The sequence below is a fragment of the Epinephelus fuscoguttatus genome, linkage group LG23 (assembly GCF_011397635.1).
Source record: "Epinephelus fuscoguttatus linkage group LG23, E.fuscoguttatus.final_Chr_v1".
NCBI classification, from domain to species: domain Eukaryota; kingdom Metazoa; phylum Chordata; class Actinopteri; order Perciformes; family Serranidae; genus Epinephelus; species Epinephelus fuscoguttatus.
Window position 1 is genome coordinate 10,091,232 of NC_064774.1, and position 117,197 is coordinate 10,208,428.

The 117,197-nt window shown below is 41.2% G+C and overlaps 2 protein-coding genes across 6 annotated transcripts; one reads left to right on the top strand and one right to left on the bottom strand.

Moving 5' to 3' along the window:
• Window positions 1-3,321: 3,321 nt before the first annotated feature.
• Window positions 3,322-31,067, bottom strand: per1b (period circadian clock 1b). 4 transcript variants are annotated; one of them, XM_049568441.1, is made up of 20 exons: window positions 30,911-31,067; window positions 16,617-17,516; window positions 15,196-15,449; window positions 14,938-15,059; window positions 14,625-14,826; window positions 14,328-14,522; window positions 13,930-14,008; window positions 13,425-13,531; window positions 13,158-13,311; window positions 12,770-13,046; window positions 12,549-12,657; window positions 12,133-12,292; window positions 11,929-12,038; window positions 11,470-11,616; window positions 8,092-8,475; window positions 7,157-7,932; window positions 6,409-6,595; window positions 5,822-6,035; window positions 5,530-5,680; window positions 3,322-4,799 (listed from the first exon to the last, which is right to left on the bottom strand). In XM_049568441.1, the coding sequence occupies exons 2-20, from the start codon at window positions 17,027-17,029 to the stop codon at window positions 4,518-4,520; spliced, it is 4,323 nt and encodes a 1,440-aa protein (XP_049424398.1). In that variant the 5' UTR covers window positions 17,030-17,516; window positions 30,911-31,067; the 3' UTR covers window positions 3,322-4,517. The 4 variants fall into 4 exon arrangements, with proteins under 4 accessions (XP_049424398.1, XP_049424400.1, XP_049424399.1 ...); XM_049568443.1 differs by lacking the exon at window positions 30,911-31,067 and adding an exon at window positions 23,629-23,761; XM_049568442.1 differs by lacking the exon at window positions 30,911-31,067 and adding an exon at window positions 23,423-23,619.
• A 10,491-nt stretch (window positions 31,068-41,558) lies between these two features.
• On the top strand, window positions 41,559-95,937 carry rell1 (RELT like 1). Of its 2 annotated transcripts, none has more exons than XM_049568458.1 (8): window positions 41,559-41,714; window positions 56,743-56,961; window positions 66,943-67,014; window positions 75,545-75,599; window positions 83,175-83,423; window positions 88,793-88,925; window positions 92,392-92,435; window positions 92,518-95,937. In XM_049568458.1, exons 1-7 carry the CDS (start codon window positions 41,690-41,692, stop codon window positions 92,425-92,427), a joined length of 789 nt encoding a protein of 262 aa, XP_049424415.1. In that variant the 5' UTR covers window positions 41,559-41,689; the 3' UTR covers window positions 92,428-92,435; window positions 92,518-95,937. The 2 variants fall into 2 exon arrangements, with proteins under 2 accessions (XP_049424415.1, XP_049424416.1); XM_049568459.1 differs by having other exon boundaries at window positions 41,561-41,714; window positions 56,746-56,961.
• Window positions 95,938-117,197: the final 21,260 nt, after the last annotated feature.

The following is a 117,197-nucleotide window of genomic DNA, read 5'->3' on the forward strand; positions in this document are numbered from 1 at the left end:
AGACTTCTGGTTGTGTTAGCTAGGCCTAATATAAATCCATATTGCTAATCGTTGTGTACACGCAATCCTGATCATGGGCAATATTTCATATTGGGCTAATCATTAATTATTATTATCCTTCAGCTGATGCTTACAGGAAGCAACGTAGCACGCACATGCCGACAAGGAGGTGACGTCAGGGCGCAAATCGAGTTACCACTCCCATCTCTGGTAGAATTACGGAGATTTCTCGTCCCGTGCGGTTCGGACATTTATATTGCGTGTGTTCGCTAAACCTAATCACGCGCGTTTGTTGTTGAAGGAAAAAAGTCAATTTGCAGTGTTGCACCAATGTAGTGCTTTTATTTTGAAAGTAATTTGCCCGTGAAAACAGAAGTGTATCTTGAAAGAAGACAATGCATGTAACCAGCAGAACTTACAACATTTCATCCAGACATTCATGGTCCTGACAGGATGAATCCTATTGTGTGTTCAGACAGAAGTAAGTTAATTATTTTGATATTTTGAGATAATAATGGAATCATTTATGTTGGTTCTTGAGAAAACAAAGGCCGATTTCTCAAGATTGGGATAAATCATAAGAAGAAATCAACTTGTTTTATCCATCAATCCATTTTTATCCGTTTATCCGGGGCCGGGTCGCGGGGGCAGCAGGCCAAGCAAAGCACCCCAGACGTCCCTCTCTCCAGCAACACTTTCCAGCTCCTCCTGGGGGACCCCAAGGCGTCCCTAGGCCAGATGAGATATAATCCCTCCAGCGTGTTTTGGGTCTACCCCGGGGCCTCCTACCAGTGGGACGTGCCCAGAACACCTCCAACGGGAGGCGTCCAGGAGGATCCTGATCAGATGCCCGAACCACCTCAACTGACCCCTTTCGACGCAAAGGAGCAGCGGCTCTACTCCGAACTCCCTCCGGATGACCCTATCTCTAAGGCTGAGCCCAGCCACCCCACGGAGGAAACTTATTTCAGCAGCTTGTATCTACAACCTCAATCTTTTGGGCACTACCCAGAGCTCATGACCATAGGTGAGGGTTGGGACGTATTTAGTCCCAAACCCAACACTCAATTAGCCCCACTTGTGCTTTGCGTTAAGGGCTGATTAGCTTGACATCAGCACCTTGGCATTGTCACGTTAGCATTTAGCTTAAAGCACCGCCTAAATACAGCCTCACAGAGCTGCAATCATGGCTGCAGACTTGTTTTTAAAACCTACCTGGGCACACACGCGCAATTAACTCTGCAAGTGACGGTTGTTATGTGGATTAAATTCCTTTCCACAGAATTTACGACGGTGGAAAGTAAGCAGATGGGGAGAGAGCTCAGTTAAAGGGAGGAAAGAATGAAAAATACAGTAGCTTCAACCAAAGCCGACCTCACACTGGACTTATAAAAGTAAATATGGAAGACTTGAGAGAAATATGCGGAATTATACTGCATAATGTATTTTGTTTTGGCAGGGACAGGGCTGTAATTATTGTTTCAAAAATGAGCTGGTTTAAATACTCATAACGTGACTTTATATACGCTGGTTATTATCATCAGGTCTCTCACAAAGCGACCCACGTACATAACAGACATCGTCGTCATTGTCATAATGATAAAGTGCAATGAAGTCAACGTTGTGTTTGTCTGAGTGAGGGCATGCCATTGTCTTTTTTAAGCTGCGGTGACCACTCTGGGTAGAAACCACAGCTGAATAGAAGGAGACTGTGGTTCGGTGAGGAAAGCAGCTGCCCTGATCCACTCTCTGATTCCAGTCCATTCTGGACACTTCTGCGTCTCCAGGCCAACTGCTGCAAAACACCCGCTGACAAAAATAGACTGCAGAAGTATGGGAGTCCATTTCTGTCAGTGTGATGGGGGAGAAAAGATCCTGTAAATCCAGTGGTGTAGAGCAGGATATATACACAGAGTATATGGGATATACCTACCTCCTTTTTCTGGGTGTTATCAGTGAACCCACCTATCAGCCAAAAGCCTATAGAATATATGGGAGAATAGAAGGGCATCAACCCAGCAGCAGAACCAGTATCTGCTCCTTTGTGTGAGGAGGAACAGGAGGAGCACTGCCAGAGCCCTACAAAATGACCTCCGGCAGGCTGCTGATGTGCATGTTTCTGACCACACTGTCAGAAACAGACTCCATGAGGGTGGCATGAGGGCCCCACGTCCTCTAGTGGGACCTGGGCTCACAGCCCAGCACCGTGCAGCTCGACTGGCACTCGCCAGAGAACACCAGTTCACACTGAGCAAATGTGACAGGTGTGAAAGAGTCTGGAGACGCCATGGTGAACGTTATGCTGCCTGTGACTCCTGGTGCAGCGGGCCCTGGGTTCCTCTTGGTGCAGCGGGCCCTGGGTTCCTCTTGGTGCAGAGGGCCCTGGGTTCCTCCTGGTGCAGCGGGCCCTGGGTTCCTCCTGGTGCAGAGGGCCCTGGTGTCTCAAAGTGTCTCAAAATAATGAGTTAGTATCTCAATAACGAGAAACTTTCTCAAAAGTTTGTCTCAGAATACTAAACGTTTTCAAAATATTGAAATTATGAGTTCATTTTTAATATCTCAAAATACTTCAAAAATATTGCAAGTCTAGAAATAATGAGTTGGTATCTCAGAAACAATGACTCAGTATCTTAAAATAATTAGAAACCATCTAAAACAATACTGACTTACCTCGAAATGACTTAGTACCTAAAGTATCTTAAAAAAAATAGAAACTTTCTAAAAAATGTACTTATCAAAATAATTTTCGTATTGGTAATTCAAAATGAGAAACGTTGTTAGAAAATAATTACTTTTTTCAAAATGACTTAGGATCAAACTTTCTCACAATCTTGAAATGACTTAGTGTATTGAAATACAGACTTAATATTTTAAAATATCTCGATATGACTTAGTACTATTTTGAGAAAAATAAATTTAAGTATTTTCATTCATTTTTAATTTTTTGTTAAATTCATTTATTTATATTCATTATTTTTTTATTTTATCTATTTTGTTCCAATTATTTTTTTTAGTTTATTTTATTCTTTATTTTTTGTCATTTATTTCTTAATGCCTATTCATTCTTTATTTTTCAAATTATGTTTTATTCATTTATTTCTTTTATCATTTTTTTAGTCACTTTTTTAAATTCCTATTCATTTTTATCTATCTTTTAAATTATGTTTTATTCATTTATTTTATTATTTTTTTATTATCATCACCATGACTTACAGGATTTTTTCCCCCATCATATTGGTGTAAATGTTCTTCCATAGAAAAGAGATGTAATTATAGAACTGCTGGAAAAAGAGAACAAAAGTCACACGTCACATTTTAAAGGCTTTTCAAGTTGTTTTATTGTCTTTCTTTGTACAAAGAATTTCACAAAAATATTTAGAAACTGTTGCAGACACCACTGACGCCATAAAGCATAGGATATCACATGACCAGAACAGTGCCACAGAATAGGAAGAGAGAGAGCAATAGGGACAGAGAGGAAATAAAGATAGTCAACACTCTCAGAACTCCCCTGACTTTTTAGAGAGTTACGTCCACCTCTTTCAAATCCACCTCAGAGCTTTCGCTCGGCTCCTTAAGGTGCTGGCAGTTTGGGAAATACTGTCTGTGATGTTTGTGAGACAATCATTTTACTGTGGGGACGCCACACCAATGCACAAACTAATGCCCGGCTGAGGAGGAACCTTAAAGTCCAGGTTCGTCTCCCGGTGATTGCCACGATGCCCCACCGTCACCTGTACATCCCTCATGTAAAGCAATTTTTAGTGTCGCGAGAAACTGATTGTTTTTCAGTCTCCGATTTCACATCAACATCCCATTCATCCCGCCTCTATCTGCAGTGGGGGAAAGTATAAAAATATACACACTGTTTACAAAATGTGTCTCTCGGGTCAAAGTTGCTTTCTGGGGTTGTAGAATGGGGCAATTTTTTTTTTTTTTTTTTACATAAAATAAAGTGAAGTCTTTGAGAGAAACAGGATCTAAGTGGGAGCGGGATCCCAAACCACCTGTGAAACATTCAACAAGAAGAAAAGTCACGGATAAACCCCTTCGTCTCCTCGCCAGCCCGACCCTGAACAGCAGGGAGAGCGCCGAGTGAAGCACATCCATCTTTACGTCAAGGCGCCTTATCTGTGTAACACATTCACCTTCCTCCGCTCTGATTATCTTACAACTTTTAAATAAATAGGCTGAGAACTACAAGTACGAGGAAAGAGAATTCACCCTCTACGTGTGTGCGTGTCCGGTGGTTTCCAAGGCATTTAATATGCAGGTATACGACATGCCTGGTCATCAAAGTCAGACTTCATGGACAGTGCCCGGGGCCAACTGTCCCGCCTGACCTGTCAAACACCAAATGGAAGTTGTCTTGATCAGTTTGCACCTTTTTAACGTCCCACTTCAACACCTTGTGTAAGGATGTGTCAGGCACAGGAAGTTCCTGGAAGGTGCACATCGTCTGCGTATCAGCGCAGAAACATCGTGTATCATAGTGTTCTGTCTCTTTGGCCGCCTGCTTAGTGTGTCATGACAGACTTTTCTTTAACGTCCTCTGAGGTAACGCTCGGCTCCCCCGCCGCCATGTCTTGGTTGCTGTCGTGTGTTTCGGTTTCTTTCTCCTCCACCTCCTCGTCTTCGTCCTCTGGCTGAGCTTCATCCATGGCCGTCTCGCACAGGTTGCCCTTGATGGCGCCGTCCTCCTGAGCTTTCAGCACGCTGCACAGCTCCATCTCGTGGATCTCCACGTCGAATGGAGCGGCGGTGGGCACGGAGGGGGGAGACTTACAGCCTGTACAGCCCTGAAAGACACGAGACAGAAACACATGATTTCCTTTCTTTTATATTAACAATTATAAATGAATAAAACATTATTAAAAATTAATTAAAAATAAATAAGAATGAATATGAAATTCAAATAAATGAACGAACAAAAATAAATATATAAATTAAATAAAAATAAATGATGAAAAAAAATGAAATTTTTTCAAAAATAAATGAAATAAAAAATGAATTTAACAAAAAATAATGAATATAAATAATAAAAAATAAATAAGAATAAATAAAAAAAATATTTTAACAAAAATGTATGAACCAATGAATAATTGAAACCAAAAAATGAAATAAAAATGATTTGAACAAGAAATAAAAATATTAATTAATATAAATAAAAATGAATTTTACAAAAAATTAAAAAACGAAATGAATGAGAAATAAAAATAAAAAAATAAAACTAAAGAATGAATAAAAATAAATTATAAAATTATAATAATAAAAGGAATCTTACAATTAAAAAAATGAATATACTTGAATGAATGAATAAATAAATAAATCAAAATAAATTAACAAAAAGAAGAAAGGAATTGAAGAAAAAAATTAAAATAATGCATATAAAAATATAAATCATGAATAAAAAAATGACTAAAATTGAATTTAAAAACAGTAAAAAAAAAAATAGGACTACTGAATTGAATTAACAAATTAATGAATTATAAAATACAAAACAACAAACAAAGAGAAATAATAACTTACAGAGATGTTGATGGCTCGGGGCAGGCGTCCTGTGCGGATCCAGGGGTGCACCTGGCTCAGCTCCCTCTTCTGCTCCTCGGTGAAGCGTGGCTGGTGTTTCTGCATGTTCCTCAAAGCCTCACGGTCTTCTCGCAGCACGGTCTCCATGTCTCTGTTGTACGGGCACAGGGGAGAAAAGGGGGTCACTGATGGTCCGACACTGACAGGTTCATTCACAAAGCATCAACAAAGTTTTGCTGCTAGTACAAAATAAAATAAGTGTTGTGTGGTCACATTTTGCCCAGTGTCGTACCTGACAGGCAGCTGGTAGGTCATCATGACCTTGTCGTCAGTGTTGGCCATCAGCAGCCAGATGGGATCCTGCAGGACGCACTTGATGAACTGCTCCTCACCTCCGTCTCCTCCGGTGCTGCTGCTGCCCCCTGCTGGCTGTTTGCGGGAATGATCGTTCTCTGAGGAGTCGATGCTGCCGAAGTACTTGCTGGTGTGGCTGCCCTGGCTGCTGCCTGAAGGGACACGGAGAGAAAAGATGAGAATTAAAGTGTTTTGTTACCAAAACCAGAAATGTTTTAAGGTCTCACATTTCACTAAATGTTATATAGATGCACTCCCAACAACTTTCTGCAGCCAGAATCTAACATCAAGACTCCCATCAGAGGGAAGTGACATCAGATTATGTTTCATTTTCATCAAGGATATATTTACGGACTTTGAGAAAGTATTTCAGGTAAATTGCCTCTGACATCTATCAACCTGGAGGAACTCTGTGACTCCAGTCACTCTGCCTCTTCGACAGTCAGGGCGACCCACGGCTCTTTGAGAAAAGGAAATTGGGATGCCATTTTAAAATCTCCGTGACGGTAAAATCAGACGACTCACTGGTGCCGCTGGTGCCGGAGGAGCTGCAGCCGTTGGAGCCTGAGCCTGAACCAGACGACCTGGTGCCCGAGGAGCCTGAGCCGGAGGCGGCTGAGCCGGTGCCTGAGCGGGCGTCTTCCTGCAGCAACATATCCAGCAAGTCGCTGGAGGTGGACATGGCGTCGTTGTTGGACTCATTAGCTTCACCCTGGTGAGAGAGGAAAATAGTTTTTCAAATCTTCCATGAAATAAAGACACGTTTAAAATGATGTAATGGTTTAAAATCTTAAAGGGGACCTGTTATGCTCATTTTCAGGAACAAAGATTACAAGTTTCCCAGTTGTTAGCATGTAGCTACATGTAGCAGTGTACCTTCAGCAAAGGGCATAGATTTGTTTTACCACAAGTGAAATGGGGATTTTGGTGTCCTCCTTAAGGCAATTTTGACCGTCAAACACTTCCTGCGTTCAGGTGAATTTTTATCTGACTTTAAAAATTAAAGTCAAGGACTTTCAAGGCCCAATTTCTTCAAATTCAAGGACCCGAGACGGCAGAGTTTGAGACACAAATCACGGTTATATACTGTGACAGCACTGAGAATTTCTATAATGAAAAGTAGCGTGCTTCCCAAAAGCTCAAAAACAAAAGAAGTTCTACTCTTGCCCAAAAAATAGTTCTTGCATCTTCCTTGTCCCGTGTCTATTTTCAGAAACTTGACATAGCATAATAGGTCCCCTTTCACATCCTGTCCTGACGTCAGTGTACTTACATTCTCCTTGGAGGTATCATCAGAGCTCCCCTGATTTCCTGAGCTCTGTCCCCCAGCCGCACCGCCCTGCACCGACGGCGTGGCTTGCTGTGACGCCAGGGCCGTTGCGACCTCTAACCGGTTGCTTGGTGACTCCTCCAGCTGCAGCAGGTTGAGAGGTGAGGAGCATCGGGACTGGAAGAGGGGGGACTCTGCACCCTCGCGGTCAGCGGGCGTCTGGCTGTAGGACTGCGGGGTGCTGCTACGAGACGGGGCGCACGTGGCCGCAGCGGGTACGGGGTTGGTGATGACGGTGGGAGCGGCTACTGGGGCGGCGGCAGGGTATGTGAAGTTAGGGTTGTAGAAGTGTCCGGGGGTGGGGCCTGGCTGAGAGATGGGCGCTGCCATCTGGGGGAACATGTAGTTCGGTAAAACGAGGGCCATCATGGGAGGTACCATCTGGTTAGGGGGGAAACGTAACGGATCCTGGGGGGTCAGGGGCTGCGCGAGCGCCGGGTAAACAGGGTAGATTGGAAGCATGCCAGGAGCAAAAGGGGCTGCAGGGATGCTGGCCTGGGAGCCGACAGATGGCCAGGAGGAGGAGTTTGTCGGGGGTCCGATGGGCATGTTGAGCGGCATGGGAGCAGCGCTGGTTCTGGGGTCCCGCCGGGTCCCGCTCAGGCCCAGAGAGCTGTGCTGGTCAGATGACTCCTGGTGCTTCAGTCTCTTACCGCCACGACCACGTCTGTGGCCGGTGCTGCTTCCTGCGGCGGGGTAATCCCGAGAACAGCGCACTCCTGGGGAAGAGAAGAAGACACTGAATTAAGCAAAATGTTTTTGCACTTTTTATGGCCACCGGGCAAATGGCGAGTGAGTGTTCAAATTTTACCAGCCACACTGTGTGTTGTGTTTAAATGACAGCGCGCGTGTGTGTGTGTGTGTGTGTGTGTCTCTACCTCGTGACAGAGGGTTGGCAGCCGGGGTCTGACAGCGCAGGGCCGAAGACGCTGTCTGATCGAAAACGCGCAGCTTGCTCAGGTCCTTGAAGCGGTCAAGGAACGCCTGCTCCTCCTGCTGGGTGTGGGCAGACAGCACCTCCTTTGTGAGACCCATACGGCCTCCTCCACTTCCTCCTCCTCCTGCTGCTCCACCTCCTACACTTCCACTTCTCCGACTGTCCCTCTCTGGCTGAGTGGCTTGAGGGGGAGGAGGCGGGGGAGGCAGAGGAGGAAAGGTGAGAGTTGTGTTAGCGGGATGCGTCGGGCCGCTTGTGGGAGGAGTTGGTGTCGTTGTAGGAGCGGCGAGAGTGGGAGTTGTGGGAGCCTCCTCCATGATGATGTCTGTGACAGACGAAACAGTAAAGAGGGGTGTTAAAGCAGTGAAGTGAGGCGATGTAACTTTAAAAAGAAAAGTTAAATACATAAAATACTCTGAGCTCAATACACTCATGGAATTTTTTTGCGACCAGTGGCTTATGGTGGCTAATGTTAGCAAACTTAAGACAGGTTTTTTTTATATCATCACCTTTCAAAAGACGCACAAAAACATGTTTTGGGTAAAGCAAAAAACAAAAGACAGCAGAAGACGTGACACCCACAAAACGAAGAGAACATTTCCAAGATGGACGAAGATGAGAAACAGACAGAAATCAGATTACCTCCAATCTGCAGTTTTATCATGCAGCTACATGTTTCTGCAAGATAATTCTTCCGACTTTGATAAAAACACTTTTTTGGTCAGTTTCTTTGCAAAAGAAGCCAAAACGCAAAACAAGCAAAAAACATGACAATGATCATTTTGTCCATATTGATCAGTGTTGATTTATAGTTGGACAGTGCTGCCAGTTTGAAGAGTATTTTGATGACTGAAGCCTGAAGACACAAGATCGAGCATTAGTTAAACTTCAGAATATTGTTTTTGTATTTTATGTTAATAAATAATTAAAGCTACAGTACACAGACATCAGGAAATTTGAAAATACACCCTTCCCTCTCTTTCCTGAGCCCCTCCCACACACATAGTATTTCCCATGCATTAATTTATCTAATCCTTATTTTATTGTGAAGTAGCATGTAGCTCATTAACTCGGCCCCTCGTTGCCCTCTATTTATCAGACCATTAATAGGACAAGAACTAGCTAGTTAGTTAAACCGACAGTCTCTCCACCTCGCTCCCCGCAGCTGTGGACTGCTTCCCCAGGATGTGAGTAGGTAGCAGCTCAGTGGCTGTGACGGTTTGAATTCGGCCAGTGCAAACCCCCCAGAGCCGGGTCTAATGTGCGTAATGGCAGCTGATCCAATGGGGAGTTGACACTGTCTGGCCCGGCGGAGCTGCTGCCTGCTCTCCTCCTGGCGAGGCGGTCTGTTGCGCCGGGGAGTGAGGTGGAGGACACACTCAGTACGTTTACATGGACAGTTTAATTCCACTTTCATTCAGAATGAAAGGCCATGTAAACGGTCATTCCGAATGAAAATTAAATCCGATTAAAGGGGGTGGTTTATTCCGTTTGTCATTCCGACTGAAAGAATGTTGTGTGCATGTATACACTCATTCCTAACTAAGTTCATTCCGTTCTTTCTGCGCATGCTTGTTTCCTTGCACATCTGGCGCGATGACATATATAGCGCGCATAGCAATGGGCTGAGATAGAGCAGTCGGACTTGTTGCACTAACCGGTTTCCATATGCCAAAGCACGGTCTTCTATCTCCCTTCTTCGACCTTCTACCTCCCTTCTCCTCCTCAACAGACGAAGCATTAGCAGAACAAGGTTGTTGTCGTACTGCTGCTTCAAGAATATAAGCAAAACACGCCCGAAAAAGGCACTAAGAACAGCGTCGTCAAGCAGCTTGTTATCCGGAGCGAGGACTACAGTGATTTCTTCCGGTAAACATAAACACGTAACATCCGCCCCGCCCCCTATCCAATCAGAAACCTTCCCTGCCCCAAACCTTGCGCAGACCCAAATACAGGCGATTAAACTGATCTCCTGTGTAAACCCTCATTCGGAATGAATATTTGCCATGTAAACTACCTGGAAAGGCTTTAATTCCGAATGATTTCATTCAGATTTATTTCATTCCGAATGAGAAGCCATCATGTAACCGTAGCCACTGTGATTCGAGGCTCTTGCCCTCGTTAGCCGCAGCTGTGGGCCTTTCGCTCTGATAAGAAGAGGGCTAAACTATTAGCAACATTTTATGTCTATTTCTGAGATGCTTTGCTGATACTGACACATGTTTTGTTTTGTTTTGTTTTGTTTTTTTTGTCACACTCTTTTTTTTAGACCCTTTTTGATCAGTCGCTCTTCCCGTTTTGGGTTGCTTTGCAGTGTAGGCAGTTGTTGCCAATACTGGAAAAGCAACTTTCTCTGCAGGACATGGAATCAGACTTTCACCAAATGGACGTGCACATCTGCTTTTAAAGAGCAGCCAGAAATGACCTGTGATTGGACAAAGTCTCCCACCACAAGCTAGATTTTCTAAAGCCTGAAAACAGAGCCAAGAGGAGGAACACAAGTCTAGTTCTCTCTCATCATTCTTTAATTACAACACGCTGGGAGTTTTGCCCAATAACACCAAAATAAAAGTGCTTACTCCTTAGTGTTTTTAGAATATATCTTCTTGTTCAACATTTAACAAACAAAAAAATAAAAGTTAGCTTGACAATGGTGTAGTTGCTGGGATGATACCTTGTTGTTAGGTGATGGAAAAGAGTTCTTGTGTTTCCTATCTTGGTTGGCATCAACCTACGAAATATTCTGCAGACTGTCTAAATCTGAGCTTTGCTGTCGGTGAAGATTCTCAGTCATCCAGGTCATGGTAATCAGAAGTGCTAATATCGTAGGCAACTGAACTTGCTTGCGTTTCTTGAAGACGTTTCGCCTCTCATCTTGGATGAGACAAAACGTCTTCAAGAAACGCAAGCAAGTTCAGTTGCCTACGATATTAGCACTTCTGAGCTTTGTTGCTTTTGAGAAATCCAAACCACTTCCATGTCACTGACATTTAAGGTACCTTTTCTGTTAACAGTTTCCTCAGCTTTGGAGGATAACGCAAGTTCACTTTCAGCAGAGAAGAGAAGCAGCAGTCTGATTGATTTGACATCGTTTTATCGCCCGGCCCTGAGGCAACTAAGAACTTTTATCAGAGTGTGCTACTGGTTCAGAGCTCCAAATAAAAAAAAAAAAAAGGTCTTTAAACTCAACCCTCAATTACATTAAAGGCCTTTGAATTAAATTAGACATGCAGTGACTTCATACCTTACCATGACATAGACAGAACCTGCTGAGTAACACACTGAGAGTTCAGAGAGTGTGAGTGTTGAGGATTCCCACCTGACTCAGGTGGCTTCTTGTCTCCCACATGCACGATGGTGCTGCTGAAGCTACACTGCGACGTGACTGAGGCTACACTCTCTGCCTTTGTGGCCATGGTCAGGGGAGGCAGAGGAGGTGGTTCACTTACGAGGTTAACTGAACCACCTGCAAAGGAAAACAAGTCCAACAAGTTTGCTGTAAATGACTGTTTACTGTCCAGACAAGCAGCACAAATGAGCAAAGCATGTTTATTGGTAATAGAAGAAGCTGTCATGAGACAAATCAACGATGCTGCATAAAAAAAAAAAAATCTATAGTCAAAAACATGAATCAGTATTTTGGCGGTAAATACACGCTGACCAAAATAAAGTGGAAAATAACCTTAAATAAGTGGATCAGAGATATTAGAAATGCAAACTATCTTATCGTCTACGTAACAAACCAAACCAGCTGTGGTTAAGTTATAAAAAAAAGTACCTTGGTTGTTGCTGGCCTCCTGCTGTTTGTCGTCATCAGACGTGGAGGACGCCGTGTAGGAGCCGCACTTCCTTTTAACTGTGTTGGGAATGTTACAGCTGTCCAAGTACCTGCGCACATACAGGCAGAGCGTTGTGGATGAGTGACCTTATAACCAAAGCGACACGAACAAAAGAGAGACGGGCTTTAGGGTTGCACACACACCTTATGATGCTGTCCAGACAGTTGATCTGCTGGTAGGAGTAGCCAGTGGGAGGCTCCTTGGGGACAAGCGGCGCAGGGACCAGAGCTTTGGGTGGCTTCGTCATGTCAGCTATCAAACCTCTGATTGGGTCGCTGCTGATGGCTCTGATGCCCGCTGCGCCTGGATGAAGGGAACAGAGGGACAGGAAATTAAAAATGTAGGCAGCTCCGTTCAGTTTGTTTCACGTTAAAGGAAGAGTCTATCTGCGTTTGTCAATGGGTCAGCTCCATTTAGAAGCAACAGTGAGGGTTGGGAAAACGTGGGCCTGAATGACGTTCATCAGTTCTTGGTCTGTTTTTTTAACTTGTTTGTGTTTGTATGATCGAGTAAATGCCGCTCTCAAATCTATCACTTGGATCTGTGGATCATATTTTACCTGTGCTGGTGTTTTTCCTAGGCGGTGGCCGGTTGCGGGACTCGATGAACACCTGCTGTCCGTTAGTTTTAACCATGTGGACGTCTTTGCAGATCTGCTGGAACGTCATCTGGAAAAATCACAGCAGTGTATTGTTATATGTTGAGATTCCCTGCATGAAAACACCTGTTAAAACCAAAATGTAGCTACACCTTAAACCACACGTCGCTCATAAGGCTCACCGGTTTATGTAACGCGATGGCTGCACCAGCCTCGTCCATGGCGGGCCCGTTGCTGTCACTGGACGAGGCGGCGGAGGCACTGAGGTGCTGTTGGTGTGATCGCCGGGAGCCTCGCGAGCCGCTGGACCCGAGCGAGCTGTAGCCCTGAGAGCTGCCGCTGTGCACCGGCTGCACCAGGAGCCGGTGGATCTGCTCGCTCAGCTGGACGACGTCGGGCGTGGTGGCGCGCGTCTCGCAGCCCTGCGGTGTCGTGAACACGTCTTCATTCAGAGGGCTCCTGGAGACAACGTTGGAGGAGACAGTTCATACCTCTCAGGCCTCAGAGGAGTGTAACATTTGACAACTCTCAGCATTTGTCTTTGAGTGAGCAGAAACTTAGTAATCTTACGTTCTGACTTTGTGGCGCCCGACGATGAACGCCACCTTGCGGCTCCAGGGGTTGACAAAGGAGGACCAGCTGGTGTCGATGGTGAGATATTCCCCGCTGCGGGCGCACATCCTCAGGGGTGTATAATCGAACGGCTGCCCTGCAAACTGGAAGACTGAAGAGAGACAACAGTGCACACGTGTATGAGTTCTTCTGACTTAATCGGTAAATACAAGAAGAATCAGGAAGTGAATGACTCCTGTTACAGCTCAGTCTGAATATACTCACTCTTCTCGTGTATGGCCACCATTAGGGGTCTGTCTTCAGGGTGGATGTAGAGCAGGGTGGGGGTTCCCACCAAGTCCTGAGGCAGGTAGCCCAACAGCGGCACTGCCCTGCAAACACACATGTATTCCCACATTATTTCACTTCATCGTCATCGCACTAAATCTCAGATTATTGTGCTCTAAACAACCAAAATAACGTTTTGTGCCATGATTTTGTTGTTTTCAAGCCAACGGCGATCGAATCGAGGACCTCCCAGCATGCTACCCATCTGTTAGTCTCCCACTGCTCCATCAGAGGCCACATATCAAAAGAGATTGACAGATCACACATGCTCAGAGCGGCAGGCGAGGCTCGAGTGGAGTTGTTTTCATTTTGTGTGAAAAGCACTTGGGCTTTCAAGCTTTTTCAAGAATGCAAAATGAAAACACCACAGAAGTGTTTTCAAGGATTCCCAGCACCCATACCAACCCTGACATAATGTCCATTAAGATTCAAAATGACTGACCGTTCATCGACTTCCTGGAAGAGGCAGCTGGGAGTGTGACTGGTGGTGAAGATCCTCTTGTCTGGAGGGATACGAGGGGCTGGAGGAACGACACATGAAAGCATGTTTTAAAGGCTTGTGAGTTCATACAGACGCATTTGACTAGTTCATAATCATGTGGAGAGCTGCTCTGTTGAAACTTGTGACACATTTACATTCAAGAACAATCTTGTTCTTGATAGAGATAAAACAACTCAGTGAAGCTGCCTGGGTTACTCTGACATAACGTTATCAGTGCCACACAGCCACAATAAAAACACGGCGAAGAGCTTTATATTATTAGAGCTGCTTCATTAAGTTATTTACAGTGTATGACCGACAACTTCATGAGCCTGAATACAGATGTAGCAGAAAAATACCCTCGTATCCAGAGTGGACCCTCTCTGCGATGAGCAGGCAGCAGGGCTGAGGCTCAGCATCGTCCGAGTCTCTGATGGTCAGCTGGTAGGGTGTGAGGCGAAAGGGGTAGTAGCGCATCTCACCGCCGTGCGCCCGGTCGGCACTGATCCGACAGAACATGGATTTCTCCTGGGTGCAGTCCACCGGAGGAGAAGCTGAACGGGAAGAGAGTCGGAGTCAGACATTGAGAAACTTTCCTCGTCTACCTTTTCTCTCTAACCCTCTCCCAAAGTCAACATCACTCCGCCTCTGCTCACCAGACCCGATGCAGGAGGCCCAGTTGGGCAGGCGGCAGGGCGCCGTGCTGCTGTAGAAGGTACTGACGTCCTGCGGGGCCAAGAGCTCGGAGAACATCGCCCCCTGGAGACACTCTGGCTTGCAGCGCAGCAGGGACGAGCCCTGGGGTGACACGTACACGACCTTACCCGACAAGAAGGACACGGCCATGGAGAAAGTGTCCTGAAAAAACAAATGTCAGTCACAGGAGTTCATTTTTTGTATGAAAAATTAAAACAGTTTTAAGAAAAAATATTAGGTTGAATAAAGCAGGAGTTAACTGTATAAACTCACAGTGTTTTTGAGGGTGTATTCTGAGGTGATGTTGTCAAGCTCCTCGATTGTGAAGGCAGACAAGTCCAGACTGCAGCCGTGACACTCCTCCACGCTCCACTGATGATAATACTCCTTGTTGGCTGGAAACGTTAAACATAAAACAGTCAGAGTGTGTGTGTTTACATATATATGAAGATACAATCACATACTGCAGAAAACAAGCACTAATGCCTGAAGAGTTATTCCAGAAAGATGCAAACACAGACGCCCCCTCACCTCGGACTTGTTTGACACACTGGAGAGCGTATTTGAGTGCGTTCAGAGTGCTGACGTGACCCTTGGTCTTGCGCTCGCTCGGTAGGCGGAGCTTCAGCTCCTTGATGGCCTTCATCAGGTCCTTCTGGGTCTGGACCCTCGCCGACTGGTTGCTGCTGCAGCCGGAGGTGGAGGGGGGGTCGTGCTCCGAGCTGGTGGACAGCAGGCTGTAGGCCAGCGAGCTGCTGGGAGGTGAGAGACTCTGGGAGTTGGAGCTGGGAGAGAAGGAAGAAGGAGATTATGGTGAGTGACCATTTTACACACAGATGGACAGATGTGTACAGAAGCCCTGAGAGGCAAGTGAGGACAAATAGAAATCTTGTGATCATTTTTTTTAAGTCTGATCTTAACAGTTTTCTCTTCTTTTTTATTTTCATACACTAATGAAACATATTTAAGAATATTAATTCAATTTCTGCCAACGTATCCCCGAATACTTAGAAAATGATCAAGACAAAATAAATTAATAAATAACCTGCCACACCTTTTTCCCTCCATTTTCACATATTAAAAAAAAAGAAATAACCTAGAAAATAATCCTGGAAAAACTTTTCACCTATTTTTTCCTAAATAAAAAAAATTAACTTCAAAAATTATTATTTTATATATATAATTATATATTATTATCAAAACCATTTTTCCTGTTCACACACATTGAAAAATTAACACATAAAAATAAATATTTAAATATTAAAATTAAAAATTAAACCTTTTTTCACCTATTTTTTTTTTGGATGAAAAAAATATTACCTAAAAGCTGATCCTGGCAAAATTATTTTTTTGTTTTCACATATTAAAAAATAAATAAATGAGAAATGATACTGGCAAAACTTTTCTTTACTTGTTTTCACACATAAAAAGAAAAAGAACAACTTCTAGTTTTTATTAACAACTTTTCCTGTTTTCACAGATTTAAAAAAAATAAATAAATAACTTATGAAAATGATCTTTTTTAAAATTCAAATTATTTTTTTCACCAATTTTCTTGGATGAAAAAAAAAAACAACCTAAAAACTGATCCTGGTAAAATAATTTTTCCCGTTTTTTCAGATAAATAGAAGAAAAAATATTTTAAAAAGTATACTGGCAAAACTGTTTTTTTTCTCCACGTTTTCTTAGATTAAAAAAAAGTTAATAAACTTTTAAAAATATTGTTCCCATTTCCACACATAAAAAGAAACTTTCTTTTTAGCCTGTTTTCTTGTATTAAAAATATTTAAATTAACAAATTCTCAAAATTATTAATTTAATATATCTAAAAATGATGGTGGCAAAACCGTTTTTCCTGTTTTCACAGATTTAAAAAAAATTATCCTGGCTTTTTTCACCTGTTTTCTTGGATGAAAAAATTACCACCAAAAAATGTTCCTAACGTCTCTTACCTCTTGTTGCTCTCTGTGGTTTCCAGCATCATGCCAGAGTCCTTGCCGTTTGACGAGCTGTGGGAGCTGCGTACAGACTGGCGCCCACGTGACCCGTTGTCCCTCTCCATCCCGCCTTCGCTCTCCCTCTCCCCGGAGTCGTTCCCGCTGGAGAGTCCATCCATATCATCTGAATTGGGTCCCGTCCTGTCTCGGGAACCTCCGGACCCCGACCCCACGCTGGGAGATGAGCCACCTTCATTTCCACTTCCCTGCTCCTGAGTGGCGACACTGGCGCTGGGCTGACCGCTGCTTGTCTTCAGAGAGTTTAACACCTCTGACTCTGCTTCCTGGTCATTGTCTTTCTCATCGCCCCTTGCCACTCGCCCCCGAGTGCTGCTGCTGGGCATTGATTTAGGGTTGTCATAACTCATACTAGAGTAAGAAGGGGCTGGAACAGCTTTTGTTTAGGTGTTAGCAAAGCAAAAGGGAAACAGGAATAACTTGAGTTTAAGTGGGACTACTATGTATACACGCGTGAATCATGGTTATGCAGGTAGCTGAAAGAACTAAGGAGAGAAATTCATTGCTCCTCCTGCAAAAAAGGTGAAAAACCAAAGAGTTATGGGCTGTGAGCCCTTCTTTGAGGGGTTTTAAAAAGGGCAGAGTTTCAACTGGCTGTCTGCCTATCCAAAAAGCAGACAGCAATTATCTTGAGAGAAAGTGTCACTCAAAGTAACGCAGACAAGAGATGAATTCCCGCTTATGAAACAGCCTTGGCACAAGTGCTCCAACAGATGGGACGAGAGATTGTGAGAAAAACAGCTCTTGGTGAGAGCAAGGGGAAAAAACAAACCACACTCTCTTCACTTTGTATCTGGTGTTCTTCAGAGATGTGATGCTCGAGGTGCTGACGGCCACCTGAGATGGACAGAAGAGAGAGATGGACAGAAGAGGAGAGAGATGGACAGAAGAGGAGAGATGGACAGAAGAAGAGAACGTTAGCTGCAGGATTACAAAACGCCTGTCATGGTCTTGCAAGTGTCTCCCAAGGACTTGCAGCTATGAAAGGACAAAAAAAGTTTATCAGTTTATCGTGTCGGGCCTCCAAAGAAGCTGCAAATGTGGCCATGAAATGTTGCCGCTGCCTTGTGGTGCAGACTGAGTGTCTATCAGAAGTGTGTTGTTGTGCTGTGAGTGCCCAGCTGTTCGCCTTTAACCCAGATTATCCAGAATAAACAATCACCCCGTCTTGAGCACAGAATAACAATAATCTCCTGCTCCTATTTGCATGCAGCAAGTGCGTATGCATGCATCTGAATATAGAGCAAGTGAACCAAATTACATGGGATATTTTGTCAGTCGTCATAGCTTAGTCCACTTTTACCCAGAGGACTAACAACAAAGATAACACCGGGAGGACCCAACAAAGCTCCGCATCAGAGGGTTGTGGCAAATTAAGGATCTAAGTGTATATCTGTCCACCACCTACGCAAGTGAAAGTCTATTGCTATTTATTCCTTAGGCAAGGGAGACACCCCGTAATCCTTTAAGCCCTGCAGACGCAAACAGAAGACGACGCAGGCCAGTTTTCAGTCGTCAATCCTGTCAATTTTGTACACCTTGCTGGCCCACAGCCCTCCTTACCTGCCTCCCTAAAGGGCGCAGGGATGCTTCGGTGCAGAATTTGTTCGGGACAGGTTTAATTTTGTACCTGCACTGACAGCTCAGACAAACTATAGCTTCCTCTACTGACGCACTAACCTAATATGGCTGAGTGAACATGGTCATCACCAGCTCATTACATCTGAGGAGAGGATAACACAGCCAATGATAATGTAACATTATACTGAAATAACTAAAGCAAACGCAACAGATGAGATGGCAGCGAACGACTGCAGGTAACAGGGTTCGTCAAATTCATGTGATGCTGCCTCCTCCTCGGCCCCGAGATGCTAATGAGCATTATGTTTGGTCAGATGGATGGTGCACATGACAAACAGTGTGCGCTGTGGCTGAACTGGGCGGGGGAAGGAGCAATTATGTATCTGGAGATATGCGAGCAGGGCGTGAGTGGGCGTCGAGGCAGGCTTGCATCCATGCATACTTCCACGGGTGATGGCAAAGACACACGGCGGTGGGTGGAGGTGGTGGGGAAACTGTGCTCAGGCAACGAGAATACCGTCCACACCGAACCTGGCTCTTTGTCAGCTGCGACTTGTCTACAATACTGTAAAACGGACCCTGTGTGGTTTCGTTATTTAAGGTGTGCATGAGCCTCCACGTTCCAGATATTATGACATCCACAATCTAATATATCTAGTCTGATATCATCGTATCAATATAAAGTCCAGCCCTACTTGCTAAACCAACTGTAGCAGGCCATTTGCTTCAAAAGGTGCACCCCCAAATTCAATCTCCTGTACAGCCAGTCACCGCACACACTAATGCTCAAATTCCCACCTACAGGCAATTTAGCGCTTCCAGTTCACCGAACATGCATGTCTGTGGACCGTGGGAGGACACCGGAGCACAAGGAGGGAGCCCACACAGACACGGGGTGAGCATTAAAAACGCCACGCTGCCAGGCCTGAATCAGCGAGGTCAGGTTTGAACCCACGACTCTGAGGTAACAGTGCTAGCCACCAGGGTCGGGCACTATGCCGCCCACCTGCTCCAATTACTCACAGGAAATGCACTCGGCAGGACCGTGTCTGATCATGCCAGATAGTGTCTGTCTTACACTGTTTCAAGATTGTGATCCCTCTGAACATATGTGCAGCCATGAGTTTAAGTCAGTTTAAAGTAAAGATGTCAAACATTCCCTACTTCCTGTTCCTCAGCCGTGATGATTTTCACTCAATGACAGTCTTGTTTTATGGACTGAGACATTTGAGGTGCAACCTTGGACCTGCACATGAATCTGCACATTTTACATGAAGTACTGTTTCAATCAAGTTAGATACAGTATTGTTATAATGAAGTTAAATGAAGTACTGTTACAATAAAGTTAAACAAAATACTTTTAAGATAAAATTAAACAAAGTTCTGTCATATTAACGTTAAATAAAGTACTGTTATAATAAATTAAATAAAGTATCATAAAAAAATAAAATAAGTACTGATATAATAAAGCAAAAGTACTTCTGTGATAAAGTTAAATAAAGTAGTTATAATAAAATGAAATTAAGTAGTGCTACAATAAAGTAAAAACAATTTTAATAAAGTATTGTTACAATTAACTTAAATAAAGTACTGTTACAATAAAGTTGAACAAAGTACTTTTAGAATAAAATTAAATTTTAAAGTAGTTATAATAAAAAAAAGTTAAATGCGTTACAATAAAGTTAACTGAATTACTTTTATGATTAAATTAAATATAATAATAAAGACATAATTTATCAATTATATATGTACTTATATGACAATGTAAAGGGGGGGCTGAACATGATAAGCTCTGCTTCCTTCAGCCCCTTCTCGAACTTGCACGTTATCACAGTGTGCCATTTTTTTTAATTTATCATATTTACTGCCTGTTTTTGATTAAATAAAGTACTATCATAATAAAGTTAAATTATGTACTGTCAAAATAAAGTAAAATAAAGTATTGTTGCAACAACATAAATCAATGTAGAATAGAGCGGCCAAAAGTGCTCAAAAATGACGTTCGAATATTCCCTCTAAAAATAACTCATAGGTATGAACCATTCCAATATTTTTTTTTTCCACATTATGTCCACAAGAGGGCAAACTAATACAAGGAAACATACTTGTATATGTATTAATACAAGGAAACGTAACTACTTGTAGGTATTTTTATTTCAACATAAACGTCTTTGGAAACGTTTACATACCTACACATTAAAACACATAAAACAATTATCTATAACATTACGTTATAAACGACCGCGGACCTCTTGCTCGCCCCCCCTCTCTGACCCGCGGCCACACTGCCCGCGGAAGCACTGCAAATAGCCTCGAAGCACTGGACCGTGACCGGCTCGCGCCCTGCAGCGATCATTTCGGCGTCTGGTCTATTTTCTGCGCGAGCCGCGAGCGAATGTGTCAAGCTGGGTGACGGAGACAACAGCTGGCAGCAGAACCGCTTGTCGACCAGGCTGGAGAAATGCGCGTCTGATGCCAACGCCCACTCACAAAGAGGACAGCTGCGGCGGTGTTTATTTTTCTCTCCACAATCGAATATCAATTTTCACATTCGAAGGTCCATTTTTTTTTTTTCAAATTCGAATTAAGAGTATTCGTTGACAGCCCTAATGTAGAACCACTGGTGCTTCTATTCCGAAGCACCAGTGGTTCTTCTTGAGCCCATAGTGTTAATGTTTTTGCTCTGAACTGGAAGCGTCTGGTCAACAGTTGATGTTACCCATTGGCTAAAAGTTAAACCATTATATCGACACAGTTAACCACGAGGATTTATTCACTGTGAGCAGGACACAAAGCAACAGCTCTCCAGTTCATACATAACATTCACAAGTCACACTGGTGCCCCATGGTTGCAAAATACCACTACACGGTCACAGTCTGGAGCTCTGCACATACAAAAACAAACTACTCAGCACTGTGACATCACTTCTTTTTTTAGGGCTTTGAGAGCTGTCAACACTCAATGACAACAAACAATCATCACTGTATTGGTAAACAAGAGGCAGGAGACACCACCGAATCTATCACATATCACACAGAGCATTATAACCAGTGAAACAGCACAGCTCCACCTCACTGTTGGCCGGGCTCTGCTCCAACAGCTGGTCTCAAATCTGCTCACTATGATGGTAATGAGAAACAAGAGTCCATCTGATGTAAAGACTGTATCTGTAAAGCTCCGAACAATCACACAATGTTACTGTGTTGTAAGAATAATGAGGCGTTTCTAAGGGAAACTACACACACAAGAAGAAAGTGCATGCTAATTTTAACTGTTAGTCAATCAATTAGTCTGTAAAATATTAGATATTAAGTTGTTTAAGTAAAAACTGAGTAAATAAAACACACTTTGCTGGTTGCACCTTGTTAAATTTAAGTGGCTTCTTAGTCTCAGTCGTCTATGATAGTAATTTGGGGGCCATCAAGTTCAATAAGAGGCAATAAAAAGACATCGTCTATAGTGGTTCTAGGGAAAATGACTGGCATGTTGTACTATGAACTAAACAACTGATTGAGAAAATAATCAGCAGATTCACTGACAAAACAAATATTAGCTGCAGTTAATGTTGCTGAATAGGGACGAGCATTCTAAGTAATTTCCATATTCGAGTACTCACGTTAAATTGTTATAAAGCCTCGCGAAATAAAAATCTGACAAAAGAATAAGGTCTTAAATGAACACTTGAGGGAAAACGCAGGGGTTCAGGTTAACGCTGAAATACATGGGACACAGATGCAGCGTGACATCTGACGTAGCTACCTGCAGCAAAGCGTGTCCATTATACTCAACTGAAGCTGCTACAATGACCACGCTCTTCTCTATTTTCACGCAGCTGTTCTCTACGGCTCCCCAAACGCTCAAAACTACACAAAACTGTGACAAAAATGATTAAAATAAATCCCTCATTGAAGCTGCAGAGCAACTTTGAGGATGTTTTTACATTTAGCATGAAAATAAATCAATCAAATCCATGCATCCTGTTGTTCAAACCATCTGGTTAGAGATTAGCCGTCATTATAGCAATACATATTTGAAACAGTTTCAATAATCACTTTCCGCTGTATCAATACGCCGCTACCAGCTGTACTTTCTCTTTTAGTGAATGTTCACTACAGTCATTCTGATGTTTTCTACTTCTAACCAAGGAAAGGAAAGTCATCGTTGTCATATTATGGCCTTGTAATATTTATTTTTAATAGAAATTGTAATGAGTGTGTCCTCCCTGGTATCAAAAATAGTCCTGAATATCAGAAGGTATCCTATCCCAGTTAGGAAAGTCCAGTATCGTTTCATCATTTATGAATACTTCCAAACATCACTCCTAAGGCTCGGACAAACTTTCTGCATTGAGCGTCAATGGACAAGATGCACACAGTTCTATTCATAGTACAATCGTGACGGACTGTGAGGTGAGCTAACGGTCCATTCGACTGCCGTCATTGGGTCAAAGTGAAACTAAGAAGATGCTGCTGGGTTCACTGTGAATACCTGCACTGCCTCGCCCCCTTTAGGAGACCAGCTGCAGCCCTGAGTTCATTCATTCACTGGAGTAAATACTGGACCCAGTTTCCACAAGCCCCGACCCCTCTTAGCACTCTGACACTGAAAACGTCACTGTTTTGAATCTGATCGCTCACTAGGCTTCCAAATGAGGCAGGGGGCTGCAGGAGAGACGACCACGCCCACGCAGGAAGTGTTTAACATTTCATACAACTGGCACAGCTTGTGTCTTTTGTTATAGAGCATCTTTGGTCCCACTAAGAACAAAGGTCTTCTGCGGATGTGCAGATATGCATGGACAGCAATTACATCATTGCCTCCTGTCCTGTGTGTGTATATAAATATATATATGCACACAAATGACTGAATACATGCATGCACAGAGTACTTGAGTACTCAAACTTCATACTGTACTTGCTGTAATTATGTATATACATGCTATATCTGCAGAAATGTTCCTGTCATTATTAATACACAGCCAACACCCTTACAAATATATGACCATGCTCATCTACACTGTGCATTTTCTTTTCCTTTAATGACACAACATGCACTGTGAAGCACAGTGTGTCAGCCTGGAGCAGTAACACCCACAGCATAAACACCCACTGATTCATACTACACACTATACACACACATTGTCACAGAGAGAGACACACACCTGCGATACAACTTGTCCCAGAGACACAAGTCACCTGTCCTAAACTCGTCGGTAACATGAGACACTTCCCTGCTGCAATGTACAGCGCGAGGCTGCAGGAAGGTGTGGCAGCTCCGCGCGTGAACATGTGTGCATCCACCCGTCAGCACCACGACGTGTCCATATCACTCAGTCACGGTAAGACAGCAGCAGCAGCGTTTCTTTACCTCGTCTGTATCCGCAGAATAACCGCACACAGCTCCGTGTATCTCAGTCACAGACTGTGCCCGCGCACAGCGGCTCCGTCCCGCTCTGCCTCTCTGTGTACATACGGCACGTGTCCGCGGCGGTGCTTTCCGCGAGCCCTGCCGGCCGCTGATTGGTCGGCGCGTCGGACCAATGAGAGCGCGCGTCCCGCAGAGGCCGGGCCTGCCTGCGACAGCGGTGCTGTCTGCCAAACACTGGTCTCAGCTCCGCCTCGAGCTCTGGCTCCGCACACACGCGGGGCGGTGTGCAGATGCGCGAGCTGATCCTGGACCAGTGTCTGAGGGAGGCTGCTTACTGTACATCATGTACATTTATGAGACACGCGCTCCAGCAGCTGGGAGAAGAAACCCGTATGTATGGACACATGACTTACTAAAGTAGTGACATTACTCTACACCAATATACTAAATATATAAATGCATATTTACAATCATCATCTTTGACTGGTCATTTAAATAACTTTTATTGTATATTACAGAGTTATTTAATTTTATAATCTATGGATACATTACTTTTTTTATACTGTGTTTTTTAAGGTGTCCTTGAGTGCTTATTATTACAAAAAATATATTTATATTGTATGTATAGTCGCACTTCCTCTGTTTAATGTATATGGTATGTTATCCTATGTATGGCCGTATATCTTATATTTATGTATGCTGAGGTTTTTGTCTTGTATTCTGTATTGAGATATTTTATTTTATTCTATATATTTATTTTTCCATTGATAAATTTGGTGTATATATTAAGCCTGGAGAACCTGTTGATGTAACACAAGTATTTCCCAATTTAAGATCTTAAAGTCCTGCCAGCCAGCCAGCTATACATACATATATATATATATATACCATTAACTTCAATTAAAAGTGTAGTCCCAATTGCTAGCCTGGTGGGGCGACACATTTTGACAATTAGAGGCCTGGGGTCTCATTTGTAAAGATTGCGTACGCACAAAACGAGGCCTGAAAGAGGTGTACGCCACTTCCTTTGGAAAAGTTGTGATCTATTAAAAAATGGAAAAGTTTTGTGATCTATTAAAAAAAAGTGGAAAAGTTGTGATCTATTAAAAAAAAAGTGGAAAGTGGAAGACTTGATGGGAGAAACTTTGACCCGTGCTTACGAACTTTTTGGAGACAGGAAACTGGCGACGCAGGTGGCGAGGTTGAAGCCTGATTGTAGAAACTGTCAAATGTCCGTACGTACACTTTTAGTATGGATCCTACGCACTGTTTTATAAATGAGACCAGTTCATTTTTTTTAATATAAGTTCTTCGGATGTATAAAACCGGGTTGTTGGCTACCTCAAATTATGTATCCATTCCTCGATTGGTGACGGGAGGATCTCGTCCCTGCTTTTCACGGATGACGTGGTCCTCCTAGCTCCATCGAACAGTGACCTCCAGCTCTCGCTGGGACGGTTCGCAGCTGAGAGTGAAGCGGCTGGGATGAGAATCAGCACCTCCAAGTCTGAGGCCATGGTCCTCAGCCCGAAAAGGGTGGACTGCCCACTCCAGGTCAGGGGGGAGGTCCTTCCTCAGGTGGAGGAGTTTAAGTATCTCGGGATCTTATTCACGAGTGAGGGTAGGATAGAGCGGGAGATTGACAGGAGGATTGGGGCGGTGTCAGCAGTGATGCGAACGCTTAACCGGTCCGATGTGGTGAAGAGGGAGCTTAGCCAGAAAGCGAAGCTCTCGATTTACCGGTCGATCTACGTTCCAACCCTCACCTATGGTCACAAGCTCTGGGTAGTGACCTAAAGAATGAGATCGCGAGAACAAGCGGCTGAAATGAGTTTCCTCCGCAGGGTGGCTGGGCTCAGCCTTAGAGATAGGGTGAGGAGCTCAGACATCTGGGAAGGACTCGGAGTAGAGCCGCTGCTCCTCCACACCGAGAGGAGCCAGTTGAGGTGGTTCGAGCATCTGGTAAGGATGCCTCCTGGACGCCTCCCTTGGGAGGTATTTTGGGCATGTCCAACCGGGAGGAGACCTCGGGGCCACCCCAGGACACGCTGGAGGGATTACATCGCCCTGGCTGGCCTGGGAACACCTCGGGGTTCCCTCGGAAGAGCTGACGGAAGTGGCTGGGGAGAGGACTGTCTGGGCTTCTTTGCTGAGGTTGCTGCCCCCGCGACCCAGACCCAGATAAGCGGAGGACGACGAGACAAGACGAGACGAGACAAGACGAGACGAGAGATTCCTCGATAACCCTGTAAGTTATTCACATTCCTTTAGTCCATAATGGTCCTAAGATCAGTGGTTTAAGTAAACTATTTGATTGCATGTCCCGATGTTTCCTGAGCAACAGTTTTGTGTGAAAGGAATTAAAGGCCTGTCCCAAACATAGGCCCAGTGAGTTACGCAAATAATAGCCCAGGCCACTAACTGAAGTTTTACAGTAGCTTGTATTTCTATATGCTTAGGTTTTGTTCTTGTATTCTGTATTGAGCTATTTTGATTTATTTTATATGTTTATTTTTCTTTTCATTTACATTTTTCAGGTGTTTTTATCCTTCCTGTGCAATACCTGTTGATGTAACATAAGAATTTCCCAATTTGGGATCAATAAAGTCAATCTAGCCAGTTATAATCTCATTTATAGCGTCTATCTTATTTGTCTTTCCAGTCTAATATATCATATCTATCCTATCTTATTTATCTAATTTATTATTAGGGATGCATAATAATATTGGCACATCATCGGTATCAGCTGATATCACCCAGTACGCTTTTTCCTATTTTGAACAATGAATGAATAGAGAGAGTATGTGTGTATAATATGATGTTAATTCCACAACAGGAGAGACTTGTAGGTTAAATATCGGTATCGGTTATCTCTTAAATGAGTTACGCAAAAAATCCACTACCTATCATCGTATTGTTCTATCTTATCAATCGTATTTATCGCTTACCTTTTTTATCTTATCTACTTATCTATGTACAACACATTTTAAATAATTCATTAAAATGACATTTTTAAGCCTCACCGGATGTCAATAAATCCAACTGCTCTAAATTTCAACTGTGTTAAATTCATTTCTGTGGCCTCATTGAGGGAAAGGATTATTGTTTGCCTTGGGAAAAAAATCCCGGGTACAACATGTCCAATCTCTGCCATGGGCAGGGGCTCCGTCTGTCACTCAGACCAGGTAACCTCAGGTAAACAAGTCCACCAACTGGCACAAAACTTGCAGACTGGGAAACGTCGTAACCTGAAATGGATGCAACGTCTTTAAAGACTAGTCAGCTCAGTGTGAGGGAACGTCAGAGCTGCAGAGCTTTCTGCATAATCCAAGCTGTTGAAACCTATGTTATAATAACCTAGTTGGAAGATTATGAATTCGCAATAAAATGGTTCAGCTACAGTGGAGCAAAGGGGAAGGTCCAAGCACATCTGCTGGATTTCTGCAGGGTTTCTCGAACTTATTTCCATGTTGGAATTTCACACACAACATGTGCCAACTTCCTCTGCATCACGTATCAAGCTGTTGTAATAAGTAGCTTAATCTGCCGTCCATTGAGGTATTATTTTATCAATGGACGACAGACGGGCCATTTTAGTGAAGCAAATGTTCGCTGATTTGGCTGAGACTCCCAAACCAGGAAAGAAGATTCAGTTTTGTGTCATACTGGGAAGCAATACTCATTATGTTTGCTTGTCTGGGAACCATCTATCACTTATTTATTACAGATTTTTAAAGAATCCCGCCCCTTTTATCAAATGAACTTGCCCTTTTCTCTTGAACTTAAACTTTTGCATGATTCTTCCCCGTGTTGTCATGCCGTAGTGTCCTTTTTTTAAATAGCAGGTCTAAATATATGCAATAACTAAAATAAAATGCTCCTTACAAGTCTTTTCATGACGGCGTAACAGAGCCAAGAAGTTTGATAACTGTGGTAAAACACACAAAGGTAATTCAGCCTTAAACCACAATCCAGACTAACATTAGTATCAAAGCTCTACGTAACATATCAAGTTCAAGTGTCAAATTGAAAAATAATAGACAATGCAATCTGCTTAGCCTACAGGCAAACTCCACATAACTTTGTGTTTGCAACTTTAACAAGAGACTGTAACAATCACCACCGGTCCTGGGATTAATAATTCTAATTCCAATAATTGCAAGACAACCCTCATTAGCAAGAGCAATGGAAACCGAACCACCTCTGGCATTTTTAAGAGCCACCAGCGGCCCATTTCCTGGCAGCCTGTGGTAAACTCTGTAGCTTTGATTGTTTTATTGTTGTCTGAGAACAGGGAGGACACAAACACTCCCGCCTATCCTCCATAAATCTCTTTCCCTGCCTGTCTTTTCTTGCCTCGAGCTTTAGTTTTTCGCCATTTTAAGGCGCTTTAGTTCAGTTTAAAGTGGAGTAAAGAGACTCAGTGAGAAATGCTAGTCAAGGTACAAGCAATGCTCTTGTCACAGAAACAGGTGGTGCATCGTCTCGCTGCTCCACTGCCTCACCCATCACAGTCCAAACTTGGTACTGCTGCTGGTGAATCACTCATTTTAAGGTGTCACAGTGATGGAAAACTATAAGCTGTTTACATGGCTTCCTGTCTTAAGTGATGATGAGTCAGTCCCCCACATATGTTTGATAATCTAGATTAAATGGGGATTGAACTGGAGCTGCGACAATTAGTTGATTCATCGATAGGCGGGATAATAATCGTCAATCATCAGAGCAAAAATGGGACATTTCAAGGTTCTCAAGTGTGAGGATTTGCTGCTTTCCTTGGCCTTATATTGTAGTAAATATAATATGTAAGGGTGTGGAAATGTTGGTCGGACAAAACAAGATGTGTAATGAAGTCACTTTAGACTCAAGGGTATTGTGGCACTGTTTTCTGATGTTTTATAGACCAAACAATTAAGTAACGAACACGCCATTTCACCTCTTCTGCCATCCACACATCATTAAAGCTGCTTTACTTTCTTATGCATAAGCTGAAAGAGTCGTCTTTATGATGCCTGCCCACAACTTTCTCCAAGATTAGAAGAAAGTAGGTTACTCCGACCTTTCTTTTCTAATCTTCTGCTCTGCACTATCTTGTCCGACACTTGCCTTTGTAAACTTCTTGGATGTTTTCTTACAACTGCCCTGCACACTCAGACGCTAAATCGAGTGTGATATCTGCAAAGACCTTTTATGGTTTGTCTGTGGACGATTTACTGTAAAGCAGAACATAAGGAAAACCACACAGGGCGTGCATTTATATTCTCACGAACACCACTACATGTTGAGCATCATAAAGAGTGATAATATAGACGTCGCCAGCGGGTCACTCCATGGTTACCACTGATGTGTGAGAATACATGCATTAAAATTGGCTGGCTGTGAACACATCATAGCAAAGGCCTACACAAGTACACCTGATTTATAACTACGTATGTTTTAAGCAGGCTTAATGGAAGCAAATACATAGTTGAATTTAAGAGCAACTGAATAATTCACATTGAATATAATCACTCAGATTGTTCAAAACACTCAGGCTCGACTGCCTCTCCTGTCCTGGACAGTGGTGGAATGTACATTTACTCATGTATTGTACTTGGGTACAAATTTGAGGTGCTTTTTTTTACTTAACTTGAGCATTTTAATCTCACGTCGCTTTCTTCTTCTACTCCACCACACTTCAGAGGGACACATTGTGCTTTTTACTCCTAAAATTATTAGATTACTTCAGTTAGTTACTTTACAGATTTAGATTTTTGTGCACAAACCACATGAAAATATCCAACTGCAACTGAAGCCTTACATTTTCCTTACTTAAGCAAGTGTTCCTACAGTGTGTGTGTGTGTGTGTGTGTGTGCATGATTAGTTTTTTTTAAATGTGATTTGACCAATTAAATTTAAGCAACCTGAATATATTTTACTTTTTTTTTAATGAAACTTGAATTTTTTTTATCAGAATTTTCAAACAAAATTTGAAACTTCTTCATTTGCAATTTCAAAGGGTGAAATTGCAAATATTTTTTCAATATTTCCAAAGAGGTGAGCTCAATTTGATGCACTATTTCAAAGTAAAATATTTCAATGCTTTTCATTTAATAGTGCAGGGATGCTCTATGGCCGTCATGATAAGAGCATGCATGCACAATATGATGTTAATTCCACTGAAGAAGAGACTTGATGATGACTAAGATTAGGTGGGGAAAAAAAGGGAGTTGTTGCATATTGGCATATCAGCAAAAAAAAAATCCAGTATCATGCAACCCTTCAAGGATGTTTAAATTTCCATGATAAAGTATTCAGTGGCTGCTCAAATCCAAACACTGTCTCCTATTCGCTCCCATAGATTTTGTTAGGCTTGTGTGATTTTGACTATTTTTTTTTGGTGTACAAAGGTATGCTGGGATGCAGCCTGTGTAGGTGACGTGCAGCAGCACAATGCATGGGTGGATTACAACAGTTGCCGATAGCAGAACATCATCTGATTGGCTAGAGGCACGCAACTTGCACAGATTAAACCCAAAAAGTACACAATGTGCACATCAGGAGCACGGGGGCTTGTAGCGGATCGAAACTATACATCACTGCATGTTGTTATTACACAAGTTTCAACTACAGACCGCAACACATATGCTGCAACAGCTCAGCTACAGCTTTGTATCCATACATACAAATCTTCACATAATTAATTCAGCATAAATCAGAAGTGGCTGTCACCCCCATGGATCCAATGGGCTGTGCTCAGCCACCATCAACACTGTAATAGTGGCACGTATGCACTGTTAATAAGACAATGGGCGGTTTATTTGATGTCCTGTCACAGCAGAACACGACTCACGTTGTTGTCAGCGAGCATAACGTAAATACTATACAGCACAGTGTGAACCTATCACAGCGGAGCCCTGGTACATTGTGCAACGTCCACATGTACTGTATGTCCAACCTATAGAAACACAAGTGCACTTAATCACGGAAATACAGCTCCTGATATGTGGATAACAGCCAATAATGGTGTTGACTTCTTTAACCCCCACAGACATTAAAAATGACTTCATATGGTGACACATTACGCGGCACTTACAGGGTTAACAAGACGACTGGTCTGTCTGTACATTCTGAGAAGTGTCATTACAGCTAACATTAAGCGATATAATTAGGTTTAATATGAGGCAACTAAATAAGGATGCGACTGTTGTTTTTGGCCGAAGTGGCAGCTAGCATGCTAACGTTAGCCACAAAGCAACGGCCACAGAGACGACAGTTAACAGCACAAATCCGCCATCTTACCTTTTACATACGCTTCATAAACGACAACAACATCTTCAGTGTTCCGCGATGAGGTGTTTGTCGGTCTCACAGAAATAACAACATGAATCCTGGTAACGTTAGCGACAACTGCCTGCACTCAGCGCTCCGCATTCGCTCTGCACATTTTTTTTTTTTTTTTTTTTTTTTTTGCTCAACCCCCTCCGTCTGTAGTTTACACGCAGGGACACACGTGCCGGTGCATGGTCTAGCAAGTAATGTTGTTCTAGCCGCTGTGATTGGACAGCGCCGCTCGAAGCCCCCGCCCCTTACCCGCCAATGCGTGTTCTGATTGGCTGAGAGGGGCGGGGCTATCCGCACGGGGCTCGGCAGTCACGTTGCAGAGTGTCTGGTCCTGAGTTCTCTTCCAAATAGACATGAGAGGGCGTAGCCCGTGCCCACACTTGATGTGGCCTACTTGGTGCACCGTAATACGGGTAATAGCACCGCAACGACATTCACTACTGGGAGGTTATTTTAGCTCCTTGTGGCAGTTTAATCCAAGAGTTGCAGCTAAATTCACTGGTGTTATTGTGTCTACATATATATGTTCACAAATTGAGGTTAATAATTATCAAAAGAGCTGAAACAAAGGACACTGACAGCCACATTCAACTACATTAGGTGCATATGGCAAGCCGTTTTAACATTTAATCGCTAAGTTTGACTATCTGGAATTACCATTATAGATATCTATAACGTCATTTTGACTAGTAGTAATGTCATTGTGACTAGTATGAATTTTAATTTAAGATATCTGTAACGTCATTCTGACTAGTCAAAACTGAATTACAGATATCTGTAACTGTAGTTTTGACTAGTCAAAATGACGTTACAGATATCTGTAATTCAGTTTTGACTAGTAAGATTCAAACTATTTTTGCCATTCATGTGTATGGGGTTTGTCATTATAGATATCTACGATTACATTATGACATTATGATTACATTATTCAGTTACAGATATCTATAACGTCATTTTGACTCGTCATAATTCAGTTACAGATATCTACAACGTCATTTTGACTAGTCATAATTCAGTTGCGGATATCTATAACGTCATTTTGACTAGTCATAATTCAGTTACAGATATCTACAACGTCATTTTGACTAGTCATAATTCAGTTGCGGATATCTATAACGTCATTTTGACTAGTCATAATTCAGTTACAGATATCCACAACGTCATTTTGACTAGTCATAATTCAGTTACAGATATCTATAACGTCATCTTGACTAGTCATAATTCAGTTACGGATATCTACAACGTCATTTTGACTAGTCATAATTCAGTTACAGATATCTATAACGTCATTTTGACTAGTCATAATTCAGTTGCGGATATCTACAACGTCATTTTGACTAGTCATAATTCAGTTGCGGATATCTATAACGTCATTTTGACTAGTCATAATTCAGTTACAGATATCCACAACGTCATTTTGACTAGTCATAATTCAGATGCGGATATCTACAACGTCATTTTCACTAGTCATAATTCAGTTGCGGATATCTATAACATCATTTTGACTAGTCATAATTCAGTTACAGATATCCACAACGTCATTTTGACTAGTCATAATTCAGATGCGGATATCTACAACGTCATTTTGACTAGTCATAATTCAGTTGCGGATATCTACAACGTCATTTTGACTAGTCATAATTCAGTTACAGATATCTACAACGTCATTTTGACTAGTCATAATTCAGTTACAGATATCTACAACGTCATTTTGACTATCTGAAACTCAATTCAAGATATCTAGAAAGGACCATGTAGATATCTTCAACTGATGATAATTAAAGATATCTTGAACTTGAATTATGACTAGTCAAAATTAAATTGTAGGTATCTCAAACTGGAATTACAGATATCTACAATTCAGTTGCAGATATCCGCAATAACAATTGCAGATATCCGCAGCTACATTGTAGCTACCTGCGCAAGATGGAAAGAGGGAGGAGAGAAGGCGTGGAGTGGGTTTTACACACATCACACCAATCAAATGAGCCCCTCTCCTCGCCCTTAAATGTGCCGCGTGAAGGCGTAATGAGAGTTTACTCAATTCGCCATGGCAGAAGAAAGCAGCAGCGTCAGACGGCCAAACTTCTCCCAGGAGGAAACTCATGTTTTGGTCTGGGAGGTCCAAGCTCGCAGTGTCTGAATATACGGAACTGCAAGCAGACCTCCACGGGCTGATGATGCAAAGGTGGTCACCACAATTGTAAATCAATGTTGCGTTTCTCTCGTGCACACATGCGTGCTCTCTCTTTCTCTCTCGCAGTCTCACTCTGTTTCTTTTCTTTTGGCTTTTCTAAGATGACAGATGCTGAATATATACTCCCTATCTGATGCTGTGGCTGTTTGTGGTTGGCTGAGAGGGGTGTGAACTCATTAGTTTAGAGATACATTTATGTGCTGATTGCAGATAGTTGCATTGAATAGTGGTTTTTTTGGGTATTTATTGCATTGTTGATGAGCCTGATATTCTGGAAACCAGCCTGTGAGGTTTTGGTGACGTGTGCGCACTGTCCGCCGGTCAGCCAAACTTCGGCTTACACTGGCTGCGCTCCCCCTGTGCGGACAGTAGACGTGGTTTCAGCTGGCGAGCTTTTAGCACACCTTCAGCGAAGCCTTTTGGCACGAAACTGTCACTGCGCCAAGCTGGATCTGTCGACACCTCCCCCTGCTGCACCGCCACACCCATCTCAGCGCACCTCGGTCTGCCAAACTACCAAACTGAGCGCGCCTCGGGTTGCACTGCTCGAAACTAGCTCTGCGCGGGGTTCGCCACCCTGCGCCGCTCCAGGAAACTAGAGCCCCTTGGCTCAAAGTCAGGGCGTACACATAGACAGCACAGGCCATGTGGTGGCACTGGGGTCCCTGAGGTGCGGCCACCATGTAGTCTTTGTACGTGAACAAAACGTTTGGGCTCGGTGGGAAATATCAAGTCAGAAGACACAAGTCCAAGTGATATCGCAAATCATTGGTGTTGGAGTCCAAGTCGAGTTGAAGGTTGTTTTTTGTTTTTCCCAGGTCAAGTCAAGTCTAGAGAAATCAATTTGTGTGACTCGAGTACCCACCTCTGCTTCTCGTTATGTCTATACCTACCTACATGCTGTTTTTTTATTGCAGTTACTGCCAACAAAATATATTTATATCACTTTAATTCATATTCTTTTAACGTTATATTTTATCCCCATTTACTAACTTGCACCATTTTATGTCTTAGGTTCTCTTTTTGTTGCTATTTGTTTGCTATTATTGTTATACATATTTAATTGCATTATTAGAGGGGCCCTCAGTCCCAAGACTTTGAAATTTGACAATTAATAACTCTTGAGTTTTATTTACTGGTAGTTTCTACATCATAAGTTAAAGATACGATACAATGCGATGCAATACGATACCATGTGATGCAATACGATACCATACCATACCATACAATGCAATATGAACCGATGCGATGCGATACGATAATTCTTCATTCGTCCCACAGCGAGGAAATCTGCAACATTACGGCAGCAAAGGGACAGAGTGCAAACTGGGAGCATCAGTAGAAAAACAGTGAGTACAAAGCAATATATAAGTACGCAAAATAAGTAAACTGTACAAAAAAACACTCACACACAAAAAGCAATATAATAAGGAAGCATCAGAACGAAGCAGAAAATAATAAAGAGACAGACTGAATGGCTGATATTATATTATTGACTAATAGTATAGATACTGCACGGACTAACAACACTGATAATGCACATGAGTGATGATTGATTGTCAACTGCTTTTCATATGTGTACAGTCTGACAGCAGCAGGAAGGAAGAATCCGCAGCATCTCTCCTTCAAACGCCGTGGGTGAAGCGGCCTGTCTCTGAAGGAGCTGCCCAGTGCTGCCAAAATGTCCAGCATGGGGTGGGACATGTCGTCCATAAGGGATAATAGCGTGGCCACCATCTCCACCTGGTCGAGAGAGCATCCAAGGACAGATGAATCTCTTACCGTCAGCTGTCGAGATGACCACTCCATAGAAGATGGCTGATGCCACCACAGAGTCATAGAAGGTCCTTGGGGGTGCCAGCTGTCCTCCAAAGGACCTGAGTCTATTTTTAAACTATTATCATTTATTCCTTTGTTATTTAGATCTGTCTGTTGTTTTATAAACACATATATTTAACTTTGACCAACTTCTGAAGACTGTGGGATGCAGTCGAAAGCCCCAGAAAATAGATAGTAAGAGGATCTTATTATCTGAAAGCTATGGGCACAACAAGTTTTGTTTACAGGTGTACAAATTATAAATAATCTTGTCCCCAAGCTAACTAGACAGCCATTTGTATCTGAAACCACTCATAGCCTCCGTGTATTCTCAGAAACTACATGAATGTTGCAGAGCAGAAGTGAAATCTACCCCAGCTCCTCCCTGATCATGCACAGCAACACACGGGGGCTATTTCCGCTGCGCGTCTGCCTCGCATTTACGGCTGCGGCAGAGCCTCGGCATGCACAGTTCAACGTGCTTCGAGCTGGTGACGTCATTTGTTCTGCTTGACCTCCTCAGGCACGCGGCTCGCGGTGTGGTTGGTGAGAGCCTGTAAACAGTGCAGATGTAGGGCACATGCCTGCGTGTAAATGACTACAATATTACGCGCAATGGGAACGCGTTTACTGTGTCATGGTGTACTTATGCCACTGGAAATATATTAAATATGTTTAAAAATATCATCACAAAGAAAAAAAAATATAAATCATGAGTTTATCTTCGTTTATAGTGGCTGAGATTTTCTGTCAGTCAGTTTGGTCATGCTTATAATATAGTAAACTGTGAGATGATGTAGAAAGATATATTTTCACTGGGTGGCAGTCTGTTGTACAGTCAATGGTTTTAAAACTTAAAGGTCCAGTGTGTCGGATTCAGATAAGGTTTAATATTCACAGTTATGTTTTCATTAATCTTATAATCACCTGAAAATAAGATTGTTATGTTTTTGTTACCTTAAGCAGGATTATACTTGTGCGGGTGTGTCTGTGTGATTCTGCAGTTACACCAACAAAACACTAGTCAGCGGCAAAGGTTTCTGTGAAGTGCTGAGTGAGTTGATTCAAAACACACATTAAACACACATTAAACATGGCTTAATAGAGACAGTTTCAAACACAAGGACACAAATCAGCTTCACTATAATTCGCAGCATTCACAGACAAACACTTGTCTTTATCTGGACACATTTTCCCCACAAATACAACATGCTAACATTATTAGCACAAGCGTATGGCATTTTACATTGTATAAATTAGCCTGGTGGCTAGCGATCTTTTCCTCTACTCGTATGAAGCCAGGGACAACAGCAACATTTAACAAAGGTAACGTTACAAAATTCAGCTCCATTACAACTCACAAGGTTCACTGACAAAACAACTGTCTTATACTAAACACGTTTTCCGAAGAAATTTAACATGCTAATGTTATTAGCACAAGCGTATGGCATTTTACAGTGTATAAATTAGCCTAGCGATGAGCGGAGATTTCCTCTGCTGATATGAAGCCAGGATAAATCACACACATGACTTAAAATGCTATTTTGTGGAGGCTTTATTGTCTTCACAATTTATTGTTTCTTATCTGTGAAATTAAAGTAAATAAAAGCTTTGTTTCCACTGAGGGAAATGGTTTCAGCTTACAGAAACAGACAGGAGGTCTGCGTCTCTGCGACCTGTGGTTACATATCTGGGGAGGTGCACGTCAGGCTACGCCGTAGGTTATGGCGTAGGATCCATGTCGACACAGAGCTTGCGGCGTAGCTACACCGACAGAATTGCCATTAGCTAGTCACTCAGTGTAGCATCAGTGTTAGCCTGATTCTCAGGGCTTAGCTAAATTATGTTGCTATGGCCCTCTTTTACACTTAGTGTTTTGAAAAGCTGCCAAAAATATTAAAGTGACTGATACAAAACATACAGTCTTGCAAAAGAGAGCAGTAAAGCTCTGTAGAGCTAGCTGCCCTCGTCATAAATGTTACAGTGCTTCATTTTGTAGCTAGCTGACGGGCTAACCTCACCGTAAATATGATCAAAAACACTAAATACAAAGAGGAATGGCAAATACTATTGACAAAATGTACAAAGCTTACTGTGAAAAGTGAATTAAGTAACCTACACAGATGAGAAAAGCATGTTTATCACTAAGGTGTAATTAATTTGTAGAGTCTGCAAAGTAATGAAAGTTGTCAAAATAGGCTAAATGTCGTGGGGTGAAACCTACAATATTTTCTTCTAAAATTTATGCAGTGAAAGGAGTTTTGTCGGTGAAGATTCTCAGTCATCCAGGTCATGGTTAGCATAACTGCTATATCGTAGGCAACTGGACTTGCTTGAGTTTCTTGAAGACGTTCCGCCTCTCATCTAAGAGGCTTCTCCAGTTCTAAATGACTGGTGCGGAGTTGCAGGCTTTGAACTCTTTAGGTGTGAACCCTTACAGAGTCGTTGAGGTCACATGTGAGCTGTGAGTTTCAGAGTCATTGAGGTCACTATGTGAGTCGTTGCCATAGTTGCCATCATATGAGTCGCTGGGGTCAGGTGGGTCCAGGGGTGAATGAGTGTAAAGTCATCCCGGAAGGGATCCCAAGACTGCAAAACAAAACAACCACTCCGCAAGCGCATGGCACAGCTCAGCAGAGCCAGCTCGTCAGGTCATGACTCAACTGTTCACCTACATCTAAAGAAGAAGGGACACTCTTTGAAGGACAGCGATGTTCACATCTCGGCCATGGAAGAAAGATGGTTTGAAAGAGGCATAGAAGACGCCATCTATGTCAAACTGGAACGACCATCGTTCAACAGAAGAGGTGGCCTACGACACCACTTATCACCCACCTACAATGCAGTCTTGGGATCCCTTCCTGGACGACTTCACACCCGTTCACCCCTGGTCCCACCTGACCCTAACGACTCACATGTGACCTCAATGACTCTGAAACTAAGAGCTCACATGACAACAAGGGTTCACACCCAAACTGGGTTTAAAGCCTGCGACTCCGCACCAGTCATTTAGAACGGAAGACGCCTCTTGGATGAAACGTCTTCAAGAGACTCGAGCAAGTCCAGTTGCCTATGATATAGCACTAAGGATATAGCACTAAATATACTTAGCTGCATCCCACTACTGTGTGCAGAGTTTGAAATATGGCTGCATCATATACTGTAAAGTTTTTAAATATTGTGATGATAATATTACTTAAGCTAGATAAACAGTTTCTAACCAGTATGTAACATACTATTAAACCTTTGCTGATGAATATATGTCTATTAACATGGGATCAAATGACTCTGAAGAGACGGTAGTGTGCAAAACAACAAACACGTTTTATATCATGTGTGGCTGCTTCCCTGATGATGTCTCAATCTGACAAACAGATCTACATTTCACCTGCTTTTAAAATGTGTTCCTGTCTAACTGGTTGGTTATTCATGTGTTGTTTATGCAGCCTTTCATTGGCTGAGCAGCGCTGAGCCATCTGGACAACAGCCTGGTGTTTGGCACCAGCGACTGGTAGGTTGCAAACAGTCAGATCAATTTACTGCACTGTCATGTTCACCACTTTAACATACCTGATTTAAAGTAAGAGGAGGATACATAGGCTAACTAATAATGTAATGTAATGTGTAAAGTAATGCAGATTAGCAGGTCAGAATGAAAGCATGAATAGGTCCAATAGAGGGCAGCATTTTATGATATTGATGCCACAGGAGAGAAACACTGACGTGCAGGATGTGCAGGACGTGCCGGACACGACTGTACAATCACAGCCTAATCTGTTTTTAATAAGTCGTTTTAGTTGTGCGTCACAGTCAGTGAGAGGGTTAATGTTGACCGTGGTATCATATCAGATCATCTGCTAATTATAGAGAGTAAATAAAACAGGTGTGCATCATTCGCTCCTCTGAGCAGTGAGTGACAGGGCGCTGTCAGGTTATTTTTTACAGGAAATGGCTTTCTGTTTAAATGCTGGTGCTCCGTGTGTGTGTGTGTGTGTGTGTGTGTGTGTGTGTGTGTGTGCCCTAAGATAAACTGTCATTGTTAGCAGTTTACTTTGAAAGCTTTGAAAGTGTTGTATGAACCCAGCTCCCCCTGTGGTCACCAAAGCAGATGTGGTCTGTGGTACTGAACGAGTGTAGTGAAATAAGAAGTACAATAGCTCCCTCGAGTGGAGCAGAAATATAATGCAGTGGTTTAAAGTTTGCGGTGCTTGACTGTCATCTTCTCATGACACTTTCTACTTCACAACATTTATAAATATTGCACTTTCTACATCATTACATTTATTTGACACGAATTCACAACCTAATATTTTTGCATATACATTATGTGAGAGGTTTATAAAACATGAGTTTTTATCATGACTGAAAATACTGAGGGACTTCTCTGGTGTTCACTCCCCATGTCAGGTCCCCTGAGAGATGAACACCAACGTACTTGAAGCTCCCCACCTGATCCACCTCCTCTCCAGTGATCACCACACTGGCATGTGTTGTGTCCTTGTGTCTCCTGAAGTCAGTGACGAGCTCCTTTTGTCTTGTTGGAGTTGAGGAGCAAGTCGTTCTGACACCAGGATGTGAGGGCCTGGATCTCCTCTCTGTAGGCTGTCTCATCATTGTTGGTTATTAACCCCACCACGGCTGTGTCATCAGCGAACTTGTATGTGTAGTTTGTGTTATGGACGGGAGTGCAGTTGTGTGTGAAAAGTGAGTAAAAGAGTGGACCAAGAACACAGCCTTGGGGAATGCCGGTGTTGAGGATGGTGTTAGAGGAGATGTCTCACATGCTGTGGTCTGTTGGAGAGGAAGTCCTTGATCCAGCTGCAGAGGTAGTGGTCCAGGCCCAGTGACAGCAGCCTGTTGACCAGCTTGCCTGGGCTGACAGTGTTAAAGGCTGAGCTGAAGTCAACAAACAGCATTCTCACATCAGTGTCGGGGTTCTCCAGGTGTATCAGTGCAGTGTGGAGCAGGAGTGAGATGGTGTCAATGATGTGTTGCCCCTGTGACCTGGCTTCGGATAAGCCATGGGGTAGTCAACCTGTGGCTCCAGAGCTCTGTGGGGCTGTTTGGCCCCTCTCCAGTCACTCTTGGTGGTTTTGACAGAGAATTATAAGGAAATAAATAACAGTTATATTTTTAACATTTTAATTTTCAAAATGCAAAAATGATAATATCACAAATGAACAAAGGCATATATAAGTACATAAATGTTGTAATAAATAGAAACATAGATAGATAAAATAATATAAATAAAAATAATTAAACAGGACATAAAAATATCTAAAATGTATTTCTACATTTTTTTCCAATTACATTTATCTATTTATGTATTTCTGTATCAATATGTTTATGAGGTAGGCATTTATTTCTTAATTTATGTATTTATTTAAGCATGTAATTATAATTTTATTTAGCCTATTTATTTTATCATTTAATTATTATTTTATATATCCTATTTATTTCTGTATTTGTTTTAGATTTTTATGATGATTTTATTCAGCCTCTTTATTTCTGTATTTATTTTAGCATTTAATCATTGATGTATTTAGCCTAATTATTTCTGTATTTATTTTTGCAATTAATTCTTATTTTATTCAGCCGATTTATTTCCGTATTTATTTTTAGCATTTAAGTTGTTTTTTTTAAATTTAGCCTAAAATTTCAGTATTTATTTGAGCAAATTATTATTATTTCATTAGGCCTATTTATTCCGTATTTATTTAAGCATTTAATTATTCTCTTGTTTAGCCTATTCATTTCCATATTTAATTTAGCATTTAATTATTTCATTTAGTCTATTTATTTCCATATTTATTTCAGCATTAAATTATTATTTTATTCAGCCTGTTTATTTTAGCATTTAATTATTATTCTATTTAGCCAATTCATTTCTATATTTATTTTAGCACTGAATTATTATTTTATTTATCCTATTTATTTCTGTATTTTTTTATGAAGCCTATTTATTTCCATATTTATTTAAGCATTTATTTTTATTTCAATAAGCCTATTAATTTCCATATTTATCTTAGCATTTAATTATTATTTCATTTTGCCTTGTTTGTCCGTATTTATTTCAGTGATTAATTATTATTCTATTTTGCCTGTTTATTTAATTGGTATTTAATTCAGCCTATTTATTTCCTTATTTCTTAAGCATTTGATTATTATTTTATCTATTTAGCTATTATTTTATCTAGCCTATTTATTTCCGTATTTATTTTTAACAATTAATCATTATTTTATTTAGGCGTTTTATTCTGTATTTATTTTAGCATTTAATTATTCTTTCATTTGTCCTATTTTTTAAGCATTTAATAATTATTCTATTTAGCCTATTTATTTCTATATGTATTGCTATATGGATTCCTTTATTTATAAACCTGTTTAATTATTTATTGAAACTTTTGTCATTTATCGCCCCCCATACACACTAAAGTAAAATAAAAGTAAAGTAAGGTAAAATAAAAATACTACTAGTTAAAAACCCGCCTTTTTAATCACCAACCAACGAAGGCGGAAGTAGCAGTGAGTGAACCCTCTCGCTCTCATCCCACAGTACGGACTAGGGCGTATCCACTCTTTGGGAATCAGGAAACACGTTAACGTTGGTAACAAGTCCCTCCTTCAGTTTGGTCTGACCACGGTCAGTGGTGACCACACCGTCCAACGGCTGCCAGTCCCCGAACATCACCACCGGTCCTCCGGTTTGCTCCTGTCCATCAATGGCTAATTCAACCGTCAATACGCGTGAGTTTCCGACCTTATTTTTTACCTTGTGTTTGAAGAGGAGACGGCGTAGCAGTGCTGCACTGACGGTGGTTAAAATTTAACGTTTTTTCTTCTTGGAAAAGTTTCCTCTGTTTTTGAAAATAGCTTGAGTTTATTGAATTATGGCGGCGCCGCAGTGTCACAGGGTCGATGCCAGGCGGTTTGAAATGTAACGTTAGCTGAGCTAGCACACAGACAAAACTTAGAGATAGCACACAGCAAACTCAGTGTTTAACTGACACATTAATGACTTTAGGGTTTGATGTTGTTGTTGACTATGCTATTTCTGATTTATTAGTAGCCTACTAAATGATGTCAGCCCAACAAACTTAAAGGTTAAAGTGTATTTAATTCTATTTTTTAAGATTTAAGTCTTATCTATCTAACTATCTTAGACACATTTGCTGCACCAAATGAACTTTTCCTTCCCTATAAACTCCTGTTTCTCTGGACTAAATGTGCAAAATCTAGTTTGAAAACCGCAATATTGATGTTTAGATTTTCATGCTTTAAAATACATTCATATAATACATAACATGGCATAAAACTGCTGCCGTAATACAGGAGATGGGGAGAAAAAAGGAGGCAAGGGACGCACACACTAACAAAAATGCTCCTCCTCTGTTAATAAATGGTAATCTATGAAAAATCAAAGTGAAAATGAAGATGGCACAGTGGTCCAGTGGTTAGCATTGTTGCCTCACATGGGTTCAAACCCCTTCTGTGCGGAGTTTGCATGTTCTCCCTGTGTCAAGCTTCCTCCCACAGTCCAAAGACACTTGGTGACTCTAAGGATGCATTCACACTGGCGCTATTTGGTCTGCTTTAAACGAACCCTGGTCCACTTCCATGGATAGTTCGGTTCGTTTGCAGTGGTGTGAACGCTCATTCGGACTCTGCTGTGGATCAAACGAGCGAACCCTGGTCTGCTTGAAAACTGGGGGTCTTGGCTCACTCGCAAGTGAACCCTGGTGCGGTTCGCTTACAGTGGGAAATGCAAATGGACTATCCAGCGGACCAAAGAGAGGAAGTGACGTAGAGCGCAGTGCATTTTGGTGTTCGGTGTTTTTGTGGTGACCAAGCCGGCTGAAGGGGATGGATTTCCGTTTTCAGTCCTGGCCAATCGATGAGCCTCGTGCTTTTTTTCTTCCTGGTCAGTGGTCGTTTCGGGCAATACTGCCCCCAGATGAGCAGGTGTTGTAACTGCGTGACATTGTCCAGGTGGTTTGGTCTGCTTTAAAAAAGTGCAGTGTGAAAGTGAACCGAACCAAATGAAGGTGTGAAATTTTTTGGCATTCTCCTCTCAATCCTTGAGGATGTACTTTTTTAATTGACCCTCCGCTAAGTCCCGCCCCTGGACGCAGACTGGCCAATCATAACTCAGCATCAGGCCCCGACAACAACACAGCTGTGCTCCATCGTGTCAGATTTCCTTCATTTCCAAAAATATGATAATATTCCTTCAGGGAGTGCAGTTAGTGACAGTGTGGGCTCCGTGCTTGCTCCGACAGCTTGTCGGACCATCAGAAAGGGGCGGGGCTTAGTGAAAGGTCAGTTCCCAGGGGGAAATTAAATGTTTTTCCACTCTGTTGTCATACACACACAGGCCTAAAATACACACACATGCACAAACAGGACGTATGCATGCATTAGATGGAGGGTTGTCAGAGCGAGGGGGCTTCCTGGGCAGCTGGGGCTTTGGACCTCTCCAGCTACCAGTCCGCACCCCATACCTTGTCTGTGGGGACTTGAACCGCTGTCCCTTTGGTTCCCGAGCCAAGCCCTGCCCCTAAACTAACTGTAATATTTGAGTAGTAGCTGTAGAAATATTTTATCTGCTGCAATAACATCTTAATCTAAAGTACATAATTGACAGGAAGTTACTGCCTTGGTGTAATGATATTGGAGTAGCACAGAAATGTAAACAGCACTCGTGTTGGATGTTATCTTTAGTTGAATCAGATTTGAAAATGAAGCTACTGCATATTTGAACAGGGTGTCTGCCTCCTCTGTAACCTTTCTGTTATTGACAGTCGGGATAACCGTCTCAGGAGCAGTGACACGTGTTGTACAGTCCCCAACCTGTTGAAGCCCTGAGTCAAGGAAAGTACCGTAGGTGTCTCTGCATCGAGAGATACTCAAGCCAGCACTCTTGCTCAGTCCCACGTTACGCTTTGGGTTTCTTCATAACCTTTAAGAGTCTGGGCCTGTTTCCATTTTCCATGGGGAGTCCACAGGAGGCTGTGGCTTACAAAAGGCCAGGGCTCAGTCGTCACGCTCATTCAATTAGACCCAGTCATGCAGTATGTTGGCTTGGTATTACACTCATGTAATGCGTGTGTGTATGTGTGTGAGTGTACATACTGTACATCTCTGATTGTTTCGGCTTTCGTCACTGCTACATGTCACAGCTGCAGCGTACATACATGCTCTGAACACTCTCCCAGTTGAGCTTGACACTCATGTGCAGGCTGAGAGCGTTGTTGTGGTCTCGGTCAGCGGTTGCCAACCTGTGGTTTGGGACCCCCCAAGAGGTCCCGAGATCAGTGGCGCCCCCAGAAATTTTTCACAGGGGTGGTTAGATGGGGCGACTGAAAATCTTGAGGTGGCACACCGAAACCAAAAGCCATAACTGGATTTCAGGAAATCGATTATGTTGTTAAAGTATAGCCTATTAAAAACTATGTCGATGGGGGAGTGAGGATATTACATACTGATGTACTTTGGTTTCTTATTTTACAGTTGATATTATTAAATATCTTGAAGCCAATTTTTCCCACCTGCGTTAGTGCCGCAAAAAAATCCCCTGCAGCGCAAAACACATTTTCCCCATTGACCTCCATTGTAAAAGAAACGTCTGTAAAACTGTTGACGGAGTATATTGGTTGCAAGATACAAAAAACTTTCAGGGAACAAGTTTTCTGAAGTTTAGGGGACGACTCATGCCGGGTTCATGCTACACAATATCAGCCTGATTATAGCCCGATAGACGCGGCGTCGTACGGCTCAGATTGTGAACGACGATAATCCATCATTTTATCTCATAGTTTTTCATAGTAGACGACAACCGACGCCACGTCTGGGACGCCTCAAGATGTCCCGACAGAAAGTCTAGCGTGTTTGATTTTCTTTTTGTCGTTCACGACTGCTCCCGTCACAGCCGTCACTTTGACCAATAGGAACACAGAGCGATCTGTTGCCGTAGACAACTGTGTGGCAACAGCACCCCAGGCTTTCAGATATTTCCTTTAGAGATGTTACCACACAGAGTTAAAAGGGAAAAATGATGGCGTTAAACAGCAGTCCGGTGAGTACTGCCATTAGCATCAAGCTAGCAAAGAATGTTATGTCTTTATAACGGACGCGGACGTAAAGTAAGAAAATTAAAATACAGTGACAGGGCTTTTGCTCACCACAGCTGCAGAGGCTACCAGCTTAATTTGAAACAGACTGCGTTACTACGATAACATTTCAGCTGGGACATGAACAGCCACAGTGACTGAAATAATAGTAATAATAATAAAAATAGGACAAGAATAACCTGATGACATCACACATGTCGTGAAAGATGACCAGTGATGATTGGTTGTGGACCATCGTGTAGTATGTCATGTCTGTCAGCCAAGTCACGGCATGATTTTATGACTCAGCAATCACCTAATCTGACTTTGTGACTGTCGGAACAGACAAAAATGTCGTTTAGTGTGAACACGGTATCATAGAATCCATTTTCACTAGTGATGGGATTTCTCGTTCACTTGTGAGAGCCGGTTCTTTGGCTCTTGTTCACTTTGAAGAGCCGGTTCAAAGATGTTCGTTCATTTTTTAATTTTTTTTTTTTTTTTTTGCTGTGTGTGTGTGTGTGTGTGTGTGTGTGGGGGGGGGGGTGTTAGTGGGTCCAACGACGAATCGCATTGATGATTTATCGCATCATGTGATCTGGATATTGTAACGTGGACCCAGAATAGACTCCGCAGAATGTGACGTTCGTGAATGAGCCGAATCTTTGAACCAGCTCTTTGAAGTGAACGAGTGAGCGGCTGCACTGTCTTTCTCCCTCACAAACAAGTCTCTCTCAACATGTTCTGGATCAGATAATCTGAAATTAATGGATACAGGGTAAATTAAAGCAAAAAAACAAAGAAATTAGGAACTGGCTCGTTCACTCTAAAGAGCCGGTTCAAAGACTCGGCTCGTTCGTGAACGTCACATCACTAATTTTCACTCAGATTTCTTGAGGTGAGAGTTGAAGGGACCCCTTTGAAAATGGGAATGCCAGTTGTTCCCTCGCCAAAATTTAGCCTAAATTCGGAGCATAATTTATCCCCCTATCTGACAAGCTATGCTGGCCCATCTTGGGGGTGGCATAAATTTGAGGCGTCACAAGATGATTAAAGGAATAAAAAAAGGAAATAAAAAAAAATATATATTTCTTGCCCAAAACAAAGGTAAATTTGAATTTTTGTTCTGTTTTGTTTAGGGATGCACGATATTGGATTGTTTGCCAATGTCCAGTATGCCAATACGTAACAACTGATTAGACCGATAACCAATACCAATATCGATATATCCACTTTTTCCCCATCTAACTTCAGTGATCATCAAGTCTCTTCTGTAGTGGAGTTAACATCATATTATACATGCCTACTCTTACATATTGTGATGGCCCACCAGCAGATGAAGGCATGAAATACGATACTTTTCAATGTTTATAAAATAAGAAATAGCATGTTGGCCAATTGGCTGATCCCGATGACGTGCCAATATTATTGTGCATCCCCTAGTTTTGCTTTTTGTAAAATTCTGGATACTTTTACCTCCTTAGGTGAAAATCCATCTGAAGGAAAACAGTTAGAGTGACACCTGTGCTGAGAAGTTACAAGCACAATTTCGGGGTTCGCACACTGGAAAGGTTGGGAACAACCGCTCTACTGTGTATCAGGGTTCCCACATGTCCTGCAAAACCTGGAAAACAGTTGACCACTTTTCCAATCATGGAAAATTATAGGAGACATAAAATGTCTTGGTAAATTATGTCCACATTTCCTATTTTCCTTTAGTTGAGAATGAACTACTATCAGAGCTCCCTAAAACAGAAACCACTGCCGTCTGACAGGGCCAAGTTATGTTCAGGATCATATTACTGTTCAAATGAAAGTTTATACACGAGAGTACGCTCTGGGTTATGTTATGGAAACGCTGTGAACACACCCCAAGGTCACATCACATGGTGGCACATACAGGTTGGATGACATTACAGCGTATGTGGCTAAAATGCGGAATAATTTGAGTCAAATTATCCTTCAAAAGTAAATATTAGTCACTGCTGGCTCGCAACTATGGTAGTTTTTGTAAGGTTTGTAGATTGAAGTTGCTTTCTTCCCCACTTCATCTGCTCAGTTGCTTAAGTTGATGTTCTTGCTAGCTTGTTTCAAACAGTGGTTTCAAATGTGTGTTGGCAAAGGGAAGCCGGGATCTATGATCGAATGGTCAACATTTCTAAGCACGTAAAAGATGATTTCGTAGACAAGTTATAGACTGCACATATTATAAATCAGACTCGGCGAGATGCCCTCTGTTACACCAGCTAGATTATCACTTAAGATGTCCTGGAAAAGTCCTGGAAAAGTCCTGGAAAATGATCTCTAGAAAGGAAGGAACCTTGAATATGGACTTACAGGCAGGTATAGACTAATAACTTGTTTTAGATGTGGCTAACTCTCACTGTAAGACCAATGTCAAACATGATGGTACATCTCCAGAACCCTGTGGTAGCATTGTGTTTGATGCTGCATTTAAGATTCAGTATGGTTATAAAAGAGGATGAGTAGTTTAATGCCATCTGGGAGAGTGGGAGTTTGGGTTAGCTGTATCGCTTTTATCACAAATACTCAGTTGTAGTTGAGCTTAAACGGATGGAAAATAAAACACTTTTTTCAAGGGGTAGTTTTTGCTTCCGATGTCTGACGTTCGGAGGCATTTACAACCACACAGTTTTTTGCCTCCTTGAATGTGTTTTTTGGGGCAAATACCTTGAATTTAGGGGCGGCTACTTGTATCAAGCTACATTTTGAAAGTTGTCGTAGTAAGATCCTCTGCTGCCGTTTCCTCTTGGTAATTAAAGCCCTGTTTCAACCAAACACTTTCGGTACCTTTAGAACTGAGAGTAACCCTTCAGACATGGTACCTAGACGAAATGTGGCCGGGGTTGTTGTCACTCACTGCTTCGTCCTGAGCAGAGTGACCCTACTCTATTGACCAATCAACGGACTGCAGTGTTCACAGCTCCACCTTTTAGTACCAGATCTGTGTGCTAGGTACCCCAGCAGAGGGGGGACCAAACATGGGGACGGTATGGAATGGTCCCAGTGGTACCATCCACAACTTTTCACATTGGAAACGGAAAAATGCGCAGAGAACTGAACCGTACTGCTCGGTGGAAAGGGGGCTTACGGTGCTGTTCTCGTTTCACATGTGGGGAGAGCTGAAACAGTTAAACGATTGAGTTGACAAAGAATTAATAGGCAACAACGCTGATCATCGATGAATCATTTCCTTACGTCTCAAGGAAGTCACCTTGGCTGATGTTTTACAGACTGAAAGTTGGATCGATTTGCTGAGAAAATAATCAATCATAAAAAAAAAAAAAATTATGTTACTTGCAGCTTACAAGTGATCGACTTGTAATTTAGACACCACAGCCCTGTTTCTGGATTGTTTGCTTGAATCCCTGCATGAAATTTCTGCTCTCAAAAAGAACGCAGTAATCGTCTCCTTCCTTAAAGACAAATGGGAGTTTTGAGCTCACTGATCAGCATGCAGTGTGAGAATGCAGTTTAGCACAACACTTCCTGCACAACAAGTACATGCTTGCTAATATGCATAGCTGTGTAAATCCAGACAAACTAGTAAGCGCAGGGAGATATTTGGCATGATGTGCTAACTGAGACTTTTGCATCTGTCACAGAGTCGGAGTCAAACAGCAATAGAGGGGTTTCATCTCTTCTCACAAATGAGCTCCGACATGGATAAAGAGACTGTAGGCTGGGATGGCATTTTTGCATAATATGAAATAAAATGTCGTCACTTTAAGTCTGAGCTTTGCATTTTTAGCTGCACATGATTTCCTGAACATGAGGAAATGGATAAACCACAGCCACAGATGGACCGCTGGACCTTTTAACCCATTGATATTCCGCACTAAGCTGAAGGCCACAAACACTCTCTGTTATGAGCTGCTGTGGTGAATTGAAACCCTTTTACTGTACGACATTTTCTCAACAATGCAGGATTTAAAGGTGTCAGTGTGTAGGATTTAGGGGGATATATTGGCAGGAATGGAATATAATATAATAGGTATGTATTCTTTAATGTATAATCACATGAAAATAAGAATTATTGTGTTTTTGTTACCTTAGAATGAGCTGTTTATAGCTACATAGAGTAGGTCCTTGTCCATAGAAGTTGCGATGTTGCACTGCAATGTTTCTATAGTAGCCCAGAACGGACAAACCAAACACTGACTCTAGATAGGACCGCACGCTGCTTTTAAGACACCAACCATGGGTGTTTTTAGGGTCCTGGTGCTGTGTTTTGAGCGGCGTTAAAGGCTCTGAACGTGGCTGTTTTTTTGGCATCTTGTGCTTTGTTTTCGATGGCTTTTAAAGCATCAAACATCTGTATTTTTTGGGGACACAGCACTGTGTGTTGAGCGACTTTTAAGACACTGAACATGGATAGTTTTTGGGACCTGGCGCTGTGTTTAGAGCGGCTTTTAAAGCACCAAACGCAAGTGTTTTTTAGGGTCCTGGTGCTGTGTTTAGAGTGACTTTTAAAGCACCAAATGCAAGTGTTTTTTAGGGTCCTGGTGCTGTATTTAGAGCGGCTTTTAAAGCACCAAATGCAAGTGTTTTTTAGGGTCCTGGTGCTGTGTTTAGAGTGACTTTTAAAGCACCAAATGCAAGTGTTTTTTAGGGTCCTGGTGCTGTATTTAGAGTGGCTTTTAAAGCACCAAATGCAAGTGTTTTTTAGGGTCCTGGTGCTGTGTTTTGAGCGGCTTTAAAGGCACCTAACATGGGTGTTCTTTAGGAACCTTGTGGTGTGTTTTGAGCGGCTTTTAAGGCACCAAACATGGGTGTTTTTTTAGAGATCTAGCGCTGTGTTGTTGGCGACTTTAAAGGCACAGAACATGGGTGTTTTATAGGGACCATGTGCACTGTGTTTTGAGCAGCTTTAAAGGCACCAACCACGGGTGTTTTTTAGGGACTCATGACTCTTTCTCCAGCTGCTTGTGAGACCTCAAACATTGGTGTTTTTTAGAAACCTATTTCTGTGTTTCCAGTGGTTTCTTTAGCCCCCTAAACGTGGGTGTTTTTTAGCAACTCGTCGTTGTTTTTCCAGCAGGGAAAGCGCCACAAAAATTGGTTATTTTTCACCAAGACATTGCTGCTCTCCCTGCTGGGATCGTGTCCCCAAAACATGATCTTTTTCTCACCATAACTAAGGGGTTTGACATATGTTAAACACATTGTTCAAACGTAAAGTTTCAACATATTCGCTACATAATAACAAGCACAAGGTCCCTATCTTTGGTTTGCAGAATGCCAACGTTTTTCTGGCAGTTGGGTTGTCAGTGAGCAGAACCAGTTTTCATTTCCGTTCTTTCTCCTTGCCAAGATGAGTGAGTGGAGGAGAATAATGCAGTTACATGTAGTTGAGGATCAGATTGCTGAGTTGATATAGCTGAGAGGTCAATCACTGATAGAGACAGAGTACAAGTCTTGCAGCTGTTTCTGATTGCTCAGACTAATATTTTTTAACACCACACTCGCCAAAGAGTGACTCACCAAGTTGGAAATTATCTGAAACAGTACACACTGTGCTGCCTGGTGTCGTTAGGTCTTTTGCTGATCTCAGCAGGGAGTAACATTGACATCCTCTTTTCTGAGGTGCCCTTTGGCATTGTGGTGCAGACATCAGCGACATCAGCATAAACAGCTGATAAGTAATGAGTAATTTCCATCTACACATCTGTTTGCTTGTCAGAGCAACGTGATACAAGGATTCAAATATTCCAGCTCACACACGAGCAGAGTTAAAATTGTCTTTATTAATAGCAAAAATAGATTCCCATTAGTGCATCTGATGCTCAAGAGAGAAGAGAAGGAAAGATAGGATAAAGGCAGCGAATTCAATCACAAAAGCTTCTCCTTTTGTGTTTTCGCAGGGATTGATTTTACATCATTTTGTGAAAGAAGCTGTTGCAGCAGAGACGTCGATAACCTTTTGGCAGACAGAACTTCTCAAAGACTAAATCCTCCTAAAACTGCAGGAAATTAAACTAGCAGAACAGTAATGCTGACCTATAGAGCCTGCGCTCAGCTCCAGAGGAGGTTTCAGATAAAGGATTTGACAGTGCCGACAGAAATACTTTTACTCCTCCAGAGTCAGAGAGGGGGAATACCTTCCTCATATCTCAAAATCCAGAGACTCACAGGATGTTACTTTGTGATGTTGTAAGATATTTTCTGACACCCAGAGTCCAAGTAAACACGGTTGCTTTTCGTCTCCAATTCTTTTTTAGACATTTACGTTGAGGCCTGAGTATCATTTGATTTTTTTCAGCACTGGCGTCAGTCTGATACCTGAACGTTTTGTTCGTTTCACAAACAAGCTAAGTTTCTCAGAGACAGCAGTGTTGTTTTAACACCAGCAGAGTTACAAGAACGTTGCCAAAATTTGAGGTGTAAAAAATATTAATGCATTTATCTCAAGGCAGTTGAATCAAACGCAACTGGACTTAGTTTCTAGACAAAATTAAGTCCAGTTGCGTTCGATTCAGTTGCCTTGAGATAACTATGACCTGGATAAATGAGAATATCCACAGGTATTAATGCACTTGAGTATCACAATATTATGTTTTGTTATACTGTATTGATTATGGGAAACACTTTTTACGTTTTTTAATTTACTTAATTTTTCCCCAAAAGAGTCATGCAAGCACCTTTTATTTTATATAATTTTATTTTTTTCTTCATTTTTTTATTTTCATTTTATTTTGTTTTTTATTTCATTTATTTTTAATTTTTTTTACTTATATAGGCAAATGTTAATTACTTTACTCACATTCAGTTTTTTAATTTACTTATTTTTTTACCTAAAGAATCCTGCAAGCACCTTGATTTAATTTAATTTTGTTTTGTTTTGTTTTGTTTTATTTTATTTTTCATTTTATTTTATTTTTTAAATTTATTTTTAATTATTATTATTATTTTTTACTTATGCAGGCAAATGTTAATTACTTTGCTCACATTCAGTTTTTTTTATTTACTTAATTTTTTTTACCTAAAGAATCCTGCAAGCACCTTAATTTTATTTTATTTTATTTCTTATAATTTCTTTTTTTTTTGCATAAAAGAGCAAATATTGATTAGTTCTTTGTACAATTACACTTTTCTTAAAATTAGTTTTTAAAAGATTGTAATAAATCACTCTGCTGACAGTATTTCAATATATTACAACATATTGAATCATAGCCCCTGTATTTTGATACTTATCGTATTGCCAGAGTCTTATACATACAATTTGAAAGAGTTATTATTTAAATCGGGTAATATCTGATCAAAGGATATGTGTTCAAGACGAGACAAAACAAAAAAAAACATGATTACTGCCAATTGATAAATACAGGAAAAAAATACAGAAATAAATAAGGCAAAATTGAATAATAATTATTTGCTAAAATAAATGTAAATAAATAAAAAAATTAAGAAATAAATAAATGCAGTTAAAAAAGTGTAGAAATACATTTTAGATATTTATTTATGTCATTTTTAATTATCAACATGATCATCAAAGCAAGTTATCAACCAACAAAGCCAATGTTCTCAATTCTCAAATGTGACAATTTGCTGCTTTTCTTTAATTTTATATTAATTAATTTAATTTAAAAAAAGAGTGCAGACGTCAGCTTGAGTGACAGTATTTTCTGACATTTTATCAACTACAAGATTAATTGAAAAAATAATAGACAGATGAATCCTTGGTTGCAGCCGTAGATTTGGATTTAACTTTCAGTTTTCCTTTCCATCTATACCCAAAGTCTTGAGGTTTTATACCCAGCCCTGTTTACATCCTGACTGTGGCTCAAATATCTAATCAAAGCTTTGCAAAACATCAGAATTCACAGTTTTAATCCACATAATTATTATATAAATCCACATTGTGATGTGCGTGTGTCTTTGGCCATCCCTCTGACGACTGTCATCTCGGCACCAGCTGTGGTTGCTAAGAGATTTTTATGACTCAAGTCTAAATCCTCCTCAAGGACTCTGCTCAACCCATTTTCCACTTTCTAGTCCGTTTTTCTGAAATGGTTTTTATACAGTCGTCTAATTGGCCTTCGATTGCTTCTCATGAGTCATTTGCCAAGGCATGGCGGCACGCCAGGGTGGCCTACTAGTGTATGAGCACATGGACACACGGTCACAGGATGGTCGGCGAGCAAACAATGGTCTTTATCAGTGTGTTCAGTAGTCTGATGCATCAGAGCTGGGACAATGGCTGTGTGCAGCAGGAGGCTCATGGTTAGGAGGAACACGCCTCTGTACGCACAGGGCCGCCGTGCGTTTAGAAATGTCATGAACATGTGATTTTAATTCTGATATGGTTTAAGATTCAAACTGTGGCCTCCCATTTCTGCCTTTGCGTCTCGCTTTCCCTCTCTCTCACACAAACGCACACTGATGGGAACAGGAAGACAGACAAAGCCCTCTTGTGTGTCCCTGGAATGCCTCACGTGGTGTCCCAGCAACAGGAGCCATGGGAGCTCTCGCCTATAGCTGACAAAAGGTCACCGACATCTACCCTCTGACCTTTTGACCTCATCACTTCCAAGACTCTAAGGAGGTTTTCTCATCAGGGACCCAGATCTGAGTACACTTGACCCCAAAGTCCGGTTCGTTTGTTCAGTGTGAACTCTGTGTACCATACCTGAGCATGGTGTGTCCGTTTGTGCCTGAGTCCACGTGAAAAGGTGGTCTCTCTGTACGGGTCATGTGTACTCAGGCACGGGTCATATCAGGTGTGAAAACCAACTGTGCCAAAACATCTTCATCATGAGACTGCTGCAAGAGTGTGAGCTCCAGGCCTGGGGTACTTTGTGAGAGTCCACAGGCAAACACTCGATGACAAGGCTAACTGTTAGCATCACATGGCTAACATTGTCTAATGGCTATAAAGTGCTGCAGGGATGAGCCCTTAAACCCGAAAATGAGTTTGCATTTTAACACTTGATGGGTTTATTGAATGGGTTTTTGGTTGGATGCCTGAAATCAGATCTCACATAAACATAAAATACGTCAGTAAATACCCCACAAGTGAACTTTGAAGCTTCTGTGTGTCTTAAAAAAGGCGGTTGCTAAGCGGTTGCTAACACTTGGCTAAATGAGGATACAGTCTTGTTGGCTTTACAGCCTTGTTATGGTGGTGACTTTAGGTCATGTGACCATAGTGTGGTGCGTTGAAAGCCTGACGTTAGCTTGTTACCTGTGGCGATTGCATTTGGGCTTCAAAAATCACATAAGTGGTGTTTATTTGTGAAGATTATCTCAACAAAATGGTCGGTGTCATGAACGTTTGTTTGCCACAGAGCTCATCTTCTGCAGTGATCCAAATCCCATTGGCTTTTTGACAAGGGAACCAGTGCGATGCTAACATCAGCCCCAAGGGCACTCTATTAACAGGTTTGACAAGTTGTTCTTTTTGGGTTCGTTTGATGTTAGCCGCCGCCGCTGTGTTGGACGTGACCTGGCAGACGTTGAACTAAAGAGACCTAGTTTTTTTCCTCACCTTGTTTTATTTTATTTTATTTTATTCTATTTTTCTTTTTCTTTTCTTTTCTTTTATTATTTAATTTATTTACTTTTTTTTTTTACTTATATAAGCAAATGTTGATAACTTTGCTCACATTCAGTTTTTTAAGTTTTTTAATTTACTTAATTTTTTTACCCAAACAATCCTGCAACACATTAATTTAATTTTATTTTTTTCATTTTATTTTATTTTATTTAAATTTAATTTAATTTTTTTTTATTTTTTATTTCATTATTTAATTTATTTTCAATTATTTATTTATTTTTTTACTTATATAGTCAAATGTTAATTACTTTGCTCACGTTCAGTTTTTTAATTTACTTTTTTTTTTTTTTACCTAAAGAAATTTAATTTAATTCAATTCAATTTAATCTGATTTCATTTAGTTAAATTTAATTTTTTTATTTATGTTTATTTTAGTTTATTTTTCATTTTAGTTTATTTTATCTTTATATTTAATATATTTTTAATTATTTATTTATTTTTACTTATATAGACAAATGTTAATTACTTTGCTTACATTCAGTTTTTTAATTTACTTAATTTTTTTTAACTAAAGAATCCTGCAAGCACCTTAATTTAATTTAATGTTATTTTATTTAATTTTATTTTGTTTTATTTTTTTATTTAATTCATTTTCAATTATTTATTTTTTACTTATATAGGCAATGTTAATTACTTTACTCACATTGCACAAAAAGTAGTGCTATGATCTTGGATGTTACAGTAACTATCTTGCTCAACAAAATGGTTGGTGTCATAAACATTTGTTTGCCGCAGAGCTTATTTTCTGCAGTGATCCAGAATTCATTGGAAAAATCCCATTGGCTTTGTGACGAGGGAACCAGTGCGACACTAACATCACCCCAAGGGCACTCTATCAACAGCGTTAACAACAGAGTGGAGCCTTTTGGTGTCTGTGAGAGCTTGTTGGGTTCGCTTAGACGTAACCTGGCAGATGTTGAACTAAGGAGCCCTATTTTTTTTCCGCCTTGTTTTTTAGCACCATCAAAATTATTGGGTTTTTTAAAGAACTTCATTCATGTAAAATGCAATAAATAAAACCTATAAGCTGCAACAAATAACTGTAAGATTAAAAGAAAATAAATGTGCAAGTATTCTGATCATTGATGAATAGTTGTATTCATTTTTTAAGCAAAAAAGCCAAACATTTGCTGGTTACAGCTTCTCAAAAGTGAGGAGTCCCTGTTTATTTGTCTCATATAGAGCTGCGACGATTCTTTGATTGGTTGTCAACAAACTAATTTGATACAGTTATGAGTTTGAGTGATTTTTACTGAAGAAAAAGCTTCTTCAATGTGAATATTTTCTAGTTTCTTTCCTCCTCCTCTATGACAGTAAACCGAATATCTTCAACTTGTGGACAAAATACATCATTTCATCATCGTTTACGTTTGGGAACACTTATTTTCATTTTCTGATGTTTTCTATACCAAAAGATTAATCAATTAATACAGAAAATAATCAACAGATTAATCAAAAGTGAAAGTAATCGTTCCAGCCCTACACTCAAATGCTAGTAACTGAATATCTTTGGGTTTCTGGGCTGTTGGTTGGACGAAACAATCAATATGAAGACGCTGCTTTTGACTCTGAGAGGGTGTGAATGCTGTTTTCAATACTCTAAAGCTGCCCAGTATCCTTCCCAGTCTCGTGGCTCCCTGATGAGGCTAAAGTCCGCTGTGTAGGTGGGTGGGCAGATGGGAGTGGGAGAGGGAAGCTGGAGCCAGGGTGGTAAAGTTTATGGACATTGTGCTCATTTTGCTGCAGTCAGTTCCTATAAAAACACAAAGATATGAGCAGCCATGATGCGTTCGTAGTTTCTGCCTCTCCCCTCCAAAAAGCTGTGAGAAGGGAGGCAGCTTGCACGAGATTGAGCAGTTAGAGGGCAGAGGCAGCAGATTGATCCAGGAAAGGGAACATGAAATCTCTGTCATGTTGCCGCTGAGAGCATTTAAATCCCCTCAGCTGCTCGGCCTCAGATGTGCCCACAGACTCACTGCAGGGATCAGGTTGCCTTCAAGGGCGTTGTAATGACAAACCGATTGTTTGCTTTGTCTGTGTGCATCAGTATTTAGAATAATTTATCTCTTCGTCCCTCTTCATCCTCCAGCAGGTCAGCCTACAGTTACCGGACCAGGTGACGGTGGAGCAGGGGGAGGCAACCCGGACTACACTGCTTTCATCCTGGTGCCTGTGTTCTTCATCCTGGGCCTGTTGGGGGTGGTGATCTGCCACGTGTTGAAGAGGAAGGGCTACCGCTGCACCACTGAGGCCCACGATGAGGAGGAGGAGTTTGGGGAGCAGGAGAAGGATCCTGAGCTGGGCGGAGGTAACTCCAGGCAACTCCAGAAACGAAACTGGCTGTGGCAGCATTGTGATTGGCTTTATGTGTTTATTGCATCCATGTGCTCGTTGTGTGGAGGCATCCATCATCTGTCAACAGTACACACCCAAGATTATTGCTCAACCATGTTAATCTGAGCAGAGAGGCTGTAAGGGAGGGAAACTGTTTGACAGAAAGGAGATGCTATTGGCAGTACGCAGAATTCCTAAGACGCCCTCCAGACAAGCTTTAAAGTAAAATACTTACACTAATATTGGCTGAGCGCTGTAAGAGAAGTGCAGATCAGGTCGGCCAGCGTTAGCTTTGGAGGAAACATACATACATGTTCAAGCCTCAGTTAAACCCAGACTCAGATGAGGAATCTGTTGTTCATCAAAACCAATGACTTGCAGATGTATCAGAATCTTCCGTGGAGTTAGCATCTTTTACTTGTTAGTGTTTGCTAGCCTGTTAGCTTGTAGGCTAACTGGCAGTGGCTGACACAGTGTTAGTGGTTGTGAAACATACAATAACAATGGTAGACAGTGGAGGGAAGCTCAAGGATCTGGTTTACACCCAAAACCTGCACACGACACCATGTTTGCTGTCAAAACTGTCACTAAGCTAATGCTAACTCGGCTCTGGAGGTTTCAGGTTTCGTTGCTGGTGTTGTGCAGAAGTCAGTTCTCCTGTTGACATGTGTTTCCTGTATCACACAATAATTAGCTTTCATATTATCTGCCTTGCCGGCTGTACATTTGAATCCCAGATTTTAGGAAAGTGTACAGACATCTCCAGCTTAGTAGAGCTTGAAAACACCTGAAAACACAAGTGGAGGCGGACTTTAAAACATTTACAGGTCAGTTTATTTCTGCATATTCATTAAGGGGGAAAAAAAAGTTTTCTCAAGTGGAGGCGGACTTTAAAACATTTACAGGTCAGTTTATTTCTGCATATTCATGGTCGCTTTCGGTTTTTGCTAAAATTAACGTATGGCCACTGTCTTGTAGAAGTATTTTTTTTTTTTTTTTTTTTTAAAAAAAAAGCAAACTGTAAAGATTTCAGTGTGGAGAAATCCATAGATTTCATATGGCGAGGAGCAATTCTGTCTTTATTTTAACCCAAACCATGATTTTCTTCACTCTAACCCTAACCCAAAGAATACCTTTCTGGCTGAAAACCCTCCAGGCAAACTTCTCTTAATAGCTAGTAGGAATAACCAGTGGTTACCGTGGTAACAACAAGTGTGCTTTTGTTTTGCCCCCATAATTGCGGGGGCAGCAACATTCCTGCAGCAGCTACTTTGTCCGAAATACAACAGAAGGAGAACTGGTTTATCTGTTCACAGTGCAGCCAAACAAACTCATAATTACAACCGCTGTCTGGTTGCCGAAGCACACGGTATATGCAGATTACCACACAACAGCAGGACACTAAAAGCCTGTGTCCACTAACGTGCCTTTCCCTGAGGCCAGAGTTTTGTTTTTTAAATTCTTGGCAATGGGAGCGCCGTGTATATACTCTGTGCTACAAACACCAGCAGTGTGACAAGGTGCTGAGCATCTGTTCTACTTCTTTGTTAGCAAAAGTATTCAACTCGAGGTAAATGCTGCATTCGTCACTGTCATTTCTTCGCCAACCCTCCAATCACAGTGAAGGATGGGTGGAACAAATACCAGATAAACTGAGAGTGCTGAACAACAGCAACAACAATAGAGGAGAAATTAATATCGCTGGTCTCTGAGTATCCATATCTGTACCAACTAACATCCCTGGATGCTGTACCCTACGCCATAGCCTGACGTGCACCTTCCCAGAAATGTAACTACACATTGCAGCGACGCAGACTTCCTGGCCGTTTCTGTAAGCTGAAACCATTTCCCTCAGTGGAAACTAAACTTTTATTTACTTTAATTTCACAGATAAACAATAAATTGTGAAGACAATAAAGCCTCCACAAAAATAGCATTTTTGCATTTTGTGTGATTTATGATTTATCCTGGCTTCATATGAGAAGAGGAAAAGTCTGCTAGCAGCTCGGCTAATTTATACAATGTAAAATGCCATAGGCTTGTGCTAATAACGTTAGCATGTTGTATTTGTTTGGAAAACAAAAGTATAAATCCCACTTGTCTAACACGAAAATGCGTTCGAGCCTTTCCTTTATCCAGAAAAAATAGTCTGGTACCTTGTTTTGACATTTTTACTTCCGCAGATATTTCGTTTCATAGCAACCAGACTCAACCAACTCTGTGCCTCCAAAGCACTCTCGTAGAGCGGGCCCTTTCAGCTGGCAAAAAATGTTTTTGTGGACAAGAGTTACCGCTCACTGTGGCTGCTCTGACTTATTCATAACTTCCTGCAATATTTAAAATTGACCTGCTTTCAAAACAGTTACCATTTTCTTTTCTAATGAATGTTCATGGTTAACTGTAATGATGGCCATAAACACGAACATTGCATTTCCTGTGGTTTACTCACAGTGAAAGCCTCCTGTATGTCACCAGTTGAATGCAGCAGCATATGCAGCTTGCATTAGCAGTAACTTAATACAGCTCTGACACAACTGTTGAAGAGTGACAGCTCATGCCAAAGAACATAGATATTGAGATGAAATTAAAAGCAGTAACACTAGATTACATGCTGATTTGTTTACATGAAGGCAGTTTAAGTGCACAAATGGCGACCGCTACTACTAACAATGAAACCTACTGTATTGAGATCAAGTTAAACATAAACTGTCAATATCAGCCCAAAGTCTGCCTGCACACAGTCACAATGTGATGCTGTCACCTTTCAGTCAATGGAAAAGTAAATGCAGAAGAAATGTTTTTAGTTGTTTTCCAGATTAGTCACATGTCTGCATGAGGTTTTCCATGTTCCTGTTATGATGGTGAAATTCAAGGTCAGCGATCATGCAGCAACATCACTAGAATCTCCACCTGCCCTCTAGTACTCACAGGCTTGTACTAAATTCCTGGATCTAATGAGTTTGGTGTGTGCCAGGTAGTGTAGGTGCGGACAGATGATAAGAATAGACTTGTGTGAGGTGAACTGCTAATTTATTTGCCAAAAAAGCAGTAATAAATATTAAAACATGCAATAAACCTTTAAGAGTCAGAGCGTTTTCAAGGGATAGGTATGTATTTCAAGCACCATCATTTAAGAGGTGTTTGTGCTGATGAACGAATCTTCAGAATGAAACCTGAGAAATCACAAATCTTATCAAAGGTGTATTTACAGTAAGTCACCGTGTTCTTTTACCATGAAGTCACAACCTTATCTCAGCCATTATCCTCCATTACTTCTGTCTTTTTAGGGAGTGGAGGCCAATAGAAACCAGGAAGACTTTTTGGCATTCACGTCACTCATGTCCTGACTCAACTAGGGGCGTGTTAAGTGAAGTGAAACAAAGAAATTCTCTGCACAGGGCCAGCTTAATTTCCCCTGGCTCATAATGATAACTGCAGATAACACTTAATTGCTATGAGCATTGTGTACGTGATGATGAGTTTTCAGGCCTCGTGGAGAATGCAGTCGACTTTATAAACTTCAGCGCACTGAAATAAAGTTCACTCACTTGGTTTTCCCCTGTCTGCATCAGTACGGAGCCCCCAAGGGGACAATGGGGAGGAAAAAATAAGATGGGGGGGGGAAGAATACTTTTGCGTTTTCTGGAGAAACTTTTATGTTCTCATGAAAAGCTTTTGTCTTCTCCGAGGAAACTTTTGCATTCTCTCGTATGCTCCTGTGAAGCGTTTGTATTCTCTCTCCTGAGAAACCTTTGTGTTCTCTCGCAAAACTTTTGCGTTCCCCAGAGAAACTCTTGTGCTTTCTCGCAAAAGTTTTGCATTGTCCTGAGAAACTTTTTTGTTCTCCTGAGAAACGCTTGTATTCTCCCGCAAAACTTTTGCGAACTCCCACAAAACCTTTACATTCTCCTGAGAAACTTTTGTGCCCTCTCACAAACCATTTGTGTTCCCCAGAAAATGTTTGTGCTCTCTTGCAAAAAAAGCGTTGTTCTGAGAAGCATGTTTTCCTGAGTAAGTTTTGCGCTCTCCTGAGAAACTTTTCAGTTCTCCTGAGAAACTTGTCAGTTCTCCTGAGAAACCTTCGCGTTCTGTCACAAACCTGTTGCGTTCCTCAGAGAAACTTTTGTGCTCTCTTGCAAAAATTTTGCATTGTGCTAAGAAGCTTGTGTATTTTGCACTGTCTTAAGAAAGTAATGTGTTCACCAGAGAAACTTTTGAATTGTCTCACAAAATGTTTGCGTTCTTCAGAGAAACTTTAACATTCTCTTGCAAAACTTTTTGCACTCTCCCGAGAAAGGTTTTTGTTCTCAAAAGAAACCATTACATTCTCTTAAAAAATATTTTGCATTGTCCAGAGAAACTTTTGTTTTGTCCTGGGAAACTTTTGCAGTCTCTCGCATTCTCCTGAGAATTGTATTCTCCAGCAAAATGTTTTTGTTGTCCTGCAAAATGTTTGCAATGTCTCACAAAAGTTTTGCATTTTCCAGAAAATTTTTTACATTCTCTTGCAAAACCTTTTGCACTCTCCTGAGAAAGTTTGCATTCTCCAGAGAAGCTTTTGGGTTTTTTTTTTCTTGCAAAACTTTTTGCGCTCTCCTGAGAAACTTTTGCCATCTCCTGAGAAACTTTTCCGTTCTACTGAGAAACCTTTGCACTCTCCAGAGGGGAAAAAAAAAGCTTACATTCTGAGAAGCCTGTATTCTCCTTTTGCATTCATTTGCAAAACTTTGCATTCTCCTAGGAAACCTTTGTGTTCTCTTGCAAACTTTTTGCATTCCCCAGAGAAACTTTTGCGCTCTCTTGCAAAAATTTTGCATTGTGCTGAGAAGTTGTGTTCTCCTTAGTAAGTTTTGTGCTCTCCTAAGATACTTTAGCTTTTCCCAGAGAAGTTTTTTTTCGTTGTCTTGCAAAAATTTTGCTTTCTCCTGAGAAAAATTTGCAGTCTCTGGAGAAACTTTTGAATTGTCTCCCAAAACTTTTGAGTTCTCCAGGGAAACGTTTACATTCGCCTGCAAAACTTTTTGTGCTTCCTGGGAAAGGTTTGCGTTCTCCAGAGAAATTTTTATTCTCCTGAGAAACTTTTGCACTGCTTTGCAAAACTTTTGCATTTTCCTGTGAAACGTCTGTGTTCTTTCAGCAAAATTTGTGATCTCATGAGAAGCTTGTGTTTTCCTGAGAACCTTTAGCTTTCTCTTGCAAAAATTTGTATTCTCCTGCAAAGCTTGTGCGTTCTTCGTTTCACTGAAAACAAAAACAAAATGTGCAACAAATTTCACTCACCACTGTACATCTTAACAATCTGAACTGTACATAACCTCCGACTATATATCTTTATGATATATCTGATAAACTGGCAAAATGAAACTTACAGCTGGCCTTACATGAAGACAAAGGACAATGAATACCGATAAAACCAGATAAAGATCATGAAAGATAACGAGTACATGTGTCTTTCAGATTCATAATGTGTTGCTCAGAGACATGATAACATACCACTTCAGACAGCAGCTCCTGGCGAGCTCATGACTCCACACCAAAACAATATTTCTCAGGATAATGCAAAAGTGTCTCAGGAGAAGACAAAAGTATTTGTCTTTTTCCACGCATTTGTTCCAGTACGTTGCATGTCTGAACAGACACAGTAAAGAGCGGAGGTTAATGCTCTCCTTCTTATAATCCTCGTGTGCAGACGTGAAACCTCTGGTATCAGTGGGTCGCCCCGGGGCATGTTACAAGCATGAGAAATGTTATGGAAAGAATGAAGTGTTTACACCATGCTACCAGGATCGAAGAGAGCCTTTCTCACACAGCAGCCCACTGCACAGATTTCCTCCATGCACATCACATCTCCACTATTTCCCACATTGGCCAAAGCCCTGAACCCCTCCACTGACTCTGATTAATTATTACCTCATTAGTTAAGTGGAGTAGGTATTGGAAGAGGAGAGGCATAGAGCTGATTCCTCCTGTGGAGTGAATGTCAGCTCCTTGCCAGCAGCACAATAAGTGCATTAGGGTTTCCCCTGCTGTCTCTGCCTTTCTCTGCATGTCTTTCCGCAGCAGGCCCAACCCTGCCTCTCACATACGTCGAAACAAAAGAAACAAAAAGCATTGCCTGTGCGTTCTCTCACTCATTCAGCTGATCCAACCTCTCTGGTTACGCAACGATCAGATTTCCTCTTCTCCTTCTTTCCGCTTTTGTCTCTGCAGCTGACTTTTACAAGCGGTGAGCAGCTCCCTTTGACACTGTGCACGTTAATCAGCCGTGAAACATCAGAACAATCCCAGAAATCACTTAAAGTGTATTATGCTTATCACAAGTGAGGGGACAAAGCCTAGGAAGCAGTCAACAGGAAGCTCTAGGAAGTGCCTCACCGGGGTGTGTGCTGAGTGGAAGAGCTCGTGTACAAGTTTTCTGTTTCGTCAGAAGGAAGGAAGACAGTCATTGACTGCACATTTATGGGAATCTGTGTGTATGATTACACAAGGGTTGAGCAACACCTAGTCACCTATTGATACTGTACAGAAATTGAAAACAATAGCACCATTTTCTACATAATAAATGTTGTATTTGTAGCTTGCTATGTTGCCCCCAAGTGGCCAAAAAATGCCGTGAATGAAAGTTGACAGTTTCATCAGACATTTGAAGCACTACCTCTGAAACCACTGACACTTGTAGCCAATGTGTGCCAAAGTCACTGCATGTTCTCAGCTTTAAACCTAGTACACACTGCTAGCAAAACTTTAAACATTAGCCTCTACATTGCGTCACTGCTCAAGACAACATCACGAGATGTGGATGACATCTGATGGCCAGACCCAGAAAACAGGCGAGATCAAGCCCAATTCTTTTCTATTTTTCTTTTTCTTACACACTGTTTTTATCGAATACGCATCCATACTTCACACATTTAGGGCCATATTTAGCCATTGACAATGCATGGTCTAAAGTGCATGGCGCAGGTGTATTCAGGGCGTTCCCATCCACTTTTAATCAAACATATGGGCCTTTTTCAGCCATGCCAAGTCAAGCAATGCTGCACCAATTTCCATTATCAGATTAGACTCGCCGTGCCATGCCAAGCTGTGCAGAGATGGACCTTCTCCAGAGAAGGCCCAAAAGCTGGGTGGCTGATCCTCAAGCGGGTAGCGGTGAAGTCTCGCAAACCCCTGATGACCACCCTTGTCCCTCTCAAACAAGCCGTGTGTGTTGTGAGACTCCTCACCTCTGTCTGCAGGAGACCAGAGAGAAAGGCGTTTTTTAAAAGACTTTTGTAGCTTCTAACTGAATCTATGTAGTTTGGAGTTTAGTTTCTTAGTTTATTTTATTTTACTGTTTCACGTTCGTATTAGAAGTTGCTGCTTGAAAACTCAACATCTCCGTATTTTCTGCTGCAGACAACGGGCTCTCACTGCACCTGTTCACACAGCAGGGCAGGTAATGTGTGATGGAAAAACACATGCAGCAAAATAATGGGGACCTTTAGCTGTGGATTAGCCTGCTGTTTTTTAAAAGTCACTCAGGACAAGCCGTCATCAGTTAAAGACCCACCTTCAAAGGGGCAGCTCTGTTGTAATGGAAATGCAAATCCCTGCTCTGCTAGGCTGATGACTCAAACCAGACCAAGCCAAGCCAGCCCATGACTGTCGAAAAGGGGTAATAATCTGGGGCAAAGTAGTCGCGAGGAGAATCACAGGTGTGTTTTTGCCGTAATATAGATTCAACTAATCAGAGCGTCATCTTCGATTCCCTTTGAAAGCTGCTATCTACAGTACATGGTGTTTTCAGCAACCTGTTGAAGCAACAGTAATGCAGTAAGAGTATTTCACTCACCTGCAACCCATCCATGCCTCCCTGTGTGTGTAAAAAGCAGAGTATACGCATGTTGCGAACCCATCTACATATCTTACCATCTCAATAATGAGTCCTTTAAATAGCAGAACAAAACCCTGCACCATCCTGTCTTTAGATCTGGTTCTTGTTGATCAATAGTTCCGTCTCTTTGTGCTGCCTTAAAATAGCAAGCCGCCAACAATGCGCCTGACCACACCTCATTTTAAGACCTACACACCCATGGCTGCACAAATAGGTGCACTTCCAAATGTTGCTTATAATATGTGAGTGCTGGCTGTGAACACAACTGCACCAGTCTCAAACTAACAATGACCCATTGCTGCACCAGGCGTGAGAACAGGCCCTAGAATACCTGTGTGTACGTGTGTTTACTACACGTATGACAACTGTGTTGCTTTGCCCTGCGCACAGAAAAAGCAAAAGCCACAATATTTTTTCATTTATACTTTCAGTGTGTAGTTGGGGGCTTCTTGTGATGATACAAATGATGATTTAACCCTATGGGCCCAAACGACGCCAAGTGCGTCCAAATTCACACCTGTTCTTCTCTATGGATTTTCTCCGCGACCGTTTGTCATAGCAAGAAGCCACGTGATATCACGAGAAACAGCGGAACCGCAGCTTTCCGACAAGACCAAGCACTTGTCGGTAGTCCAGTGTTTTCACAAGTAAAAAGTTACACTAAATTATGTATAACAAAGCTTTCATACAGCTTTGCACACACATTACTCTTGGATGGATTATTCGCGAATGCAGGGTCACACCGAAATGCCACGCATATCACATGAAAGCGCAGGACCTGAGCTTTCCGATGATACCACACACATCATTGTGCTGTCATCCCAACACGCTATAAATACAGATCAATTGTCTACAAAATAAACACTTGACGAATTTCTTTACAATCATGTCCGCCTGGCACAAACCACATGTTTTGGACAGCTGTGAAGTGACAGAATGTCCCAGCATCATGGTTCTTATATTGCCAGATTCCAGAGAGTCTCCCCTCTTCATATATGGCAGAATATGTCAACTTCCAACTTGCTATGCTGAGATACATGTAAAAATATTTAATAAAGAGTTTAGTTACACAGATTTTTTTTTCATTGATATAAAAATCAATATAAAATACAGGCACATAGAAGGACATGAAATGATGGCAAATCTGGTTAGCCCAGATTGTCCTGAAAAAAACCAAGATATAGCGTGTGTGTGTAGCCTTTATAATGACTGTGATATTAAGAAGATTCAAGAATTTTATTAAAATCCTCAAATGAAGCATACTATTAAAAAAACAACAACACAAATTCATATATAGAGTAAAGTACGATAAGAGATATATTCAGCAATAAAATCGAACCAATATAAGTGCAAAATATAAGCAGTATTTAGTGTAAAAATGTCTATAAAAGTCCAGTAAACAAGTGTGCAAACATCAATAGCAGCAGTTAAGTGCAGTGTGACAGATGCAGAGTGATGTCATTGGGTTGACAGGAGGTGAGTATTGCACAAGCACAAAGATTGCAGCTCTTCGAGATGTGTGAGTTCAGTAATGCCAGAGAAAAGCTGTTTTGCAAGAGATGTATAATATTTGGTGATTTGGTGCAAAGTTTTGCAAAAGTAGCCCATAGTTTTAAAGATAATGCCTCAACAGTCAGACAAAAAATGAAAGATGTATGTGCATAGCAAACACTCCAGGCATTATCTCCTCTCATATCACAGTGTTAATATCATATCAGAATATTTCCAAGCTTGTAGTAGTTGTACGAGGCAGACAGCATGCTTGTTGAGTCCATTCTGCTCCAGTTAAACGCTCAAACCTCTGGGAGTAACATCGTCCTGTTGTAACATTAACAACAGCTCTTCAATGATGATTTATGGGTATCATGTTTGGCGTTTACGATGTAAAATGTGGCCCTGAGGCCATGCCTGAAGAGTGTTTGCCTCTCAGCGCACACTTACACAAATCCTCTCAGGCTATATCGTTTGTTTTACTGTACTGCTCTCTGGAATATAAATAAACTGCAGAAATATGTTGTTATTACGATTACACACTTAATAAGTTGAGTGTTTCTAATTATGTGTGTGCTTGTCTTTCAGACATGAATGACACGCTCAGTGAGAACAATGACACAGTCGGGCAGATTGTCCGCTACATCATGAAAAATGAAGGTGAGTGTCCGACTTTACTAAACCACGAACATTTAAATACTTTATTTTGCCACGTTTATAAACCAGTGAAGCTCCATTTTCAATTTGGCTGTTCTCTGCCTTCTACATGAAGTCATTACAGCTGCACTCTGTCAATATTTTGGCAAGCAGACTCTCACAAACTATTCAGGAAGAACGTGTGTGTCAGTTTGTGTGTGTGTGCATTATTGGCTCAGGAACGAGGATATCCGTGGAAGTTCAACGTCAGGACAGCCGAGCCACTGCAGAGGAATTTCAAGGGAAAACGTTTGGTTACGTCACTCTTTCCCATCACGGGCACAGGAGTGTGATTGTTGTTATTTGATTTCCTTATTCCTGCAAACCAGAGTTATTTCCCAGAGCCGGAACATGAGGTTGATTTTGAATAAATCACAGCGCTCTCATTATACCGAGTAATTGCAGCTCTTTGTTCGGCTGGGTTTGTAAGTGGCGACAGGAGAGATAAGGGTCGATGCTTGTATTGTGTCTGCTTGATTAGTATGAATACACATGCCTGTCCTGACAGTGTAGATTACAGTATTTCCCTCAGTGCTGATAAACGCTATTGACAACCGGTTAACTGCTGTTATTTGTAGGTACGGTACGTAACTCTGGTTCAAACGTAGACGGCAGGGTGCTCTGACATTTAGGTGACGTAGAGGAACTGCTGGTGTATTTGTTCAAAGAGTTACTGATAAAAAAGGTTTGTCTTGGCACTTGGATATCAGGAGTTCTGTGTTGAGTTCAATTCATTGTTTTACTTGGAAAATGTTCAGAACAACTATATTTCCACAACAGGACAGTGGAACAAGTAATTTACTGACGAAAGAATAGAATGGGTATTCATGGGAGTTAAAGGGTATTTAAGAGAGAGAACTCAGACCCCTCTGAAGCAAACCGAACTCAGATTATCTTGGGAGGTGGTCTGAGTTCGGTTCGCTTCAAGCCTGTGGTGCGGTTCACTTAACCTGTGCCCTGTGAACACAAAGTACTCCAGGTTCGCCTTGCTCTTTGCCATTGTATTTAGCCCTCTAGATTAGGGTTAGACCGATATGGATTTTTTAGGGCCGATGCCGATACCGATTTTTTTCCATCACCCTTAGCCGATGACCGATTATGGACTGACGATTTTCTTGAGCCGATATTTAGGGCCGATACTGCTTTTGCTCCCTCAATTTATATCAAAAAAATGACACAATGATAACAAATATTACAGGTCTCAAGTTTAAAATAAGAAACATTTATTGAACAGTAAAAAATACTAAAACAAGATGGAAAGTTAAGGTAGAACAGGTAGAATATTATTATTATTATTATTATTATTATACATTCAAATAAAAAAAAAGAGTTCAGTGCTCTTAAATCTTCCAGTAATGTCTTTATAAAATAAACAAATATTTAAGCTGAAGCATAAATAAAACAACAACTACTGTACACAGTAGGATTCGCTGCATGTGCGCTGCAGGGTCTTCCGGCAACACAGAGCTGCCCGTGGATGCCTGTCTGTAAATCATGCCAGGGAAAAATAAATCCGCGAACCCACGCGTGTATCGGCCGATGCCGATACAAGTAAAAAACTCAAATATCGGCCCGATATATCAGCTGGCCAATGTATCGGTCTATCCTTACACTAGATCTTACGCTGTTGCACTGGGACACTTTCAAGGACTCAGGACGAGGAGTAGTTTGGTCCACTGAAGATACCGCACGTCTCTAGATGTGGAATATAGAACACATCAGATGGAATTAGCCAAGGTTTTCCTCCATTTTTAAGTTCATCTGAAATAGGGCTGCAACGATTAGTCGGCTAATCGATGACTAATGGACTATTAAAATAATCGGTGACTATTTTAGTAGTCGACTAATTGGTTTGAGTCATTTATCATAGAAAAGTACTATAAAGTACCCCAAAATACTCTTATTGCAGCTTGTTACGTTCAGATATCCGCAGCTTTACACACTCTCCCATGACGGTGAACTAAAACCCTTCGAATTAAATTCGTTCTGAGTTCCGAAGCTTCGAATGTCCATAAATGGATTTGAAGGTCAGCCCTAATTTTAACACATTTTTCGATAAAAATATTAGTCGACTAATTGAAGAAATAATCGACAGATTATCGACAAAGAAAATAATCGTTAGTTGCAGCCCTAGTCTGAAAGCGAGGGGCTTCATAACCACATTACAGTGCCACGTCAAAGTAAAAAAAGAAAACAATTATGCCAGTATATATTATATATAGGCTATAGTGTGAACAGAAAGAGAACCGAATCCCATTTCTGTTGGTCCACTTTTTGGTGCACTTTAAGACGACTGATTTCGGTTTGTTTAAAAAGGACTGTAAGTGAAAACACCCTACGTGTCTAATGAGAATGACATTATTTGAAATTTGTCCAGTATTGAGCGAGAGCAGCGGCAAAACAGGCTGCAGTGTAAAAGCTTGTGTTCAAACTGTCTGCTAAAAGTGCTTTTTTTGCCGCTGACAGGCTCAGATTGCTTTAAAGGAGAAGTCTGGTATTTTGCACTTTGAGCCCCATTTCTGGGTAGTCTATGATGAAACAGAGTGGCTAAGACCAACATTTTGACAATTGCTCATTTTCTGAGAATTTGTATTTCCCCTGCCTGGCTGAACACTGCTGCCTATAGCCGTGTGTGAACCTGTCCTAAAACCACCCTAAACATTCGTTTTCAAAGCCATGAAACTCACCGAGTGGTCAGTGGTGTTCGTTGATGTTCTGACATAAAAATCGTAGCAAACTGTGGTTACCATCCGTGTTTCTGTGTTTATTCATCTTGATTGTGGAACTATTTTTTCAGCTGCCTCACACCTGTGTGTAAACTTCCGCTTGATCGTTCGTTTGACCCTGAGGCGTTATCCACTCCAGCCCACTTGATGGCGATAATGCTCCTTTACGTGGGTGTCGGCAACTGGCAGGAAAAAAGCAGAAGAAGAAGGTTGGCGTTGTGTTCAAAGGCATCGTACTGCGAAGGTTGTTTGCAAGCGAGTAATCCATTGTGCAGTTGTTTAAACTTATTATGAAAGTTTTTCGTTCGTTCTCGTTCTTCCTCCAGGAGCGCACACAGCACTGTCGAGCCGGCACTTTTGCTGAGCTAAAAGACTACAATGACTACAACCTTGACATAAAGAACCCCCTTTCTGTTTCTGGTGGCGGATTACTACCAACAGACAATGAGACTTCCCATAGAAAGTCAATAGATTAGACAAAATGTCAAATAAATCATCACAGAAACCACAGTTTGCTACGATTCTTATGTCAGAACATCAACAAACACCACTGACCACTTGGTGAGTTTCATGGCTTTGAAAACAAACGTTTAGGGTGGTTTTAGGACAGGTTCACACATGGCCATAGGCAGCAGTGTTAAGCCAGGCAGGGGAAAGACAAATTCTCCGAAAATGAGCAATCGTCACCATTTTGGTTTTAACCACTCTATTTCATCATAAACAACCCAGAAATGGGGCTCAAAGTGCAAAATACCGGACTTCCATTTGAATAAACAGTGATTCTATCATCATTACACACACTTTATTCAAAGTCAGCAGACACAAAATAAAACTCACAAAAACCATCTTGGTTTGTCTTCCACCGTCCCAACAATCACCAGCTCTGATTTGGTTGAAATTAACCCTTAACTCACTCAGTTAGATGTGAAAACACGCTGTCTCTATACACGCTAAATCACTGTTTATTTAAACGGAGTCTGGTGGGTTTGGTGATGGTGATTTCAGGGCTGTTTCCTGTTAAACAAACTCACTAACTCCTCTTCATCCCCTATGGACATAAGGCCTCAGTGAGCTCTTCCCATTGCATACAATCCTTGGCAGCATGTTGCGCCTCTCCCCGTGACACGTTCATCTTTTCCAGCTGCAGCGTCGCAGTTCTGCGCCAGGTGGTTTTGGGGCTTCTGGGTTTCCTTTTGCCTGGTGGTGTCCATCGTAAGGTATTAAAAATACATGACATTAAAACTATGGGAAAATAAAAATATGTCCGATATAGCAGATGATGAGGACAATATAACACTGATGTAACAATACAGGGGTCAATTTACTTTATAATTACACCTGTTGAGGTGATATTGATAATGTTTCTAGATACAGGAACTGCACAGACACAGCTTATCTGTGAATATTGATCCCTGAAGCTGAATTCCACTGCAGACTAAACCATCCTTCACTTCTTATCAGATGACTAACGCGCCGTGTGACACATGAAGGCAGCATTGTTCTGTTTTGATTTTTCTGTCCACCCTCCAGAGGCGAGCTCTGAGCTGACTCATCTCTGCTTTCATCGTAACAGTGTTTGCCGAGTCCGTTAACTGTGACTCACCCTCACAGTGTCACTCTGGAGACGTGGTGCAATTCAGGACTCTGACGACCAAAATATTCTCTATTAGAGGACTGTGAAAATGTCTGTTTAAACATCCAACCTAGAAAATGTTTGAAAGCTTCATTACAGGCTGTTTCCAGGAATGATAAGTGGTGTCCAGCAGCAGCAGCAGCAGTTGTGCATAAATAAACATAAGAGCAGTGAAGTCACAATGAGGAGCAGTGTTCGTCTGTAGAGGGCAGTCTTTGCTCAGCCATGAAGATCATTTCAAAATAAGTGCTGGCACAGTCATACTACAACCTTCAAAATAAAATCCACGTGTCACTGAGGGCCTGCAGCTCCTACAACTATTACTGTTACTACTACTATAACGAATAATAATAATAATAAACTGTACTTATCAAACAGTTTGCGTACAAGGGATGCAGCTCAAAGTTCTTTACAATAAAGATGCAACACAAAAGCAAAAAGGAAACAAGAGAAGACAATAAAAATACATTCAGTTATATAGTTTATCATATGAAAGTGAAGGTTACAAGAAGAGAGACCAGTTAGAGGAGTAAAAATTAGAGAACTGATAAAAAATAACAAGAATAATTACATCAATTGATTAAAAGCCAGACCCATAAACATGTTTTCAGCTGTCTCTAATAACTTTTGGAAGTATCTTCCATAGATTTGGAGCACAGTTAACAAAAGTTGTGCTGCCATTTTTCTTGTGTGTATTTAAAAACCCAGCAGTAGAAGATCTGAGAGCTGACGGATATAAAACGACAGAGAGTCTGCAGTGTAGGACAGTCCTAAACTATTAAGAGCTTTAAAAACAAGTAAAAGAACCTTTAAATCTATTGAAAAGGATACTGGGAACCAGTGGAGTGCAGCTAAAACCACGCTACTTTGCTCTCTGTTCAGGGTTTTGGTTAAAAGTCTAGCAGCACAACTCTTGATAAGTTGAAATATTTACTACTGAATGTTTCAGAAGGCGGGTAAAAACAGCATTACAATAATTAAATCTTTGACATAAAAGCCTGAATCCTTTTTTTCAAAGAGGCGAATTTTAACACATACTTCGATTTTAAAAAAACTGTTTCAAGTAATAAAATGTTTGCTCAACCAAAAATACCCCTTCTGTTTTCATTCCCTTAAGGGTTATTCTAATTGATAAGAATAATAATGATAATTCTGTAATACAGTGATTAGGTATGAGTGAGTAGACTATTATCTGTGTCTGTTCAACCAATAAATGATCTGTCTATGGGGAAAACATAGGGAGCGCAGCACTGGGTTAAGGCTCTGTATTTGTACTTGGAATTTATTTATGCCAGAAGTGGGTGGGGTTTAAGTCTAAAGTGGGTTGGGCCTAATCAGAAGTTGTTATCTCAAGCCTGACATTTATCTGGATTGATCAGATGTAGCGATATTTATTACCTGTGAAAAAAGTATTTTCAGAACAGCCTCAGAATTGAGCTTCTGATCATTCTGTATCACGAGTAATAGATTAAACACAGCTACCAAAATGACTGTTTTCCGTTATCACAAGTACATTGTACTCAGGTGCAAGTGCAAACAAGTCCGGAACACTCGTTTCTGTGATGCTATGAAACCTTGATTTTTTCTGAGACAGTTATTGTACTGTGAAAGTGACGGTGACCAAATGACATGGACCGCGTCCTTGATTAGAATTACAGATTTCTCTTAGTTTGAATATTGTTGGAAACATTTGGAATTATGTCCGTACACAACTATACATTGGTATATAGTCTCTATATACAGACTCTACATTCAGTCAGTGTGGAGTCTGTAGGCAAACCCCGGAGATCTTGCCTCCGGAAGAAGAGCGGAAGAGCCCTGGTTTCCGGTTGTAGGCTGTTTGTAGTCCGTGTGATATTGACCAATCACGTTTGAGCCGGCTGCAGTTGTTGCCAGGTTAAACAGTCTGTGCGGTGAACTAACAAGGCGGAACATAATTGGCGTCACTGCAAACTATGAATCCATCGCAATGGTTCAGCATATTTACTTACATATAAACGGAAGTCGGAAACGGAAATTCGCCTCCTCCGCCCAAATCAAACCGGAATGCCAAAAAATTGAGGGTCTGCCCCCAGAGGCTGTATCGCTGTCTGCCGGAAGTCAGACGCCGAATACAGCCGATGGGTTCCGAGAATGATTGGTATGTAACAGTCAGTACGTTTACATGGACAGTTTAATTCCACTTTAATTCGGAACGAAAGGCCATTCCGATATAAAGTGGTCATGTAAACAGTCATTCAGATTGTAAATTAAATCCGATTAAAGGGGGTGGTTTATTCCGTTTGTCATTCCGAATGAAAGAATGTTGTGTGCATGTATACACTCATTCCTCTCTAAGTTCATTACGTTCTTTCTGCGCATGCTCGTTTTCTTGCCCTTTTGGCGCGGTGACGTATATAGCGCGCATAGCAACAGGCTGAGATAGAGCAGTCGGACTTGTTGCACTCACTGGTCTCCATACGCCAAAACACGGTCTTCTATCTCCCTTCTTCGACCTTCTACCTCCCTTCTCCTCCTCAACAGACGAAGCATTAGCAGAACAAGGTTGTTGTCGTACTGCTGCTTCAAGAATATAAGCAAAACAAGCCTGAAAACAGCACTAAGAACGGCGTCGTCAAGCATCTTGTTATCCGGAGCGAGGACTACAGTGTTTTCTTCCGGTAGACGGAAACATGTAACATCCGCCCCGCCCCCTATCCAATCAGAAACCTTCCCTGCCCCAAACCTTGCGTGGACCCAAATAAAGGCGATTAAACTGATCTCCCGTGTAAACCCTCATTCGGAATGAATATTTCTCATGTAAACTACCTGGAAAGACTTTAATTCTGAATGATTTCATTCAGATTTACTTCATTCTGAATGAGAAGCCATCATGTAACCGCACCCATTGGTAACCATTACTATCAAACATTTTTGGCCGAAATAGAAGAAAAAAAAATCTGTCCGGAGCCACAAAACATATTTGAGTCTCAAAGTAAAGGTAACACAGCCTTTAAAGTCAAAGTTAGCCCATCAGCATTACTAAAGGATCTAAATGAGCATTCATTTAGGTGTTTTAGCACAAGGTGGCTGGTCAGCAGTAGATGATTTTGTACTTTAACTTTGCAGCGTTTTCCACTGAGACTTTTCCCTTTTTGGATTTGGAATCCACAGCTGGTCCAGCTAGGAAGACTCAAGACTGCTGTAGCAATCGATGGTGACGTTTCAGAGGAAATGGTGTCAGGCCAGACGTATGACGCACATTTTAGTTGACAAAATGTCAAAATTTTCTGTCAAAGCCACGGGAGCCACGGGAGAGGGGCCAAAGAGCTGCAGGTTGCCTACCCCTGGTGTAGTTGTTTTTAGACTTTATTGCTGAAAAGTTTCATATTACATGTTTAATAACTCAAAACTATAACCCAGTCTTTTATTTAATCACTCAGTGTCACAGTATCAGAAGCCTTGTACACACAAAATGACCAAAGCAGCTGCAGTTTAATAAAACTTACAGGCTAAAAATATCTGTCCAGTAGCGAGGATGATGTTGTAACCCCCCCTGTGGTGCCCGATGATATGAGGAAGATGAGGAGGACGGCGGTTTGAGTCACACGTTTAGATGAAATCAAAACATGAAACCCCCACGTTCACCTCCATGAGTCATCTCCGTGTCTCAGTAGCGCTCGGTACATCTCCCCCTTTCTCCTTTATCAGTGTTCACACAGTGCGCTCATGGGGAAGTCAGTGAACGCATCAGGCCCAGGCCTCGGGGAATCTGTGTCTGGGAACAAATTATGTAAATCTGTTGTCTGTTTGTTGTCGTCTGGGAGCAAACGTCTGTGGAGTTCATGCGCAGGACAGGAACATGTGATTTCCCTGGGTCAAATGCTTGACCATTATACAGGAATAAACTTTTCAGAGTCTGTTTGTTTGCTCCAACAAAAGTTTTTTTTGTCTGTTGAGGCACTCTCCCCTGAGGGTTTTGTGTACAGTGATTGTGTGGCGTTTAATTGTGTTAAGGAGTTAATCTGCTGCAGCCATCTTTCAATAAGCGTTCTGCTTTTGAAGTCACTGGAGCGTTCTCCTCGCTAATTCCCAACACTACCCTTATCTCTCCCTTTCTTCTATTAAATGTGCAACTTTCTCTCTCCCTCCGCAGCAAACTCTGACGCCCTGAAAGCCATGGTTCATGAAAACAGCATCGACTCTGATGGGTAAGTGTCCTCTCGGCTTGTTGTTCCCATCTCGGCCACCAGATGGCACCATCAGCCTCTCAGAGGCCCGGCTGGTGTCACTGTGATGAGCGTAGCCAGAGCAGGAAATGAACACACAAGGCAATCAGGCCACATTTCTCTTCTGATACTTCTCCAGATTGGCGAGGTTTGATTGAGGGCGAGCAGCTGGGGACTCTTCCCGAAATGCCACTGTGACCCATATCAGTGTATTGTGGGATTATTAAAGCATATTGAGCACAGTTGTTGGCGTGTTTCCTTGTTGGATTCTTCGCCAGAACACAGTGAGCGTGACTGTACTTATAAAGGGAGAGCTGGGCAGAGAGACTGTAGGTATCTTTATACAAGAGGCTCTTCAAAGACAGCAGCTTGAGTTGATTTATGATGCAAAGATCCCGAATATGGGCCAGTTTCAGCCTTATATCACATTGATTTATTTTAAATTAATAATCTTTGGGTTTTAGACTGTTGGTCAGAGAAAACAATTGCTTTTCCCCTTTCTTCTGACATTTTATGGAGCAAAATGTCAATTTTATTCTCCATTTTTCAGCCCTGTCCAAAATACTCGGAAAAACAATTGACACGGATCCTCTTCGAGTCATTTTTGGTATTCAGTGTGAAGAAAATCACCTCTCTAAGGCGGTGGTTTTCACACCAAAGGGCAAGCCAAACTCTCTAGGGACGCCTGTCTGTGCACAATAGCTTCTATAACATGTGTTATCACTCTTATCCTGACACAAGACAATAAAACTAAGAAAAAATAAGACCGATAGCTTCTGTATACATGTTTACTTAAATGTGAAAACTAATGAATTGGAAAAAAACTATGAATTGATAATGAAAATAAATTGATGAGGCACAACGGGCCTGTGAAGCTTTAGATTTCTCCACGTGTTGACGTGATGTGCATGGGGCTCTAGCAAGAGTAATACTCTGCATCTGAGCCTCTCCTAAATCCAAAATAGAAGTGTAAAAGTGCAGCATGAGCATGTCCAGCTAATGAGCTTACGCTAGTTACAGAGTGTTACTTCCAAGGCCTGAGAGCATTTCATATTGCGTGAATTTGTGAAAGTACAGGTTATTTTAAGAGACACTACAGGTGGATACATTAAAGTTTAAAATTTAATCATTAAATTAGTATCGTAAACATGGGGGTGACTAGTAGACTAATGGTCCTAAATGACAACTGTTGGTCGACTAGAAAAATTCTAAGTTGGGGGCAGCCCTGACTTTAATGCTAAATCTGCCCATTAGTTTTGGAAACTGTAATTTTGATAATTAATGAATCGTTTAGGCCATTTTTTTAAGCAAAAATGCCAAAAGTGTGATATGTACAGGTTCTCAAATGTGAGGATTTGCTGCTTTCCTTGTCTTGCACGTTGAGTTGATTAAAAACACACATTAAACACACATTAAACATGGCTTAATAGACACAGTTTCAAACACAAGTACACAAATCAGCTTCACTATAACTCGCAGCATTCACAGACAAACACTTGTCTTTATCTGGACACATTTTCCCCACAAATACAACATGCTAATGTTATTAGCAGAAGCCTATGGCATTTTACATTGTATAAATTAGCCTAGCAGCTAGTGGACTTTTCCTCTACTCATATGAAGCCAGGGACAACAGCAACATTTAACAAAGGTAACGTTACATAATTTGGCTCCATTACAACTCACAAGGTTCACTGACAAAACAACTGTCTTATTCTAAACATGTTTTCCAAACTAATACAACATGCTAATGTTATTAGCTCAAGCCTATGGCATTTTACATTGTATAAATTAGCCTAGCAGCTAGCTGAGATTTCCTCTGCTCATATGAAGCCAGGATAAATCACACACAAGACTTTCTTATCTGTGAAATTAAAGTAAATAAAAGCTTTGTTTCTTGGTGGTGGAGGTGCACATCAGGTGACGGCGTAGGCTCTACGGCGATGCAGGATATTGTAACAGGCGTAGACCAATCGATTAATCGAGAAAACAATCTGCAGAATACTCAGTAGCGAAGATAACTACGAGTCGCAGCCCTAAAAACCAGTGCCATGTGAGAACTGAAAGCTCTCAGTTGTCAGTTGCAGCTCTCGCCTGCATCTGGATCCTTTACTAGCACAAAATCCGTCGGCCTCGAAATTGATTTCACTCACATTCTGACATTCACATCTCAAATCAAAGGCGGCCTGCTTGTCACTTTGAAACGACCCTGCATCATAAGAACAGCAGCTGATGCTACGAGCTCAGATTAGACGTCTTCACTTTGCCTCGCCGCTGAGATAAGCAGTTAGTCTGATAGACAGATACGAGGAGGAGAAGCCTGTGACAGAGGAGGAGTGCGAGTAAATCGAGTTAGCTGAGTATGTTTTCCCCTCTCTCTCTCCCTGTCATCTTTCTCGTCCCGCTACGTATTGTTCCGGGAGGAGAGAGGAGAGATAAAGAGGGGAGAGATGTTCTCCTTTGTGAGGAGGAAACACTGTGGATAAATGGTTGCCTCTGCCAGGGATTGAGGTGTTCTGCTCAGTCACGTTGGCCGTCCTGGAAAAATCAGCAGAAATCTGCAATCGCACACATTTTCCCCGCCGTCACTTTCATGTGTCTCGCTCCTCCGTTCTCACTCCAAATCTCTTTTTCCCCACATATTTCCAGCCCTTGTTTCCTCTCCCGCTTCCCACCACTTTCATGTTCAAATCCCTCTCTGTAGTATTCCCTCCTTCTCTCGACGTTACTCTTCATATCTTCCTCTCTTTCTCCCAGCCAGGTTGGGCAGCCTGCCAGTGGATCACTTAGAGATGGAGGAATAGGGGGGTAATTTATGGGACACTTAAAGGGGAGGAGGGAGACAGACAGACAGGCAGAAAGAGGGGGAGGAAGAAGAAGGAGAGAGGGATGGAGAGCGACTGTAGTGTGGCCAGGCCTCGCTATCTGCCTCTCCAGATTTGCTACTTAACTTCCCTTCGCCTCGGTGCTGCTCTCTCCATCACTACTCCAGCCTCCACCTCTCCTCCATCCCTCAGTCCGCTCTACACAAGATGCTCTGCTCACATCACTCCATCTCCCCTTTATTTTTTCTCCCGTGGATCAAACTCGTGATTCATGCCTCTGCTCATTTGAGTAAGAATAAGTGCCAAATCAGAGCGCCAAATTGCACAAACAAAGCCTCACAAATAGATATTAAGCTTGTCTGAACATTTATCAGTGATGTCATTATCAGAAAAGTAAACAGATCTTTTCTGAAAAAGGAAACATTAATGTCTGCGTCCATCATCGTTTCCATGGTCGCGGTGAATCAACAAAGCTGCACTGATGCTGTGAAAATTAAATCAACTTCTTTTTGTTTACAAAAAAAAGACTAAAAAATATGAAAAACAAACGGATGATATTTATTCAGTATGCTAAGGAAAAATAATGTGAGTATTAGTAGCATCAGTTAGTTTGCTTCCTCTTCTGGCAGAGATGTTTGAAAGTGGAACGTCGTCCAACTTCCTGCGTAGGTGTGTGGACTGAACGACCGGCTATTTGTACTCAGATGTCAAATGTGGTCTGAAGAACTATGGCAAAGACTAGAAGTCTGACTAGTCTGGACTTTTAAAAAGGAAAATGTGTAGGCAACACAAATTCAGTAATAAGATTAGAGGGAAGAAAAGGACATAACTTTGTGTGGCACAAATATGTTTTATTCTGTTTTCCTATCCGGTTTATAATCTGATTTAACTTGTGACCACTTTTGGGGTCCTGAACCCTATGACCAAAAATTTGACACCCCTTGTGTCCACAGATACTTTTAAAGCCAGTGTAGGCTGTGCCAGTGCAAAACCATTTCAAGGGGTCCAAGAACTTTTTAGAAAAACTCAGTAATTTGATCCAGATTTTTACGTCTCTGTGCAGTGATAGCTGAGGCGTTATGTTTTTTCCGGTCGTCTTGAGAAAAAAATCTTAAAATCCGGAGGGATTTTTTTCAAATTTGGCACAAACGTCCACTAAGATTTAGCGATGAATTGATTAGATTCTGGTGGCCATAGGAAAAAAGTGAAGGTCACTGTGACCTCATCTGTCTCCTTCTCATGAAGGCGACATCTCAAGAATGCTTCTAGGGATATACATTTTTTTTTTTTAAATTGGGCACCAAGGATACCAAGGATAAACTGCTAAGATTTTGGTGGTCGTAGGTCAAAGGTCAAGGTCACTGTGATCTTGTCTGTCTCATTCTTGTTAACGCAATATCTCAAGAATGCCTTGAGGGTTTTGTTATTTTTATTTATTATTTATTTTAAATTTGGCACAAACATCCACTTTGAGTCAAGGATGAACTGATGGATTTTGGTGGTCAAAGATCAAGGTCACTGTGACCTTGCGTCTGTCTCATTCTCGTGAACTTGATATCTCAAGAACACTGAGGGAGTTTGATTAAAGGTCAAAGGTAAAAGGTCAAGGCTACTGTGACCTAATTTGTGTCATTTTTGTGAACACTGTATCTCAAGAACATCATGAGGGAATTTCGTCAAATGTGGCACAAACATCCACTTTGAGTCAAGGATGAACAGATGGATATTGGTGGTCAAAGATCAAGGTCACTGTGACCTTGCATCTGTCTCATTCTCGTGAACATGATATCTCAAGAACACTGAGGGAGTTTGATTAAAGAAGAAAGGTAAAAGGTCAAGGCTACTGTGACCTAATTTGTCGCATTTTCGTGAACTCTGTATCTCAAGAACATCCTGACGGCATTTCTTCAAATGTGGCACAAACGTCCACTGTGAGTCGAAGATGAACTGATTAGAATTTGGTGGTCAAAGGTCACTTTGACTTCACTAAACATGTGACTAACTCAAGAATTCCTACACTAACTATGATAAAATTTCACACAAATGTCTAACAGGATAAATGATGACATTTAATATCCAAAAGGTCAAAGGGCAACCTCACTATGACATCATAATATTCTATGAAAACACTTCTAGCTGTCAGCATCATATCTCAGGAACAGAAGGGGAGACATTTGGTCAGATAGTGAATTGGTGGCACTAATCTTGGGCGTCCATCTTGAAACTGTGGTGATTGTATAGATCTTCTGTGTTGTCAGGTTGAAGATGTGTGTGAAGCATCCATGTTTTCACAGACATGGATGTAAACGCGGCCGTATTCAACCTCGAGGCCATTATTCAAAATAAACAAAAATGCATTCATTCATAATAGAGTTGTATATTTAATCATAAAAACAGACCTATTTTTATTAGAATTCTTATCACGCCCTGCTCCCATCATGCGGGATGTGAACCACAGGATTCCTGAAAAAATGTTAACCTCTGCTGCAGGTGGCCTCATTCAAATGAATCAGATCTGAACACGGCCTAATGCTCTTGTGAATGAATGAGCGCAAATCCCCTCATTTAGCCTCCAAAGTGTCGGGAAAAGCCTCCCAAGAAGAACAGAGACCTTTACCGCAGCACATTAATGCCCATATTTTCAGAATGAGGTGTTCACACGTCACGTTCAGCTGTCCTCGTACTTGTGGCCACATACTTTGCATTCCTCTTGTCCCTGTCCCCTCATGGCGCACATCACAGAGACGTGACTCATTATGCTGCCTGCCCCTCGACACACGTGCATACTTATACGTACTGTGTCTAATATGAGCAGTAACACTGTTTATTCTACCTGTTGTGTGTAAACAATGTGAAGAGCTGCTCTCCAGGGTCATAAAACATGCACACACAGAAAGATGTGAGAGATCAAACAGACGTAGCTAACAGGGACTAATGGAGGCCGGCTCACTTGTCTCAGATTAATACTGTATGAAAGTGTGTGTTTGACTTCTCTTTACAGCCACCTGTGTGTTGTCTCGTATGTAGTTCTCCAACACTTCACCTGACGCCTGCTCGTACAGGAAATAGCCTCCATTATTGCTTTGAACACGACCATCATTCAGAGTGATCGTCAGTATTTGTTTGAAGATTTGAGATGAGATATTAGCGTGTCGTTTCTGTGAGCGGCGCAGAATGCAGTGAGCTCGAATTCTTCTCTGTGAAATGAAAATGTTTTTAGACTGAATGTAGGTCGGCTGCCATTCTGTGAAAGGTCTCACTTCTCAAAGCCGCACGTTTAATAGTTTATTTGAGAATAAAAACACTACTTTTCATTTTTTATTCAATCTTTGCCACATGGTGCTGGAATGTATGGAGGACAACAAATGACAAGTGTCAGTAAATAAATAAACAACTGTATCATGAGGAATGAGTGCTAAACAATTGAATACAGAAATAAATGAACAAATAAATGCTGAAATAAATGCAGTGGTTACCTCATTAGCTGCAAAAATACAGAAATAAAATACCGTAATTGCAGAAAAATATAGAAATACTTTTTAAAATATTGCTTCTTTATTCATGTCCTGTTTAATCTTTGTTTGTTTATCTGTCTATCTATCTATTTATTTTTGTATTTATTTCAGCATTTATTCATTCTTTTATTTAGTTATGTCTGTTTTTATTTTTTTAATTTTGTATTTATTTATTTCTACATTTATTAATGTCAGCATTTATTTAATCTTAGTTAGTTATGTCCATATTTTTTTTTTATTTTGTATGTACTTATTTCTACATTTATTTATTTCAGCATTTATTTATTCTGTTATTTAGTTATGTCCGTGTTTATTTTTTTAAATTTTGTATTTATTTATCTCTACATTTATTAATTTCAGCATATATTTAGTCTTTATTTAGTGAGGTCGATATTTATTTTTTTAAATTTGTATTTATTTATTTCAGCATTTATTCATTCTTTTATTTAGATATGTCCGTGTTTATTTTTTTAATTTTGTATTTATTTATTTCTACATATAATAATTTCAGCATTTATTTAGTCTTTATTTTTATATCCATTTTTTTTTTACATTTGTATTTATTTAATTCTACATTTATTTATTTATGTATTTACTTAAGGATTTATTTATTCTTTTATTTATTTTTCTTTATTTATTTATTTATTCCTGTATTTTTAATATGTATTAATACAGTTCATTGTTTTTAAGCATTTATCTGTTCTTTTATATAACTATTTCTGTATTTATTTAAATATCCTGTATTTTAATTTTTCATTTATGTAAACATTTATTTTATACATTTAGTTTTGTTATAACCGTATTTATTCCTTTATTTATTTTTACATTTATTTATTTTATGTATTTGTTTTATTTTATATATTTTTAAAATTTATTTCATATGTATTTATGTATTTGTTCATAAGTCCGAAATTTATCACACATTTATTCATTTATGTCATTTATTGATAAAGTAGTCACTTTTCGACCTCCGTAGCACATTCTGCAGACCTATAAAAGATTTCTTTGTTGAATAATTATTGTTCAGGGGCTGATTTACATTGTTTTGTTTGCGCTCTGCTCGTAACATCAGGCCACAGTCATCAGCAGCATCTTGATTACACACTCATCTTATAATTAAAATGTAATTTTGTACTTTATTAATAATAATTGGGTCATTTCTGAAATATCCACCAAACCTCCGTCTTGAACACTAATTTCTGTCTCTCTGTCCTCAGCCCTCCGCTCACCCCCACCTCTCCCGGCACCCCGACCCCTCCCATGACTCCCATATCACCGGGTGCACCTGCAGGAGCCGCTAAGCACACCTGCAACCACCTGCACACCATCGGCGGCCTGGGAGGCAACAAGAACATCTGCACCCGCTGCAGCCAGAAGAAATGGCCGCTGATGAGGAAGCCGTCGGCCCGTAAGACGGAGCAGCGCCGCAGCCACCATGGAGAGGTCACGGTCCTGGCTGTGGGCAGGTGGGCAGGTGTGTGTGTTTGTGTGAGTGTGTGTGGGTGTGTGAGTCAACGAGGCAGGAAAGAAAAGCAGTTTGTTGCCGCTTTGAAATGATTTCCATTCCTCCAATATTTCATAGACTCACAGCACACAGGATGCTTTAATCAGCAGAGGTTAATTAAATTAAACTCCCCCAGAGGCAGATTAGATATTAGCTCAAACACAACATTAACAATTAAACATTAACCCTCTAAAACCCGCACGTAATTACACAGGTTTGACTCTCTAACACCAAACCAGTGATCTGGAACATGTGGACGGTCAAACTGAAGCCTGGGAAAGTAGAAACTGCAGGCGTCAGACCGTGGTGAGGTTTCATGTGAAGCTTCAGTGGTTAACTTGTGTTGTGGAGCCGCTGTTAAAAACACACTAAACAGGAAGCGGTCCTCACAACACGGAGACGTTGACAGCAACAAGAGAAATGTGTGATATTATCTAACAGCTCCCTACGAGTGTTTTTCAGGAGAGTGTGCGGAGCGTCTTATTGCTGACAGAATGTGAACCCATCTCTTTTTTAATACGACTTCATGTGGCTGCTTCACAATAAAAGCAGCAGGAATAAGATGTTGTGTTTGCAGTGGCAGTAAAGTAATACAGCTCTGACATGGTGTAAAGAGAGCCAGCAGTAAACAGAGAGGCTGTTATCAGGGAGATGAAACTGTGCTGGATGACACGCATGAATCCTTTCTCTGTGGATCCCTCCTGCTTGTAAAGGCAATCTGAATCCAATACGGGAATGGCGGACTCCGCCACTAACAATAAAAAGTACTATTTAGAGAGATCATTTCTGTATGTAAATACATTAAACGACTATAAAGGAAAAAAGCAGACCATAAATGACATCAACATGCAGTTTGATTATTGACTTGTGTAATGTCACAATACCAGAATTTTATACTTCGATACAATACTCGTTAAAAATTCAATTCAATTAACTAAAATAAAATAACCCTGCACACATTGCTGGTGCAGAACGTCGCTGAACACAACATACCTGCAGTCACATGGTGGGTGGTTCATTACTGGAGAGAATACCGTACCAGGCACAGGTTGAGGACCAGGGACCAGTTCTTAAGTATGACACTTCAGACCTAACTGGACTTACTCAGTTGCACAAAATCCCTTCAAAGGTTTCCTTAGTTTAGGAAAAAATATTCATTAATTTACTGCGTTGAAAGAGATGTTACAGTGGTAAAAGTTTCCATGGAGATTGTTTGTCTGTTTGGACTCACGCCGATACATAGATAGTGTAAAAATGGCAGAAGGAAAGGAGACAAGAAAACCATATCGGTGCCCTAATACCAGAAAACAAATGATTGTGGGGAGAACTTGCAACGAAAAATGAATTCCTTCAAATGTAAAGGGTAAAATCAAAAGCGTATCCATTGGGTTCTCCCGGTCGCATAAACTCAGTCATGTTGCAGTTAAAGGGATAGTTCGGCATTTTGGCAAATTCGCCTATTGCCGTAATCCCTATAGTCATATGAGTAGGTACATTACCTTTAATTCCCTCAAAACTAATCAAATACACCATCAAATGACTTAACACATTCACCACGCTATGAAATAATAATGTATAATTACGAGACAGAGTTGTTTTGAAGTCAAATGCAGAGCCGGACCTACATTCCAGACATACAGTACTTGCTGGGCGGAGTGATTTCAAACAGCGTATGTTTAGTGCAGTTACTCCCGTCATCAAAACAAGTTTGTTGAGAAGAAGCCAGAATGTACAGAGGAAGAGTTACAGGTTTTAGAAGAAGAGAGAGCAAGAAGAGAGGCTGAGGCTGCCGAGCAACCAGGGGCTGAGGGGAGACCCAGAGCCGGGGGTGTAAATGTGGGTCTTACTGGCCACTTTATTAGGTACACCTGTGCAATATATATATATATATATATATATATGTAGTATGTAGTACGCCTCAAAATAATCACCGGAACACGGGGAGAACATGCTAACTCCACACTCATAAATCACCGCAACTCCTGAAGGAACAACAACATAAAATGTTCCCTAGCAGTCTGTTTATTCCCAACAATGAGAAGTAATGCCAATCACTTCACTATATGCTCTGGGCAAGCACTTATCCATAACATAACCACAACAACATTTGCATTTTAGCCTTATTTACCATGCTTGGGTTGTAGGCTAATGTTAGTCAACATGGAGGTAACGTTACAGCAGAGAGATTGCTGAGCAAAATACACAACGATCACTTACCACGTCTGCTTGTTTTGTGATGCCGACAGATGGTATGGCAGTATCTTTCAAGAAAGGAGTTTGAACCATTCCTGAGCTTCTGCGCTCCATCCTTTCAGCGTAGTCCTCCGGTAAAAAATGGCAGGAGCACACAAACATTTTCCGGACCGTTTCCACAGGCGTGTTGGGGTCGATGTCCAGCACAAATAGCCATTGTTTCATCCTGTCCGTATTTTTGGTTGGTACTACGTGAAACACTCTGCTCCGTGTCTTCGGCTTGTTACCGCAACCTTTTACAATACGTGTGTAAACCATGATTTACAACAACACTCTGTAAACTTTCCTCAAACTTTCTTATGCTTACAGCTGACGATACCGCAAATGGCTACAAGCAATAACTACTGTCTAACCACTGTCTCAGGTACGCACTGTGTCACTCCGCCCAGTGGTTTACTCAAGAAAGTAGTTCCGAGTATTTGCTTCATGTGTTGTAATGTTACTTAATTATTCATTATTATTTCATAGCGTGGGGAATGCGCAAGCCATGTGTTGTCCACTAGAGCGTTTTGGAGTAATTTGATGGTGTATTTGATTAGTTTTGAGGGAGAGAGGGACCTGTACCGTTCACCTCCATTTCAGTGGGCAGCTCTGTCCCACCGATCTCAGAACAGCACACACTGACAATTAAAGGTAATGTACCTACTCATATGGCTATAGGGAATACGTCAATAGGCAAATTTGCCAAAATGTTTAACTATCCCTTTAAGACAGAGTCTGAGGAACCTTAAGTTGTTTTAGAACTTGCTTCAGTTGCTAAGGTCTTCTGTGCCACGGTCTCGGGATTACTTCAGTATAAGACCAAGACAAGGAGAAAACCATAAATACTGGAGAATATTTTAAGAACACCTGAAGGAGAAGACTTAAGGGTATTTTGTGCAACCAACTGTATTTTGAGGAAACCTTGACTAGAATTTTCAGGAAAATATTAACTTAAGGTGTTTTGTGCAGCCAGCCTCAGTTATTTTTCTTCCCTGTGCAGCCTCAGGTAGGAAATCTGGTTGTATATCTGTCTCTCTTTTTTTTTTTTAAATCTCCGCCAGGCATAAACCTGGAGGAGTTATTGCATTTGGTCATATGTGTGCGAGTGAGTGTGTGTGTCTATCTGCAGCTAATCTCACAAACTACTAGACCAGTCAGCCTCATATTTTGTCTGCACATTCATGACTGTATGCTCAAGGACCTCTCGTGGTTGTGGTGATTCACAGGTGTTGAAAAACCTGTTTTATTGACTGTTTCATACCGTCTGCTGACTCCTCGCTCCTCATAGACCCCTTTACCACCGAAGCAGTTCCAGTGCTGGTCCGGGGCCAGCGCTTAATTTGGAACCGGTTTTCCTGTTTCGACAGACAAAAGAACTGGCTCTGGGCGAGAAAAAACGGTTCCAGGGTGGCACCAGTTCTTTGCTGGACTAGAAGAACGAACCACATATGTCATGGGGAAGGGGGCGAGGTTATTGAGACCATGTTAGGTTATTACCTGTCTTCTGGAACGTAATCGCTGTCCATACTGTCTTGTCGAGCAGCACAAATACGATGTATCTGCCGTGTTTGGATGCTTATGAAGCCTCGTAGAGCCAGGAGTAACAACTGCACAAATACGTGGTCCGCCATCGTTGTTGCCAGTGGGAAAGCAACGATGTAACTGACGTATACAGTGGCGCAATGACGTGGCATCCTAATCACCTCGAGCCATGGAAAAGCAAATTGGTTCTCAAGTTGAACCAACTGAGAACCAGCACCAGCACTGGAACTGCTTTGGTGGAAAAGAGGTAACAGAGGCCGTACTCATGGCGCTTTTTTGCGCCCGCAAAGGCATTGTTTTCAATGTAGACGCGCAACACATGCACTCAAATGTCAGAGCAATGCCATTGTGGTGCGTACATTGTCCCGAACACCGTTTTTTGAGGGTGCAATGGCTGTGCCTTCAGATAAACTAGTTCAAGTTTTAAAACACAGCTGTGCACACCGCATGTCATTTGACGGAGACCAGCCAACAGGTGTCTTTCGCTCTTGAAAGCCGGCACAGAAAAGGCCCCAGAGTAGCACCCAGCGCCTGACCTCACGTTCTCCAGGGGGTTAAAGATTCGGCATGTGTCCCTTAGATTGGTGGGTTGCGGCCACAAGCTTTCCAGAGATGGGATAGACTGAAAACAACAAGCTTTACCGTCTGTTGCAGGACACACGTGACCCATTTTCTGTTATCTTTGCCACCATCTTGACTGTAAGGCAGCTGTCTGGCAGTCTTGTTTGTGATGTGACACCGGACGCTCCTGTGCACAACTATATTGGGGATTTTCTTTCTCTTAAAGATGGGCTTGGACCCTGTTCATCGCTCTCCAGTGTTTAAGACAAAAGCACCACACTGGGAATAAACCCTGACAGCATGTCACCATTATAAACTGTGTCCAAGTAAGTAAACTTACCATTTCTCAGTCCATTAGTGAGCCCGTGAAAGCGTGCAGCCTCGTCCCCGCCACGCAGCGAGCGCTCTCCTCATCCTTAATGTCGTGCTGTGAGCTGATTGGGATGCACTGAGGTTGCTTTTCATTTGCACACCCAGATGAATGACGGCGTACGCAGAGGGTCAGCATGACCTGGATACAAATATTCATTTACTGATTTAATTAGAGCTTTGGAGTGTGTCAGCGCGTGTGTGTGTGTGTGTGTGTGCAGGTACGTTTGAGTGGGCGGGTGGATGATAGCGGTGATAAGTTTAGGTCAGACGGAGTGTGTGTGTGTTTGTGTGTGTATTATCAGTGAGAAGACGCAGCAGCAGAAGCCAGCTGTGGCATAAATGAGAATAACTGGTTCCCACTGAGTTTGTGCATTAAAGGAGCAAACTCTGTGGGTTATCATGTAAATATACTGTTTACAGAGTAAACAAATCAGCAACAAAGATGGTCAATTTTTTCTTTGACCTAGAAAAATAATTCACAGGGATCCTTTTTAAAAAATTCAACAGTATACAGTGAACATGTCGGCCCCCACATAAGAGCAGGAGTTTAATGAGTCCTCGTTGCTCTCTTTCCCCGCTCTAAAAAACATGCAAAACCTTGTCATATTTGTCACCTCTCAGGTTCCGGGTGACAAAGTGTGACAAACCAACCAGAGAGAGGCGGAGCCTGCTCGTAACAGACGCCAACGGGAGCGTCCCCACGTCTCCTACAGAGGTGGAGCCCAAGAGCCGGACGACATCTGAGTCCCAGCAGGTCTGTATCCTGGAAACTTCATCATCTGTGTCTCTTTGTTTCCCCTCAGGCTCTCTGTGCGCTGATACACTGTGTAATTTATTATTAAACTACATCAGTATTATCATTGGGGCTGGGTGTCGCCACTGATTTCCTGCGCCTATTTGATTTCTGATTTGGTTCGATTCGCTTGGGGATACTTCAGTTACAATCCCAATCTTTGCCAGACTGTGAAAGAGATTCTCAGATAAGTAATACTGTAAATTTTTACAAGGAATCTTTTTAAAAAAGAATAAATTCTCAACGGGATTAAAACTGAATATTTTATTACTAAAATAGTTTTATAACTAAAAGTATTGACTCATTCCTCATCAAGGTTTTCTTGCACTTTAAACAACAAGCGTAGTTGTCGTTAGCTCAAGTTATTTTCACTCCTCTGTCTCCACCGCGGCGTCTTTACTCCATGTTTGTGTATGTGCGTGAAAGTGGCTAAAAGAGGCTGCTGCAGCATGAAACAGGAAGCTAACAGTTACAGATTAAAGAATGGCTAACGTCAGAGGTTCTCAAGACTACGGTCGTTAATAATTTTGCACATGGCTTGTTTACTTCCGGTGAGATTAACAGGGTTAAAGCTTCACGCATCCAAAAGATCGATCTAAGATTTTATTAATCAATATCGGGTCATTCATTTGCAGATTGATTTGATCGGAAAACAAGTACCAGATTCTCACATTTGAATTCCTGGAACCAGTTTTGTTTTTTCTTGAAAAATGGCTTAAACGATTAATCTATAATCAAAATAGTAGCTGAAAATTTTCTGTCAATTCATCGATCTCTAAACTCTGTGAGGTAAAAACAAGCGGCGACCTCCAGGGCGGACGAGTGAGGCCAATGCGGAAGTGCCAAAAGCTGCAATTCATCGACTGGCCACTAGGGGCTGGCTGCATACCAGAGCAAATCCCCATCGACTCCCATGTTAAAATGCCTAAATATGGGTAAAACCTGCAGATAGATGTGTCACTAAAATGGCACATTCACACACCTGTTTAGAAGGCAGAGTTCAAGTCAACTTCATCGTACAGACTCTTCTAATATCAAACAGAGACTACTGTATATACAAAGAAAACACTAAAAACTCCACAAAGAGCTCATAATGTACAACAGTGAGAAAACAGAAGACACCTCAGGAGTCATGGATCAAGAAAACAATTATAAAACGAAACAGAAAAACTACTTTCAACAAAGAGATACGACTCTTCATGAGATATAACTTGTTGTGAAGTTAATGGGATTTTAGTTAAATAAGTGTTTAAACATTGATGATAAAGAGTCGCTGATAAATCCAGCTGCAGTGATGATCCGCCTGCAGCTCTGCTGGGTTCTGTTTACATCACAGGAACGCTGCTTATGAAATTTCAGTGCTCCAGGTGATGGCGAGCAGCCTCGGCTCGTCTCTCCTCTGTGTTTTAATTTACTGTTTACAAGAGTGTGCAGAGAGTTGTCTTCAGGTTTGTGTACACAGCGTTTCCTCGTAGGTGATTTCCTCTCAGATTCTTCTGTGATGAGATAAATTAAAAACAACAACTGAAAACCTGAACAGGAAACAATAAAATAAAGCATACATTACTGATTCAACTTCAGTGTTAGTCGTCAGACGGATTTGCTTTATAATCACATTCATGTTCATGCACACAGTTTCCTGTGGAGGTGCTCACCCCTGCTTTTGTAGCACCAATGATTTAGTTACATTCAATCATCTGCAAAATTTTCAACATCCATGCACCGACTGGATTCATCAGCTTGTTATTGGGCCTGATATTGATCTTATTAATTGGATAAATTTTGAAAGGAGACAATATTTGCAGTTGGCTAACATTACTAAAGACACCACTTTTCTAAAACCATATTTAGATATTTTCTTAATGGCTGAGTGGCATTCCTAGGGTTCTGAAAAAGTAGATAAAAAAAAAAAGTATAAATAAACACAGGACTACATGAATAAATACGGAAATAAAAAATAAAAGAATTCATAAATGCTGAAATAAATGTTAATAAATACTAACGGAATTAAAAAAGAAAGAAAGAAATACATAAATAAATACACAAAGTATGAATTAATAAATAAATAAAGGATTTGATAAATGCTGAAATAAATAAATATGACAATAAATATATAACATAATTAATAAATGCTGAAATCAATACAGAAAGAATAAATAGATAAATGAAGGAATTAATAAATTACAAAAATATATACAGAAATTATATACAAAGTATAAATAAAGAAAGACTTGATAAATGCTGAAATAAATAAATGATTTGATAAATGGTTGTTAATGAAATAATTATTAAATTTTGAAAATAATACAGAAAGAATAAATTAATAGATAAATAAGATTATTAATAAATGCTAAAATAAAGAAATAATAAGAATTAATAAATGAATAAAAGATTTGATAAAGGCTGAAATAAATAAATATGACAATAAATAAAGAAAGAAAAAGAAATAATAAATGCTGAAATAAATACAGAAACATAAATACAGAAAGAATAAATAAATACGTAAATAAGGTAATTAATAAATGTTAAAATATATACAGAAATTAAATACCAAGTATAAATAAATAAAGACTTGATAAATGCCGAAATAAATAAATGATTTGATAAATGGTTGTGAATGAAATAATTATTAAATGTTGAGATGAATACAGAAAGAATAAATTAATAGATACATAAGATAATTAATAAATGCTAAAAATAATAAATAAATAAATAAATACAGAAAGAAAGAATGAATGAATAAATAAAAGATTTGATAAATGCTGAAATAAATTTTAAAAAAATTAATAAATTGGGAAATAAATACAGAAATAAATATTAAAGTACATAAATTAATGCATAAATAAAGAAACAAATTCAGAGGTTCGGACCTTCTGAATCATTCACATACAGACACAGAAATGTATTTATGCATTTATTTATTTCCATATTTATTTAACATTTGTCATTTTTTCTTTTGTTTATTGATGCATTTATTTCTGTATGTCATATCAAATTATTTCTGTATTTATTCATTTAATCTTGTATGTATACATTTATTTATATCCATATCTATTTTTTTTATGCTTGAGTCATGTTTTGTCCTCCGTACAGATGAAGCCGATGTTGTGTCACAGTTTGTTTTCTTACTGAAATTGAGCCTGGTAATGTGAGAGATTTGAGTCACGTCATAATCAAATTTGTTTTAGGGTGGAGAGACGAAACCCTTGTGTTTCATAGACAGTACAAATGCAAAGAATCAATTTACAGCTTTAACATCCGTGTTTGTTTCATTTCATACTCTGTTGACTTTTGGCTTTCTAATATTGACTGTGTGAGAAAGGAAAAATGCCTTCAGCCCAAGAAAGTACACAAACATGATGGCAGAACACGCCATTGATTATCATTAATTATTACTGTGTTGAATCAATATTATTTCCTTCAACAGGAGGAGACGAACAACTTGTACAAAGAGAAACGATAGAAACTCAGGTAACGTGTCTCATGTGTTTTTTATCAGCCACATGTGTGTTTTTCATTTCTGTTTTGTAAAGTTTATTCTCCTGTTCGACAGTTTTCCAAAGAGAGGAGAAAAACAACACTCGGACACTTTTTAAAAACCCAAACAAGACCAATGAAACATCAGCGCTGGAGAGGCGAGGTCGACCCGGGAGTCGTCCCCTCCACATTACTGCTCCACACGGAGTCACAAGTGCTGCTGCTGATAATGATGAGGATGACAGTGGCGAGAGTGACACACAGAGTCACAACAGCTGGTAATTTTACAAGCAGAAAGCGGGGAAAGTGTGTCTGCTTGTGACACACATCTCCTCTTAAAATAGATTTACAATAGTGCCTTGCTCAAGGGGTGTTAAAGCAGGGCAGCTGCTTAATGTCACGGGAGCCTGAACCAGGGCCTTCCCGATGAATTAAGGTCTTGTTACTCAATATGCAGATGATGTGATGTTTTTTGTATATGAAGGTAGGGAAAAGTTTTGCATGTCATCAGTCAGTTAATTGTTTAATCTAAAACCCAGAAACAGGTACAGTCTGAGAATAAAGTGTGGGTTGTCATTCCCAAACAGGAAGTAGGAACAACCTGACGATGGCCGTCACAGAGCCAGGAAGTAGACCGGAGTATTAGGAGATGTGACGAGAAGAGTTAAGAAACTGTAATCGTATCCTGTGGTGGTGTGAAGAGAGCGCAGTATTCTGGGTTAAACGACAAATAAGCTTCAATATTCAGACACAGACTCATCGTTTTCTCTTAAAGTGACAGTGTTATTTTGACATTAATTGCAAACCTTAAACAAGCCGTTCTGTTCCTGCCAGTCATGGTCACTGCCAGATTTTATATTTGTAATTCCCCATGTGTCAGACATTTCTACGGAAGCTGAGAATGGCCGTGCTTGCAGTTATTTTTCTAATGCCGTCATCTTGAGATCCAGAAGTTTATTATTTCGTTTTCTTGAGATAACGAAGCTGTTTTGATGTCGATTCTTGAGAAAACAAAAGGCCAGTCTTTAGAGAATTAAATAATTTATCACAAGAAACAGGCGGTTAACAGTGGTTAGGTTTTTGTTTGCTGTAGTTGCGTCATTAGAGCAAGAGGAAACAACCTTTGTGTTTTTGCCTGTTTTTATAACGGGTCAATTATCTCGAGATAACAAAGCTCGTTTTCTTGTGATCACGGTAATTTATGTTGATTTTCGAACAAACAGTTTACGGATTTATTGAGATAATAAGCTAAGTCAACACAAGAAAACAACTTTCGTCGTCTCATAATCATTCTAGTATTTATAGAGAACTCAAAAGTGAGTGTCTGGCTTATAAAATAATTGCAAGTTTGGCTGTTCTTGGCTTAAATACTAATCAATCAGTCAATTCTTGAGAAAATACATGGGTTGATCATGGTTTAATTGTGGGAAACTCTACTCAGTTCATTTATCACACCTCACTGTCATGACTGTCTGGAGAATTCATAACTAAATATAAATGTGTATTTTTGTTTGCTGCATTAACGTAATTAAAGCAAGTGACCTTTCTTTTCTCAAGATGACAGGCTGATTATCTCTTTACTGCAAGTTAAAAAGAAAAGCTTTGTTATCTCAGGATAACAGTATGAAAAAATATTAAACACGGCTGTTCTCGGCTTCCCTGCATCACTAAAACATTAAACTTTATTGTTTTAGACATTTTATCATCTTATGAAGTTGTTTGATTTTGTGAAAGTGTTTCCTGTTTACACCTACAACATTAGAAATCGTGGAGTTGGTGTTTAACTCTTTTAGCTTTGTTTTGGTCTCCACACAGGCGTTTATCAGGTGGAGAATGTCTAAGATGCATTATGGGAAATGTAGAATTAAGTATTTTTGGTGCTTGATCTGAAATAAAGACAAGGAGCCTGTTTCGACCTGGTATTAACGTGTTTAGGTGATTCGGTGTCAATCATGCATCTTCAGCCGACCACTTGTGTTCAGATTTCATTACTGCTAGGATGCATTAGTGTTTACACTGCAAAAGATATGTGGTCAAATACACATGTTCATACCAGGTATAATCAGTCTCTGAGAGACAGTATATCTCAGCCTGTGTAACTTTATTAAAAAGAAAAATCTGTCTCAAGTGAGTCCTGTACAGAGAGGCGAAGCCCCTTATCTTCCAGTGTCCCCACCGGAACCTTTTTTCGGAAACAATAGGTATGGTAGTTAAATGACGAGAGGCAAATAAGTTGTTGATTCTGTTTACATTGTGCCACAAGTTACACATATGATGTTTGTCAATTCACAAGATCATTTTGTAATTCAAGAAAGCTGCAATTTGTTGAAGGTTCAGTTTTGTGTTAAACCGATCAGTGAACTACATCTTTTGTCAACACCAGCTAGCTAGCTAGCTTAGCCATGTTCCACACACACGTAATGTTCAGCAAGAGAGAAAGCTATGACGTCACTGACGCAACTTGCATACTTGTTTTAATCATGTATTTTCATGGTCTTAAACTGAAAACACACCAGCCCCCACCACGGCAAGGCACGTTATGTGATGCGCATCGATTGCTGCCCCTAGCATGCACCAGACACGTCACACTGACGCAAAGTTATTACTACTTTTACTGACAGATCTGTATCTCTTCCAATTCTGCGTTAGCTTAAAATCACGTGTGGACAGCCCCTAATTAAAGTTGATTTCTCAGCTTCTCCAGAGCTACGACTCGCCAGGTGATATCTTTTTGGCCACTGTCTTTATGACAAGATTGTGGGTCGTTTAGCTCGGGATATTTCTCCACCTCCACAACGAGTCTCTCGTTATCAATTCTTTGTCACACACAAGACAGCAACAGCTACGGAGTTCTCTTAATACATCCATATTGAGGAGAGGAGTCGAGCTGCTATAGGAGCAGAGAAAAAGAGCTGCCACAGGAGCTGGTCTGTACAAGCAGATAGCAAGTAGGGGAAAATGCATTTAATTCGGGGGGTGATGAGGCTGGAAATAGGACAGCGGCATGCGTCTAGTCGCTGCCGGTGTGGGGTTCTACATCGAAAATATTAGGGGCGCATTTTTTGACACATGGCATTCTGGCTTGCAAAATAATCTCATGCGAAATTTATGGCACACTTCAAACTGGATCAAAAATTATTTGTCTTTGTCGTTGACTACAGTAAACCTTTTTTCCGAAGTAAGGTCGCATAGTGGTCCATCGGAATGGGAGGGACTCACCTCGCTATAAAAGAAGGGTACTAAATCATTGGAGCAGCCCTTTAAAGACCCTCCTGAGTTAAGACATAATCACCTGAATATATACTTTCCCAGATCTTTGTGATCAAACGTATAATTTTAGGCATGATTTCTTCCAGCTTTATATTTGTGAACGTAATTGTACCTCATTTTTTAAAAACACGTACAGTAAACCTGTTGTTATTCAAAGTTGGGGAAAGTTTGCCGTGTTTTTATTGTTGTATAATGAAATAAATAAAGACAACTAATACATATCAAACCATGAATAATATATTGTGTTCATTTATTCATACGCTGTGTGTACCAGCTGAGACGTCGGTACATTAGAGTCCACCACTGACCTGCAGGCTAACTGCTCCCTCTCCTCCCTCTGACTGAGCCATCCGTCTTCATATTCTATTCTCTCTCATTTCCTTCTCTCATCTCGGCACCCTCCTCGCTCCTTCTCTCCCATTTTTCGCGCCGTAATGAAAAGATGATTTGTCTTATTCATTTCAAGTAGGTAGTCCGACGACCCCGGGCTCTCTATCATATTATTTCCAGATAATTGAGATGAGATGGAGATGGAGAGGTGTTGTGAGCATTAAAAAATCCTTGACTTCCTGTTGCCTCTTGACCTTCTGAGTCTTAAGAGAGACACAAATTTCTGACTTTAAAGGGGAACTTTTTCATTTTTTATTCTGGACCTTATTTTCATGTTCTTGTGTCTAAGTGAATAATAGAGACAACAGTTTTTGGAAACTGGTCCAATATTAAGAGAGAAGCTGCAGCTGCGATACAGGCTGCAATGTAACCACTTGGGGCAATTGTGCACCATCATTGTACGTCCACTAAAAGTGCTTTTTTTTTGCTGCTGATAGGCTGAGATTGTTATTATCAGTGTCTGGCAATATTATGGAAAGGATCCCTACAGAGATAGACCTTTTTCTTCAACCAGAAACAGCCCCGAAATCGCCATCACCAAACCCACCAGACTCCATTTAAAGAAACAGTAATTTTCTAATTGTAAAATACACTTAATTTAAAGTTGACAGGCACAAAATAAAACTTCCAAAAACCATCTTGGTTTATCTTTCCACTTTTCCAACAATCACCAACTCTGGTTTGGTTGAAATAAACCCTTAATTCACCCAGTTAGAGGTGAAAATATGCTGGCTCTATATACACTAAAATTACTGTTTCTTTAAATGGAGTCTGGTGGGTTTGGTGATGGTGATTTCGGGGCTGTTTCTGGTTGAACAAAAATGATCTTCCTCTTCAACAAAAAGGTCTCTCTCTGTAGGGATCCTTTCCATAATGTCACCCAGTCATGGCAGTGACGGTAGCCGGAATTGGGCCAGCTGATTTTGCCCGATTCTGGGGGTCATTAATGCCGAGTTGGCCAATCAGATGCAGCCCGACTAATTTCATCCGGCATGCCGAGTTTGGGTAGATGCTGGGCCAGATCATTTTTGTTAACAGCCCAGTAATGGAAGTAACGGCTGCCATAATCTGGCCATCTGATTTGGCAGGATTCTGGAGCGTCATTCATGCCGAGTCTCAGTGGAGTCAGGCGACCAGTTGTGGCCCAACTTATTTCTTCTGGCGTGCCGAGTTTGGGCCTAAGCTGGGTAAGGTCATTTTTGGTAACAGGCCAGTGATGGCAGTGACGGTAGCCAGAATCAGGCCAGCTGATTTGGCTTGATTCTGGGTTGTCATTCATGCTAAGGAGTCCGGTAACCAGATGCGGCCAGACTTATTTCTTCCAGCGTGTTGAGTTTGGGCCAAAGAGGCAGGTCATTTTTGATAATGGCCCAGTGTTGGCAGTGTCAACAGCCAGACTCAGGCTAACTGATTTGGCCCGATTCTGGGGCGTCATTCATGGCGAATCTAAGTTGAGTTGGGCTACCAAACGCGGCTCAACCTATTTCTTCTGGCATGCCGAGTTTGGGCAATAATTTGGTAATAATAAAAAGTTAATTTTTGATAACAGTCCAGATGGCAGTGTCAGCAGCCAGACTCAATCTGGCGTGCGGAGTTCGGGCCAGTTCTGGGCCAGGTCATTTTGGCTACCCAGACAGACACTTATAAAACAATCTGAGCCTGTCAGTGACAAAAACAAACACTTTTAGTGGCTGTAAATTGACAGTGCACAGTTGCCCCAAGAGGTAACCTTTCAGCATGTTTCGCCGCTGCCAGCTGAAGCGCTCTCACTCAATACTGGACCAATTTCAAAATCGTTGTTACCCTCAGCTATTTAGACACAAAACGTGAAAATATGTTTGAGGTTGAAAATACTGAACTCACCCTTTAAAGAAACCACAGGGGAAAAGATTGAATATCTGTTAATGTCCGTTATAACCTCACTGAATTATTAACAGATGCTTAGCTACTCTGACCAACAGCAGAGGAAGCAATGAAACAAGATTTCTGAGTGACACATGACTGCTGCTGGTGTCACTTGACGGCACTGGAGGGAGGACTGACTTACAAAGTGTTGACAGGGACGAAGAGACATTTACATGCAGTGGAAAAGAAAAACTGATAGCACACATGGCGATACACCCCACCCATGGCTGTAGGTTCAAAGCCTTGCCCTTTATAAACACACACACACACACACACACAGTGGACAGCTTCGGGGTGTCAAACCTGTCAGACAGATGCGGTCGACGGTGCAGGACATGAATACGCAGCACGAGAACCTGGTGCAAATATTGACGAATGTATGTGTGTTTACTTTAGCTCAAACTGGGTGGGGGTGTCACCAGTCTGATGAAAGGTTTTCTCACACAACACTAAAGCGACGAAGAATTCCCACGAGGAAATTAGGTATGCACATAAAAACAGTGTACAGATAATAATAAAGCTCTGTTCTGTCTCTTTTGCATGACTTCATAAGCAGTAAATTTATCTCAGGTGCTGAATTATTCAGGCCTCCAGGCGACAAGGTTCCCATGCCAATGCCGGGCTAAGTGCCCTACATCTTATCTTTGTCGCTGGATATCAGCCAAGAGGATGGAGCTCTGGCTCAGAGGGGGACTTTTTTTTTTTAAGGGAAATATTTGGGAGCAGAGGGAGGATGTCTAGTCAATGTTTAACACCTCTTGAACCACATCAGGGTCTGTAAACGCAGTGACCTTGTGGAACGGCTCGATGCACCTTGCTTTAAAACTCAGATAGTGGGATTCAAGTCGGCTCATACATTAGCAGCAGCGTTATTGTTCATGGTGGTCCATGCGACCATCATATATATATATATATATATATATATATATATAACACATCCCGACATGTTGACAAATTCTTTTCATTATATTACAGATTCATTCCGCCCAGCCATCATTTGAATTTCTTTGTCCCCTCCTACAGTCGCATATCGCTTCACCTACACTACACTGCCCCCACATGATCTCCGGTGGTGCTGCTCCGTTTTGTCCGTGTTCGTAAACTTTAAGAAAATGTGCACAAGTATCAACAAAAGGCTCCGTCCATCTCTAACGTTGAGCATAAATGAGCCCTAAGCCTGAAGGGAGGTCATGCGTTTGGTCGTGTGTGTATCTGACTGTCCAGAGCTTATCTCACAAACTACTGGACCAATCAGCCTAATATTTTGTGTCCACATTCATGACTGTATGTTCAAGGACCTCTCGTGTTTGAGTGTTTTACATCATCACTGACGGCTGACACCTCACTCATTTAACCGTCTTTTAGAGTCTGTAAGTTTTTCCGGAAATCATCTCGGTTAAAAACAAGTCTTACTGTTTTGTTGCAGTCCATTTTTTGGTCTTCGTTGCGGCTTAAACTGTCATCCATAAAAAGTTTAGTCTCATTTTGAACTCGAGCATCTGCAGATTAAGTCCATATCTGACATGTTATGATCCATGAAAGGTAGGCATGATACGAGATGAATAAATCACCATTTTTGTTATCCTTGCCGCCATTTTGAATGTAATGTAGCCGTCGCAGTTGCACCATGTTCAGGCTGTCATGCAGTTTTGTTTCATTCACCGCACGGCGTCTTAATACACCAGGGGAATTTCAGAAGCATCGCGATTTACTGGCGCGATTTTGTACTTGAAGATTTTGTTGATCTGGTCATTTTCCCTTGATATTTATGCTTTTACTAAAAGTAAGTAAGCAGACTAAGAAGTAAAACGGTTTCTTTTTTTGTTTTTTAGATTATGGTTATTGTTGTTATTTCCTACTTTGTTGTGCTGTCCAGTTATGAATGACATGGATTGAAGATTTGTGACCATGTTTGAGTTATTAAAAATAAATTCATCCTCATAATGAAATCGTATCTTCTGACACACGCTGCAGTGTGTTTGCTTAAAATACAAAAATAGTCTCAAGTGGCTGGGATCAGCTTCATCAGCCGGATTGAGACCACCTGGCAGAGAGACTCTACTGAGTGTACTTCTTCAAATTTAACCAGTGTAACAGCCCTGAAATTAACATCACCAAGACAACTGATGCTGTTAATAATAATCCTAGCACACACTTCATAAAGGAACATTATTCGAAATTTGTCCAGTTTTGAGTGAGACCAGCAGGACTGTCTATTTACGTCCATTAAACGTGTTTGTTTTTGTCACTGACAGGCTCAAATTGTTTCTAAAAATGTATGACAACAATATGAAAAGGATCCCTACAGAGATAGATGTTGTTTAAAAGTGTCAGATCTTTTTTGTTGAACCAGAAACAGCCCCAAAATCACTTTCACCAAACCCACCAGACTCTATTTAAATAAACAGTAATTTTATCATCGTAAAACACACTTCATTCAGAGTCAACAGAAACAAAATAAAACTCACAAAAGCCATTTTGGTTTGTCTTTCCACTGTTCCAACAATCACCAGTTTTGATTTGGTTGAAATAAACCCTTAACTCACCCAGTTAAGTGTGAAAACATGCTGACTCTATACACACTAAAATTAGTGGTTATTTGAATGGAGTCTGGTGGGTTTGGCGATGCTGATTTCAGGGCTGTTTCTGGTTAAACAAAAAGTATCTAACACTTTATCCAAACAGTGTTAGATAGTTTAACCACTGTTGAAAAAGTTGTGAGCCTCTAAGGTCCTGAACTCATTCTCTTTCCTCCGTTCCAACAAACACTAACTCTGGTTTGGTTACTTGACTAATAGAGCACACCTGAGCCTGTGGTTCACAATGTTCCCAAGATTCAAATACACACAGAGCTCCACAGATATTACACAAACTGAAAATGACAACTTCTGTTTTTGTTTTTCTGTTGTCTGTATTGGTGTATTGTAGTTTCATGTCTTTGGGAACTGAAACTGTGAGCTACATTTCCCACGTGTGCTTGCATGACGCAGCACTGGTGTGATCTATCTGACGTCATTATAAGCCCTGAGATTCTCCTTTGTCAAACATTTGCCCTGTTTGTTGTCTGAAGACGGGAGGCTTGGCTTTTTCCATCAATACCTGAACGAACAAAGACTTTGTTTCACGAGATTTGATAGCTTTGGTCCTCTGGCGCTTTAAAACTGAGGTGCGAACGTGGTGTTGCCTTTTAAAGTGTCAAAAAAAGAAAGGGAAACAAAAGGATAGAGAGGCACTTTTTGTTTTGGTCTTGAGATGTGGATGGTATAAAAATACAGACAAATGCCCAACTTATGCTTTAAATCCTTCTCCATGGGTTGGAAACATTTTGTAGACCCTCATAAGGTCATCAAACTCTCAAAGCCCTTCAGATAAAGCAAGACATGCACTGACATTTACCCAAAACAAGGCTTGACTTTGTTTGCCCCTGAGGAGTTATCATTGTGGAAACACCAGGTTTTGACCTGACAAGAACTCATAAACAAAAAAAGTCTGTACTTTAAAATTATTTTTTACTAGGAGGAAGTTTTACTTCACTGTCGCCAAACCCACCAGACTCCATTAAAAAAGCAGTAATTCTGTTATTGTATAAGACACTTCATTCAAAGCCGATAGAAACAAAATAAAACTCACGAAAACCATCTTGGTTCTTTATCCACTCTTCCAATAGTCCCCAACTCTGGTTTGGTTGACATAAACCCTTAATTCACCCAGTTAGATGTGAAAACATGCTGGATCTATACACGCTAAAATTACTGTTCATTGAAATGGAGTCTGCTGGGTTTGGTGATAGCAACGTTGGGGTTGTTTCTCATTAAACAAAAATAATTTTACTCTTTAATAAAAACGTCTGTCTCTGTAGGGATCTTTTCCATAATGTTGTCAGACACTGAGGGCCTGTTTATACGGTTCCATATATTTCTGAAAGCGGGTATTCATCTTTGCGTTTGCACCTGTCATTTACACGTAACTGACGTTTTTCTCGACGAAAACGGAGATTTTAAAAAATATCCATTTCTATGGAGACGTGTAAACAGGATAGATGGAGATTTTGGAAAACACTGACATTGCAACCCAGTTCGCGCATGCCCATTAGGCGCCCGGGAACCACAACAACAATGGCGGATATATGTTTACGTTTTATTAGCACTTTTGGGACTACTTACGAGCTTACACATGAACTTACATCAGCGCACAAAGACGTCTGCTGAGCCTGATATTAGTAAGTGTATAGCAGCTAACTATGCTATATAAGGTTAAAATGTAGTTTATCATTGTTTTTTTCACTAGCGCCAAGAGAAAACAAATCACTGTGCATGCGCAGAACGTTCTTCTATGGTGTTTGACATATGGCGTATGGCATATGTCATGCTAACTGCAGCGAAAAGCTGCCTTTTCTACGTTTTCGTGGAAACAGGGATATCGTTTTCACAACTGATCGCGTAAACCCGGAATTTTTTTTATACAGGATAAATAAAAATCCGTTTTTATTTGTATTGGTATCCGTGTAAACAAGGCCTTAGAATAACAATCTGAGCCTGTCAGTGGCAAAAACAAGCACTTTAAGTGGACGTCAATTAAGAGTGTGCAATTGCAGCCCGTCTTAGGGTGCTTTCAGACCTAGAGTCGTCTCCTTTGGTCTGAATCAGGGACAAAGTTGTATAATTGCCTAGAGTTGGTTCGTGTTCTCACGGCAGCATTTACAAGTGGACCAGATCAAATGCCTTGTGTGAGAAAGCTGCTCTTGATTGGTCAGAATTTCAGTGTGGGAAAAATCCAGGAAGTTAACAAAACGTTGAAGAAGAGTACACTTGGAAGATAAATGTGACACTTTCTAATGTCACAATGGAGGGACAACTACGCAGGTTGATTTTAGCACTGCTCATCGTGGACTATATTGCTGTCATTGTTCATTTTAGTCAAACCATACAGTTTGAAAACGAGGCGCGGCTCCAACTAGAAAACAATGTTTTGATGCATTGGATGTGCTGAATGTGGTTTGGTATGACTATTATCTGCCAGTATGGTGTCTATTTTTAGCTAGTGTTCACAAATGTTTGACGATATTGAGTCAAGCCATGTTTTTTCAGCATTCAAGTCACCAGGTTGGGAATTTAATATTTAACCAGAGTGAAAACATTAGCTAATTTCCAGGGCGAACTCCAAAACAAGGACTATTTCAGGCTCCTTCTCCGACATTTAAAGGGGAAATAACCCGTTTAATGTCGACACTGATTACTGTGTTTCCAGGACAGTGGGAATCAGCAGAACAATCCTGTTTTAGGAGGATATTTCCCTGTTAAATACAGTCCTACCCATTCCTCCGAGACAAGGACGTGTGTGTGTGTGTGTGTGTGTGTGTGTGTGTGTGTGTGTGTGTGTGTGCCGCAATTAAGGGTGACATCATTAACTCCAACAAAGCCTTGAGAAAAACAAACATGTTAACGGAGCGCGCACACCTCGGGGACTCTCTGCAGCCGGCTGCCTAATGGACCTAATAAAAACAACACGAAGGAATCTGACACACAAGTGCTCTTTATTTGCCTCCGTCGACATTCGACGCTCAGCAGGTTGTGGCTCAAATTAGCTCGTTGCAGAACTACTTTTGTGCTGTTATCTGAGGGCGGGGTGAGGTGAATTGATTACTGTGAGTCACGGGGATGACAGGATACTGAGAGGTGACTTGAATAATGGAAAACAAGATGGAGAGGTGGACTCTGTTTCCTGTTTTCATACAGAGATGTCAGGGATCATTCACTCTGTTTATTGTCTCATATACAAATGGATCATTTCATGCTTTCAAATAAGTTTAACTATTAATGGTAATATTATATAGTCTTACTAAAATTTAGTTGATTCAAAACACACATTAAACACACATTAAACATGGCTTAATAGAGACAATTTCAAACACAAGTACACAAATCAGCTTCACTATAACTCACAGCATTCACAGACAAACACTTGTCTTTATCTGGACACATTTTCCCCACAAATACAACATGCTAACGTTATTAGCACAAGCCTATGGCATTTTACGTTGTATAAATTAGCCTAGCAGCTAGCAGACTTTTCCTCTGCTCATATGAAGCCAGGATAAATCACACACAAGACTTAAAATGCTATTTTTGTGGAGGCTTTATTGTCTTCACAATTTATTGTTTCTTATCTGTGAAAGTAAAGTAAATAAAAGCTTTGTTTCCACTGAGGTGTAGGCTAGTTACATTTATTTTCGATTGTATAGCTCGTTAAATTTTTATTTGCACTTAAAGTGAAATTTTGGTTTATTTCAACCTGTCTCCTATCGTCCTAAATTTGTTTCAAGTGACTAGTGACATAGAAATAATAGTTAGCATGTTAGCCGTTAGCCTAGATACAGCCGGGCGCATAGTAGTGTCAGACCTGTTAAAACGTAAGTGAACAGGCAACCTTCAAGTGCAAAGTTAGTCCACTAAACAAGCTTTTTTTCCCACAAAGACCGCCTCATATCGTTAGGATAAATGTCAGAGAACATATAGAAAACGACATGTAAACGTGTTGTCTTACCTTACCGGTGTGCTGCCATGTTTGTTTATCCCTCTAGCTCTGCTTTCCAAAGCGCAGCCGAAATATCACGAGAACAAGCAGCGATCTCATACCGTGCCTGAAATCTCAAGAGCTCTAGATAAAGCCCAGCTGGATACTACTCCAGGTGGAGGTGTCTCGTCCTCGGTCACATCCAGACCTTGAAAATAAGGCTGCAGCCGGTCCCATTCCTTGCAACAGAGGCATTCCTCTTCTGTGGGCACTGTGGCACAGCATTCACAGGTACACCACCAATCTCCAGAGCTACGCAGCCTTGCAGCAGCCATTCCTCCTCTCTTGTCATCTACCTGTTGCGCCTCTCTCTCTCTCTCCTCCTCCGTTCTTCAGTTTCACGAAGCTCTTCGTCAGTGTATTCTGGCTCAAATAAATAAGGGCGGCCATCAAACTCTGCAAAATCAAATTCCTCCTCCACAAAGTCGAAGTCTGGCAAAAAGTCAGCCATTATTCTATAAATCTTTCATAAAATAAATGAATGAACTTTTCAGGCTACTGTCCGGTTCTACCTTCCAGCTGTTCTCGCGATATTTTGGCCGCGCTTTGGAAAGCAGAGCTAAATGGTAAACAAACATGGCAGCACACCGGTAAGGTAAGACAACACGTTTACATGTCGTTTTCTATATGTTCTCTGACATTTATCCTAACGATATGAGGCGGTCTTTGTGGAGAAAAAGCTTGTTTAGTGGACTAACTTTGCACTTGAAGGTTGCCCGTTCTCTTACGTTTTAACAGGTCTGATGCTACTATGCGCCCTGGCTGTATCTAGGCTAACAGCTAACATGCTAACTATTATTTTCATGTCACTAGTGACTTGAAACAAATTTAGGACGACAGGAGACAGGTTGAAATAAACCAAAATTTCCCTTTAAACGTCCTTTAATGAAGTGTTTGTTCTGCACTTTGTCGTGATGCTTTTGATGTTTAACGTTCAGAACTCTGAACTGCCTTGTTGCTAAAATGTGCTGTACATAGTGATGTAATGTAACAAAGTAATATTGTTTTTTGGGTGTATCTGTACTTCACTTGAGTTTTAATATTTCTGCCAACTTCCACCTTTATTCCACAGGACAGACAAATGAATGAAGGAAGGGCAGAGAAGGAAAACTGGATTTTTTTTGTCTTTAAAGATTTAAAGTTGTGACGAAGACTCTGCTTTTTAGTGTAGTGTATGTGTTACAAAGAAATAAACTTAATTTATATAAACAGCATTTACTTGTACTTTTATTTTCATTCCTTAATTACATTAAGTTAAATACAGTGAATATTTGATATTTTTACATAAATCATACTCTTAAAGGTGACTAACTTCTACCAAAGTCATTTTCTGCTCAGATATCTGCACTTTTACTCAAGTGTGGCTTTCAGGTTCATCCACCACTATAAACTTGCTGTGCGATGGCATCAGATTAACAGATGAAGTCATAAGTTACATGCAAATCAGGTTTATATGAGGTTTTAGTAAACGTCACTGTAAGGGGAGTAAACAGTCCATTTGTTGGGGACTATTTTCAGCTACAGATCAAAACACATTTGGATCACTGAACAAATAATTTAATTTAATAGGGTTGACTAACCCTAACAATGGCAATCAGGATAATCGGTATCACGACGCTGGATATCAACTCGGTAACTCAACCCAGGGTTGCTTTATCAAGAGCCGTGAACCCGCACGCAGCGGACCAATCACAATCATGAGAGAAGCGCAGCGTCACTGAGCGTCCCCACAGAGCGTCCTCACTGAGCGTCGTATGTGCGTCCCCACAGAGCGTCCCCATAGAGCGTCACTGAGCGTCCCCACAGAGCGTCCTCACTGAGCGTCCTCACTGAGCGTCCCCATAGAGCGTCACTGAGCGTCACCACTGAGCGTCACTGAGCGTCACTGAGCGTCCTCAGAGTAAGGGAAAAAAAAGTGTTTCTCGTGAGTATCAGAGATTAATTCTCCTAAAATATGAGGAGGAGAAAAGCAACATTAGAGAAAAGGCCAACACCGTGGCAGCTGCAGGAGGAGGAAACATGCGTGGCAACACATAACGGGATGAATAATGTTTAGTTTAGATTAGTTTATTTGCACATAATGTTAAAAACAGACAGTATAACATTTACAAGATTAAAAAAAGAAAAGTGCCGGAGAGGTTAGAAGCCACTAAAAGCTTATCAAAGAAATTCCCCTGTCAAAACATCAATGAAATCACATAATAGAGAAGAAAAGAAATGGGTGAGGAAAGAAGAAATAGAGGAGGAGAGAGGGAAAAATCAAGACAACACAAGGCAGCAAATAAAATGATGTGTCGGTTAAATGACTCATCACTGGTTCAAGTAGCTACAGTACCTGTACCTGTACATCTGACACTGATCACACCCTTGGATCCCATGAAATCAATGCTGCGCAGATGAAGTGCGTGTATTACAATTATCGTCTAACATCATTGCGTCTGATAAACTGGTCTTCTTTGTCATAACGTTATATATGCTACAATAAAGCTTAAAGCTGACGCCACAATTAAATCATATCAACACCAAACTGATAGTCTGAATCAAATCATCCTGATGTTGAGCTGTGTTAGAAATTAACAGCTGCGCAGAAATATACCTAGTGTCCCTCTTTAAGAAACAAAAAGGAAAATCCCTCAAACACCATGAAGTGTAGACATGATAGGCTACTTTCCACATTTCCAGCAGCAAAGCTGTCAGTTAGGCCCATTATCTTTAACAGGGATCATTTCCTCCAACAAAACAAAATGTTGGCACTAATTAATGGTGCTATTAAGTGTCCGCTAATGATCAGTTTCTTTCTTATGAAGGGGTGGGATGAAAGTTTGACTTCTTTCCACTGCTTTTTGAACAATCTTTTCATTGTCTGTTGTTGTTGCTTTCTTTTCTTTTTTAATGTTCAAAATAAACTTTCAAATCATATGAATTAAACTTTCCGTCATGACTGGGCTGCATTTCTGTCAACGGAGTCATTTTTTTCCGAACAGCTGATTGGCCAGTGGGTGGTGCTTTCTATAGGATCAGATTCAACCCTGAACTTACCCTGCTCCGGAGCAGGATAGCCGTTCAGAGTAAGTTACCATGGTGATCTACTCCGATAAGAACTGAACTGGCTTCATAAGACCGAAAACCCAGGGTTAACCCTGAAGTTACCTCGCTAAGACATTAATCCTGCTTCGTGATACAGGCCCCAGGTATCTGTTCAAGAAGCCAAGGTGTCACTCCTCAGATATTCATCAGAGCAAATGTTTGACACAGGGAGGGATAACGACGTCTAACACAGCACACCTGCGTCTGTTCCTGCAGGTGGTCATCAGAAAATGTTCCTAAGATTCAACTACACACAAAGCTCCACAGATACGTCACACAAACCGAACATGACTACTTCTAATATTTGTTTCTCTTGTTAAGATTTTTTGGACTGTTGTCAGTATTGATGTATTTTAGTTTCATGTCTTCAGGAGCTGCAGCTGTGAACTACATTTCCCATGAGCGCTTGCAAGCTCCAGCACAGGTGTGATCTATCTGACGTCTTTATAAGCCCCGAGATTCTCCTTTGTCAAACATTTGCCTGGTTGAAGATCTGAAGACTGGAGGCTCGGCTTTTTCTGTCAATACCTGGCACTTTGATGAGATTTGGTGGTTGATGGACACTCTTTTATTCTGTTTTGTCACAAGAGATGTTGACAGAGGAAAAATACAAACTGATGTCCACCATTTGCTTTGAAGTCAACCATTTTTAGACGCTTACAAGCTCATAAAACTCTCACTGTCCTTCAGTTAAAGCCAAAAATGTGTCGTCATTCGGCCCAAATAAGGCTGACTTAGCCTGGTTCCAGACCATAGACCCCGCCCACTCAGCTGAGTGGGCTTGCATCTCTGGTCTGGCATACTGCAATGAATTTGTGATTTATCTCGTCCAAACGATGGACGGACCAGTGAACGCCGGGGGTCTAGCGATTAGCCAATCAGCGCCACGCTGATGTCAAGCTGTGCGCCGGTGGGTAACTGGTGAGGATAGCAACAATGGCGACCGCTACAGATCCTACAGACCACATTAACGATGCTATCGAGGTATTTCGCCACTACTTGCGTTAATGGAGGACCAAATTAAGGAAGCTGCTAAACTGGATTTAACGGCGATGCAGCTGGGCGTGCACGACGACGGAGACATTTTAAACGGGCAGTGCTCGCTTGTTTTCGGCACCCCCGAGGCATGGATACTAATGACGTCAGATTCTGGGTGAGTCGTTGATCTCTACTGATTGGTTAGGGAAAAAATCAAATTCCCTCCCGCTTGTAAATCGCCTTCAATGGAGGCGATGTCAGACTGAAGGTTCTGGGAGCTTCAGTCTGACACTCAGGCTAAGGCTGACTTTAACTCTGAGGACTTATCTTTGTGGAGATACCTGGCAAGAGCTCATGAACAAACTAAGCAAAAATCTGTACTTTAAAATGATTTGTTTATTTTTAATACAAGATGATTTTACTTTGAGGAAGCGGAAGACCAACATGGATTTGGAGCTTTTAATTTCTGGCTTCCCTACAGGGACATCCTGTGTAATTTAGTCATGATTTAAAAGCCTCGAAAAATAAGTAAAAGACCAAATGGTGGAAAACAAAATGAGCAAGAAGCCCAGCAAAGAGTGAACTAACATTAAACTGTGGAACCAAGTAAAAGGTCCTTTCTTTATATACATCAACAACTGAGACTGAATTACATAAAAGTTGTCTTGGTAATTATTAGTTCTTGAGATAAGAGCTTCAGCTCTGGTTCATCCCAGAGATGAGTGGTTCATCATGTGGTATGTGATCTTTCATTTAACCATGATATTTACATAACAGTGATAGTTTGTGTGCTTTCTCTAAGAAAATGACAAGTGTTAGAAATAATCTACATGTCTGTCAACACTGCCTTGCGAGAGTGTTTCATTCATATTGTATATGGATTACGCTTGCGCAGGTCCTAGTCCTTTTTTTTGTTGACCAACTGGTCTTTTTGTGTGTGTTGGGGTAGTTCCTAGGGGGTAGTCTAGCTGTTCAGTGCATTCACAAGACACCCGAAGAAGCCCATAGAGATACTGTTTGTGTGTCACAGAGGATAGTCAGGTGTCTGGTTATGACAAGTTCGAAGAGACAACTCCGTAGTTCTGGTTGGAGGAGGGTTCCTTGGGGGTAGTCTAGCTGTTCTTTTAAGTGCATTCAATGGCACAAGACATGTTCCTGATCAAATATGTAATGTAATTAATGTATGTAATAATTTGCAATAAAATTGTATGATATTTTACACCCTGGTTTCACGTCTCACCTGAATACTAACTGAACCATGATACTGAACTGGTAAATGGTAATGAATGGGACAGTTTCATCATCAGAAGTTGTAAGAATGTTGAAATTTAAGAGTAAAAGTCAAGGATTGAGTTGTTTATATGTAGTCATTGCTTAATAGTAAGACAAAGGTAATTAAGTGGTAATCATGTAGAGTTTCAGTAGTAATTCAAAAGGGTTTGTGTAGAAATATAAAGTAATTCAGTAGTGATAAAACACTACATACACAGAAATATGTAGTAATTCCATAGTGATTGTGAAGACATAGAGCAGTAAATGTGTAAGCACTGTGTAGTAATTCAATGATAAATGTGAAGCAATGAGTAGTGATTATATAGTAATTTCCCAAAATCCAATAGTGAGACAGAAGTGATTAAGTAGCAACTGTGCAGGGATTTGAATAGGCATCATGTAGTAATTGTCAGTAGTGATCAGTAGTGAAATCAGCCAATACATTACTCATTACTATTCAAATCACGACACATCTCAATAGCAATCAAGTAGTGAAGCAGTAGCTTTTGTGCAGGTATTTAGTGGTAGTGATGAGTAGTGATTCAGTCGTGTTTTTTCATGAGGGATCAAAAGAGGCAACGTCTGTCTTCAACCACTTGAAGTGGCACTAACGCCTGCCAGCGCAGGTTCAGAGTTTTGTTTGGCTGTACCTGGTGGAAGGAGAGACTCGTCTCCTAATGAGCACAGCTGAGGAGACTCTGGCAAAGGTCTTTGAAGCGACTCACTGAGACTATTAATGACTCATGTTATTGTTTTCAAATCAACTAAAGGAGCATTATGCTTCCCCAGCTGGTTGATACCACTTAATAAACCCTTACTAGCGCACAAGCTCTCTAAATAAACATTATAGTGCCAAAAATGCATTTAAATCCTGGACAAACAAGGCTTAGTTTCTGAGAAATTTTCATTTTGGAGATGATGGCAAAAGACAAGTGACGTGATCATGTGCACAATCCCGTGAACCAACAGTATGCAATGTTGAAGTTGCTTGGAAATGTAGTTTAATGCACCAATCTAATCGCCAGAACACTCACCAGCCACTTTATTAGGTACACCTGCTCAACTGCTCTTTAATGCAAGTAGCTCATCAGCCAATGAAATGGCAGCAACTCAATACATTTAGGCTACAGTTCACACAGGCTCACCAAAACTGGACAATAGAAGTTTGGAAAAACGTTGCCTGGTCTGATGAGTCTGGATTTCTGCTGGTAGGGTCAGAATTTGGTGTCATGGATCCATCCTGCCTCGTATCAACGGTTCCGGTGAGGCCGGTCTCACTCTGAAGTTGTGGAAATCCAGTGCCTGGGCAGTGACTCGCAGCGTCAGAAACCAACAAAAAAAAAACAGCGACCTTAACATTTGCATGATACACGGCCAGTTGCCATTATGGTTTAATGGTGCCCGGCAGGGTCTGGGGGGAAACGCGGCGGGACAAGGACGAAAGTTATGGTGGTAAAAGTCCAGAATGGGGTGGGTGGGTTCAACAAACACTGACTTTCACCTGAGAGAGGTGTTCACGTCCTGTAAAATTCTAAAGCCAAACCCTGTTCTTTTTCCTAAACCAAACCATGTGTTTGTTGTTGAAGGAAAAAAATGTCAATTTGTGGTTGTACCGACATAGTGTGTTTTTTTTTGTTGTTTTTTTTAAAGAGACTGTATGTAAACTTTGAATTTCCTGTGAAAACAGGAGTGTATTTTGAATAACGAGCACATGTCTCAGAACATCGACAACCAACTCATCCAGGGTACCTTGCATGCCGTATGTGGACGTGGAAAGTCCATGACCAAACATCTATGTGACGAGGTCGGAGCGAGAACATGTGTTGTTCAGGCTGCTGCTGCTGGTGTAATGGTGTGGGGGAGATTTTCTTAGTACCAACTGAGCATGGTTTAAACACCACAGCCTACCTGAGTATTGTTGCTGACCGTGTCCATCCCTTTATGACCACAGTGTACCCATCTTCTGATGGCTACTTCCAGCAGGATAACGCACCATGTCACAAAGCTCACATCATCTCAAACATGACAATGGGTTCACTGTACTCCAATGGCCTCCACAGTCACCAGATCTCAGTCCAATAGAGCACCTTTGGGATGTGCTGGAACGGGAGATTCTCATCATGGATGTGCAGCTGACAAATCTGCAGCAACTGTGTGATGTCATCATGTCAATATGGACCAAAATCTCTGAGGAATGTTTCCAGCACCTTGTTGAATCTGTGACACCAAGAGTTAAGGCAGCTCTGAAGGCAGAAGGGTGTCCCACCTGGTACTAGCAAGGTGTACCGTTGCTAAAGCACAACTAGTTTTGTTGTTTGCTGGTCTGCAGCTTGGCAGGCGTCTTGCCCTAGATGACACGTCATCCACCATCTCCTCCACCTCCCAATGACAAAGTCAACCTTTAGACTACGTCACTTTAGAAACACTGATTATGATACGTATGAAACTTGTAACATATCCAAGGTTTGCAGAAACAATGCCAACACTTTCTTCTGCCGACTGGGCTGAATGTGCCAAAAAGCAGATTTCAGTTTAATGTTTTTCCATTTGTTTTGGTGCCAAAATAAATCCCCCAGCTGTGATGTATCTATCTATACATAATCTACCTTTCTGTGTATCCTTGAAAGGATCAAAGTAATCTGGTGACGCACGAGCCGAGCTCAGCCCTGTTGTTTCGTGGATTGATGAAAAGATGAGTCACTGGTTTGATTAAACGGGAACTCGGCAGCAGATCCTGTTGTCATCACGCTCCATGGATATATGGAAATGTTCTTTTCTCATTTCAAGGGACAATCGCACACACTCATACACAAACACACTCACACACACTCTTTGTTGGTGCAGGTGTGACTTATTTCTTAACACGGACAAACACAAGGTGTGCTTTCAAAACCTCAAAGTAAGAAGCAGCTTCTGGAAAGTGTTTTCCACCAGTTTGTCAAGCAGAAATCAGCGTTACAGAGTGTGTGATTTGATTCCTGAAACATCTCGACAGGTTTGTTCACTTCAGAGTGAAGTAGTGAATCTTTTACCCTTGCAAAATCAGACATTTTTAATGTTGTTGATGCTGTGACTAACGGGCAAATGCATTTCAAAACGGCCCAAAACATTTCCATGAGGCAAAAAACATACTGCAGCCTCAGAATAAATAAATGAAACTTTTATTGTCCCCAGAGGTGTTTACTTTACTAAGACTAAAAACCAAACATAAAAACCATGGACTGAATAAATAATGGACGTAGCGACAGTGATGTCACCCACTGGTTTGTGGGCTTCTGTTTTGAAATCTCGGGTTTGGCTTTTCTGTTTTTTGGAGCCAGATGTGACCATATTTGCATTAGAAGGTGTTGTGGAGGAACCAGAGGTGGATCTGACTCATGAGCCGCTTTTACACTGCCAGATTTTTGGTGAATGTTGCTGCCATTGGCGAGTTGATCCGAGGTGCCCAATTTTCCACCTCGTAGGGTAGACATATTGGAGAAACCTTTTTAGTTTAAACAGACCGAGGCGGCCTTCCGCAACGGGAGGAGCTGTTGATGACTTGTGGGAGGAGCTGTTGATGACACCGCACGTGCAACCCAGTGGTGGTGGATAAACAGGAAACAGCTGATAGCAGGAATTAGCGAGCAGCTAGTAGCAAGAGGGAAACACAAACCTGACAGACACTGTAAAGATGAGCAACTGGGGAGACAAGGAATTGCGCGCCGACTTAGGAGAGAATCGCCGAAGGACTGACCAGCCGCGGCTTCCCTCCCACGTCACTGTTTACGTCACACACTGAGCTACATGTTTTGTTACTTGCTCACGCCCCCCATTGCCCTGAAAAAGGCGCATTCTGTATGAACAAAAGTAGGTAGGCGGCATTTTGCTGCACTCCCCAATTTTGTTTTTATACTGCCAATGCTGAAAGAAGACTGATTGGGCTTTCCTGCAAATTTGCACAATTCCTGTTTAAAAAGGGCTTTGGACTGTAACTGTGCCTGTCAATTAAGCTGCTCCATCATTAAAGATGCGTGACTTTAAGCCTCAAATCAATGTAAAAGGGTGAGTTATATAAAGACTCACCCACAGCGCAGAAGGGGGAAATCAGCGTACGTCTAGTGCCTGGCGCTTCTTCCTAAACTTTGCCGAATCTCGATAGCGATGGCGAAGCTTGTGTCTCCTTAGTGAGGATAGCTATTGATTCCAAGCTATTGCAGACACCGCGCCAAACCGCTGATCCATCTCACGCTCCATTCTACTCTCACTCGTGAACAAGACCCCAAGATACTTGAACTCCCTCGCTTAAAGCAACAACTCTTCCCCAACCCGGAGGGAAGAATCCACCGGTCTACGGCAGAGAACCGTGGCCTCAGTTTTGGAGGTGCTGACTCTCATCCCAACTGCTTCACACTCAAAGGGCCCCGATGCATCCTGGAGGTCACGGTGTGATGAGGCCAAAAGAACCACATTGACCTTCCGTTGTGTTGACTGGATATGCAGCTTCTTCCTGTTGCATTTGTTTTAATTTGTTCGATCCTTCTGACTTTTTGGGTTCTAAGAGGTGTCAGAAAAGTTCCCACAGGAACAACTGGTTTGTGATGACCAAGCATTCACAGCGACATTGCTTCTTGATCTTTTGATGCCGGCTCCTTTTGTCATTGTGAAGCAGAATTCACCGAGCAGATTGTTCACACGCTAATGGAATGTGAGACAGTTTTGTTTTTCCCTGTTGCTGTATCTGTTTTGGCTTTCTGCAGTAGAGTTTTTCATTTGCAGCATGTTTCCATTGTGTTTGCTTGTGTCTAAAGCTGCAGCATGTTTCTTTTAATGGAAATGTTTTGGGTCATTGGGGCCTATTTGGCCCTTGTTGGCCACCACTGGTTTGGCTCTTTCGGAGTCAGCGCAGAAGAATGAGCTCATTTGTTCTCCAACTTGTGATTTGGCTGCTGACTAAACCGCTGGATCACTGTATCCACAAGTTATCTTGTCCATCAAAGAGAGGCCTCAGTGTGGCCTGGAGGCTGGTAGTCTGTCCCATTGTGTGACATGAAATAGACTTAAGTTTCATGTGGTATCACTGTGCAGTTTGAAATACTAGAAAATTGCAAGTACAAAAAGCTATTTGAGTGTTCAAAACAAATTTCTCTGCAGTCAATAAAAGTAGCAGACTTGTGACAAACATTCGAGCCTGCATTGCTCAAAAACAAGTCCAACTGCAGAGAGAAGAGGAAGAGAAGTTTCAGGCTTAAAAAGAGACACTGTAATTGTGAGACCCATGGCGAGCAATTACAGTGACGAGCGAAGAGCAAGAGCATGAAGATAGAAGGGAGTGGGTGAGATGAATAGATAAATGTCCAAAGAAAGGGCTAATTTTGGTTTCGTCGGGGCTCAGTTCCACCTCCTGCGCTGACAGATACACAGAGACAGACACACTAACAGCCTCTCCCGCTGCGACCAGTCAGACCAACAGGACTTCTTTTTTTCCCGTCCTCAGTCACGGCTGTTGTGGAAGTTTCCAAGGCGCTCTGTGTGAGTCCTCCTGGTTCAAGCAAGAAGCCCTGAGGTGTTCATTAGCCGAGGCCCCCGGAGCCCTGGACGCCGCCTGCCGAGACTCTAACTGCTGACGGTGGTGAGGGTTTAAACACCCACAGTCCCACAGCGATCACACGCGTTTATGAAGAGGGAACGGAGCACTCGTAAACAAACATTTGACACAGAATCACAGAGTCTCTACGAGAGGCGGTTTGTTTTTTGACATTTTTAAGGTACAAGACAGAAGATCTGAAAATACAGAATCAACATGTAACACTGTCGTCCAGAGAATTTACAGAAGAACTTTATTACAGGGAAAAACTTACCATTATGCTGATTGCACAATGTACTGACTGTACGTCACCATCTGTGCTTTGACGGGTTTCCTGTTAGCCTCACCTTCACCATGTAATTCTCTTTGCCACTGGGTACAATCTCCCAGGAAAATGTTGGCTCCATTTACGGCACAAAGGAAGTGCATCCACCATTTTGCATCCAAAACAGGAGGACGGTAGTGCTTTTGTTTTCTCCAGTGGCCATCAAGCCCCTGGGAACAGTGTTAGGCTTTGGAGCCAATGTCACATAGCGGCAAAACTGTAGAATTACAACTTCCGGGTCTGTGACATGACACCACTGAGCCCCAAAATGACTTTTTTCCATTGACTTACATTGTGAAAGAGAAGTCTGTATATCAGTGGATTAACTGTTTTGAGCATCACAACCGGGGATTTGATCTACTTGGTCGGGTATCATTTTAATCCCATTCCAACCCAGCCTCACTCCGAAACTGTCAAAATTCGACGCTTGGTCAGTGACTTCCGGCTTCAGACACCAATGAAAAAAGCCATCCTTTCACATCAGCATGACACAGGACTGGTCTCCGTTATTGTTAAATGGCGTCTGTCCGCGTCTGGGGGAAACATGGTGGGACAACAATGAAGGTTAAGGTGGTGGGAGTGGTGGTAGATGGGTCCAACAACCACCAACTTTCACCCAGGAGGCCGGTGTTTGCTTCCCGTAAGATTGTCAAGCCAAACCCTTGTACCTACGTAGTGTTTAGAGACTGTATGTAAACATTAAATTTCCTGTAAAAAGACAATTCATGTGACAGGCATCCAAGAATGTGAACCAACACACCCAGGGTACCTTGCACGTCTTATCTGGACGGGGGACCAAACGTCATTATGTGACGAGGTCGGAGTGAAGGTCTGCTGACATCAAAGTATGTTGAAGGCTAAATCGGAAATTAGTCTCTTTTTTCTGTACACCCATAAAATCTAATCTGAATAAATAATTGCATAAAGTAACAAATTAAAAATAGCATGTCCTCCTCCAGGGCACTAGCTAACGTTAACATTAGTTATGTTAGCTAACTAGCTAATAGCAATCTATTTTTTTACCCATAAAATCTTTTCTGAATAAATAATTACACAAAGTAAGTAAGTCATTTAACACATTAAAAATAGCATGTCCTCCTCCAGGGAACTAGCTAACGTTAATGTTTGTAATGTTAGCTAACTAGCTAATTCAGTTTATTCTGAATGAATAATTACATAAAGTATGTAAGTCTTTCAACACATTATCAAAAATAGCCTGTCCTCCAGGGTGTTAGCTAATGGGAGTCGCGTTAGCTAACTAGCTAATAGCAATCTCAATTTTTTTCCTGTACACCTCTTAAGAGGCATTCTTTTATATTGTGTACTCAATTTGCTATGTGACTGTTACATGACTGCTGCGTCATCACATTTTTTGTTTAGGCCATGCCCA

Excerpts from the sequence above, each read along its gene's own strand:
- per1b (XM_049568441.1), bottom strand. The coding sequence starts at position 17,029 with ATGAGTTATGACAACCCTAAATCAATGCCCAGCAGCAGCACTCGGGGG. Across the intron at positions 7,933-8,091 it reads TGCCAACCCTCTGTCACGAG|GAGTGCGCTGTTCTCGGGAT; the intron begins GTAGAGACACAC and ends TCTCTTCCCCAG. Across the intron at positions 6,596-7,156 it reads ATGATACCTCCAAGGAGAAT|GGTGAAGCTAATGAGTCCAA; the intron begins GTAAGTACACTG and ends CTCTCTCACCAG.
- rell1 (XM_049568458.1), top strand. The coding sequence starts at position 41,690 with ATGGCTAATTCAACCGTCAATACGC. Across the intron at positions 83,424-88,792 it reads ACGGTCCTGGCTGTGGGCAG|GTTCCGGGTGACAAAGTGTG; the intron begins GTGGGCAGGTGT and ends GTCACCTCTCAG. Across the intron at positions 88,926-92,391 it reads CGACATCTGAGTCCCAGCAG|GAGGAGACGAACAACTTGTA; the intron begins GTCTGTATCCTG and ends TTCCTTCAACAG.